The sequence below is a fragment of the Xenia sp. Carnegie-2017 genome, unplaced genomic scaffold, assembly GCF_021976095.1.
Source record: "Xenia sp. Carnegie-2017 unplaced genomic scaffold, XeniaSp_v1 HiC_scaffold_19, whole genome shotgun sequence".
Taxonomy (NCBI): domain Eukaryota; kingdom Metazoa; phylum Cnidaria; class Anthozoa; order Malacalcyonacea; family Xeniidae; genus Xenia; species Xenia sp. Carnegie-2017.
This window is the reverse complement of record NW_025813481.1, coordinates 10,293,070-10,407,388: the sequence shown is the minus strand read 5'-3', so window position 1 is coordinate 10,407,388 and position 114,319 is coordinate 10,293,070. Positions and strand designations below refer to the sequence as shown.

The 114,319-nt window shown below is 35.1% G+C and overlaps 3 protein-coding genes, 5 long non-coding RNA genes and 3 other non-coding genes across 17 annotated transcripts; 2 read left to right on the top strand and 9 right to left on the bottom strand.

Moving 5' to 3' along the window:
- The first annotated feature begins 26,432 nt into the window (after nt 1-26,432).
- LOC124439433 lies at nt 26,433-27,101 on the top strand. Its single transcript, XM_046989659.1, has one exon. It carries the CDS (start codon nt 26,433-26,435, stop codon nt 27,099-27,101), a length of 669 nt encoding a protein of 222 aa, XP_046845615.1.
- A 13,272-nt stretch (nt 27,102-40,373) lies between these two features.
- Nucleotides 40,374-42,477, bottom strand: LOC124438580. Its single transcript, XR_006946139.1, has 2 exons — nt 42,278-42,477; nt 40,374-41,415 (listed from the first exon to the last, which is right to left on the bottom strand). It is a non-coding gene; the product is annotated as an uncharacterized LOC124438580 (long non-coding RNA).
- A 775-nt stretch (nt 42,478-43,252) lies between these two features.
- LOC124439249 lies at nt 43,253-45,065 on the bottom strand. Its single transcript, XR_006946329.1, has 2 exons — nt 44,595-45,065; nt 43,253-44,103 (listed from the first exon to the last, which is right to left on the bottom strand). It is a non-coding gene; the product is annotated as an uncharacterized LOC124439249 (long non-coding RNA).
- A 488-nt stretch (nt 45,066-45,553) lies between these two features.
- LOC124439243 (E3 ubiquitin-protein ligase COP1-like) lies at nt 45,554-65,090 on the bottom strand. Of its 5 annotated transcripts, none has more exons than XM_046989469.1 (25): nt 64,640-65,078; nt 64,399-64,458; nt 62,303-62,400; nt 61,599-61,672; nt 60,542-60,599; nt 60,233-60,285; nt 59,195-59,263; nt 58,216-58,275; nt 57,884-57,925; nt 57,727-57,800; nt 57,194-57,271; nt 55,762-55,837; nt 55,295-55,409; nt 54,860-54,995; nt 54,344-54,404; nt 53,927-54,009; nt 53,073-53,181; nt 52,375-52,456; nt 52,163-52,279; nt 49,575-49,692; nt 49,124-49,248; nt 47,860-47,948; nt 47,592-47,651; nt 47,468-47,512; nt 45,554-45,956 (listed from the first exon to the last, which is right to left on the bottom strand). In XM_046989469.1, the coding sequence occupies exons 1-25, from the start codon at nt 64,753-64,755 to the stop codon at nt 45,939-45,941; spliced, it is 2,016 nt and encodes a 671-aa protein (XP_046845425.1). In that variant the 5' UTR covers nt 64,756-65,078; the 3' UTR covers nt 45,554-45,938. The 5 variants fall into 5 exon arrangements, with proteins under 5 accessions (XP_046845425.1, XP_046845426.1, XP_046845428.1 ...); XM_046989470.1 differs by having other exon boundaries at nt 55,762-55,834; XM_046989472.1 differs by lacking the exon at nt 57,194-57,271 and having other exon boundaries at nt 55,762-55,834; nt 64,640-65,077.
- An 812-nt stretch (nt 65,091-65,902) lies between these two features.
- On the bottom strand, nt 65,903-70,818 carry LOC124439244 (endoplasmic reticulum chaperone BiP-like). Its single transcript, XM_046989474.1, is given in 6 exon segments — nt 65,903-67,507; nt 67,777-68,048; nt 68,426-68,616; nt 68,618-68,691; nt 69,141-69,477; nt 70,541-70,818. Coding segments are annotated over 6 exon segments (2,007 nt in total). The 5' UTR covers nt 70,681-70,818; the 3' UTR covers nt 65,903-66,514.
- Nucleotides 70,819-72,519: 1,701 nt separating this feature from the next.
- Nucleotides 72,520-77,359, bottom strand: LOC124439247. Its single transcript, XR_006946324.1, has 6 exons — nt 77,074-77,359; nt 76,140-76,290; nt 74,420-74,813; nt 73,641-73,687; nt 72,867-72,927; nt 72,520-72,688 (listed from the first exon to the last, which is right to left on the bottom strand). It is a non-coding gene; the product is annotated as an uncharacterized LOC124439247 (long non-coding RNA).
- LOC124439684 lies at nt 72,757-72,831 on the bottom strand. Its single transcript, XR_006946412.1, has one exon. It is a non-coding gene; the product is annotated as a small nucleolar RNA SNORD24 (small nucleolar RNA).
- LOC124439686 lies at nt 73,756-73,839 on the bottom strand. The gene has a single exon (XR_006946414.1). It is a non-coding gene; the product is annotated as a small nucleolar RNA snR60/Z15/Z230/Z193/J17 (small nucleolar RNA).
- LOC124439248 lies at nt 74,808-79,032 on the top strand. 3 transcript variants are annotated; one of them, XR_006946327.1, is made up of 6 exons: nt 74,808-74,908; nt 75,030-75,062; nt 75,434-75,535; nt 78,425-78,452; nt 78,524-78,609; nt 78,703-79,032. It is a non-coding gene; the product is annotated as an uncharacterized LOC124439248 (long non-coding RNA). The 3 variants fall into 3 exon arrangements; XR_006946326.1 differs by lacking the exons at nt 74,808-74,908; nt 75,030-75,062; nt 75,434-75,535 and adding an exon at nt 77,354-78,291 and having other exon boundaries at nt 78,369-78,452; XR_006946325.1 differs by lacking the exons at nt 74,808-74,908; nt 75,030-75,062; nt 75,434-75,535 and adding an exon at nt 77,354-78,291 and having other exon boundaries at nt 78,366-78,452.
- LOC124439685 lies at nt 76,371-76,442 on the bottom strand. The gene has a single exon (XR_006946413.1). It is a non-coding gene; the product is annotated as a small nucleolar RNA SNORD24 (small nucleolar RNA).
- A 2,217-nt stretch (nt 79,033-81,249) lies between the features above and the next one.
- Nucleotides 81,250-84,411, bottom strand: LOC124439246. The gene is made up of 4 exons (XR_006946323.1): nt 84,066-84,411; nt 83,283-83,356; nt 82,318-82,424; nt 81,250-81,844 (listed from the first exon to the last, which is right to left on the bottom strand). It is a non-coding gene; the product is annotated as an uncharacterized LOC124439246 (long non-coding RNA).
- Nucleotides 84,412-114,319: the final 29,908 nt, after the last annotated feature.

The following is a 114,319-nucleotide window of genomic DNA, read 5'->3' as shown; positions in this document are numbered from 1 at the left end:
ACATTTCATGTATGTGAAATACTCAGGATTAATACCATTCAAGTCAAATTGTCAAAATTAAAAGCTTCTTGGATCAGAAAGTCTCAAAATCACAGGTTACAGTAGACAGCTTCTCATGTAATCAATGTTAGTTTTCTCAAATCTTAAACAATGTGTAGTATAACTTAGGGGTGGATCTAGGATTTTTCAAACATCAGTCATAAAACGTCAGAGGCGCTCCGCAAATGGGGGTCGCGGCCTTCTCCCCGAGAAATTTTGAATTTCAGAGCCTTGGAAATACCATTTTCAGCGTTTTAGAGCAATACAAAATGCATTTTCTTGGCATCGTTTTAGCGTAAAAACAACACATTTGGCTTACGTTTTTTTAAAAAAAACCTGAAATGAACAATACTTGAATGTTTTGCCAAATATTTAGGCTTATTATCATGTCAAATATATGGCTCATTAGCATGTCTAGGAACATAAAATTTATTTTAAATAATGCTATTCCAAAAAAGATATTGTCTTTAAAAATTTGTACCAAGTTGTCAGGCATAGACCCCCCTAGAGACCCCCATTCAAACCTCTATGTAATGAGTTAAGTTAGAAATTTGGTACTACAAGGGACAGTTCATAGATGTAGAAAAGCTCAGATTTCAAACCATGCAAGTTTATTGTAACCCTTTACCAATCTCCACATATAGTGCCAGCAAATTCACCTTTTGAGAAAAAACTCAAAATTTTTGCCAAAGATTAAGCAAAAATGATCAGAGTAAAAATTTGTGTATGACAAAGTAAATAATAATATGACGCCTTATGGCTACAGATTTTTTGTCCATTGAAATATATTTCCGGGAATGTAAGATTTCGCTTCCATATAACGGCCACGATTCTCCAAGCACTAAAGGAATCATAGCTAAAAGTCCTTCGGCAGCAACGAGTATAGAAGCTTCAATCTGCTTACCATAAGCCATATTGACATAAATCGCATCACACACTCGCATAAATTGACTTTGATATATTACATTCATGCATACACTTCAGATGTCCTTTACTTACAATTTTGGATTTAAATTTCTGCTGAGGAAACTCAAAACAATGTTGGCTTGCTTTTGAGCATCAATGACTGAAATGTCGCTCGCGAGATCGTCTTTGAAATTCACAATTAGGACAGAGGCATTTATGTCAATATATGAATTTGTAAGAGATTTCCATAAATTCCATCTGATTGTAGTTTAGTTTCTATTATGCTTTAGGAAATTACTATGAAACAATCAAACATTCAATTCAGAGAGTGAGCTTGACTATGTCAGTTCAGTTGGCCATCAGTCGAAATCGATCAAACCAATCACAGTAAGACAAAAATTTAAACAAACCAATTACACGATAGCAATTTGACTCCCTTATCGGTCCGGCCACCCCGCTTATTGATCTTGACTATTCCAGATCGTGCACTGATCTGGCTATTGACCAATGGAATAGCTTAAATAAGCGCTCTTGAACTCCGTTATCGTTCGAACCAGTCGAGCCACCCCGGTTATCAGTCAGCCAGTTAATATAACTCTAGATACGTTTTTATCTACTGATCTGTTTACTAACGTGGTATTTGTATAAGTTTTCATACATAAAACAGAATTTTGACGATGAAATCCAAACGATTACAGAACGAAAATTTAATGATCAAAAAAAAGTGTAATCATTAAATTTGATATATAATTTTTGAACTATAAACATCAGTCGCGTAACTGATTTGACATACCCTAGATCCGCCCCTGGTTTTAACTTTGTGTGGACGTGATTCACTATAAACTATAGGAAAATAATAGTTTTGAATAGAAAAATTTCTCATGACAACAAAAACGCACCTTTTAACATTTTTTTCAACATCAACCAAAGTCTTTCTACTCCCATGCCCCCATCAACAAATTCAGTGTTTGAAAAAGTTCATAAAGTCAGCGAAAATGAGTTTATAAAAACATGTTCGTCACAAAAAATAAAATGTTGTTTTCTTGCATAATAACAGACTGCAAGAACAAGCAAATAACAAAAAATATGGATGAAAATCCCTCAAGAAACAAAGAAAAAAGTTGTGCAGTACACAGTTAAGCTTATCCCAAGTTGTCAAATGAAAAACAATGTACTTCACTAGCAGCACTTTACTTATAGAAATATAATAACATGTTCCTGTTTTCAAATACATTACAAAAACAAGTGTTCTTGGTAACAAAACAGTTTAAAACCACACAATATAGATTTCCAATCAGCAACCAACCACTACTTGAAAATTTGGAAAGTATGGTGAAACAACAAAACAAAAATCCACACTTCACAGCAACATCAGCCAGTCATATATGCAGTGACCACTTCCATACAACAGATTACATTATTCCAGCATCAGTTAATGGAGCATGTAGAATGAAGAAAAATGCAGTGCCAGCCATATTTAGTAATATATCTTCGACAGACTTCATCAATATTCCCCAGATTTTGCCGAAAAGGTTGGAAAGTCATTGCAATTTGGATCCATTAATTTCCATGTCACTAAAGGACAAAGTTTCACACGATCACACCTACTGTCAGAGTACAAATGTCATTTAACAAAGATTGGAAAATACACCTGAAAGACCAGATATGCAAAATAAATTGAAAAAGAAAATTAAATCTCTACAGCTACAACTAACAAGAAAGAAGTCACAGCAGCAAACAATGTCTGGCATAATAAATGAATTAGAACAAAAACTTATCATGTCTACTAAACATGCCATTTTTATGCACTCAAAATTTGATGATTAACAAGTATCAATTTTTCATTACACAAAAAATTGTTGGAAGAGCACCTTGTGGAAGAGGATACCCAGACTTGGCAAAAGAATTTTCAACTACATTGCATTACTATTCTCTAAAGGCATATGAATATTTCCGGTCTATTCTCCCTCTACCACAACCATCCTTAACAAGAAAGGGGTCAAGCAATATAGAGTTTGAAAGAGGTTTCCTTGATGAGGCATTTCAGGCATTGAGAAAAGAATCCTTCATTGATCAAAGAAAAAAAGATTGTTGTCTTATAATAGATCCATTATCTATTAGGTAACAAATGTTATGGAACAACCAAATTGACAACTACGAAGATTTTGTCAATTACGGATGTATACCTGCAGAGAAACCCAATGTGTTAGCAACAGAAGCAGTTGTGTTTCTTTTAGTTGGTTCGTGAAGCGTTCTGCAGAAGGTTATCTACGAATATGGTCAGTAACAATAGATGGGACAACAGTAAACATTGAAATGTTGCAAGAACTGGGATGCTATTTTGGAATCAACTATGATTCTTTTACAACAATGTTTAAACATCCAACAGATAATTATTTTGTTTATGCAATTTTCGGCCCCTGTCATATGTTAAAGTTATCAAGAAATGCTCTAACAAAACTAAAATCCTTCAAAGACCCAAATAATGACATCATAAGTTGGCACTATTTCTCCTTACTTCAAGATATACTGATGGAAGATGGATTTAATTTTGCAAGCAAGTTTATCATGAAGCATATTCAATTTCAAAAGAAAAAAATGAATGTTGCACTTGCAGCACAAGCACTGACTGAAGTTTGACTGAAGTAAAAGAGCTGGTTTTTAAAAAGCAGGTTTCCCTAACCTGAGCTAGCGTGAAATTTAAAACAATCTTTTCAAATGCTTTTTATATTGATTTTGTATAAAAAATAAATGAATCCTGTTTAGATGAATTAAAATTATATCATCTTAAATTTTAAAATATACAAGCACACAGAAATACATAAACCAAGGCAGCAAGGTCAACACTCAGCTATGAAAAATTTGCCCCTGATATGTTTTTAACAGCTAGTATTTAAATGTAAAGCATTTTGTACTGGGATTTAGTTCTTTTTCAGTTGCTTGCAACCAATTAGAATTGAGTTATGTTTTTATTACGAACATATTATAGCCAACGTAAGACTTCTAAAAAAGATAAATGCTAAATTACACCCTGTAAATATATGCTTATATTTAAAGCCTCGTTTATTATTTTATCATTCTATCTGAAGATGTCTTAATTTAACGACGAAACGTCATTATTAAAAACCCATTTACCTTTATTTTGATGAATATGTTCATGATGAAAATTTGCTTTCTGCATGGCAAATCTCTGGCCACAATGTTTTCATCTATATTATTAGGCATGATAAAATATAACAGGACGTTCCATGAGCTGAATATTTATATACTGGCTGAGATTTAAGTTGATTTTGCCATGAACAAGACACAAACAAAAATAATCTTTCACAACGCAACACTTAAAATTTCTGCTAATAGGATATAGCAGGATCAATCCTGGCTTAAATCATTCCAAATCTAACAGAGTCTTTAGTACTAGACTCTATCATTAAACCCATGTACTTCACCGACGTAATATGTACGGGGATCTTCAGGAAAACATCACAAGTTGAAGCCACTGGCCGATAGCGACATCCATTTTCACAACCATGGATAAATTTTGCAGCAAACGTTTTCGGAAGATCATGAGGTGGAACAGACTTTGACCCTGTCAATCACTTGATGAAATCCTCCATGGTTAATCCATGCATGCCTGTACATTAAAAGACACTGTGGTTGTATATGTATGCATAATTTTATAGAATATATTTCCATTGTCGAGATTTTTGGAAACCAGAAATTAACTGATGTATATCAGCCATAGGATAAACATTCAAGTAGCATATATCTGTTTAATGCAGAGGAGTAGGGCATGATAATATAAAAAAAATATTTTGAATTCTTTTAAGTAATTAAATATACTTCACCTTCTTCGTGTAACTCTTGAATTACATCAACAAAGGCCTTGTAAGTGTTAATTTCTAATTCTTTGAGAGATTAGGAGGCACTGTATTCTACAATAGCTTCATCCAAAAGTTGGTTAACATGCACTTTAAATTCATTACTTGGTGTGAATATGGGTTTCCAAACATCTGGAAATCGTTGCACAGACTTCAAAAGACCACAGGATGGAAGACCATCTTCCAGTTGCATCAGCTGTGGTAGTGTGAAAGAAAACTGATCTTTAATACGTATTGACCTAGATAAAGAATAAAACAATATCCTTTAGCCGTGAACTATATCTGATTCACATAAATTTATATGTTTCTAACAAAGAACTAGTCTCACAGTACATTATACATTTACCTAATGATTTCCTTAACTGAAGACATTGTCTCCTTATGAGGAACTCCTCTATAACCAATGCAAACAAGGGGCACCGTCATCTACTGTAGGCTCACCTAAAAACACAACTTTTAGTTCATTTTGTGGTTTCAACCTCTTTCTTCTTTTATTGGTAAAATCTTCCCATAACGTCTTTCTTCTAATATTGATGCGGACAGGTTTATTAGGCTCTAAATTAAGCTACAATTCTTTTATTAGTGATGTGAAAGTTTGTCCTGGTTCATTAGCAAATGGCCCATGTTCATCAGAAAACTGGTTTTCATGCTTTGTGGTAGTTTCTTTCTTATCATTACCAATAGATTGTATAAACCAGGAGGCACATAAATCTGCATATTGAGCAATTTCTTGAACAGGAAATGTCTTGAAGCATGTTGGACATGGATGGAGACAGGATATGGCAAAAACTTTGCAGAAAATACCAGTGCATAAAACATTTAAAAGAAATAAATAGCTTCTAAATCTCAACAATATACCTGAATTGCAAGCACTATTTATCATTTTTTAACCGATTCTTTATCAGGAGGACTAGTCTGCAGGATGAAACCATATTTACGGATGTCAGAGAGAACTTTTGGTGGTCCTTCTTCTTTGTGATCATCACCTAGCTAAGACGAGGAATTAGATAAAAAGTAAGCCTTTTATACTCTTTCCAGGTCGCTTGCTTGTAGACAGACAACACAAAAGGCTGAGAAGTTCCTGGAACATTTCCAACTTCTCGGAATTCGTGGTACAACAATACGTACTCAGCAGTTTGATCAAAAGACTGATCAAACTTGAAAGTTTTTTCATAGCCTTGTGAAAGATATCTTGTTTATTGGCAGATAAATTTGCATTTATTACATAAGTCTTGACCGTAAGATATTTTATTGTCCCATCACTAGCAATACCAACCTTTATCTCTTCACTTGCATGTTTCTTCGACGTAGTCATTCCTGCCTATGAAGAACTCTTTTTCTTCCTTGATGGGGCATCAAATGTTAATTGTCTTTCAGTTTCCCTCATTCTGTAAAATTCTTCAAATGACCCTGTCCGATTAGATCGAATCGATTGGCTAGTATCAGCTGACGATACGTCTCGCAGACGCTGCCATACAGCATCGACATTGACTCAGCGACATTAACTAAAGCATTGTTAAAAAGGGCTTTCAAGTAAGCGTGAAATTTCTTCTTGAACTGCATTGCGTATTTCATCCCTAATAATATACATGTAATAATTTGTCAATTCTTGTTGGTTAAGAACAGTGCAATTTTTCCTAAATACAAGTGCAAAAATGCGAAATACCTGTGCAAAAATGCGAAACACCAGTGCAAAAATGCGAAACACCTGTGCTGTTTTCTCTTCAAAACTACTCCTGATTGATTAGTCAAAAAAAAGAATTAATGTAAGAGCCAATCAAAATAAAATATTTCAGAGGTGGAAAAGTTACATGATTGTAGACAAAGCAATTACAATAGCTGGCAAAGTTTTAAGTAGATTTTCTTTAGCGAAGAAGTTTACAGTTCAACGTTTGCAAGGTGTTTCTGGATGAAAATAACAAAACTGCTAAAAGTAGATACCTTGTTCTAGCTGCGTGTGCGGAAGCTATGGTATAGTCATGGTATAGCTATGGTAAAAGTAATATCCGACGGAATTGAAATATACGAGCCGCTCGATATTAATAACTAGCCGGCTGAAATGTACGTACGCAAAAGTTAAAAGTCAACAGAATTGAGAAATTTTTTCATATACGTTATAAATATGAAATAGTATGGTTTCTCGTAAAATTTGGAAAACATCCACGTATGAGTTTTTCAAAGACTTTAAATTGCACGAGTCCGAACCATGTTATCACATATACTTATAGTGTTCTCTGTGTTTGAACCATATCACATATGGTTTGAACGAATTCGGCAAAGCGGAAAAATTTATCATATGTATCGTATGTACATTGCATGATATACTGGTATACTGTGTAGCTATGCTTCCTTCGGGAAGAATTTTTTCAAAACTTCCTTCTGCGTGCGCACTGTATTTCGCTTTTGTTTGCAGTGCGTTGATATATTTTATTTGAGGCGTGTTAAATATTTTGTTTGCAACGTCAGTTATATATTTTGTTTGCAGCGTGCTATATATTTTGTTTGCAGTGCGTTAATATATTTTATTTGTGGTGCGTTGTACATTTTTTTGTACAGTTTTAATATATTTTGTTTGCAGTGTATTTTGCATTTAGTATATATTCGATTTTTTGTTAAAAATAAATGTTTGATTGGTTGCAACTCTTTTATTGAGCACATTCACTTTGTTGATAGCATTATTTCTTATGGGCCACCGTAACATTCCAATGATTTAACTGCTTGAAGTAAAATCAGGATATTAACCACTTGAAACAAAAATCCCCAACAGCAACAGATGAAGGTTATATAGGAAAGTGCTTGCGTAGATCAAGTAATATCTCCTTTTACTCAGCTACTCATCACTTTACAACGACCAAATTCAGCATTGAAATTCGTTTGTTCGTATATTCACAACATTTAAAACAACTTCCCACCTTCACACTTTATAAAATATCGAAAATGAAATTGAAATCTTCCTGATATCATAGCAGCTACAACAGTTTTAGCTGTGGCAATGCATTTTTCGTCATGTAAACTTCAGCATAATTAAGTCTGGAGGCTTTCTTTCAACAAAGCGGCCACAACAGAAGTTGGCTGATAATTTGGCACACGATGTACCTCTGAATGAGACTTCTTTCGGAAACATGGAAATCTTTTTTCAAAGTTTTCTAATTTACTCACACTTAGATTGATATTTTTTCTTTATTTTTTATAACAAAGAAACACGCTTATAGGCAATGTACGAACATCGTTTATAATTTTCATCCTAAAGTCAAAACTCACGTGACTAGTCTTTTCACAAAAATAACATAAAGTTTCCAACATACTCCCCCATACGACTTTTATGTTACAAGTCATATGCTATAGTACTTAATTAAATTGTTCTCATCCTGTAAAATTTCTCGCACACGTTGTTCTGCCTCGATGGCTGCTTGTCTTTTTGGTACAAAGTGTTCGGCGTTTGGATTTAATTTTGTTATCTTCTCCTTACAATAATACAGTTATTTGCAAGCATTAAGACTAATAGTTGTAAAACTTTAATAAAAATTAAATAAAAAATAGATTACATAAGCAGATCGAATGTACAACATATGAGCAACTACAATTTGAGAGATATGTTCATTTGAGAAATTTGGAATAAAAGAGTTTTTAAAACGATTTGTGCAATTTTTAGTTCCCTAAAATGTTTCATTTGTCCTTAGCTAATTTTAAATGCCATCAGTTCTTAGAGGTAATAAATTGTAAAGTTTGTGATTCTTATCTTTCACTATATCATTAAAGAACCTCGTACTGAGAGATTCACGTCAGGTCTATTTTATCTACATTAGCCCGTTTCAACTGCTTAACAAAGTATTGACGTTTTGCTGCCTTTTTAGTGATAACATTTATTTGGTCGTTCCATTTCAAATCATTTCTTATTGTGAGACCCGAAATTTTAACATTTTGAACTCTTTTGAAAGGTTGATCATCGATTAAGATTTCATCAAAAGTTGGAGTAGTTTTTCTGAAACATGTGATCATTTCTTTAAATTTCTTTGGATTAAGGGTGAGTTTATTTTCTATTGACCATTTAGCAATGTGGTTGATTTCTTATTGTAGATAAGTTTCCCGGTCATATGAAATTAGTTTTGAACTAGTGGTGTCATCTGCAAATTTCCACATTAGTGATTCTGTTTTTCCAGATATTTCTAAGTCATTGATCTTGGCTAAAAATAGCCATGGTCCTAGACAGGTTCCTCGAGGCACTCCTGCAGGGATGTTTTTCCAATCGAATACACACTGATTGAGTTTTACCCTTTGTTACCTGTCTCTAAGAAAATCAATAAGTCAGTTGATGGTTGAAGGTTTAATCCCAAGACTTAAAAGATTGGCAAATTAGGAGATTATGATCTATCATATCAAATGCTTTTTTAAAGTCTTGGAAAACAGCTCGAACTGCGACGGCTTTTGCCTCAGTCATTTGTAGCCAATGATGAATCATCGATATGAGAGCATGGGTAGTTGATGATTTAGGGATAAAAACATATTGATGCTTATCGATGCATCTTAACATGACTTGTTTTCAGAGGCCGCGGAACCGGGGGGGCATTGGGGCAAGTGCCCCCCACTTTTTGCAACAGGGAAAAATGTGCCCTTTTTCATGGTATAGAAATGCCCTTGTTTTAGGTAAAATTGGACTGAAGAAGTTTTTCTTAGATACAAGTAGCCCCGAGAGTAGAACAAAGTCTGTCGACATCATGCGAAATCAGCTATAGCTTAGTTTTTGATCTTGATTACCCAGATGGATCAAAAATCGCGTTTGTCGATTGGGGTTGTCTTCGTTTGTCAACTGTTACTTGCATAAATGCCTTAAAGACAAACTTGCAGCGTCAACGAGACAACTTCTCTTTGTTTTACGACCAAGAAGTTGCTTCAAGCAAGGCTATCAACTTTGCAGGCGATCCAACACAACCAAGACCGAAGAAAGTTCCGTGGCGACTTCAACACGGAGAAGGCGAGCAACATCGTTTCCAAACTGCGAGGCAATTGACGCGTGCTTGGCTTCACTACAGGAGCGCTTCGATCAAAAAACATATTCTGTATTGATGAACATCGAAACCGTGCTCATTAATGCAGCAAACGGGCGTGAGTTTGAGTTGAATGATGAAGTTGAACACCTTTACGAAAGCGGAGTTAAAGCTTCTTGAAGGAATTATCTCGCAGCGACTTCCAGATGTAAAGAAGGTGACATCAATTGACACCATAACATCAATATTCTTAACCGAAGAAAATAACTCATCGTAGATTGTCATGGCAATGTCTAATGTTGTCCGACTCTTGCAGATTTAGCTTCTTGCTCCAATGAGCGCAGCCTCTGGAGAACGATCTTTTTCATGCCAGCGGCTTGTCAAGACACATCTCAGGAGCACAATGAAGGCAGCATGCGACAATAATCTTATTGTTATGGATTTAAACAAGGCCAGAACTGACGAATAGGACGTACGTTTAATAGCTAAGGACTTTGTTCTGAAAAACGAACGTAGGGTTAGATTTTTTGGGAAATTTTAATGAGATCGCATTACTTAATAAAATTGTTCATGTAGTCATCTTAGTTCAATTTATTAGCACGCACGCCGAGCAGTAGAGAATAAGCATAGCATTCTAAGAATGTCTACCAATATTTTGCAGACTTTGAAACTTAATCATAATTTATGAAACAATGCATATCTGTAATATACTAAAACAGTAAGCTGCAAACTCACATGCCCTTTTCGGTCAGTGCCCCCCCCACTTTTAAGATACTTCCGCAGCCCCTGGATAAAACCTTGCTTTCAGGCAATTACATTCTCTATGGTTTTTCTGTTGCAACATTTACTAGGTAAATTGGAATTGACCAATCAGGTGCCATTTTGATTGAAAGCCGTATTATACTGATAAAAACTCATGTAGTAGCTATATATCAAAGATTAGTCCAGCATATTTTAAAAAGTCAAAGAATTTGTTTTATCTGGGTGCTAAAAGTATGAAAGTACTTTTTGTTACAAATAATATCAAATTCTTGGGAGATGAAGTGCTTTTTTGTTTGTAACAAAGATAAGTAAAACATTGACACTATTTTTATGCGCCTGTGAAATTATCACAATACGTCAATTTCTTAGTGAAATTATCTCAATACGTCAATTTCTTAGTGAAATTATCTCAACACGTCAATTTCTTAGTGAAATGATCTCAATACGTCAATTTCTTAGGATCATTTTTTTCTTTATGCTATACACCCTAGGAGTCTTCATTAGCACCGATCATTTCGAAGGAACTGTTTATGCAGGAATCGCACAAATAACCTGCGATAACCTTGGAGTGAATGGTATTTTAGGATTTCTGAAGAGTTTTGATAGTAATCATTTTATTAGACATTGCAACATGCATTGGAATGAAATGCAAAGAAGCTCAACCGCTTGCCAGGAGAAACTGCGTACACTCCTTAACTATGAAGAGGACTTGCAACTGAACAGTTACGCAGAAAAAAACATTAAATCTCCTTGTGTTTTGAATGAAATAGAAAACTTTCATGTCACCTCTAACTTTACACTAGACATTATGCAGTTACTTCTGGAAGGTGTTTGTGTATTCGAAGTGCATCTCCTACTAGCACAATTAATTCGGGAAGACCTGTCTGAACTTGATTTGTTAAATAGCCGCATCACTAGTTTTGATTATCCAACAACCGACTTAAAGAGCAAGCCAAACCTAATTTCAAACAGTAGACTGCAATAACCAGACGGTGCATCCGGGCAAACTGCGTCATCCCTAAGGGTATTTAAATAGGTAATAGAACAGTTTTGAGTTCAATTAGGGACGAACGTGCCCAAGTGACTTTTTTAAAGAGTAGTTCAAGTCCAATTTAGCCGTAATAGCATAAGAAATTACAATTTAACTCAATAATAATATACTTTGAGGTATATCTTGATTGTACCGTTAAACTCTTTTTCGATTAGTTACTCTCTATCTTCTCGTAAATGCATGCTGTTTTGTCATCATCTTTGTATTTTTTGTAATTTTGACATTCAAACGATTGCATATTGCATTTTGTAAAAAATCTTTCTTTATTACAAATGCCACCACGTTGCTTTTTGAATTGAAAAGAAGTTTTTTTTTTTTTAGGTTTCTTTGCATTTTAGCTTATCAGGTTACATGATTAACAGACCAAGTACACTTTTAACAGTGCATTAACACATTTTAACAGTACAATTAAACTTATTCACAGTTCAATTACAGGTAAACTGCACTGCAATCAACCAATCACAGACGAGAAAAATCTTAAGAGAATGATTAATTGTAATCTATTTGTTAACAAAATTCTAGAAGCACTGCCACAATTCAAAATGTGTCAAATTTTTAGAAAGTAAGACTAAATTAAATTGAACAATATAAACTTTCTAAGGATGCTATTTATTTTATCCAATAAAGGCATCTTCAAGTCCCGAGTTTACTTGTCAGCTATAAGAAAACGAGGCAAAGCGGTCAGTAGCTGCAAATCAGTCTATATTTCCGAGCTGCGGGGCTCAAACTTTTTAACCGAGAAAGAAACCCAGGAATGATTTTGTAAGGATTAACACGTGTAAAGCAATTAAACATCAAGCACATTTTTTTATCTTTTTCTTTTTTAAAGAATATCAAATCGATTTTGAAGGAGTCCGAAGTTGTTGTTCAAGTTATTTGCGAACTGGATACGGATAAATTAAGCAGAAAAAGCAGAATCAAGATGGTTCAGATACTAGTAGCTTACATAATTAATCAGTTTGGAGAAAGGTCTGTGAAAATGTAAAAGACTAAATTCACCACTTTTACTGCAACATGCAAGTCTACCTATGATGTCATCATAACATAATTGTTCTGTTTACCCATTTAATACAATGTTCTGTAGCTTGGTTTGCAGTTAGATCATATTAATGTTTAAGTTTTAATATATGTTTGATTTTGAATTATAACTGTATATTTTGTAATCATTTGAATGGGTGAAGGACGAATGTGTATAAATGCTCAACTTTGCAAATTACGTGTCTAGCTACATATATATGGCAGTACATTGTACAGTATATTACTGAAATAGATTGAATTAGTACATGAATATGCAACTAACTGCACTGATTAATCAATTTGAAATGCAAATCTTTTCCATTTTTGCCATGTCACCAAAGGAAGCAAGTGTTTTACTATGGCCAATGTCTTGGGTTATATGAATGTGACTACCAATAGTTAGATGATTGCCGATACCGATTACTATATATGAATAGCTGTGAAAATACCAAAGACAGAATGAATGTCAATACACAAAATTGTAACTGCAAACACCAATACTTGACTGTACAAATTAATGCCAATACCACTAACAATATGAATGTCCATACCAATAACTATATTATGTCAATACCAATTGCTTTATAATTAAATAAATGCAAATACCCATGCACAGCTATACAAATTAATTTGTAAGTAATTAGTGTAAGTAATTCGAATATTTTGAATCTTGTATTATGAAAGCTAATACTAATGTTACCAATGACTATATGATTGCCAATATCAATCTCCATGCATGTCAACACTGATGTCTAAATGAATTTAATACTAATGACTATATGAATGTCAATGCAAGTTATTACATGAATGTCAAATTGCATCGAATTTAACCCAATAGCTTGAGAAACTGTAATGTAACATTGATACACAATGAGGACTGTGTCAAGGCAGAGTTGAAGCTGTTTTATTAAATTTTGTAGGGAGGATATTAGCTTTTGCATGCTATTATCTGTAGAAAACAGTTGATTTCAAAGGACGTTAATACTGTAGAACAGGGTTATAATGAATATCCTTCCCCAGACATCCAATGGGCTACCCCTGTGACAAAACATAGACATACACTGCATTTCAAACAAATTATCAATACGACTTGCTGATGTGCCTTCAGTATTTGCTGTATCTTTTAAACTAGGATAGCCACCAATTTAGACACAAAATTTATTTTAAGATATATGTACTCTACCAGATTTTCACACAAAACTTTGTGCCCGGAGTTAACGCCAGAGCTGGCGCCTTGTTAATATTTACACAAAATTTGCTTGATAATCAAGAATCAGAAATGTGTTTTGTGCTCGCTCGCTGTTTATAAAATAAGGCAGTAATTATCTAACTCTTTATGAATTCACAAAAAGCCTCACATAGATTGCACGTTATGTGAGTGCGGTTTAGATTGTGTTATGTGATATAAGTTGTGTTGGAGATGTAGACTGTGTTGGAGATGTAGACTGTGTTAATGATGTATACAGTGGTGGTGTTGTAAACTGCGTTGGTGTTGCAGACAGTGGTGTAAATGTATAAATTGACTGTTAGAATAAGTAAGATTTTTTTGTGTGATTGGGAATGTGGACTGTGCTATTGATATATGCCAAAACGAACGACATACTGTACCGGTGATGTAGACTGTGTTGATATTGTAAACTATGTTGGAGATGTAAACTTTGTTAATGATGTAGACTGTGTTGATGTTGTAGACTGTGTTGGTGATGTAGACTTTGCTAGGAATGAAGATTGTTGTAGTTTGTAAAGTTTTATACAATTTGTAGGCGATTTAGACTGTTTTGGTATTTGGTGATGAAGTCTATGTTGTTTAGATTGTGTTATAGTAGCTCATGGTGTTGACGGTGTAGACAGCGCTATTGATGTAGACTGTGCTGGAGATATGGACTGTATTGATGTTGTAGACTGTGTTGCTGTTGTAGATTGTGTTAGTGTTGTAGACTGTCCTGGTCATGTAGACAGTGCTTGTGATGCAGGCTGTGTTAGTTATGTGGATTGTGCTGTTTATTTATTTTGTGTTGATGTAGACTGTGTTGATGATGTAGACCGTGTTGATGTTGTAGACTGTGATTGAAATGAAGACTGTGTTGGTGATGCAGGTTGTATTTGTGTTGTAGACTGTGTTGGTGATATAAATATTTTTGGTGATGTAGGCTGTGTGTGTGTGTGCGTTGTAGACTGCGTTAGTCTAGCACACTGTGTTGGTAATGTAGACAGTGCTGGTGATGTTGACAGTGCTGTACTACGTTGATGTTGTAGATTGTATTGGTGTTGTAAGCTGTTTTGGTAATGTAGGCTGTGTTGGTCATGTATACTGTGTTAGTGTAGCACACGGTGTTGATGATGTTGAAAGTGTTTGTGTTTGAAACTGTGTTTTCGTTGTAAGCTGTGTTGGAGTTGCAGACTGTAGTGTAAATGTAAAAATTGACTGTTAGAAAAAATTATAACATTTTTCTGTGATTCTGCTGCCGGGATTTTTAATACAATACTTGACAATCAATATTTTTACGGCAAAACTATTCTTGTGTAGTTTCGACTCCCATCGGATCTCTCTAATTACATATTGCTTCTTTAGGTTGATTCAAGTTTACCAATGTTCTCAATGTTTCTTTCATGTTCATACGAAGTCATCAAGTTAATTTCAGGGTAATCCACATTCTTTAAGTTATTTTCTGGTCCACCTATGTCCTTCAAGTTAGATACAGTTCAATGCTATTCATCGTTAAAGCTAGATTCGCCTTGCTTCTCCACGTTAGAGCTAGGTCCACTGTGCTCCTCTACGTTAGAGCTCGGTTTACCTTGCTCCTTCACATTAGATGTTGGTCTACTTTGCTCCTCCACGTTAGAGCAACTTTCCTCTTGCTGGTCCATGTTAAAGCTAGGTTCATCCTGATTCTCTACGTTAGTACTACGTCTCCTCAGGTCCTCAACGATAAATTCAGGCCTACTACGAGTCTCTGCGATATTGCTCGGTCTATCTAGGTTCTCTTGAGTAACTACAGGTTCAGTTTGATTCTCAACATTAGCTCCAGCTTCACCCATATTCTCACGGTTTCTGCCAGTTCTGCCTTGGTTCACCCTGTACATTCCTCTGATTCTGTCCATTTCTGCTTCTAATGGTCCCCAAAGCCATCGAAAAGCAAATACTTGGTTATTGACTACTTCCCCAGGTTCATCGTCAATATATAGAATAACAGCAAGGTAACAAAAAGCCACCGTGCAAATGATTGTAAGGGCTGTTATTTCTATTAGAATGAGACTGTCGGCATTGAGTGTTGATATCAGTGATTCCATTTTTAGATCTTGATCGTAATGATAATAAAATTAGTCAAAATTCATATTTTATTTCAAGATGATTCAGGAATACTAGAAGTATTTTCATCGGACTATTTTTTCTAATTCTATGCCTTATTCTTGAGGAAAGGGGTAGTGTTTTACGCAAATGGAGAAATGGTTGTTTAAAAGCTTTAGACCACAAACATTATCCGATCACAGAAGTAAACGAATAGGAAAAAGCTTCTGAAAAGTCATGAAAATACTCTACAATGGTATCAAGAATCTTTATTAAGTGACGAAACTCGACATTATAGCTGGCTATAGCCATAAAAAACACGTTCAAAAGCATTTCGTTTGTCATTATTATGTGGGTTGATTTAAACGAGGATTTATAACCTATATTTATCAACTTCTTTATGAGCGATTTGTTAACATTGTGGCGATATTTTACTCAGTCACATCAAACTAAGACAACTAACAAAAGTAGGAAATACTTACATTCAATTACGTTGAAGAGGAATAAAGTCAAATGGTACTCTTTTCAAGTAAACGACCACTTGAAATTATAGACAACACCTAGTGAGATTCTGTAAGAGCATTCTCACAAAGTATGAATAAATTATAATAATCAATATAATGATCCATCAGTACCATCACAATTGATAAAAACAATACATACAAAGTGATGAACGAAAACTGAGCCGTTAAGTGTATCTCTGTTTCTTTGAACAGTTTTTATCCATTGTTATGTTCACGAAACGCTTTCAATCAGAGTTATCAACTTTCAGACACAAGATGTGAACTACAGGGGGATAGCAATCATTCCCCAAGGAGTTAAAGCCTTGCCCTACATACCAAAGATTTGGGAAACTGGATGTGAAATTGCCAAGGGTCCGACCTTTTTCTTCCAAAAATCAGTAAACATAAAGCATTAAATGGGGAAAGACAAATTTTCATGAATAAACAGCGATCGCTACCTTTGGAGTTCAGTTGTTTATAGATGTCAAAATAATAGAAATGCATTTATTTAATGCAGCGGATGTAATTTATGCGCTTTAAAAACATTTTGTCTCAAGGGAGCGCGTATTTTTCTAGTCTTCATTGCTTTGATTGGCTCTATTATAACACAAAATAGAATCATTCTAAACATTTTTCTATAATTTATCTCCTTGGTAAAAAATTGAAATAATGTACGCTTTTTAGGAAAAAAAGCAGCGAGACACCATTGTGACCATGTTATTCTGACCTTCACCATAGGATCCCCCGCAACATGGTCCACAAACACTCTTACAGTAAAAGGTAAAAATTTCATTTGAAATATTTAATACTGCTTCATTTTCCCGCTATTTATTAATAAACACTAGATTACAAGTACATTGGAATCCAACTTGTGATTGTAAATACGCAATAAACGGAAAACATCAGGAATAGCATTTTGAAACAACATAAGAATTTGACAAACGTTTAATTGATTCAATGCGCATTAAGTAAAGTATACAAGATCTTAGGAAGAATTTTCATTGTAAGCAAAAAGAATTTGATTTACTCCAGTTAATTTACATGATAGTTTCAAGTTTCGTATTTGAGGTGCCAGGTACAACCAGATTATTCATGTTATTTTCTGGTTCAGCCGAGCTTTCCCTGCTAATCACAGGTTCATCAACATCTTCGATTATAATTTTAGGAATCTCAGGGCGTTTCTGCATGGTTTTAGTTTTCTTTCCAGTTTTCGGTACAGCTAAGGTCTCCATGTTATTTGCAGGTATAACCAAGCTCTCGCTACTAGTCACAGGTTCATCAAGGTCTTCTATTACAATTTTAGGTACCATAGGGCGTTTTGGCCTACTTTGGTTTTCACCCAGATTCTCCATTTCAATTTCACGTTCACCTAAATTAGCCAGGTTCGCTTGAGGTGCATACGAGCTCGTCAGCATGCTAGATGTCTCCTCATTACCCCTAAAAAATTTGGCAACAAAACGATTGCCTTTAGCGATACTTTTCCACTTTTCCTCCATCTCCATTTCGCGGTTTATGCGCTCACGCTTTAATTCCGCATTTACGCCGAATACAACATATACGTAGCAAAAAAAAACACATGACAGCGATAAAAAAATTGTTGACAAAGCCAGAAGAATGATTGCAACTGCTACGATGTTTTCTATGACCCACTTCATGGTTGTTTGATGTTTTCCGAGTGTGATAATGACGAAAGTAGTCGATATTTCTGCCAAACGTGTCAATGCTTCGTGTAAGACTTGAAGATTTTAAGTCAGGATGATTTTCCTCTGGACTTTCAGTCACTAATTGTCTGGAGAAAAGAAATATTTTTCTAGTTACAAACTCTTACTGGTTAGATCTTGTCAAAATGCAGGACTTGTGCGCCCGGGGCTGGTTGCACAAAGGCAGAATAGCGCTGAATCCACTGAATAGTAATATTTTTGAACTCTTCAAAAATCCCTCAGAAACAAAAAATCCATGCACCATTTGAACTGGACAATCAATGAAACAAAATATTAGTTCTGGAGTTACAAAGTTTTATTTTCGAAAAAAATACAACCACCTTTTTTCAAAAGTTTGCAAAATATACCATCCAAACGATAACGCTATTCAGGCTCCGCTCAACAAATACCCATAGGAAAGTGAATCAGCTTTTCGAGTACGGGAGTTAAAGGGAATGCGAATTTAAATGCATGTATAATTTGTATTAGACATAGCGGACCATTTTGCAAGTAATCAAAACTATTTATTGACTGGAGTAACGCACACCAACCTTAAAAAAAAATGTCAAAAGTCTTTCATTCGTCGTGATCTTGAGGTTTTAATCAAAAATATATGAGCATTTTCACCGCAAAACAAAAGATATTTGAAAAACATTTGTCGCAAAAGTATTAATTTTGATTTATTAAACTATTGATAAACTCTTTCTCCCAAATTACAATCTTTTACAGCAGAAAGCTTGAAGACATAATAAACGATTCAACACTGATTTACACAAGAAAAACATTGACAACATTATGGGCTAAAATTATGAGCTAAATAAGGACTACGAATTGGCTCACGTTATAATATCTTTCCAAGCGAGTCGTTTTAGACTTAACATGTATCGAAGGTTTCCTGAAGTTCTATCGTAAATCAAAAAGCGAAAAAACGACAGAAAAACTTACATTTATATTAAAACTGTGGTCTTTCTACGCCAACCGTCACACCAAAGTGTAGAAGAGCACCAGACGTAATTAATCGAGAAATTGTGCTACAAAATGGTGTCCCAAAAATCACATGCATTTAATTCAAAGGTAAATGACTCTAAGGAGACTGCAATTGAATAAAATAATATAGGGTATTTACAGTGTATCCCAAAAAACACAGAGCACCCATAAATAATTTTGTATTCCACGAAGTCATTATGCACAATCATGCCACTAGCATTCACAACAGCCTTACCCTTTTGAGGCCTGCTTCAAACATCACATTTTACATAAGCCAAATGCATTTAAAACAAAAGATAATTAGGAATTTTGTCTTATTATCTTTTGTCATTAATACATTCAAAACATGTAAATGGCCCGAAAATTCATACAATTTGTACGATATTAGTTAAAGAAAAACAAGTAAAAAGAACTATAATACACTGATTTAAATCTCAAATTTGATGCACATGAACTGTGTAAAATCAAAGCAACACTGGCTGTGTTAAAACATACACAAAAATATTATTGTATTTTCCTCCAGTCGCTGGTATACTAGTATAAAAGGAAATCCATCACCTAGTATTTATAATTTAAATTTTTTTAATGTTACAGAAGTTTCTCTACCGTAGATTTTCATTTTCTTAATAATGAATGTGTATTTTACAAAATATCTGGAATATCTTTCAATCGAACATGAAATAACTTTGTCGTCTTTGTGTTCTTGGTTGTTTACATTGACTGTATTTTCGAACAACAATTTTTATAATGGAATCAAGATAGAGGGAATGATAAATGTTATTTTTCAAGTTGAAGTTTTTCATCCAATATTTCCTTGTGACATCAATGTTTTTGATAACCAGTTCCAGGCCCCTTAGTATATCCAGTTAGTTTAATAGAAATCAATGTTCACAACAGTTAAATGAAGTTGACAGCTCTGCCCATTGGCTCCCCCCTCCCCCGAGGCCTATTTCAAACGTTACATTTTAGATGAGCTGAATGTATTTAAAACAAAAGATAATTAAGAATTTATCTCATGTTCTTTGTCTGTAATGCATTCAAAGCAAGTAAATTTGACGTTTGAAAATTGGCCTAAAATTCCATAAAGTTTGTACGATATTTAAAGCAAAACATATTAAAAGAACTGTCATACACTGATTTTAATCTCAAATTGATCACCCAATAAACTTTGTAAAATCAACAGGACATAAGCAGTGTTAATACAGCAACAAAAACATAATCGTGTTTTTCTTGAATAGGACTGAACTTGAATAAACACTTGCATTTGAATAAATAAAGCATGCGGAACACATGGCGATTGCAGACTAAATTATCTTATACAGATTTTATTTCAATTCATACATAATTTTTATGTGGGTTCGGTATTTTGGGACCCTCACTAACAAAAGAAGACCTTTGACTAAGCTCCATGGAGCGTAAAATATTGTCTGCAACAAGTACATGTATAACATATCTTTGTCACAAGCACAAAGTTTTCTGCTCTTCATTGCAATGAATGCATGAACTGAATGCTTTAATGAGGAAACTGTTTATTTTATGAAGCAATCTAATTCGATATGCATGTACAAATCTATTTTCCGTTTTTAAACACCCCAAATAGCATAAATGAAGTTATGGGGAGGACACTGGATGTTGAGTAGATTATGTTGGTGACGTAAACTATTTTGGTGTGTGAACTGTCTTGGTGTTGCAGATTGTGCTGGTTATGTAGACTGTGTTGGTGATGTAGACTGCATCGATGATGTAGATTATTTTGATGTTGTAGACGGTGCTGGTGATGTGGAAAATGTTGCTGATGCAGACTGTATTAGTGCTGCAGACTGTATTAGTGATGTGGACTGTGTTGGTGATGTAGAGTTTATGGCTGATGTAGAGTGTGCTGGTGATGTAGATTGTGAAGATGTTGTAGACGGTGCTAGTGATGTGGATTGTGTTGGTTATGTAGACTGCGTTGGTGATGTAGACTGTATGGATGATGTAGACTGTGTTGATATTGTAGGCTGTGCTGGTGATGTAGACTGTGTTGTTGTTGATGCGGACTGTGATGGTGTTGCAGACTGTGTGGAAAATGTATGAATTGATCGTTAGACAAAAATATGACTATTTTTTGCGATTCTGTGGCCGGGATTTTTTATACAAATTTTGATAATCTACATTTTTACTACAAAATTATAATGTAGTGGTTTCGACTTCCGTCGCTTCTTTTACGGAAATTCTAACTACACCTTTGTTCTTTAACTTATTTCCCGCTTCACCAATATTTCTTTCAATTTCACACGAAGTTTTCAAATCAATTTCAGGGTCATCCTTATTCTCCATGTTATTTTCTGGTCCACCTGTATCCCCCAAGTTAGTGCTAGGTCCACCATGGTCTTTCATATTAGAGCTAGGTTCACACTGTTCCTCTACGTTGCAGCTAGGTTCATTTCGTTCCTCCTCTTTAGAGCTAGGCAAATTCACCTCGTTCATTCTAGACTCAATGTGCATGCCAGCATTAGTCTTGACATCACCCTGACCCTCTTGACCCTCTATGATACTTTCAGGTTCTCTCTGGTTCTCAATGTTAGTTTGAGCTTCACCAGGGTTCTCAAGGTTCCTGCCAGCTCTGCCTTGGTATGCCATGCTTAGTCTTCTGATTCTTTCATCTATCAGCCCGGACACCCATCTAGAAGTAAATTCTTCGTTTTCTACCGCAGCCACCTGTCTTAAAGTTTTAACGTCCATAAACAAAACAAAGATGAATGAAAACACCGTGAAAATAAAGGTAATAACTGATATTATCATAACGATTTGACTGGTTTTATAGAGTTCTGATTGCGTCCATTCCATTTTTATGACCTTGATCGTAATGATGCTGAAATTACAGTCAAAATATATTTCATATATGAAGTTCATTCAGAAATACCAGAAGTAATTTCATTGGACTAACTATTCTGTATTTCTGTGCCTTATTCTGTATTTCTGTGCCTTATTCTGGAGAAAAGGAGGCTTTTTAACATTGGTGAAATCACATTCCTATGGTTTCAAAAATTCTTATTAAGTGCAGGCATTTAATATTGTGGTTGGTTATTGCCTTAAAAACGCGTTCAAATGTGTTTCATTCATTATTGTAATGTGGGTTGATTTGAACAACGATATATGATCTATTTATGTTAACTTCATTCGTGAGCAATCTGTTAACATTGTGACGATATTATACTCTGCCACATCAAACTAAGAAAGATTAACAAAAGTAGAAAATACTTACATTTAATTACGTCGAAGAAGAATAAAGTCAAATGGTACTTTTTTCAAGTAAACGACCACTTGAAATTATAGACAACACTAAGTGAGATTCTGTAAGAACATTCTCACAAAGCATGAATAAATTATAATAATCTATGGACAAGAACTGAGCAGTTAATTGCATCTTTGTTTGCCCAAACTGCTTTATCTATTGTAATGATCAGGAAACGCTTTGAATCTGAGTCAACAACATTTGTACGCATGATGTAAACAAAAGTTGAATAACAACCATTCAACAAAGTGTTAAGGAAAGCCTCTTGACTAGCGACCGCTATTTTTGTTTCCAAAGCCAGCACAGCATTAAATGGAATAAAGAGAAATTGGGACAACTGCAGTTTAGCGGACACCTTTTTAAAATCTATCGCCTCTGTAAAAAATGGCTGTAATGTACGATTTGAGTAAAAAAGGCCGAGAAATACTTATGTGACCATATTAACCCAATCACCTGGATCATTATGCGAATCCCGAGAATAGCACGTATTTCAACTCTTATAAATTGATGCTCTGAGTCAAAGGACGACGAGATATGCACCATTTTGGTTGAAATTTAAATTGCAAACAAGAAAAAAAATTTTTAATTCAACCAACATGCAAAGCACCTATTTCTTTAATGGATACGTAAGAACGATGTGGGAAATTTAACGGATGACAAAACAGTTGGCTTCAATAATGTGCATAATGTATAAAATGTTTGAATTTTCTCGTTTTGTAAATAGAATGGCTTCCGATGCACTGCAACCAGAGGCGTAACTACAACGTTAACTGGGGGGTGTATATTCATATATTCAGTTGTGCCCTACTGATTTTTTTTGAAATTCAAATCACTTTTAAAAGAAACCAGTTGGGCACAACTGAATATACTGAATATATGAATATGCACCCCCTCAAGGACAAAAATCGCCAATATTTTTACATAAACTCTTTTCTCTTCACCTTTCTTTAAATTATACGTCTGAACATGAATCAAATTGTCAGTTAGCGTTTTTGGATGTTCTTGTCCAATGGTCAATTGCTTACAAGTATTTATCGCAAGGCAACTTTTACAGGTTTGTACACACGCTTAGACTCTTTTTCTTTACACAGAGAAAAGATTTCTTTAATAAAGTGTATAATAAAGCAAACGCTTTGACTGTCATCAGAGGAGTTCATTGAGGGTGATCTCAACTTATTGAAAAAGATATTTCTCTCAAATGGATATCCAGAAAAAATGCTTGATAATCTTTTCTCATCCACAAAAAATGAGCAGAATAGGCCTTTTGGACCAGCTAAGTGCCCTGTGTTTATCAAACTTCCATGGATGGATAAGGCTTCTGATCATATTGAAAGGGAAACTAATAATCTTACGGAGAATTTGTTTTTTGCGAGCAATGTAATCTTTATATTTTCAAATAGAACTATTCTACCACCCACCCTAAAAGAACCTCCAACGGCACAACTTTTAAGAAATGTAATTTATGAATATAAATGTGAGTGTGATTCTCACTACATAGGTAGAACGTCTCAAAGGTTGAACTCTCATTGCGCTGATTCTTATTCAGACGACAATTTTAGAATCATTAAAAAATGCAGTTAATTCTTTCAGTTACGCGTCGTGGAAGCTGTTTTAATTAAGTTAACCTATCCCGTCCTCTGCCGACAAAAGGATTATGTCTTTAATTTATCCCTGTTTTGGAGATGACATACACTCTTTTTTGGCATTATAATTATCGGTAGGTTGTAAATTTTCATTTACCAGACGTTGACACCTGAGGAGTAGTCTGTAGAAATGCATCGTATCGTTTAATTTAGAACTATTGGGTAAGTGCTCTTTACTTAGAACAGTTCTTTTAATAACTATCAACTTTAAGAATTATTATTTTACTTTTACCATTCACTATGGTATTTGCGATATTTAGAACTATTTTCAGATTTGTCAACACGACAAAGTCTCTATTTTATTACATGCAATATATGAGCGTAGCAGGCAACACTTTATGCACCCTTGAGCTTGGCATAGTATGTATTGCAAAGAGGTGTTGGGCTTAGTGTAAGGTCGATGGGAAGAATTCTTCAGATTGAACGTGATGTTGAGGAAGTTAATGACTTTTTTGTTAGCTTCGATAGTGATACGCAATACGTTATTGTTAAATACGCAGCATATCTCTTTTTTGATTTTTTCCGTTTCTTTAGGTGTTGCTTTAGTAATGGCTAGTCCCTCGTCACGATAGAGTCCTATGTTAGCGATAATGTGTTGTAGTTGTGAGAGCAGATAGCTTCCTGTAAGTTCGCATGTCTCGGCGCCGTCGAAGCTGCCCATATGCCGCGTGTTATTAAATTAGTAAAATGTGTAACACTGTATCAAGGAAAGAATACGAAACAAAAATTCAATGAGTCGTGTAAGAAATCTTTTTTTCATTTTTTATGGTTTTTCAACAATTTGCATCATCACGCAAGACTTATAAACATACGTCCTTTTTTATGATATTTCCTATTACATTCACTTCAGGTATCGTAAAAAACTGTATAATAATAATGGGAAAATATCCAGCTGGTTTATTATTTAGGTGCAACAATTCTTAGCAAAATATAAAGAAAGTTGAGCCTAGAATCTAGATGGCTGAACAAGAAAGTAGATAACACGACTGTCATATAATGAGCAATTATGATTCAGCAAACCAAGCCAAAAATCATCAAAAATCAAAACAGAGTCACTATTTACCTTTTTCGTCGTATGAATACGTGTCCATCAACTCTGCAATTTCGCACTGATTTGATAAACAGAACAATTAAGTACTTAACAGCTGCAATTCCGAATAAAAATAACTTATCGCCAAACACAAAACAAATTTGTATTTTACAGTTTAAATGCAAGTACTCAGTTGTCTAGTAGTCAATTTAGGCTCAGCCACAGGGGGAGTGAATAAAAAACTCAAATTTCAGAGTGGAAGATTTTACCACAAAAGTTCATTGTGGCATCCATGTTTTTGATACCAGGTCCAGCCCCCTTTCCCCCTCCAGGTAATTCAATAGAGCACAATAGTTGTGACGGGGACAAACTCTTTGAGTAAACGACGTTTCCATATCGGATAAATGTGCTGTTTCTTCAATAACAGCTTTTTAATGGTGGCCGCAAAATTGCAAGTTTCAATACAAAAATAAACCTGCATAATAAAGCTTAAAACACTGAATAAACCTGGCGGAACACATAGCAAATGGAGACTAAATTAACTTATGCAGATTTCATTTTAAGGCCTACATAATTATTTGTGTGGGTTCCGGTTTATTTAGGGAGACATCCTGTATAACAAAAGAAGAAATTGGACGTATTGTAATGATTTCAATGCTATCGTTATATCTAAGCTCAATGGTGCATAAAATTATTGTCATCTACAACTGCATGTATAACACATATTCGTCACAGGCACAAAGTTTTTCTGCTCTTCATTACAATGAATGTATGAACGGGTTGCTTTCATCAAGAAACTGTTTATTTCATGAAGCAAACTAATTCGATATGCATGTACAAATCTGTGTTCCGTTTCTTAAACCACCTGAATGGCATGAATGAAGTTCTGGAAGAGACATGTTGGTGATGTAGATTATGTTGGTAATGTAAACTGTGTTCGTGTTGTAGACTGTGTTGGTGTTGCGAACTGTTTTGATGATGTAAACTGTGTTGGTGATGTAAACTGTGTTGGTGTTGTAGACTGTGTTGGAGATGTAGACTGTGTTGGTGTTATAGACTGTGTAGATGTTGCAGACTGTTTTGATGATGTTAGCTGTGTTGGTGATGTAGAATGTGTTGGTGTTGTAGACTGTGTTGGTGTTGCAGACTGTTTTGATGATATAAACTGTGTTGGGGAGTTAGTGATTATTACATGAAGTACACCCACCTTAGTAACCGCGTCTAGTTTAAGATAATTACTTATAAAGAGACATTTTGTAGATTTTAATTTAGTGTTGAGTAAAGCCTTATTTTGAAAGGTTGTTCTTTGGTGTTTACTTGAATTCAAACTTCTACTTCAATTTACTCAACACTCTCCTTATACCTATGGATAAAGTTTTGAGACCTGAACGGTTTGATGTTATTCCGAACGCGCAAGGCGCTGCAAAACGTTGGACGCACTGGCTCGCGACATTTGAGAACTTCATCGATGCAATACCGTCCATTCCTGATACACGAATAAATAAACTACACATTCTGGTGAATTATGTCACCTCTGATGTTTATCAACTGTTCTGTGATACTGAAACCTACGATGAAGCCATCACCACGCTGAAAACCTTATATGTCAAGCCTCCGAACGAGATTTTTGCTCGGCATAAATTAGCAACACGGAAACAACAAGCAGGCGAAACCCTTGACGAATACCTACAAGAACTGAAACACCTAAGTAAAGACTGCAATTTTCGTCAAGTCTCTGCTGCTCAATATCGGGATGAAGCAATTCGGGATGCTTTCATTAGTGGTCTATTGTCGGGAAGCATTCGACAACGTTTACTGGAGAATAAACAGTTGGATTTACAAACGGCATTTGATCAAGCTCGAGCTTGGGATTTGGCACAAAAATCATCGGAGACATACAATTCGAATCCCTTCACAAGCGCTGCTGTTACGGCATCTAACAGACATGACGAAAATAATGAAGAAGGACTAAGCGAGAGGTATTTAGCCTCCACTTCACGTTCCGCTAAATGCTTCTTTTGTGGTAATAAGTAACACCATTATGCCCTGCGAAAGAAGCTATTTGTAATAAATGTAAAAAAAGAGGGCACTACCAAAGAGTTTGCCGTTCTTCAGCAGTAGTCTCTAATTTAACGCAATCAGCTTACATAACTCTAGCTGCAATGGGGGAGTCATTGCTAAGTTCATGTATTGACATTCGTTTAAAAGAAAGAACTGTTACAGCTCTGGTAGATTCAGGAAGTACTCATTGCTTCATACATCCTGATTTGGTTGAACAACTTTCATTGACAGTTCATCAGACCAAAGAAAAAGTTACGATGGCTACATGTAATTATTCCACAAAAATGCAAGGATATTGTCTGAGTGATATAACGTTAAAAGGCCGGTTGTATTCTCAGGTTAAGCTATATATTCTGCCCAATCTGTGTACTCATGTTATTCTTGGGCAAACTTGGCAAGCCCTGCACGAAAGTGTCACTATCCAGTACGGTGGTTCTGCCCCTCCTTTGAAACTTTGCAGTTTAACAGCTTTGAACCTAGACCCCCACTTTTGTTCCAACATTTAACAGAGGGTTGTAAACCGATAGCTATTAAATCAAGGAAATATAGCCGAGAAGACAAAGAATTTATTACAACTGAAGTACAAAGGCTTCTAGATGAAGGTATAATTGAACCGAGTGAATCACCGTGGAGAGCACAAGTGGTCGTAACTAGAAACGATCGACAAAAAAAAAGATTAGTGATTGACTACTCGCAAACTATAAATAGATTCACACACCTGAATGCTTATCCTTTGCCTAGAATAGATGATATCGTCTCTAAAATCGCTCAGTACAAAGTTTTCAGCACCGTTGATTTGAAAAGTGCGTATCATCAAGTCCCAATTCAAAAAGAAGAAAAGAAATATACTGCTTTCGAAGCTAACCAGCGTTTGTACCAATTCCGTCGAGTACCATTTGGAGTAACGAATGGAGCAGCAGCTTTCAAAGAATGATGGACAACTTTATCGCTAAAGAATGTCTAGAAGACACGTTTGTGTATCTTGACAACATCACGATTTGTGGCCGGGACCAAGCCCAGCATGACATAAATCTCGAAAAGTTCCTTCAGCAGCTAGAAAGCGAAATTTGACGTTTAATCAAGACAAATGCTCCTTCTCAACAACCAGTATTTGCATCCTCGGTAGTATAATCGCTAATGGAGAAATAAAGCCGGACCCGGCACGATTGAGACCGCTGCGAGGGTTACCTGTCCCCCGTGATTTAAAAGAACAGAAACGGATTGTGGGTCTCTTCTCCTACTATTCTCAATGGATCAAAGACTTTGCAGCAAAAGTAAGACCACTGACACAGAATACTGTATTTCCAATGGTAGGCGATGCTCTTACTTCGTTTAATCTACTTAAGTCCGATGTCGAAAAATCTGTGGTCCAAGCTGTTGACGAAGCACAGCCCTTTCAGGTGGGAACAGACGCTTCCGAGTTTGCTCTTTCAGCCACTCTCAACCAAAACGGTCGCCCAGTTGCGTTCTTTTCGAGGACGTTAAGCGGATCAGAACTTAAGCACGCTTCAGTGGAGAAAGAAGCAGCGGCTATCGTAGAAGCCGTGAGGAAGTGGAGACACTACCTTACGGGTAAGCATTTTATGTTAATTACTGATCAGAAGTCAGTAGCTTACATGTTTGATACCAAGCAAAAGAGCAAAATTAAGAACGATAAGATAATGAGATGGAAGATGGAACTATCCACTTATGATTTTGATATAATCTACAGAGCAGGAGAAGAGAATGTACCAGCGGATACATTTTCTAGGATAAGAGCAATGAGCATGACCTCCGATAAGCTGATAGAGCTTCATGAATCCTTGTGTCACCCAGGAATAACGCGGATGGCACATTTTGTAAAAAACCGTAATCTCCCTTTCTCTATGGATGAAATTAAGCTCATGACACAGTCCTGCAAGATATGCAGGGAAAGTAAGCCTCAATATTACAAAACAGAAAATTTCCATTTAGTAAAAGCGACTCAACCCTTCGAGAGACTTAGTTTGGACTTCAAAAGACCATTGCCGACGACTAATCATAATAAGTTTCTTCTTACTATAATAGATGAATATTCAAGATTCCTTTTGCTTTCGCTTGTAAAGACGTTAGCGCGGAGTCAATTATAAATTGTCTCTGCGAATTGTTTTCGATTTTCGGTATGCCTGCTTACATACATTCGGATAGAGGTTCTGGCTTTATGAGTGCAAAAGTTAAAGACTTTCTCCTCCAGAAAGGAATCTCGTCAAGCCGAACCACACCATATAACCCAGAAGGGAACGGCCAAGTAGAACGTTTGAACGGCACTCTATGGAAGACTATTTCCCTCGCGATGAAGACGCGAGGACTACCGGCCAGTTGCTGGCAAGACGTTTTGTATGATGCTCTTCATTCCATCAGATCTCTGTTGTGCACCGCTACTAATGTAACACCGCATGAACGCCTCTTTATCCACCAACGAAGATCGACGAGTGGAACTTCCATACCAACGTGGCTATCCAAACCTGGACTGGTACTGTTGAAGCGTCAAGTAAAACAATCTAAGTATGACCCATCTGTCGATGAAGTAGAGCTAATCGAAGCAAATCCTCAGTATGCGCATGTAAAATTTCCTGATGGAAGAGAAGATACCGTAGCCACTAAGTTCCTCGCTCCACAAGCTGAGGAAAAAGAGAAGTTATGTGAGAAACCGCTACCACTATCGCCTTATAAAGATAATACTGTAGACGACCCACGTCAATCTCCTTTGGCCACAAAAGACGCTAGGAAACTAAATAATAGTTCGCCAAAGAAGGAAAGAGAAGGGAACTCATTACTAGAGGATCCCGCTCTACCTGATCAGTCGTCTTCACAACAGACACTACCGTTACGCCGCTTGCAGAGAGAAAAGAAACAACCCGACCGCCTGACATATACATGACATTGAACTAAAAGGGAAAAAAAGACAATCGGGCAGGACCAGTCTTATTCAGATTATTTAATTTAGATTATATAGTTATTTCAAATAGGAGAGGGTGATTGTAGTGATTATTACATGAAGTACACCCACCTTAGTAACCGCGCCTAGTTTAAGATAATTACTTATAAAGAGACATTTTGTAGATTTTAATTTAGTGTTGAGTAAAGCCTTATTTTGAAAGGTTGTTCTTTGGTGTTTACTTGAATTCAAACTTCTACTTCAGTTGAGGATGTAAACTGTATTGATGATGTAAAAGACTGTGTTAGTTTTGTAGATTGTGTTGGTGCTATAGACTGCGTTGGTGATGTAAACTGTGTTGTAGACGTAGACTGTGTTGGTGATGTAGACTGTGTTGGTGCTATAGACTGCGTTGGTGATGTAAACTGTGTTGTAGACGTAGACTGTGTTGGTGATGTAGACTGTGTTAGTGATGTAGACAGTGTTGGTGATGTGAACTGTCTTAGTGATGTAGACTGTGTAATAATTGTATAAATTGATCGTTAGAAAAGAATAATACTATTTTCAGTGATTCCTTGCTCGGGATTTTTTAATACAAATATTGACAAAATATATTTTTACTACAAAACTATAATTTAATGATTTCGACTCCCATTGGATCCTTTACGATATTCCTAACTACACCTTGGTTCTCTAAGTTTATTTCAGCTTTCAGCTTTGCCAATGTTCTCAATATTACTTTCATGTTCACGCGAAGTCTTTACATTAATTTCAGGGTCATTTCACATTCGCCATGTTAATTTTTGGTTGTCCGTTATCATCCAAGTTAGATCTAGCTTCACCTTGCTCCTCCACGTTAGAGCTAGGTTCACCATGTTCCTCCACGTTACTACTTGGTCCACCCAGCTCGTTTACGCTGCTTCTTGGTTCACCATACTCCTCCACGATACTACTTGGTGCACCCTGCTGCTCCGCGTTAGAGCTACGTTCGTCCCGATTCGCTACGTTAATACTACGTCCACACAGCAACTCCATGTCAAATTCAGGACGACGATGAATCTCTACGATAGTGCTCGGTCTACGTAGATTTTTGTTGGTAACTCTAGATTCGGTCTGGTTTTTAATGTTAGCTCGAAAAAAAAACAAGCAAAGGCCAATGAAACCACGGTGAAAATAAAGGTAATGACTGATATTATTAACACAATGACACTGGCGTGATAGAGTTCTTATGGCGTCCATTCCATTTATATGATCTTTATCGTGATGATGCTGAAATTAGTCAATATTTATATCATATTTTAAGTTGATTCAGAAATACTAGAAGTATTATAGGACTTTTTTTCTGCATTTACTTGCCTTATTCTTGAGGAAAGTAGCAAGTGTTTTATGCATATTAAGAAATAGTTGCGTGAAAGCATGAGACCACAAGCATTATTCGATCACAGACATGGAAGAATAGAAAATGCACTTTTTAACATTAATAAAATCACTTTATTATGGTTTCAAGAATTCTGATTAGGAGGAGACACTTAACATTGTGGTTGGTTATAGCCTTAAAACACGTCCAAAAGTCTTTTATTCATCATTATAACGTGGGTTGATTCCAACGACGTTAAATGACCTATATATGTTAACTTCGTTATGAGCTATGTTTCTTTATGTTTCTCACAACAAACTAGGACAACTAAAAAAAGTAGGAAATACTTACATTCAATTACGTTGAAGAGGAATAAAGTCGAATCGTACTTTTTTCAAGTAAACGACCACTTGAAATTATAGACAACACCTAGTGAGATTCTGTAAGAACATTCTCACAAAGTATGAATAAATTATAATAATCAATATAATGATCCTCAGTATCATCACAAATGATTAAAACAATACATACAAGGCGATAGACAAAAACTGAGCAGTTAATTGTATCTCTGTTTCTTCGATCAGATTTTAGCCATTGTAATGTTCAGGAAACACATTGAATCTGAGTTATCAGCATTTGTGTACAAGATGTAAACGAGAGTTGAATAGCAACAATTCTATTCCCAAAGAAATAAAGCAGAGCCCTGCATATGGAAAAGTTGGGCACCGGAAGTAAATTTTTGTTCGTAAAAGCATAAATGGGGAAAGACAAATTTTCTGTATTGTTTTCTTATTCATGAATAGACAGCGATTGCTAACCTTTGGAGTTCAGTTGATGATTGATCTCATGATAATAAAAATGCATTTATTTAATGTGGTGGATGTAATTTATGTATATTATGCCTTTAATACTATTTTTCCCACAAGGGAGTGGTAGGTTTCTATTCTTCATCGCTTTGATTGGCTCTATTAAAACGCTCCATAAATTCATTGTGAGCATTTTTATAATCTATCGCCTATGTAAAAATGATTATGCGCTTTCAGTAAAAGAGGCGGAGAGATAACCATGTGACCATCTTTACCCAATCACCTTGATCATGTTAATGCATGAACATTACGTGTTCCATTTCTTATAAATGCAAAGGACGAAGGTATATGAGCCATGTTGGTTTTTATTGTAAACAAGAAAAATCTTCTGTCCAATTCTACAAACATGGCCGCCGTGTCGTAACCACTGAACGTAACCACTTGACGTAACATGCAAACCATTTATTTGTGTAATAGTTATCGTCAGGACGACTGAGCAGTTGATGTTAAAACAATTTGCTTGAATAATGTGCACGATGCCTGTAATGTTTCGTTTTTCTCGTTTTGTAAATAGAATGGCCTATGATACAAAAAGAAGTGCAAAAGAATTTAATGTTTAATTTATACAACACAATGTCGCACGTGCTATAGGCGTGCAACAAAATGCTTTTAACAACTGAAACGCACAATACGCGCGACGAGTTACCTAAAGAAATTTTCAGGAGAAAAAAGTTTTATTGCTAGTAATTAAGATATAAAAATTGTTTTGAAAATAGTTAATACCATAGTGAACCGTCAAAACAATAACATAATAATTCTTAAAAAAACTGTTTAAAACCAGAACATCAGCTCAATAGTTCTAAAATAACTGTTTAAAGCTGAAAGACACGATTCATTTCTTTCTCTAAAACATTTCTTTTAGAACTATTTAGTTAGCCTACTGATTTTAAACAGTTATTTTAAGAACCATTACGTAATAATTTTTACCATTTACAATGGTGTTTACAATTTTTAAAACAAGTTTTACATTTGTCAACACGACAAAGTCTCTATTTTACTAATAAACGCATGTAGCAGACAACATTTTATGCACCCGTGAGCATGGCATAGTGATAGGCATTGGAAATTATCAAGATACGTTCATTTCTAGAGATTTTGTTTTTTTCTTGATAAACTCTGTATATTCAAGACCCACCCTGTTACCATGGAAATGTACTTGAGCAAGAAAATGTGAATTACGATATAAGAACTGCATTTCAAGTCAACGCATTGTATTGGCGGCAGTTAATCGGCCAAAAAGCCGACGCTCAACAAAGCATTAAATTTTCATAATTCCTTTTCCCTATGTGAGATTTCCCAGCCGACGTGGCGACCAATGAGAACACTCAATACTATAGAAGCTAAAATTTCATTTGGAACTTTTATTATCAGTTCATGATTCAGATATTCCTTAATAAACACTAAATTACAAGTAGACCAACTTGCTATTGTGAAACCAACTTGCTATTGTAAATACGCCATTAAATTTAATCCGAAGGAATTAAATATACAAGATAGTAGGAAAAATTTTCATTGATGAACGAAGTTAATTTGTTTCTGTCAAGTTAATTCACATGACAGTTTTCAGCTCCTTCTTTCCAGTGCCAGATACAGCCAGACTTGCCATGTTAGTTTCAGAGTCAGTGGGTTTTCCCTTCTAATCGCAGATTCTTCCATGTCTTCTTCTACAGTTCCAGGTTCCTCAAGGCGTTCCGATCTAATTTGGGCTGCACTCAGATTCTTTATTTCAAACGCCACGTTCACTAGAGGTGCATACGAGCTCGTCACCGATCTAGATGTCAGCTCATTGCCCCTAAAAAATCTGGAAGAAAAACGCTTGCGTCTCGCGATACTTCTCCAAAGGACGTCATCTATATATAGCGGTTTATGCGCTCACGTTAGAATTCCGCATTTACGCTGAATACAACTTTTACGTACAAAAAAATAAAATCGACAACGTGAAAAAAATGCTTGAAAACGCCAGAAGAGTGATTGCAACTGCTACGATGTGTTCAATAACCCACTTAATGACTCACAACCATGAATTCATGGTTGTTTAATGTTTTCAGAGTGCGATGATGCTGAAAGTAGTCAATATTTCTGTTGAACGTATCAATGCTTGGTTTAAGATTTGAAGATTTTAAGCCAGGATGATGTTCTTCAGAATTTGCAGTCTTTACTCGTCTGGAAAAAAGAACTCGTTTTCTTGCGTACAAACTCTGGTACTGGTTAGAGCATGTCAAAATGAAGGACTTGTGCGTCAGGGGGCGTTTGCACAAAGGCCGAATCGCGCTATCCACTGGATAACAAAATTTTTGAACACTTTAAAAATCCATGCACGATTTAAACTGGACAATCAACGAAACAAAATAACGGTTCTGGAATTACAAAGCTTCATTATCGGAAAAAATTATATCCACCTTTTTCAGAAGTTTAAAAAATTTACCATCCAATGGATAACGCTATCCAGACTTTGCTCAACCGATCCCTGGCTCAACTTGCTTGCGACTTACTCGCTCAGCGGGGTAATTCGGCCCTTTATATAAAATGAATGCATCCCGATGAATCGTTTATATGACACATCCGAGTAACTCGCCTTGCTGGGAAATCGGTTTGTGTAAGCGAGTTACCCGGCCAAGCAGAATAAATTTTTATCATGTAAACGTATTTGCCGGGTAACTCGGCGAGGCGAGAAAATTGGCTCTATTTGTACGCATGCCTACTAAGCCTTGTACTTGCAGCATGATTATACAAAAACATACACATATCATAATTTTTTTAATTTTATATTTACCCATTCCATTTTTGCTAAGAAACCGTGAGGCTTTTTAAAAACACGCGCCTATACTCAAAGTTAGCATTGCCAAACTTCATTTAAGACAAATGAACGGAAGTACTAGCCGAGTTACTCGGTGCCATATAAATAGATCACTTTTTCAAACACGGTTGAGCGAGTAACTCGCACAGCCGGGTAACTCGGCTCCTTATAAATAGGTCCAAAAAGCTCACTCACACTTGCACTCACCAGTGCAACTTGAAATCACTTCATAACTACTCCAAGAAGGTATTTTTACTTTAATGTTTGTTCGACTTGAAATATTTAAGCAAAAATCGAAAGAAAGTGAGCTTTTAGAATACAAGAGTTAGGGCCTGTTTATATGGAGCCCAGTTACCCGGCTTACAATCCGATACATCGTTATTACATAAAATCCATCTATTCGAAGTATACACCAAATTACAAAGTCTTAAGCATCAAAAATAATAAAATGAATCGACGAAAGTTTCAAAAGGCGTATTTGATGTTTGTTTATGCTTTTACGTTATCATTGTTTAGTTTATAGGCTATTTGTTAGATAGAAGCATACGTGTTTAATACCTACTCTACTCGCCTAACCGAGTTTCCCGTTCAAACGTGATTACATGAGACATCCGAGTAACTCGCTTTGCCGAGATCCCGGCACAGTTTCCCGAGAACTCGGCAAGGCGAGTTACTTGGATGTCTCATGTAAACAGTCAAGCGAGTTAACCATAGAATTCATAGAACAGACGAGAACTCGGCGCTTTGAAGTTAATCACCTAGCCGGATAACTCGGCTCAGGCCCTTAAAGAGGCCCTTTTAATAGGCCCTTAAAGATAATGCTCAATGTAAATGCATGCATGATATTTAACAACTAATTAAAAATGTTTATTTAATTAAATGTAACCCAAGCCAACCTTTCAAAACATGACAAAACTGCTTCATTCATCGTGATCTTGAGGTTTTAACCGACAATACTGGTACATTTTAAACGCAAAGCAAAATGTTTGGAAAACATTCGTCGCGCAAATATTAATTTTGCATTATCAAATTCTTAGTAAACTTCTTCTCTTAAATAACAATCTTCTTCAGTAAAAAGCTTGACGATACATTAAATTGATTAAACATTGATTTACACAAGGAAAACTTTTCAAACATTTCTTTGTTTTGTGTCGGCTGAATAAATACTACGAATTCGTGGACGTTAATTTTTTTTTAAGGGAGTCGTTTTAGACTTAATTAACGTGTATCGAAGATTTTCTGAAGTTCTATCGTATATCAGAAAGCGAAAAAACGACAGAAGAACTTACATTTATATTAAAAATGCGGTCTTTCTAGGCTAACGAGCACACCAAAGTCACAGAATTGACATCTAACAGAAGGCCCACTCAGCTAAAATCGTGGCGTATTTTTCACTGCGCATGCGTGACTTCCCAGCAAGATACTTCCACAAAATCAATATGGAATAGTATTGCACGAGAATGATATTTTACTAATAATTCACGTTGAAAGGAAAAGTTTGCCGAAATTTCTACAAAATGTTATCATCTTGCAAAGACGATAAGGTTCCATGCTTTTGCAGTGCAAAACGATATATTTGTAAAAACATCTATATTTTCTATTGCGATCTAGGCAATCTAGCGGAATTATCTTACTGGAAGGCATGTCTCCTTAAAATTTGCCTCACAAAAGTAGGGGATACTGTCATCAAAGGTTCCGACACAAGTGGACCTTCTGTTAAGATATCTATTCTGTGCCAAAGTACAGACGAGCACTAGATGTAATTAGTCAAAAAATTGTGCTTAATAATATACAAAAGGGTGTCCAAAAAATCACCAAGCATTTAATTCAAAGGTAATTGACTCTCAAGGAGACGTAAACGCAATTGAATACAATAATGCAGGGTGTTCAGAGTGTGTCCCCCAAAAAGTAATGTAATCGCTGAAGTTATTATGCACAATAATGTAACTAGCACACACAATAGCTCTGCCCTTCTGTGGCCCGTTTCAAACGTCGCACTTTACATGAGCCGAATGCATTTAAAACAAAAGACAATTGAGGCATTTTATCTCATTTTCTTTTGTCTTTAATGCATTCAAAGGATGTAACATTCGCCGCTTGAAAATGGGCCTCAAATTTCATACAATTTGTACGATATTATACATAATATAAATCCTATTTGGATTTATATTATGTATAATCTCTCTGATGATGGCTTTGGAATAAAGTTGTACGATGTTAGTTAAAGCAAAACAAGTTAAAAGAGCTGTCATAAAATTTATCGCATATATACTTTGTAAAAACAAAGGAACACTAGCAATGGTAAGACAGCCACAAAAACATAATCGTATTTTTCTTGAGTAGCAACGAACATGGGCAAACACTAGCATTTGACTAAATAAACCATGCAGAATAAGTGACGATTGCGGACTAAATTATCTTATGCAGATTTCATTTTATTGCATACATAATTATTTGTGCAGGGGCCATATTTTTCGGGGGGAAACCCTGTATAACAAAAGAAGAAATTTGACGTACTGTAATAATTTCAATTCTATCACTATATGCTAAGCTCAAGGTTGCACAAAATATTGTCTGCAACAAGTACATGTATTACATATTTTTGTCACAAGCACAAAGCTTTTCTGCTCTTCAATACAATGATTGCATGAACTGTTTGCTTTCATCAAGATACTATTTAGTTAATGCAGCAATCGAATTCGGTATGCATGTATAAATCTGTGTTTCTTTCTGTGTTGGTGCTGCAGGTTGTGTTGGTGCTGTAAACAATGCTAGTTATGTAGACTATGTTGCTGATGGAGATTGTTGGTGATGTAGACTGTGTTGGTGATGTAGACTTTATTGAAGATGTAGATTGTTTTGATGTTGTAGACTGTATTGGTGATGTAGACTATGTTGTTGATGAAGTAGACTGTGCTGGTGATGTACACAGTGTTCGTGATCTGAACTGTGTTATAGTGTTGCAAACTGTGTAAAAATTGTATAAATTGATCGTTAGAAAAAATATGAGTATTTTGTGCGATTCCGTGGCCGGGATTTTTAATTAAAAAAATGACAAATATTTTTACTACAAAACTCTAATTTAATCGTTTCGACTCCTACTGGATCTTTTACGATAATTCTAAATACACCTTGGTTCTCTAAGTTAATTTCAGCTTCACCAGTGTTCTCAATGTCAGTTTCATGTTCACGCGAAGTCTTTAAATTAATTTCAGGGTCATCTACATTCTCCTTGTTAATTTCCGGTCCTCCTTCGTCATCCAAGTTAGATCTAGGTCCACCCTGCTTCTCCACGCTATTACTTGGTGCAACCTGCTGCTCCGCGTTAGAGCTACGTTCATCCTGATTCTCAACGTTAGTACTACGTCTATTAAGGTTCTTCATGTTAAATTCAGGCCTACTATGGATCTCTGCGATATGGCTCGATCTACCTAGGCTCTCCGGTGTAACTCCAGATTCAGTTTGGTTCTCAGCATTAGCTCAAGCTTCACCCATATTCTCACGGTTTCATCCAGTTCTGCCATGGTTCACCCAGTTTAGTAGAAATACTTGGTTAGCGACTACTTTCTCAGGTTCATCGTCAATATATAGAATAACAGCAAGGTAACAAAAAGCCACCGTGCAAATGATTGTAAGGGCTGTTATTCCATTAGAATGAGACTGTCGGTACCGAGTCTTGATATCATTGATCCATTTGCATGATCTTGATCGTAATGATGATGAAAGTAGTCAAAATTCATATCATATTTGAAGATGATTGAGGAAGACTAGAACTATTTTCAAGGGATTAATTTTTTCTGTAATTCCGTATCTTATTCTTGAGGAAAGGAGTAAGTGCTTTACGCGTTTAAGAAATGGCTGCGTAGAAGCATGAGACCACAAACACTATCCAATCACGGAAGTGGATAATACGAAAAACCCTTCTTAACATTCATGAAATCACTTTATTATGGTATCAAGAATGCTTATTAAGTGGAGACACTTAACATAGTGGTTGGTTAAAACATTAAAAAACACGTCCAAAAGTCTTTCATTAATAAATATAATGTGGGTTCATTCAAACGACGATATAGAACCTATACATGTTAACTTCCTGAGCAATTTCTTGATATTGGGACGACACTATGTCCATTTCTACAGATCTCGTATTTTGATACACCCTGTTTATGCAAGATCTACCAGTCACAATAGAAATATACTTCAGCAATATAATGTGAATAATGCAATAAACACCACATTTCAAGTCAACACGTTGTATCTTATAAGCGCCTTCTCTTTAAGCCTGCAGCACACGAGAGCTATGAGCTGAGCTAAAAGTTACTCGTGCCCGTTAGATCAGGCGATAACTCACTGTGTGCGCATGAATTTTACCTAGTTTTAAGGCTCATGCAACCTTTTCTCGCATATCAAGCATGCTTGATATTTTGGCCAAGATGTGAGCTAGATGCCCACATATAACCAATTAAAGGACCAATAGTGATGCGTCTTTTTAACTCGTAAACAAACAGCAAAATATCGATTACAAAGAGGTGATGAACGAATACCCATTCATGCTTTTACCCACTCAACTAAATATTTTCAAAAATTTCATCATGTTATTCCAAAGATTCTGTCACTTGTCTGCTTTAATTCCTTTGTGATTTCATCATAAGCAATTTAGCCTTTTTTATTTTAAAGTCTGGTGAACTTACATCAAACACACAGGGGAAATTTGGCCATAAGTTAATGAGTTTGTCAATGACTTAAAGTTGTCCAACATGTACTCCTCATTAATTCGTTTGTAGCAGTGGCCCATATTTTGATGTTTGGTAATGAGTTAACAGGACGCATCGCTATTGGTTCTTTAATTGGTTATATGTGATCATCCTGCTCAAATTTAGCGCAAACGGTGAGTTTTTGCCCCGCGTGGCCAAAAATAACAAACATGCTTGATATGCAAGAAAAGGTTTCATGAGCCGTAAAAGTCAGTAAAATTCATCCCCACACAGCGAGCTACCGCCTGAGCTAACGGGTACGAGTAAATTTTAGTTCAGCTGATAGCTCTCGTGTGCTGCAGGCTTAAAGCGTGTCGTGTATTAGACGTCTCTATCTAATAGGCATTACGATATCGTTATAACAAAGCGAGTTTTTGTCAAACCACACAGAAAGCAAACTTTGCTGTGCAACCTGCTGCCGTATAATCGATTAGATAACTAGCGGCCGTTAGTCTAGTCGGCTGAAGTGCCAATGCTCAACAAACTATGAAATTTTCAGAAATTCTTTTCACCATGTGGGATTTTCCCCACAACATGGCGACCAATGAGAACACTCGATACAGTAGAAGATAAAATTTCATTGGCAACTTTTAATACCTTTTTATTATTCAAGTATTTATTAATAACTACTAGATTACGAGCAGACTGGAAATCAACTTGTGACTGTAAATACGCAAGCAATAAACGAAACACATCTTGGATGCCATTTAGAAACAACATAAGCATTTAACATTTCTTTTAATTCATTCAATGCAAATGAATTAAAATATACAAAATATTAGGAAAAATTTTCATTGATGACTTTTCATAATTTGGCTTTGTCCAGTTTATTTACATCACAGTTTCCAGTTTTTTCTTTCAAGTGGAAGTTACAGCCAGATTTTCCATGTTAATTCCAAGTTAAGCAGGGCTTTCTCTGCTTATCACAGTTTCTTCCAGGTCATCTATTACCATTTCAGGTATAACAGGGCGTTCCAGCATAATTTGGGCTTTCTTTCTATTGCTAAATACAACCAGATTCTCCAAGTTATTTCCAGGTTCAAAAGAGCTTTCCTTGCTAAACACAGGTTCTTCCAGTTCATCTATTACCATTCCAGGTAAATTAGGGCGTTCCAGCCTAATCAGGGCTTTACCCAGATTCTCCATTTCAAACGCCACATTCACTCGAGGTGCATACGAGCTCGTCAAAAATCTAGATGTCTGCTCATCGCCCCTAAAAATTCTGGAAGAAAAACGATTGCGTCTCTCGATACTTTTCCACTTGTCCTCTATCTCCATTTGGCAGTTTATGCGCTCACGCTTTAATTCCACATTTACGCCGAATGTAACATATACGTAGCAAAAAAAACACACGACAGCGATAAAAAAATTGTTGACAAAGCCAGAAGAATGATTGCAACTACTACGATGTGTTCAATGACCCAATTCATGGTTGTTTGATGTTTTCAGAGTGCGATGATGCTGAAAGTAGTCAAACGTGTCAATGCTTGGTGTAAAACTTGAAGATTTTAAGCCAGGATGATTTTTTTCTGGATTTTCAGTCTTTAAACGTCGGGAGAAAAGAACTGGGTTTTTTTCGCAACTCTGGTACTGGTTAGATCTTGTCAAAATGCAGGACTTAGAAAGAAAAAATGTATGCACGACTTGAACTGGACAATAAATGAAACAAATTATTAGTTCTGGAATTACAAATTTTCATCATCGAAAAAAATATAATCCCCATTTTCAGAAGTTTGAAGATTTTACCATCAAAGCATGACGCTATCCATGGCTTCGCTCAACAGGTGCCTGTATTCGAAAAGTTAACTCATGCACTCATTAGGTGCGACCTAAAATCACTTTATAACTATTCCATGCAAGACGGTATTTTACTTTAATGATCACACGACTTGAAATATTTTAGCAAAAATCTATAGGAAAGTGAGTGAGTTTTTAGAATACAGGACTTAAAGGAAATGCTCAATTTAAATGCATGCATGACTTTATAAGATATAGCGGACCATTTTACAACGTATCAAAAATTTTTATTTAATGGAGCAACAGACACCAACCTTTACAAAACATCAGGTCAAAAGTCTTTCATTCATTGACACATTTTCATCGCAAAACAAAGGATATTTAGAAAACATTTGCCGCACAAATATTAATTTTGATTTATTAAACTCTTGATAAACTTTTTCTCTCGAATCACAATCTTCTTCAGCAGAAAGCTTGAAAATACATCAAATTTTATACAACACTAATTACACAAAGAAAACTTTGTTTCGTATCGGCTAAATTATCAGCTGAATAAGGACTACGAGTCGGCTTACGTTAAATTCTATTCAAGCGATTTGTTTTAGACTTAACGAGTATCGAAGATTTCCTGTATCAAAGATTACGAGTATTGAAGACTTCCTGTATCGAAGATTACGAGTATCGAAGATTTCCTGAAGTTCTATGGTATATCAGAAAGCGAAAAAACGACAAAAGAACTTACATTTATATTAAAACTTTGGTCTTTCTAAGCCAACCATCACACCAAAGTACAGATGAGAACCAGACGTAATTAATTAAGAAATTGTGCTTAATAATACACAAAAGGGTGTCCCAAAACTCATCAAGGATTTAATTCAAAAGTATTAGACCCTCAGGGAGACCTAAACGCCCATAAATACAATAATGAGGGTGTTCACAGTGTGTCTCTAAAAAAAACGGAGCACACATTAATCATGTATTCGCTGATGTCATTACGCACAATAAAGTAACTAACATGCACATTAAATGAAGTTTACAGCCCTGCTCCTCTTAGGCCCGTTTCTTAATCTCAAATTTATTGCGTATAAACTTTGTATTATCAAAGCGACATTAGCAGTTTTGGTGTTGTAGACTGTGTTGGTGTTGCAAACTGGTTGGTGATGTAAACTGTGTTGGTGATGTAAACTGTGTTGGTGTTGTAGACTGTGTTGGTGTTGTAGACTGTGTTGCTGTTGTAGACTGTTTTGTTGATGTTAACTGTGTTGGTGATGTAAACTGTGTTGATGTTGTAGACTGTGTTGGTGTTGCAGACTGTTTTGATGATATAAACTGTGTTGGGGATGTATGAACTGTATTGATGATGTAAAAGACTGTGTTAGTTTTTTAGATTGTGTTGGTGCTATAGACTGCGTTGGTGATGTAAACTGTGTTGTAGACGTAGACTGTGTCAGTGTTGTAGACTGTGTTGGTGATGTACACTGTGTTGGTGATGTAAACTGTGTTAGTGTTGTAGATTATGTTGGTGTAGGCTGTGTTGGTGTTGTAGATTATGTTGGTGATGTAAACTGTGTTGGTGTTGTAGACTGTGTTGGTGATGTAGATTATGTCGGTGATGTAGACCATGTTGGTGATGTAGATTATCTTGGTGATGTAGACTTGTTGGTGATGTAAACTGTGTTGGAGTCGTAGATTATGTTGGTGATGTAAACTGCGTTGCTGCTGTAAACTGTGTTGGTGTTGTAGATTATGTAGGTGATGTAGACTGTGCTAGTGATATAAACTGCATGGTGTTGTAGATTATGTTGGTGATGTAAGCTGTGTTGGTGTTGTAGACTGTGTTGGTAACGTAAATTATGTTGGTGATGTAGACTGTGTTGGTGTTGTAGGGACTGTAATGGTGATGTAAATTAGGTTGGTGATGTAGACTGTGTTGGTGATAAAAACTGTGTTGGTGATGTAGACTGTGTTGATGATGTAGATTGTGTTGGTGATATAAACTGTGTTGATGTAGACTGTGTTAGTGATGTAGACTGTGTTAGTGATGTAGACTGTGTTAGTGATGTAGACTGTGTTAGTGATGTAGACTGTGTTAGTGATGTAGACAGTGTTAGTGATGTAGACTGTGCAGCCATAAATATTGGTGAGCGGGAGGTCAACATCGCCCAATTGCTTACCCTCTACCCTGCCCCTGATAATATTCCTAAATAATGTCTTCGCCCACCTTTTTTATCGATATTTCTCATAGAGAATAATTATATTATTTCATATAAACAAGCCAGTGTAACTTACCCTGGATTTACACAACAGTGGCAGAGGTGTCACGAAGTCGTGGTAGCATCATTCATTGATGTAGAATTTTTTAAACTTGTGAAAAAAGTGCTCGTATTTTCTTTACATTAATAAAACTTGACAATTTTAAAAGCAATATTTTATTCCAGTAATTCTCCCAATCAAATCGTAGATATTCGCCCTGGGGATTTTTCAGCTATTCGTCCTTCGTGCAACTCAGACTCTTTATAGTCGTCACAAGCCAGCGTCGTACCCATTGATTCTCACTACTTTGGGCTTCTGAAGAAAATTTGCCCGACTTCAACTTGTATGTCAGTTGCACTATCCAGTGTATTATGAGATCTGTGGTCGTACCCAGGTGCTTTGATGCTTTAAACCGTTTGATCCAATTTAAATGCGCGTTATCTATGTGAAAAACGCGGCGGGCGACGACACGCGCGGACAAAAAATTGGAAAATCACAGGGAATCGTAACGGCTTGTAACAGCCACGCAAACGCGCGATGTCCACGCACGCCATATCAAATTTGTAGAACTTATAAATGCGCATTCAAATCAGTGATTTACATTGCATCAATTGGTACAAAGCATAAAAGCGCGTGGGTATGAAACTGGTCACACACATTCACAACGAGGAATACATCATTGTTACACATCTCTTCAGCTCATAAAAAATCATCAAAATTTTAGTAAAAGCCTGGGACTAATTGTATTCAAATTTATTCTTACTCAAGTCTCTAAATATTTCGAGTTGAATTCCGAGTTACATTACCTCGTGACTTGGTTAGGCAATACCTCGTTAGCAATTAATAATCTATCAAATGACCATCAATATTCTATCAAATGAAAAATAAATTTTCTATCAAATAATCATCAATATTCTATCAAATGACCATAAATTTTCTATCAAATAATCATCAATATTCTATTAAATGACCATAAATTTTCTATCAAATAACCATCAATATTCTATTAAATGACCATAAATTTTCTATCAAATGACCATCAATATTCTATCAAATAACCATTAATATTCTATCAAATGACCATCAATATTCTATCAAATGACACTCAATTTTCGATCAAATGACAATCAAGCATACATTGATTGCCACAAAGTATTTCTCGTTGCATTTCAAGTTGTTCCGTCATGAAGGAACATATTTCTACGCAGGCAATCAAAAAGAACCGCTCAGACTGTGTCGAGTAATGTTTGAAAGTGATGATTATCATTCACGTTAAAGCTTACCTTAAATTATGAGTATTAGAGTCATGCTTTGCACGCTCGAGACACCAAAATAGCGGCTTTTGTATATTAGGAGTGAAGTGTAAATAAAACGTGAATATCGAAGCATAAGAAAATTTCTTAGTCTTAACAACTTTGGTTGCACACTGTAGGGTGTAAAATATAAGTACAAGTTGTAAAAATGCCGTTTTATGTCAGTGGCGAAACTAGGGTCTATAGGCAACTGGTTAATATAGCTTGGAAGACGATATTTGAGAGGATATTTAAGGAAGGAAATGAATGAACGAGAGGTAACAACACAACTAATTCACACCACACAATGGAAATGAATCCTTGAAGAGTAGTTCACACAAGATAAACATTCAATCGCACTCTCCGTCTGATTCCATCAACTGTACACTTCATACGAATATCGTCGTACAAAAGCATAAACACGAAGCGCGAAAAGCATGAACCTCAAAGCTCATTCTTCAATGGACAGCCAGTTTATCCGATGCAAAGCTATAATTATAGCAAGAGAAGGATCCTTTACATATTAAATATACAATTAATTTGTAATGTTTTTATTCACTTTGTCCTAATGATACCGGATAAAACTCTTTCTTTGTAGTGAGTATTTCTTTATGACTCTCAGTTTAATATGTACAAACCTTAGCAGGGATGATTATTTTCTGTGACGTCATCTACAGCGAATGTATCGGACGGAACGCACATTACAGACAAAGAACACGAATGAAGTTATTTTGAAAATAAGTTAATATTCTTACATACATATGAACTAAGTTCAGAAAATTGTACATTCTGCAAGACTTCGTCGACAACGCAGTCCATTTTTGAACCTTTACCTTCAAACAACACCAACTGTTCTGACTAAACAAGCTCCAAGACCTGAGGGAGGGCAAAAGATGGACATCAGCAATGCCTTTGTCAATACAACAACTTAATGGTCAGCCTTAACGCGCAGTTGCAAGATCAATGCGTCATATAACGGAGACATGAAAATTCCACAAGATGCACAACACATCAAACACGTAAACTAACAAACAAGCATTTGTAAAAATATTCCGTCAATTTTCTATTTCTGTTATGTGAAACCTACTCATCTAGTGGCGTTGAGAGCTTAATCTTGCAAGCCGGATGGGGGTTCGCAAGCGCTAAAGTTGAGAGACCTCAACGGAGGTTCGGGTTCGGGAGCGGACCCTATTAAAAAATTTTTTGTACGCTCTTCAAAACGCTTTTTTCCCAAGCAGGTTTCATGATAAGCTAAAAACCACACGTTTTAAAAAGGCAGCTTCCATTTAGATATTTCACCAAGTGTATTCAACTTTATTTCATCGACATTGATGTTTGATGGTTTCTGTTAATAATACAGACTTTGCTTTCAGCACGTTTACAATAAGCAACTATTTAGAATCCATAACCAGCCGACAATCATATGATAAAGTATCATAAGAAACGTCCTCCGAATAAAAAGTTCCATGTTCAACATAATATTTGTCATCATAATTTGAAATAAATTCGAAATATTATTGTGTAAAAACTGTCTTTTTTCTTTCTCAAATATTGAGTTGAACATGGAACTTTTCATTCGGAGGATGTTTCTAACTATTTAGAAGGCTGTTTGAAATTAACTGACTGTACATCCCCAATTTCTCTTCAAGTTTTGAAATGTCCCTAAATTAGTATTTGGAATGCTTGAGGGAAGGGGGACGCATGCCCCTATTCTCCCAGTACCCCCTCCCCCATCAGCGACGCCACTGCTGCTAAGTAAATTTCAAAGCACTTCCAACATTCATTTCTACTAATATCGATATTGCATTAGCTTAATGCAAAATTCGCACGACATGACTTAATATACGTATGGAATTATTACGCCAATTATTGAGGGCAGTTCAATGATGAAAGCAAAAACAAAAATTGTTACGCAAAGCATACATGTGGGTAGCCTGAATTGACAACGAGATTTAGACAACTGACGTTTCCAATCGCTTGCAAATAATGCATTTGAATGACATCTTGAGTTATTTGGTCTTAGCTACTGTAAGTAAAACAGATGCAGGTTATTGCATTCCTTTAGTCATAGCATGAGATATATCTTTACTATGTAAGTTTCAGTTAATAAGTTCCAGTCAAAAAGGTTAAAAGCACATGATGTAAGTTCTTTGTTTACTTATGTATCCAGTCATTGCGAACAATAATATGGATAGAAGTCGGTTGGTCGGTCGGCCGTTTTCTGCTTTTTGGCAGTAGAACATAATGGTTAGCCAGCGAACAGGCTACCCACTAAAATCGAAGAATAGCTACAAGAACCACGTAATAACAATAACAAAATGGCCTTTCTTCACACAAAACAAAATGCTTGTAGTCCAAATCAACATCATCCAAAGTTCGTTTCTTACCTTGATAGTTCCCTGACTATTTGCAGCCACGACGACATTTGATCCCTAAACAATATGACAAAAAAATATTTTGGCATTTGCAAAAAGCGCGGAAGTGATCACGTGATATAAAGATGTAACTCACAGTTCTCCACGATACGGCGCTAACAAATTCATTGGCCTCTTCGTCTTTTTTTTCTCTTTCCTCAAAAACAAAATAATGAACTATTCAAAATAGCAGTTGAAAAAAATTTTCTATTCATAATCACAGGCTTATCGTGATCTAACAAGGTAACGATCCCAAATATTTACGTAAAAAAGGCGAGCTCCTTGACCTTGCATGTTAATCATAACTCTATGGTATATATGTCAGGTTGTATGAACACAAAATGCTAAAAATAAATGACAATTACCAAGACGCTTCGCACGGTGTCAAACTTGAACGTTAACAACTGTTTCGAAAGACCTTTGTAGTACAAGTAAAGCGAGTTATTTTCACTGCCTGTGGGTAGAAAATGTATAAGAAAAGTCAAAATAAAACACTCCGAAAGTCGGTGAATGCCTTCAACACTGGAATATTGGCAGCAAACATTTAAACAATAATAGAAATGGTTATTAACACTTTCTTGGATAATATTATGACACAACGGGAATCGTGAAATGCAATAAAAAAAAGATTGATTGAAAAAACCGTGCAGGAAAGGGTTACAGTGATATGTTCGACAACGACAAATCACGTATTAATGGCCAAATTTACACTACCAACACAGTCTACATCACCAACACAGTAAACATCATAAACACAGTCTACATCATCAACATAGTATACATCACCAAAGCAGTCTACATCACCAACACAATCTACATAACTAACACAGTCTACATCACCATCACAGTCATACACAACCAAAACAGTCTATACCACCAACACAGTGTACATCATCAACACAGTCTACATCACCAACACAATCTGCAAAACTAACACAGTCTACATCACCATCACAGTTTTACACAACCAAAACAGTCTACATAACCAACACAGTCTATACCACCAATACAATCTACATCACTAACACAGTCTACATCACCAACACAATCTACACCACCAACACAGTACACACCACCAACACAGTCTACACCACCAACACAGTACACACCACCAACACAGTCCACACCACCAACAACACAGTCTATACCACCAACACAATCTACACCAGCAACACAGTCCACACCAGCAACACAGTCCACACCAGCAACACAGTCCACACCAGCAAAACAATCTACACCACCAGCACAGTCCACACCACCAACACAGTCCACACCACCAACACAGTCTATACCACCAACACAATCTACACCACCAACACAGTCCACACCAGCAACACAGTCCACACCAGCAACACAGTCCACACCACCAAAACAATCTACACCACCAGCACAGTCCACACCACCAACACAGTCCACACCACCAACACAGTCTACACCACTAACACAGTCTACATAACCGACACGGTCTGCAACACCAACAAAGTCGTTGAAGAATTTACATTATAATAATGTTATTTTAGGGGAATTTGTAATGATTGTGTGAGCTGAACTCATAACACCAACTTAAAAGAAAAAATCTTCTTCAATAAGCCAAAAAAAACATGTTTTCAAGACAGTCAATGTACGTACCACAGGCAATATAGTCACCATTTGTTGAAAGACCAACAAAATTTTTCTCATTTGAATGTCCTTTAAATGTTCGTAAACAGTGTGGTTTATTTATATTCCATAGTTTCAGCTGACTGTCAGTTGAACTAAAAATATAATATTTCTTTATTAATGATGGGAATTAATGATATTGGAGACAATAACGTTAATTAAACTGTGTTGATGATGTAGACTATGTTGATAATGTAGACTGTGTTAGTGATGTAGACTGTGTTGGTGATGTAGACTGTGTTGGTGATGTAGATTTTGTTGGTGATGCAGATTTTGTTGGTGATGTAGATTGCTTTTGGTGATGTAAACTGTGTTGATGATGTGCATTGCGCTAATGATGTAGACTGTATTGAAAATGTAGACTGTGTTGAAGACCGATATTGGTGATAACTTTCATAATCCAAATTGTACAATAACTTACGCAGAGACGATTTCTTCGGCACTGACAAATTTAGCATAAGACACAGCCTTGCGATGACCTTTAAAAACTGTCAGTGGTTTATTGCTGTTTCGGAGGTCATAGTAATGAACACAATGATCTGCAAAACACAACACGATTATTCTTGATTTGCCTGCAATGTGGGGGTATAGGCAAGAATGCACTTCAATATGATAAGAGATCTTGTCTTAAGATATTAGTGGTCTGATAAAGTCGTTGTCAGAAAGATGTTTAGTGCTATGTTATAAATAGCCAAGTCCGTAAATACCCGTGCATGTGCGCAGGCAGTCAAAATGAACGTTGCCAGTGGCGGAACAAGCTTGATGATTGAGGGGGGGAGAGGGCACATATTCATATATGTAAGTTATATTCCGCAGAAAACAATGAATATCAAAAGAACTTCAAACGGCAGAACATGAATATATGAATATGTACCCCCCCGGCCAATCAACATGTTTGCTATGCAGAACTGCTCACAAGCAAGAAAGAGTATTTAACAAATAGATAACATTTAACCGTTGTCTATACAGTTATAGACACACGGGTATGACGTCAATTGTGATAAAAACTAAAAAAGGGCCACGAGCCACGGGGGTTGATTGATTGATTTGATTAAACTTTATTAAAAAGAGGGTAACACGTGACACAACAAGTGTGAAAAACTTGTGGCCCTCAAACTAACAAACTACGAGATAAATTACAATTTAAAAACCAGAATTACACAAGACTAAAAATACTAAAAAACTAAATAATAAATTATTCTATGAGCATATCTGAATTAGTTTTATCATAAAGTTTCTTTTTAAAAAGTGTAGCTGATGAAAGTTTACGCATAGTAAGAGGTAGACTGTTCCAAAATCGACTTGCAGTAGCAGCAAAAGATCGCCCACCATCATTTTGTCTCTTCGTTTTGGGTAAACAAATAGTTAAGTCTTTATAACGAGTATTTCTATTGTGGCGACTGGCATTTGTTGGTAGAATATCAATAATATAAGATGGACAGTTACCATAGAAACGTTTATGACAAATCATGGCCTTTCTAATTTCCACTTCCTTACTAAAAGGTATCCAGCCCAATTTGGAAAAGAGTGGAATACTTCTATCGCGTGTTGAGGCATCTAGAATTACGCGAGCTGCTCTCTTTTGTAATTTTGTAATTTGATCCAAGTTATCTTTTGTTGTATTTGACCAAACACAGCTACCAAACATCATAGCAGATTTAATAGTGGCATTATAAAACGCAATGCGTTCATCCAATGGTAGATAATATCTTAACTTTTTAAGAAGGCCAATTCGTTTGGCTAATTTGGAACATAGCTTATCAATATGGGTGAGTGGTTACTTTTTGTTTTTATCACAAATGACATCATACCCGTTTATCTAAAACTGTATAGACAACGGTTAAATGTTATCTATTTGTTTTATATAATAAAACCAAAAAAATTTCCGAAACTGTCAAACAGTTTGCTTTCTTTGTCTCCCAACACTTGGAACATTGAAAAGTCTTGATTTTGCAAATATCACGCTTACGTGATGTATAGGATTGAAGAGACGCTATTGGCTAGCTTAATCACGTGATAAAATGTGATTGGCTAACAAAATAAACAAGCAATGGCTGATCAATTTTGTTGAAATTTTTTTATCGAAGACGAAGTATAAATTAATGTTTGAAAACCAGGTTTTTTCTTTTCTTTTTGCACAAATACGTTAACTGCCTCAACCAAGTCTTTGTGAATATCTTTATTTTCCCATTCAGGGAGGTATTGCGATAAATTTTCAAATATATCCGCCATTTGTTTGTTTTTATAAACATGAAATTTTCTGTGACGTCAATTCCGTGTGTATGTCCTCTTATAGATCATAGCTCTCGACCAATGAAATTGCTCAAATTCTTCTGGTTATTATATAAAATAGAGTACCACTGGGACAAAATGCAAAAATAAAAATAAGATATAAGTTACATGCACAACAAAAAATAATAGTATATTTATTATCTAGAGGATCCTTCTGGATACATGGGCTGTCCATGAAGGAATGCATATAAGGCCTATGCTTCGAAACCTTCGTGTTTATGTTTTTTATACGGAAACTTTCGTATGAAGAATGCAACTATTAAAATTAGATAGAGAGTATGATTAAATGTCCATCTTTGTAAACTATTCTTCCCTTGCTGCAATTGTAGCTTTGCACCTGATCTTCCCCGAGAAAATTATCTAGTCGAATTGATAGGCTAAAACACTTTCCCTGCTCTGAAGCAACTATACAAAGATGGGGGAGGGGCTAAGCTTATCAAACCAAATCTAGTAGAAATGGCATGTGTGGCCATATTGAGCCTGTGTATATAGCAAGCCCATAGAATATTTCAGTCCTTCTCGGATTTCATGTATAAACAATTACTAAATAAGCTAGCGTTAAAAAGAGCGCGGCAAAAAATTGTAATTGTTTTCAGGAATGTTAAAAATTCTCTGGACAGCAATTTCAATTTCCGTGTTTGAATCCAAACACGGACATCGACCAATCAGAGCACGCATGACTTCATAAATAAACCTCCACATATAATCGCCACAAACCTGCCGAGCCGAAAGCCAGGTGATAGCGACTTTCAGGATTGAATTTGACGCAACACACGTTGGCCTTCGCCTCTATACACGAAACAGAATGTTCGGTGCCGGTAGACCATAATTTCACTGAAAATATACCAAAGTTGGGGATCATATTTTCAAAAATTGATAATAATACGCGAATTATCCTTGAACATCGTAAAAGATCACCAAAATCAAACCTTTCGCATCGTCGGAACCCGACGCAAGCAGCTTGGGATCGACGTGATTGAAGTCGACACTCCAACATCTCTTTTCATGTTCCTGTCATAATAAGATACAATGATGAAAAGCTTTAAAAAATAGGACGCGCCCGCGATACAAAGCAAAGTTGTCGTCGTTCTTGGTTTCGGTTAGGTATTTATTTAGCGTAAACAAAGCCAACTTTGCAAGATTTAAAAGGAAAGGTAAGAACCGCGAAGTGCCGTTACATGTTTGTAGATGTAGATCGTCTAGGTGGGTGAAGTACTGAGAACGACATTGGTGTTAATGTTGACTGACGTTTCGACAACCTTAGCACTGGTCACCTTCATCAACATCTACAAACATGCAGCAACCGAAGGTAACGTGAAGGATTGTTTCACGCACTAGTGCTACGAATAACACGTATAAAGAAACACGATTTGCTTTCTCGCGGGTGCTACCCGTCTACCCGAAGCTTCTTTGCAACTCTGGTGTCAAATACAAAGTGTCGTTCAACACCATTCAGATGTACTTAGTGTAACAATTACAAAAGGAGTCACTTTAACAAAAGTAAATTGATGCAAATAAAGCACCTCAAAAGGTGTTATTTTTGCTATTTTCATTTAACACTTTTGGTGCGAAATTGACACATTTTATTTCATACTGCGAAATTCACGACAGCACAAAGATCATATACCTGAAACGAGCGATTTTTGGCTCCTGTAAAAGCATCCCATAACGTGACGGTACCCTCGTAGTCACTGCTTGCTAGTAAACCTTTGTGATAAGTGCTCCAGCATGTTCCGCTAAAAAAACATTTATTAATGTAAAAGCCGTAAAATGCGTGCGTGTTTGGTCTATAAATGAGTTTTTTGAACAAAAAACCAGGAGCGGATCGACGCTCATTTGAGAGGAAGGGTGCAGATTTTTCAACGGGTTGCATCATTGTCCTAGCTAAAGTTGCAAGGGCCTCGGACTATTGTAGATTTTTAGGCTTACAAATATGTAATCGAAACTTGCGCAACTGAAGTGTTATTAGCTTTTTAAGAATTTTTTATTAAGTATGTATATAATGAATCCTAGTTGTATAGCTGAACAGAACTTCCACAAATAATCAACAACGCTTCATAAAATACGTATCCAGCTTCTTTCACACATGAGAAACAAGTGACAACAAAATAAAGGGCAAATTGAGCTGGCATGACAAAGTAACTTCTTACTTTGCGTTTAGAAATTTATTTCAACTTTTAATGTTTCAATGAAAACGCACATGCTGGCAACTCAATTGCAAATGGTCGAAATATAAATTACGTTCCTGCCTTTGAAATAAGTTCCACTTTTTGCTCAGCCTTACTGTACAATTTCCTAGCCTCTAATACTATTATAATAACAGTCTACAAAAAGTAATACAATTTTAGATATTTTCTAGGGGTGCTAGAAAACTTAAGTGAGGTGCACCCCCCCCCAAAAAAAAAAAAATCCGCCCCGCAAAAAACAGCGAGAACGAAAACGAAAACATCTACTTCTCAAAGAAAAATCTAATATATTCACCTGATCTTTGAATTACAGACCATTTCAATAACAGGATAATGTACGTCAACGACATCGCGAATGACAACTCCGTATTCGAATACCTATTCAACACAAATTGAAAAGCGGGAACTTACTACACTTTCAGAAGCTTTCAATTGACTATGAATCTCTTTTCAACATACGTCAACACAAATCCCCTCCCCCCAGAATGCAGTGATTCCATATCTGAAGAGCATTTTGAAAAGCATTCCGCCAAGATCAGATCTATGAATCTCGCAAATCTCGTTTTTTAGTATCCAAATTGGATACTAAGCCAGTGATACATAGTATCAAAAATTAAAATCTGGTATCCCGTGGATAACGGGATAACGTAAATTTCAAGCCCTGTACATATAGAGCAATCATAAAAGTAATGTCTACGTTTATTAAGCCCACCTTGATTTTCTTCGTCACTCCAGCGATCGCAAAATAATCGTTGTCGCGATCAAACTCGATGCTAAAATGACAGAACACTCAAAATTCAAAAACGATCGGAGAAAACAAAACTATCAAACTTGTGTCAATGCTTAGCAGTAATGAAGCATCCATAAGTTTTAAATTGAACGGCAAAAAGTTAATTCCAGTACTACTAGTAAAGATGGAAATGCCGTTGTTCGTATTGGAATGAAAAATGCTTAAAGTTCCTAACATTGACCTGTCAATTACATGGTTCGTGCATTTGAAGCCAATTAATTAGATGGAGCAACATATTAAACAGTCACATATAAATGAGAATACTGTTCTGAAGAAAGTGGTATTTGCAACGGTAGCAAGGAATTTTGGAGTGCATTAGAAGAAGAGCTTGGTCTTAAGTCCTAATCGCGTCAATTTAGTAAAGTTGGACTGTTCAATATGGCGCCAATATAGTCTTTTGTTTGTTCGAGTTTCCGAAGCAGAAACAACAAGATTTACCTGGAAACGATGCTCGAGCCATTATGAACTTCACTGGCGTAGCTTAGTGTTGCCAGGGGACGAAATCCACTGAAACGTGTAAACTTCGACAAACTTTCCGTAAAAAATTCCAGTCCATCCGTGACGTCAGAGCCTCCTGTAAAGAAGGAATAGCAAACAATACAATACCATAGTATATAGGAAATATACAGCAGGTCCACTTCACTGTGCAGCTGGCTGCTGAATATTCAATTAGCTTTAAAAATAACAACAACATTTGCTCTTAAAATATGTCTTATCTCTTAACAAATTGACTTTCTTGAATCAAAATTAATTGAGCTCTACGCCGCAATATAGTGAGTTTACAGTAGTTCCACTTCGCTATATGTATTCACAATACGTGGTTACATACTGGAGTACCCTGAAATGTATACAATGGTAAATGTCCAAACCTACCCGGAATTTCACCTTGTCGAATGGCAAAATAACACTTTTCGAGATCGTCGAAATGCTGATGAACTCTTTTCCGCCTTGCAGCTAGAGTTGCACTCGACCAAAGGTGTTTAGCACCCTAAACAAGGAAAAAGTAGCGAAACCACATGAACAGCTTGTGTTATATATACAGTAAGTAAATTAGAGACACGCCGGCGGCTAGACCCCTTCCTCTCCCAATAAATCTGCCTTTATTTTGAATTTTAAAATTTGTCTCCGGATTTAAAATACCCAGTACCACCAACCAATACCCAGCATCTCTAACCAAATAACCATTATCTCCAAGTAAATATCAAGTACCACCAACCAATACACCTAGTATCACCAACTAATACACCCAGTATCTCTAACCAAATAACCATTATCTCCAAGTAAATATACCCATTATCTAACACACGCATCCCTGAAACTTTCAATGTCTTCCAACTTACATGTTGACTACCATTGAAGCCATCCTGTGGTAACTCATTAGGTTGCACGGAGTTATTCATATCGGAAGCACAACTGCTAAATAACGATAGAGAAAATTTGAGGATCACGTTCATCGCCAAGATCACTACGTAAGATATCTTACTACAGTCAAACCTTTATTAGAGAGCTTTAGCAAAGACTACGAGTACGACTACGAGTACGATTTACGTCACTTTGGCGCGAAAACATTGTTGCGACAACAAAAACACGTAGCTATCATCAATCTGAGTACGATGTTTTGTAAAAAATTCGTAGTCGCGACTACGATGTCTTTTTAAGCAAAGAAAGTAGGTATATTTCTTCATTCTGTAAGAAATTAGTTTACAGTACTATTTTCCAGCATCCAAGCTTTAATTTAGGACCTTTTTTGAGCGCAGATGTACATTAAAAAGGAAAATATGACCTGCAAAACTTTCATGTATTTCGTACGCAAAGTGAAAGGTAAACAAACAATAAAATAGTATAAATATATCGTACATAAAACTTAAAATAGTGAAGATTTTTCAGTCTAAAGACTCCTATATTCTCGCAAAATCAGTATTACCGATTCCTTGATATCATTATTGACAAATAGAGCCGTAGCTGCTTCGCAAACTTCTGTGTTTTACACAATAAAAAGGCTCGTTCTGTTGCTTATAGCTAAAACTAAATTTTAACGAAGCGACAAGGACAACAAACCTCCTCGTGCCATTCTCTTACACGGTCAAACTTCGTACTCGTTGTCGTAGTCGTACTCTTGCTAAAGCTCCCTATTAAGCGGACACCTTCGGGGAACGGACTAGTGTTTGCTTGATGGAGATGTGCGATTGATAGAGGTTTCATTATTAACTATATGAGATTAAATGTGGAACATAACGAAGTGTCCGCTTAATAAAGGATCTCCGCTAAATACAGGTTTGACTGTACAAGCAAAAACAAGTTCACGCTCATACTTCATGGAGCCTCATTGCAAAACAATAACATGGACGATGGAAATCATGGATTTTGTCGGTGGAAATTACGAGAAACTGTCAAAAACAAGTGGTGGATGCACAAAGGAGGGGAGCAGAGGAGAGAGAAAGAGTCCTTTTCTTTTTGTTAACTTCAATAGCAGAATATTAGTTATGCTAAACTCATTAGGGCATTGCACTCATATCCAATGAGTTCTACACATAGATATGTATAGTAAACTAGATAGATCATTGCAATACAACGCCCAATCAAAAAATTGAAAACAAAGTAATCGGGTTCTTATATTGTTATCACCTGATTACTAGGTCCCACTCGAGGAATGAAACAAAACTTTAATATACGACAGAACTATGATGACGACGTATTTGTGTTATTTTTGGAACTTAGCGCCATATATAAACATAGCAGATTTTATGGAAATATGATTAATATTATGATTACTTTTTCATATCAAGTGGGACTTTCCAATATGGCGGCTCTGGCTTCACAGAAATAGCGGAGTGCGATACCCAGTCTATTCTAAACATGCAGAGTTCATTTTAATGCAAACATAATAATTTGTGTTCTACTTGAGTTTTTTTGAGACATCCTGTAGATACATCTTAAAGTGAATGATTAGAGTACAGGAGTATCGTTATAAATTTATAGATATAGACTTGTCCAGGTTGGGGGAGTACCGAGAGGGACTGTCGGTGTTGACTGACGTTTCGATAACCTTAGTGGTAGACATTTGTCTCTGAGGATGACTACCGCTTGTTGAACGTCAGTCTACACCGACACTAACACAAACACCAACAATTCTTCTTGCAACTTCACTTACCCGGACAATACCTACATTTACAAGCATAAAAAGATGCATCCACGATGATTTATTTCAAATCATACTTTGAGTTTATTAAAATTAGAATCTGTTCGGCGTCGGTGTAAGCAGGAATTCAGTGTTACACACAAAAAATAGCACTCGTAAATTTTACCTTGCTGCATCTTCTTCTAGATTGGTGGGAAATGATTTCACCGTTGGAGTGGTTGGTACAGCGTGATACTGATCCTTAAAAATCCAAAAACAACCATTCTGTATCCCTCTTGTTTAACACGTTCGTATATTTCACAACATTCGTGAATATTTCTTACCAATATCGAAACGTGATGACTTTGGTGGACGGCTATGATATCCTATATGTGAAACATTTTAAGAAGATGTTTACTGTGTATACACACGCTCATGCAAACCGAGGAGACATTTTGGGAGAACTCGAGATGCGATCAGTGCAAGCCCGACACCGAGAATTGCACCTACCCGACCATCTACAACGAACCGCGTTGGGTGCACTAATCGCGCTATTTTTACGTTATATTAAGTTCAACCAACAGTTGTACGTCGATCAGTCTCCGCAAAAGATCCCGAGGCACATTTCAACTTACGGGTAAACAACAACCGGGAACAAAATGCCGGGATGACGTACCTCGACTCTTCTTAAATCGTCGTCAATAAGTTTCACTTCTTGCGTAAGTTGATCTAGTTGCTGAAAAATATATGATATCATTAGCGGGCGGACGAGAGACAATGTACAAAATTAGTGATGCACCGATGTAGGATTTTGCCTATATGCCGATTAAGCGACATTAAAATGACGATATTGTGACGATACCGATATTTTATGCCTATTTACGAAACTTACACATCATAAAGTATGCTACTTTGTGCCTCACCAGTGACTGTTCATTTGATAAAAAAAAAATATAAAATTCAAAGTGGTTATTTACATTGCAGTCAAACTTCACAGAACAATTGTCAAAGGAAATTGATATCAAGTGGAACTAACAAATTTTAAGTAGTTTTAATTTAACAAAAATTGTTAAGGTAACAGTGTTCTATTGTTAAACAATGATTCATTTTAATTGTATTTCTATTTGAATGAAATGTCTAAATATCTGTATTATGAGCAAGAAAAATACCGATAATTTTATGTTAGAGAAGATACGCCGCGACTGATATATAGATATCGGTGCATCACTAGTACAAATACAACAAATAGATAAACGAAGAAACAATGCAGTAAATAGTGAAGAAAATGACATCGTGTTGAACATGATAAGGTCTAAACTATGATGAGATAATCATGGAAATTGGTGATGCAAATTTATTGCCAAAGTGCATATGAATTTTGCATTTTGTGAACGAACTACGTTGAACATAGATTGCTCTAGGTAACGTTTAAGTAGAATTTCATTTAGAAACATTACTATCTATCGTATGAATTTTCTAGTAGCGAACTAGCCGGCAAACTTTGTTGATCGCGTTATATGTGAATTTAAGACATCAGCTATCGTTACACATTTCTTTAGAAATCTATCGTTTTTTACGAGATCAAACACAGAAAAATTTACGTGACTGAACCAAATTTAGGGGCTGGCTAAGCGCACGGAAATTTCCTCACCAACCTCTTGTTTATGTCTTTTGACTTGTTTCAAAAAATCTTTCAGTATCTCATTTTGTGTGGCAGTGCTGTCCTGAGTGAAAGAATTGAAACATAAAACATCTATTACTGAGAGGAAAAACAGTTCATTAAGTCACTTCCATTTTAATTTCTTGGCTAACTACGAACGTTTGCAAACACGACAAATTTGAGAAAAAAAACAACAAAATTTATCATTTTAACACAAATCACAAGATAATTGCTGTTCCCAGTTAAATGATATTTTTAGAATGAAATTAGGGATGAAACATTGCCCAAATTAGGATAGCTTCGCCATATCCCTGGTTGTACTTGTTTCAATAGTTTATACTCAAAAAATCTAACCAAAACACCCTTAAACTAGGGCAGCTTTCTATATTTTGGGTAGCAATTGTTTCTGTTATTTACACACAGAAAATTTGACTAAAACACTCTCAAACTAGGACAACTCCCTATATCCCTGGTTGTACTTGTTTCAACAGTTCATGCGGACCCAGATAATCTAATCAAAAACCCCTAAAACTATGACGGCTTCCTATATCTCTGGTTTAACTTGTTTCTATTGTTAATCACGGAAAATCTGACCAAACACTCTCAAACTAGGACTGCTTCTTTCAATTGTTCATACACAGACAATCCAACCACAACGACCTCGAACTAGGACAGCTTTCTACGTCTCTGGTTGAACGTATCACTACAGTTTACACACAGAAAACATAAACAGAACTCCCTCAAAATAGGACAGCTTCCAATGCCTCTTATTGTACTAGTTGCTATTACTTATAAAACAGTAAAACCTTTTCAAAACACAACAAAACTGACAAATCTACCTATACTTCTGATTCTCTTTGTTGATACTAATGAATACCTAAAAAACACACTCAAACTACGGCAGCTTCCTGCGTACATCCCCAGTTGTACACTTGCATATTTTAAGGGAGCCACACTAAATCTCGTACTTGTTCTCGTTTGCTAAAGCTTTCGAAGGAAATTTGAAGGGCAAATGATGAATCAGATTGTTTACCGCTTCTAGTTGGTATTTTCTCACTGACAATATTTCCAATAGCGAATTGATATCTAAAGGTGAAGAAAACCGATGAACTTTTCTTCATCAACAGCAACAGTACAACAGCAACAGTACAACATAACGGACAACTTCCGTCCGTCCTGTAGTTATCAAACAAGACAGTATAGGTTCAAGTTAAAAACAGGTTTGTTGCATTACTTCCAGACCCGTCACAAGTATTACAACCTATCAAAATCGTCATGACTAATCCAAGATTACTTCAAACATAGACGGACGTTGCATGCAGGCCAACAAGATTCATATTACCTGACACTTTAAGATTCGAATCGCCGCATACAATTTCTTGAAGTTCCGAAAAATTAAACTAAAAATATGAAATTAAAAAATGAAACTCAAAACACTCCTAGCAATAATTATTTCCAACAATCGTTTCAGAGTTAAAATCTACAACATAAAATGTTAAGATTAACAGTTGCACAGGTTGCGAATCCTGTTTATATAGTCTCCAAAATTTAATAGAAATCGATCTTCAAAGATGGTGGACTAGGTTATGAGAGATCGTCTCAATTCTACCGTATGTCACGAGGATTTCAACACGGTGTACTTTGCTATCACACAAAATTAACGCTAGAAATTTCAATTTGTGCTTCAATCAGGTAACAAATAGAAGCTATTTACAGCTACAAAGTATATATTTTCTTTAGTATAATTAAAGCCTGCAACGATGTAAGTACCAAGATCATGTCGCTGCATTTGTGCCATTTAGATAGCTCAAGCTACTTTAAAACTTTTACATGTTTGAAGACGTAGATTGTCCTGCTTAGTATAGTCCTGAGAAGGACTGTTGATGTCGATGTTGAATGACGTTTCGACAACCTCAGCGGTAGTCATCTTTGGTTTCAATTGTGGAGTAAAAGTCAGATTCGCCGAATTTGTTGTCTGGTTCATACGTCATCTTATTATGTGTAGAGTAAATGAGTGGTTTTGACGTATGAACTATACAAAAAATACGGCGAGCCTAACTCTTACTCTTCACTTGACTCTGAAGATGACTACCGCTGAGGTTGTAGCAACGTCAGTCAGCAATAACACAAAAAGTCTTTCTCAGAACTTTAAGCACCGCACTCAGAATCTAAAATGAGGAATTTCGTCACATTATCTTGTGTATTTAATGTATTCGACACATGTAAAGTTCGATGTTTGAAACGGGCCATATTTAGCACCGTTCACGCCTAATCGCCGCAGCATTCAAAATCGGAAAAATCAAACAAGCACCGCCGCGCTAAAGCGAACATTAAAAGTAACGCCAAGTTCAATTACATAGAAGAAAATTTATCAAAAAACTAATGTTTACGCTACATACTTCACTTAAAGGTTGATTAATTTGCATGTTCCTTCCAACTCTTTGCTGTTTTCTTTTCAATATAAGATCATTTACTACAATTTAAAAAGAAAAAACCTTCGATGTACACTACGTATTCATCAGACATGGAGTATATACGTAATTTTAAAATTTTGCTCTACAGTCGAAGATGGATCCACGATAGTTTTGTTGCAGGGTATAACACCTTTATACTAGATTGGTTAAGATTTGGGTATCTACATGTTCTCATGACATGTCAGATATCTTTCCGTTTAAGTCTGCTACTTTCTATTATAATTGGGATATTATTATAAGTGTGCTCGTAAAACACTAATTACAACTGATTTTTCTCATCTGTTCTGTAATTTAGAATTTCCTAGGAGCTTTGATTAGCACCCCTCCTGCATCCCTTCAAGTCAAGGCTGGGGCATCCCTTCTGCAACTCCTACAGTAAAGGCTAGGGGGCTCAACCTGTCTAGTCAAGGCTAGTGGGCATCCTTTATGCACCCCATACAGTAAAGGCTAGGAGGTTCCACCCGCCTGCATCCCATGGGCAAGACTAGGGGAAGGTCACCCCTTCAATAAACCTGACCCTCTTCTACAGTCAAAGATTTTATAATTTAAGAAAGTACACCTGAATGCCCACGTAAATAAACCTCGAACTGAATAGTTGAGGAAATGCAAGGAATTATTCCAACACTTACAAAGGAAATTGGGAAAAATCTGATCTTGCTTGTCGATAACAAAGTTACATTTTGGACATTTGTTGCTTTCTTGGAGGCTTCGACAAATACACTTGTAACTAAATGACAGAAAAAAATTACTGATACGTCACATCAAATGTTAACTCAAGTCAAATGGTGAGAGTCCTTACGATATTCGATGAAGTTTAACATGTTGGTCAAATTTTGATTCGATAATTTTATAATATCAATAATTAATAATGATACAACGTATATGTTATTATTGATGGATAAACTATCAAAAACATTTTTTTCATGAACTACAGTTATTTTTCATTAGCCATTGAATATGATTGTATTGGTACAAAAACATGCCCCTTTTGGAAATTAACTTTGTTCGATGAGGCCTGATTTTCATCCAGTCATTCATTTACTCAATGCATAAATTTTATGGCAAATTTATGCTGGCTTCAACACAAAGTTAAAGCTAAACAATGCCAAGTTGCTAGATTTCCTCAATTCAAAATCGATGCCATTACTAACTATGCTGGATGTGATTGTAGCCAGACTACAAACAGAATCTTGCTTGACTAATACAAATTTCAAGCATAGATAAGTAAAAACTCAAAAAAGATAAAATTTAGCTCTTGTGCATTTCTGTTAGTCATAATCCCATTCTTTGAATTTTGACTTAGCATTTTCTTCATAATTGCCTACTTGGCTTCACAAAATTGAGAAGATTCTTTACAAATTGCAAAGTTTGAGCAGTTAAGTTGCACCCTGCAGCTTATACTTTGATAGAATTATATTGAAAAACACCTGTATGTGGTAGGCAAAATTTTTATATCTGAGGAAATTCATCATCGATGGCATTGTTATGAGCCGTTTGAATTCAACTGACCTACTATGTTTGAATTTGTGGTGCCAGAATGGTATTATTTATTTACACTCAAGGATGGCAGAAGTGAGGGGTAGTATTTAGATATGTGTGTAAATAACTATTACATTCTATTGAAATCAACTGTGACTGCAGATTATATACTATCAAAGGACAATCAGAGAAGGAACCCTGGAACCAAGGAAGGAACCGTGGGCACAATAAAATTTTGGAGTCCTTTCTCTGTGTCCCACAGACACACATTACAATTCCCTTTCCTTTGCTTTGTTTAAATAGAAAACTGGTAGTGGTTAGCCAGTTTAACAAGTCTATTGGGCAGAAAATTGCAATTGAATTGCAGCCACAATAATCATAATGCATGCATAAGATATGTGTCAAGCAAAAAAAGATTTATGCATTGGCCCGGCTACTTATTCCCTATACTAGGATCATTTGATAATACAGATTACAGCTCGGGACCTTTTCACTTCACCAAAAACTATTTCCTAGGCACGGAAGAAGATTTGAAAAATATAGCAAAAGCCTTATTTCCCAAGTACGCATTTCAAACATAAATAGAGCTCAAATGAAAGCAAATATGACAATGATCATACTTTGTCCCCAAATTAGTAGACAAATCATTTTACTTTTTCCTCAAAATTCACCATAGTTTCCTAAAGAAGTCATCAATATATTAACTTAAAAAAACAAGTATTGCTTGTTTGGGTATGTATTTGGAAAGATTTTGTACCCACAAGCATGAAACCCTTAATTTCTCCCACAGAGATAACACAAGTTTCCCAATCCCCCAGGTTGGAGAGAAAAGAGAAGTTTTTTATGCCAAAATGTGTATTCAATATATTGTAGATAAGTACACTGCCAATTGTTTTGTTTGTCTATAAACATTCTTTTTTTATGGACAACGGCGTATAAACACATGAAATGTCTGAGCAGAAGGAAAGAGCGACTTAATAAGACAATTATCTCAAGTAACTGGTCATATTCCCTTGGTAATAGGTCCATTTCAAAACGATATAGACAAGTGCTGTTCATTAGATGCATCGCGTGCATGTCATGTAACTTCGATAAAAGCGATAAAAATTTAATCTTTTGTCGTTTCGATGCTTGAGCATGAGATTAAGGCAAATTATAGCATCAAAAATTGATTTTGTCCGTATTTATTGAGTAGAAGCCGTCATTTTAGTTAATATTGAATAACTCAAAACACATTGACACTCACCAAAAGCTGTGGCCACACTTAGTCATATGAGCCTCTTCAATTGTATCAAAACAAATCGGACTATAAGGGAAAGAAGATATACTTCATTATACAAATACTTTACGTTCAATACGCTAGTTCTTCAAGTACATTAGAGCGTTTGCAGGGTGTTTTATAAAGCATATAATAAAAATTCATAACGGAACTCGCTTGCAAATCTCATATTCTCCAACGCAAAGCTTGCAAAAGCAAAGAGACATACCACACAAAATCGCTGTCCTTGTCGCTAAAGGAGTTTAGTATACCATCATGAATAGGTGGATGAGGTCTCTTGCGCCTTCGGCTGCTCGTTGCTCTGTCACCCGCCGAAGCCGACATGTGCGTTCAAGACGGTGTCTGTCTCCAACAACCAACTTAATTCAAGCTTGTTCAGTTCATGTACAAAACATCCCGCATATTTTAAAGTAAACGAAGTACACTTCAGTTTTGCCTCTGTTACATACAAATAAACATCAGGTATCCCGTGAAGTGTTCTTGCTCAACAAGGACAAGCAAGTTCAGTATCCGTCCAACTGCAATACTGCAATTTGGCAACGAGAACAGAGAGCTATGCTTTCACCTCCCACGAGCTTTGGAGTTGCATGACGTCACTTTGGTGACGTCACTTTGTTTCTGATAACCACATAACCATGGCCCATAACCTTGCCCTTGGCACACTTGGAGCCTCTTATATTATTGTCTTTGTAGAAAATCAAAAATGGCTGGCTTTTAAGTAAAAGAATTTAAAAACATCGATGGGAAGAAATCGACGGAAAGATATTGCACTTAGTCGGATTGCACTTCGGCAAGTCACAATGTCACTATGAACTCTTCGAACTCACGATGTGTCACGCTGAGTAAATCATTGATGCAAATCCCTGAGAAGATTTAGAATAGTTAACCTTGAATTGTTGACCTCGCTGTAAATCATATGACGCCTCGGCTTCCTTTCTCCACTTTACCAGTCTCCCTTTACGCAGACGGCAACGTCTGTTAATTTGATTATTCACAAATTTTTCAATGTTCTTGCTAGCGCTCTGCATTGCACTTTTTCAAATTGAACTTCCAAACAGAAACTATAACTATAAATATCAATCACGGTAATAATTTAAACTTCCGCAAACTCTATCTATATAAAGCAATTTCACTTGCATGTTTCAAAAGAGAATAATCTGAACAATTTGTTAAAATGCGCCTCGACTCCACAGATTCTTCAACACAATATGTAGTTCGATTTCTTTGACAATATAGGAATAGTAACATTACAATATTGATAGCCTGCCTTTACATCCTCAATTCGTAATTTTATTATTTTTATATTCCATAAATGTGCTTGTTGCAGTAATATTTGAATGAAGATATAATCTCAATTTCAAACTCCTCCTCCGTAACTGGACACCCAGACAACCCACAGTAACGAACTGCATCACTCAGACGAAAGCGCTCCTCAAAGTTCTTCGAGAATTCATAAAAAGATATGACTCTGTTAAAAAAGAAAATGTTTTATTTTCCATTTTTATTTTTTTATTCTTAATGGATTATGGAAATAAATGGACTCTTTCAGACACAAGGCAAACAGGAATGGCAGTATAACTTTCAAGACTTTCGTACTAAAAAGAAAACTGTTTTATCCTATATAAATGTTAAGAAATAATAATACTGTCGAAAAATAATCGCACTCGGCTGAGTTGTTCTCGGGAATAAATTATACATTACAACTGAAAATCACTTCCACACGTATTAAACTCCACTTAAAAAGCTCAACAATGAAATATAGACTTAACCGATAGAAATTTGCGCAATTTAATAGATTAATCAGCTGGTATTTCTACAACCGTCTATTAGTACAACGACCGTAAATGGCAAACGCTAGACCATGCAAACGGGATAAAAATGTGTGTGAACGTGTTTTTGTTAATATTATGGAATCCACGCGTAAATGATCCATAAAAATATACTTTATAGCTTCTGATTAGCGGCGACACGAACAAACCATTTTACAAAACTCGAATGATGCCCAAAACACTGTCAGTTTCAAATCTTAATTTACAACAAAGTTTCGTGAACAAACTTCATTGTCATCATCGGGCGTAATTGTCTATAATTCGTCTTTGTCTTCTGGTTTCTCTTCACCACCAGCAGCGCCCTCACCACCTGGTGGAGGTGCACCCCCGGCGCCCTGATATAGTTTGCTAACAATTGGTTGAACGATATCCTCAAGTTTCTTTTTCTCGGCTTTACAGTCCTCGGCATCGGCATCCTTGTTGCTATCCAACCAGCTGATGGCATCCTCCACAGCCTTAGAAACAGTCGACTTATCATCCTCCGAAAGCTTACCGCCGAGTTTCTCTTTATCACCAATTTGATTCTTTAAAGAATACGCGTAACTTTCGAGTTCGTTTCTCGATTCAACTTTTTCTTTCACCTTTTTGTCCTCGTCCGCATACTTTTCGGCATCGTTGATCATTTTCTCTATATCTTCGGGAGTGAGTCGGTTTTGATCGTTCGTAATCGTAATTTTCTCTTTGTTTCCCGTGCCCTTGTCTTCGGCAGACACTCGGAGAATGCCGTTCACGTCTATTTCAAACGTGACCTCTATCTGAGGAGTACCTCGCGGAGCTGGGGGTATACCAGTCAAATCGAATTTGCCCAAAAGATGGTTGTCTTTCGTCATTGGACGCTCCCCTTCGAAAACTTGAATGGTTACCGTGTTTTGATTATCGGCAGCCGTCGAGAAGATTTGCGATTTCTTCGTGGGAATAACAGAATTTCTGGTAATAAGTTTCGTCATCACGCCACCAACAGTTTCGATACCCAGAGTAAGTGGGTTTACATCAAGAAGTACGACCTCTCCGACGTCTTCCTCTCCGCTGAGAACACCAGCTTGAACTGCGGCTCCATACGCAACGGCTTCGTCGGGATTGATACCTCGACTTGGCTCTTTGCCATCAAAGAATTTCTTGACGAGATCTTGAACTTTGGGAATACGGGTTGAGCCACCAACCAAGACAATTTCGTGAATATCACTCTTCTTCAAGTCAGCATCTTCCAAAACTTTCTTCACTGGTTCCAATGTTGATTTGAATAATTTCTAAAAAAATATGTAGAAAATTATATTACTTGAAACGACAAAATTTTTACACTACACCATACGAAACACGTCACGTGACACATGACAATATATATGAATTTGTGGTACAGAATCGATTCATACAGATGAACGCGAATAACAGAAACACAAATTTCTCATGAAAACTTTACATGCGTAGCAGTGTTTGACTAGACTTTCCATTTTTACTGAGTAAACATGTTCGTATCAGCTACATAGGTATAATAATACAGAAGTCAAGACAACCCTACCATGTTGATTTCCTCGAACTTGGCCCTCGTGAGCGTTTCCGAGAAATCCTCGCCTTCGAAAAATGATTCAATTTCTATCCTGGCTTGATGTTGTGCGCTCAGTGATCTCTTTGCTTTCTCGACTTCCCGACGGAGTTTCTGCAATGCACGGTTGTCTTTGCGAATATCCTTGCCTTTCTTCTTCTTGTACAGCTTGATGAAGTAATCCATCACATTTTGATCAAAGTCTTCACCTCCTATTGGGAAAAAATATAGGTCGTCATCAGTATGGTCTTTTATCTTATACTCTGTTAATTACCATAAAATTATTCATTGGTTTGCGTACAGATATGATTCAATATCATAATCGTCTAGATAAGCTTTTGATTTCTCCTACAAAATATTATGTTGCAACTCAAACTCAATTCAAGGATGGACGCACGATGGTTTTGTAAAAGAAGGGAAAGGGTTTGCTCTAGTTTGGTTAGATTTTAGTGACTTCTTGTTGCCACAGTATGACTTTTTAATAGGTAAATTTTAGAAAGTGTTAGCTTAACGAAAAAACGCAATTGCTTTGCTAATTTTTTGTATATAAGAATTTGTGGAAATCAGCCCCACTTCCCCTAAATTCATCTTTAAGTCCTGCTCCAAATGTTTCTCTATTTAAAACTTGATGAAAACATTTAGTTGTGTCGTCCAGACAGTGAGCACATCAAAAATTACCACCACAAGATCAAAGACAAAGATGTTCTCTCCTTCTTCTTCTCCTCCAAGTATGCAATGGCGGCAGCGGTAGGCTCGTTGATGATCCTCATCACAGTTAGACCAGCAATTGCACCAGCATCCTTTTTGCCTGTCTTTCGCATCATTGAAATGCTTGCGGTACAGTCCGACAGCATGGGTCACTTCTTTCCCAAGTAAGCTTCCGCCAGTTTCCTGATGACAAATGAAGCAATCAATGAGATGCTGACAATGCTAAAGATTGGTTTAAATTTTGAAAGCCAAGCTTGATGCCATTAAACTCATGACTAGGAGACTCTTAGTATTCAAAGTAAAAAAATAAAGAAAAGTTATCATATTTTGACAATGGTTAGCATTAAATGAAGATATGATCTTCGCACTTTGATGGACAATTTAAGTCGAATCCCGTTGAGTCACCTGATTTTTTCAGGTCCTGAGACGATTGCTTAAATTGTCCAGCAAAATCGAAAAGATCATATCTTCATTAATTTCAAACACCGCACTGCATAAAACATTCATAATGGTTAGCATATTGAAATGAAATGAAACTTGAATGCTTTACAATTAGTCAAGCAGACAAAAAAAAAGAGTTAAAGATACTTTTGAAAGAAATATTTTTGCTGTTTGTACGACATTGCTATTACCTTCATCTTGCTCAAGACCATAGCACTGATTTCTTCAGCAGCAAATTCTTTTGTTTCTCCTTTAACATCAAGTTGAACATGTGGCTTGTCGTTCTTTTTGACCAATTTGAAGGGAAAGAATTTCAGATCATGTTGAACTGATGGGTCATCCCAGTTTCGACCAATCAGACGCTTTGCATCGAATACAGTGTTCTCTGGGTTAGAGGTAAGTTGGTTCTTGGCACCATCACCAATTAAACGTTCACCTTCTGGGGTAAATGCCACATATGAAGGTGTGATTCGGTTACCCTGGTCATTTGCAATGATTTCAACACGGCCATTTTTGAATACACCAACACTGAAAAACAGAAGTCCTCCAAATTAATAAGCTTAAGTCAAAAGAACCAGTAAACAATGTATTAATTATTAAAGATTTGCAAACAAATCTTCCTTTACTATGATGGCCAAATCAACGAAATTAAATACCGAACAAATGTTGATCAATGATTGTTTGCTTGCACAAGAAAATATGCCAAGCTCATGAAGCTTGAAATTTTAGGGCAGTTACCAAGTGGACACTACTTTAAAATATGCATATTTCATCGTGAATACCAATATGAATACCACAGGTCAAAAATCAACTTATATCTGTGGGATACCCCTATTGTAACAATATTGAAGTATTTTAGGAATAAGCTTTATTTTTCTATATTAACCAGAAAATTTTCCATCATCGATGCATATGAACGTTATTTCCCAAATAATCAAGTCAATAACAATGACATAATGAGAAAATTGACAAATTCCAATGACTTTAGTCAATAAAAGCTACTAACACCTTACAATCAACGAAATGAAATACCGAACAAATGTTGATCAATGATTGTTTGCTTGCACAAGAAAATATGCCAAGCTCATGAAGCTTGAAATTTTAGGGCAGATTAATCAGTGCAAAATAAAATGACATGTGTCCATGTTGTACTTTCTTGGGTTGAAGCAAAATTGTTTTATTTACACTACAAATATGACACATCAAATAAAAGGAGAAATGATTTTCTTAAAATTTAAAGACAAATTTAAAGTATTCTCAGTTCGTTAGGTAGCAAACTTAAATCCTTTATAGAAATCAAACAGCAGGTAAGGAACTTACTACCAGAAGTATCTAAAACTTGAAACAAGCCTACGAGTACGTTTGGCTCTCATGAGCTGTTATGGACTGGTCAGCATACTTTGAAACTAAAGTCAGATAAATGCTGTGGGTTTTAAAGGTTACAATACACCGAATAGACAAAATTGAAGAGCATAACAAATACAAAACAATTCAGGAAAAGAAGCCAAATTGATATGCTCAACCGTTTTACTACAGTCTCACTATATTAATTTGTCTTTGAATAGAGGGACTGGAAAAAATTTAATCTCACCATGAATAAGTAGTTCCCAAATCAATTCCAATCACAGTTCCCACATCTTTCTTGTCTTTTTCATCCTTTTTTTCCTCACAGTTTACAAACCAAGGGTTGACGGCAAAAGCCAGAAGTATGATTCCAACTACACTTTTCATTTTCAAAAATTCTCGATGTATAATACGGTATTCCTAGTTTTGAAATCTTTACAAAACAACAAGAGGTAGAGTCGTTCAATTCATGAGTAAGTGCAAATTTGCAGCTAGTTTATATCTTCTTCAATTGGCGTGTGATTCGGTCATTGGTCAATTCTATTCCCGTGGCTCAATCTCATTGGTCAACGTTTCATACTTGCGCATCAGAAGAATGCTGACGAATGCATACTACATACAGGGCTATGATGTCGTGGCTCTTTGAACGACGTCCAGCGCATTTCCTGTCCGTCAATTCGTGATGAAATTGACATTTGACAATTTTACGTACAGTGCATTTTATTTGTGATATGAGTAAAGAATGACATTCTTTCGTAAAGATTGCTTAGAAAAACAAAAGAAACAAAAGAAACATCCATACTCCACAAAAACAATCAGTTTAAAAATTTTATAAATTACTGCATTGTCGTGAGCTTTTCTAATCTTCACGTGGAAAAAATTACGAATTGCATTTGTTTCAATCCACAATACTTGAACAAGTTAACTTTTTAAAAAGAGGCAGACTTTGCGATGTTAATATTTAGTAATGTCCAAAAACACATCCCGTGACGTCACATTGCGTAGCAAGTCACCAGAAAATTACAAATAATCTTCAGTTTCCTGGCAAATATTTAATGAAAAGCTTGAGCAGAATTTTATAACTTTAGCAGTTCAAAAAGATGGGAAACATACATGACAATTGAATTTCAATTATGCAATGCTACGTCTCGGTGTAAATTGGAAATGGCAAAAACCTATGTCTCCTAAATGAGGAGACATTAATAACTGTTTTTAAGAAAGCCCAAAGCTACTTCAAAAGTTCAGCTACTTGAATATAATTTAAATTGCATATAATTAACTTTCATTTCATGGTTCTTTAAAACTTTTTTCTTGCTGAGCAATCAGCCCCTTTTCATTTTATAGGCACTTCACTCACAATGAAAACAAAGCATTTATACGTAGACTACTTCAGTGACTTTAATGCTAATTATATGTATATAAAATCTTATTACGATAACTTTGAATAAACAAGAATGCAATTGTACTTGTATGACGGTGTATCAAATCAAAAAATCTTCTGAAGGTTATTTGTCCTCAAGGGGGACGTCTGACTATTGAAAACACGACAGTTGACTGGGTAAACCACAAAAACAAAGGGACTCAATAGACCATGACCTTGACATTAAATAAGAGTGGTCTTTATTCACGTGTGTCATATAAGTCAGAAATGTGTTAAGTGAAAATCTGTGTCCTAGAGTAAGAAAAATTAAATATATTCTATTCTTATAACATGGCAGTCATGCTTTGGCCATTTGATTTTAGGAAAAATTACTCCGATTTGCACTGAAAATAGAACAGTTCATGATACGAAAAATGTTAAAAATCATATTAATTCGATGGTTGAAAAGGAATGCGTTGAAAATAGAAAAAATAGACGAGATAGACTGCAAATGACCTAGTGGCGTGACATTTTGGAACATCAAAGAAACCATCTTATTGGAAAAATTAGGATTTGATCCCCATAAAATTTCTTACATTTGAACATTCCAGAGGAAAAGTTGGATATTTGGCTTTCTTAGCCGTAAGGTATGTTTCAACGTAAACATTTTAGACTTTTTAAGCATTAATACTTTGTACTCTATAACATACACGTATAAAAACCAACTTTGTCGCAATTGGACGAGCTCTGCACAAGTTAATGAAATTTGTTAAACTTGATCAAAAATTCGCTAGTCCAGTTCCTGCAAAAACGCGTATGCAAATACAGCCACGCGTACTAAATGAATCCTGGAGCAAAAGACCATAGAACAACAATTTTTGACTTCTTTATTTCAGAGTAATTAGATGCTATAATAACAAACTTCGTCCTTCTTAAAATGATAACTACCCAATCATCTACAGATACTGTTCACACAATGTCGATCTTCCGTGAGTGAAAGGACAGCAGAATAGTAAACTTCGTCCTAAAACTATCCTAAAAGAAACATCAACAAAACTATCAATTCACCATTAGAAACAGAAAATTGCGTCATAAGAAGAATTAGCCTCAGAGATCTTGGTGGTTACTGATCATTTTCGTTAATCAAGAGTAGCAAATATTAGATTACATCATCGGCAAAACACAACATGCAGATAAGAATATTACACGTTACCAATGACGTCATCATCCCTCGTTGCCAATGATATCACACTTTGGTTTGGAATTGAATACGCCTACAACAAGTATCAAAAATAAAACAATAGAATAGTTCTTCCCCAAAAAGCAATGAATATTCAATATGTTGAAGCCACTTGCATCAGATGTGATCAATTAAACACAGAATGTTTTGAATCATACAAAATATCATATGTCCCTATTCTGAGGTCATCATTTGCAAGTAGTTGGAGCTGAACAACACTTTGTTATACAGCTTAATCTAGTCGTATGAAGTACGCGTTATTGAAAAAGTCGCGAAATTTACATCAGAATTTCTTTCGCAAGAGAGATAGTTGCCAAGCTAAGTTTTAAACTAGGATGTTAAGATATGTTTTACCGAGTATAAAATTACTGAGTAGTAAATCGCTTCGTGACCATGCTCAAAAATCGATGAAACATTGATTGACCAGCAGACAATTCACCCACACAAACTAGATGAAGATATCATGCACAGTGCAAATGCATGGCCGAAAACGCACTGAGAGTAGGAGTTTAAATTGCGAAACAAATAAGTTCCTTTATTTTCCTCAACTAGTCACAAAATGTGCAACTCAACAATTACTGATTGACCCTTTAGGAGGCATGGTGTTTCGTTAAATCTTGTGGTTTTTAATGTAGAGGGTAACAATGGTAGTCTCAAACATACAATCAATCGTTTACCATTTGAAAAACATTCACAGTAATTTCCTTATTAAAGTCTCAAGCTCCTGCAAATGCAGACTGCACTTACCCTCTTTGCAATTGTATATCATTAATTGTTAAACAAGACTCTTTCACCTAAGACAAAGTAAACTAAGATAAATACGCGAGATCGATTTTTGCACATGTATATGACTTGTTTCAATAAATGGAATCAGATAGAGCTAATGTGTCATCAGAAGTAGATAAACTTCAGGTGAACTATGCACTTTGGTCATCACTTTCCAACAAATTGAGAGAGCTAGTCCAATGGGGAAATTTTTTAAAGACATGTATCGGATTTAAAAAGTTCCAAGTAATTGTGTTATGTTAGAAATTGGCAAAATATCTTCGAATGTGGATTTAAGCTTCAAAAAGATAACGTTCAGCCCAAGGTTTCTCACCGCCGTTAAAATTCACGACGTTGTATGTCCGAAGTTTTTGAACCAGAATGCCAGAATCATTCACATATTAAGAAATTTGCAAATTTTAAAGATTTGAGTGGTTTAGAGAAGGCCTTGTTCATCTACTAAAAAAAGACGTCATGGCAATTTTGACAATCTTAGTAATTTTCATTTTTTAATCCATATTTAAATTTATGAGTGACATAACGATTTGTCACCAGTTGTTATATAACACAAATTGATGTACACATGGCTGAGCATAAGATCTCCTAAATGTTTTTTCGTTAAAAACAACCGTTCGTTGCATATCAACATTTAGGAAAAATTTCATTGAAACAATGTTAATAAGAGCGCGAACAGAAACATTTGTAATCACACAATCAACAAGTTGGTGGTTGGCAACAAATTCGCCAAAGTTTTTACTTACATTAGAACTATCGCACTGGGAGCCGTGAGTGCCGGTTGTCCAGAAGCTGACGTTTTTGGCAACAATAAGGTGAAATATGACCATCTTGCCCAATATTGAAACATCGCATTGAGCGCTGGTCACGTCGTTCACTTGGATGACTGACTTTAGTTTCCCGGAGTAGTTCCTCCGATAAATTTTGTTTCTCTTCAATGCCAGCGACCATTTGATACTAATTGAGAAAGTTGTTTGTCATCACTTGATGTGGAGCAGTTTTTAGTAGCGGTAACATTGATGGTAGGAAACAGACTAGAATAGCCTTCAACTGCACGATAACAGAGCGCGATGTCAACCGTTTGGTTCACGTTGGCTTTCAAGAAGTTGTTATTTTATTGTAGATGACAACCGAGAAGCACTATAAAAAAGATAACACATGCTTTTAATAAGCCTGCCTTTGGTCATAGTCCACACCTAATTTCAGTATTGATAATATAAATATTGGTAAAAGAGGTGAGCAACGAGATTCTTGAACCAGAATCATTTCTGTTATTGTCTTGGCATGCTGAATTACATTGAAAGTCATAGATCTGTGTTATCTAATCTTGACATCGTACATATTGTTGTACTTTAGGCTTGCAGCAATCAGTAGAAAATACAGAATCAGGTAAAGAATTATAACTGCCAATTTTAAATTGAAAATACCTGTATAACAATGCCATTGGCTGTCAAGCTCAAAAGAAAATTAACGAATGGACGAGCTATATTACTAAATTATTTTACCTGCAGCTGGATCCCCCCATATGCTGGCTATTGTCACGTTGGTGGTCTCCTTAGAACTAAAGCTTATAAATTAAGCTCTAACATGCATTCATCATTGATTTACAAATCCTCTGATTGATATAATTGATTGAACTCAGATTTGTTTGCAAAAACTAATGCAAACTCAAGACAATGCGATAGACAATCAGAAAGTGCATTTTATTGTTTTATTTTTTTAATAAATCATTTCAAAAGCCTTTTGGTGCGTTTACAAAGGATACACAAGCATCAGACCTATCGATCACAATCAACCAGGAAATGATCCTGTCTTGAGAGAATTTAGTCATCACTTGCTATGTGTTGGAGTCAAAGTAACAGGTAAGTATGAAAATTTTATCAGCAAAAAAAGGTAACTACAAGTTACATTTTTTGATGGCTAATTGAAATAAATTCATATGAAATTGCAAAAGGCAACATTATCAACAATATTTGAAGTCACATTTTCCACCAACAGTTCCAAAAAACTTCAAAATTCATTCTTCAAGTTCATTTCATTGTTTCCCATTTGAAATTTTGTAAGCACTTTGTATAACATTTCTTTGAAGAAGATTTCAAGCAGTTAAAAAATTGGGGTTCACAATAAGGTTGGAAGCACCCTAATCATAAACATAACTATTACTTCATATAAAAAAACTGCAGGGAGCTGCAGCAGCCAATGCACTACACCAATTTACAATCAAGCTCACATGAGTTTGTGAAGAAATGTTCTGTCTTCTTTGTTCCCAAGACGGCAGAAAATAACACATAAATATATCATAATATTACAAAAACCCACCCTACGTAAATCAGAATATGGCAATCTAACAACATTTAAAAAAAGATAATTCCGAAGGGATATTCAAATTTAACACTACACAAACCGGGGTAATGTGGGTACAAAACAATTTCATGTTGTCATTGAGTTTCATTTTCATATACGTACCATCACTGTCCACAACATCTCCTCCTGTCGATGGTCATCACCAAAGGGTCCTCTAGCTCAGTTATCAATAAGAAGAAAAAACACACTTGCTTAAAATAAGCATCCTAGCACCTCCATTGAACATGTCTTTTGAAAACCCCAAGGCCAAAATCTAAATAAAATAGCATCTTGAACAAAATCCAAAAAACAAAGTGCTGCCATTCTACATTGTTCGATTTAAATAAATATTGCCACCTCAGATCTTGGTGGTAACTTTTTTTCATTATTCACTCAAATAGCAAATATTGATTCACATCATTGGCAGCAATATTATCAAAAGCCAATTAAATTTACTACTAAAACATGGTAACTGTTTGAAATAAAATTTGTATGGCAGCATTTCATACCATTAGTTGTATTTTGTGCTAAAGCATAGTCTTTTGTCGTAATAACTTAAGTTTATATTAAGATTATTTGATGTAGTAATATTTTCTGTATTTCTCATTACTTTGTTGTATCAAAGTTCAAAATATGTGGCTTAATGAGAAAAACCCATTTTGTGGGTGACACATGGCAGGAAACTAGCCTTTGCACCTTTGAGGATTGTGGAAATCTAAAACAGCTTATGTTTTCCGAAGTTAGCCGAATTTATCGATTATATCAATATGCTTGGCTTGGAGCTAGGAATAATAGCAAGAGAATTCCACAGCAGAATAGCCAGAAGTTAAGACTACTTTGCAACACCTTCGATTCAAACATATCATTTGTGGTAGTTTGTTCATCGCTTAATTCACCAACGCTTTCAGTAGATTCACCATTATCACATGCGTACGTCAATATTTCAACCATGTGCAATCATAGCGTTAGCACATGTTAAGGCAGTATTGTCTTAACACCATTTTATTTCATTATCAAACTTTAAAAAAATTTACATCAAAGAAATTAAATCACCTACCTCAAATCGAAATTTCATACATTATCGTTCATCAATACACTGTCTGTCCCAATAATTCTTTGCATGTACTACAAAACATACTTTTCTTACCGACCCTAATTTTTCACCCACCAAACGGCCATCCAGAGTAAATCATTTGCAATCCGTTCACGCAGTATCGTAAATACTCCATTTCATTAAACTCCCACAGTTTTAAAAAAGAAATGCTATGAAAATATGATATAAAATATAAACAAAATGTCGAAGTTGTACTAGGTCACCTTCTCCACCCCAAGCATACAGACAGGCAACGTGACAAACGCTGGGGTACCGCGTGGCTTGAGAATAAATATAAAACCTTCTATCACGTGACTTTTCAGGTCACGTGCAGCAAAAAACCCAGTGCAAATTTTCCTTAGGTAGACAAAATTTTCTTAAAAAAAATCGAGACGATGGAACCGAGAACCAATTCTTACATAAATACATGGTAACAGCCGCCATAAGCTCTCAAAATAATCGTTCATTTGATTCTACGACAGTAAGAAATGATTTCTTTCTTTGCCTGAAGTCAAAACCGGTCAAAACTCAAAAGCAAAACACCATGGTCATTGTTTGCGATGTCTGAGTGGCTTTGCTTTTTAAAGAATAGGTCCGCGCGTACACATAGGTAACAGGAAAATAATGGTAGTTACTTTATCCTTAGATATGATTATCTATGCTTAACTGAGCAAGTAATGTATTAATTTTCTCAGTGAACTCGCCATTAAATGCCTATGTGAACAAAGATTGTAATGAATTTCAGGTAAAGACTTTTTAACCCGTATTTCACGACGCGAAAATGCCGTTGCGGTAGCGTATTCGGGTTTAACGTTTCTCGAGCCAAGGAATTCATTGGCGCCGCTGGTATGGGTGATGCTCTTCGTACTTTTGTGAGAGAATCAATGATTGAGTTGAGTTTAAAGAACCAGCAGAGTTTTGGCACGCATATAAAACATAACTACCTTGCCAATGACCTTCGTTTTGCACTTTTCAAAGGTTGCTACTGTAATCCCATATGATATATTTTGTATTGTTTCTCAACTGACCAGAATGAATAAATTTCTCTGGCTTTTCATATTAAAAACGTAATTACTCCTCCCTATCCGAATCACATCGACTCATTGATGAACAAAGATGTTGTTGAGGTCACAAAAAATTGCACTGACAATGAGCAAGTGAAAGAAGTGAGCGAAGAAAATGGTAAATGAAGCAATGAAATTAAAAAAGTAATGTAATGGATAAAAGTAATAATTTGGATATTTTTTTGCATTTAGCAGTTGAAACAATGATTGACGGTTTACAAAATGTTGAGCGCAACAATATTTTTATTTAGAACGATCCTCTTGTGAACTCTACAAACGGTAAAGGAAAAACGCATTAAACACTCTGATATGTGATAATTTTGTTCTTTCTCATTAAAATACTCTTGTAGATCAAACCGTGCTTGTTGAAGTAAGTGGAGAGGTTAAAGACATCGTCCAGGACAGTGCACGGCAGGAATTTTTGGAAGAAAAAAAGGTAAATAAAAAAGCAACTTATGCAAGTAATGAATTAAGAACTGCAAGTTTAGTGTAGAAAAATAGAAAATACATATTTTTGTTGTGATTTCAGAAAAAAGATCTAGAAGGAGAAAAACATGCGTGCTCGAAGATTCTTTAAGAAAGTACTACACGCCTAAATACCCAAGAAGAAAAAAGTAAATCGCAACCATTTGTGGAGTCGTTCATTCATCTGGGTTCCTGCTTTAAATGGTATATCACTGCAACAACCTTTCCTGATATGCACACGCAATTTTCTTATTGAGTCCATAGATACTGTAAAAATAACTAAGACAACAGTTCTAAAAACAAATCTCTAAAGAACGAAAAACATGGGAAAATAATTTATTCAAATACTTATTAAGATTTCTGTAATGTTATTAAAAAAATCACACAGATTTAACTGGAATTTTTTAACGTTGGCAACTCCCCAAAAAAATTTTGAAAACTGTACCATTTGAAATGGGATTTCACGCGTTTTAGCAACCGCATCAGCCAATTTACTAACAATTCTTAATTCCCTGAAAGTGCATCAACTCTTTGGCAAAAACATAATTAGCAAAAAAAAATAGATTGCATCCACACAAAATCGGCATCTACAAAGGCTGTTTCGCCTATTTTCTGAGCTCATCACCATGGCTAGGAACATAAGAATCACAACGAAACTATGCAAGTCCGACATTGACAGAGTCTAGTATTTGAGTGATTTGATAATTACATACATAGCTCATGCATATGACTCATCCTCACATGTGACATGTTAGGACAGGATTAACCATATGGCAGAAGGGGCGTCCACCCACAAGGCCCGCCGCTTTACTCAGTTCTAATTTTTTTCGGCGCGTTGGTAGAGTAGGTGGACGAGGATGAACGAAACATACTCTGATGATACACAACGAAAGATGACAATGATGTCGCAATTACGTGGATTAATTGAAATTGTGCATGTCCAGACCTCTTCTGGAGAACAATCTGGAAACTGTATTTCCGAACACTGTAATTGCACTGAGGATCTATCTTAGTCTTATGATCTCAAACTGTTCTGGAGAGCTGTCCTTTTCAAAACTTTTAAGCTAATCAAGAATAAGCTCTGATCATGTATGACACAGAAGCGATTAAACAGCTCTGTTCTACGTAGCATCGAAAATGATCTGCTTTGTATAATTGATATGTCGTCATAATTAACGAGTTTGCTGTAAAGAAATCCCGCAAACACAACATTCACAAAGCAAAATGAGATTTTAGTAAAACTTATGTTACTTTACTTACACGTACATTTTACATACGGTCGAGCGAGCATGCATCGCCGACTCATTGAAATAAGTTGGATAGGATGAGAATTCAAAATTTCAAATTCATGTACATACATTCTTATTTTAAATTTTTAACAAACAGATATTTTTGCAAATCATGGTCTACAAATTACTTTCTAATCTTTCTGACTTCAGGACAACCTGAATTTCAACTCGCCAGGGGGGGGGGAAGAAGGCCCTGCCAAAAGTTAACTCGGCCTTGTGACATGTAAACACAGTTAGTGTTTGAGCGATTTGGTGATACTATGGCTCATGTCAGTCAATATGTGTGACATGTAGGTGTACAAAGCTAAGTATTTGGGAGATTTATTAATGATAAGCCTCATTCAACAGAAATACACATGGATCATGATATATGAAGTCATGATGACTATAACAAATTTTGTTGTAAATTTTGAACAACATTGATCAACCACACAAGCAATCTCACAGTCAGAATGAAGGCAAACTTTTCAGCGCAATTATGCTGTTCATTCATTATATTTATTATTTTACAGTCACAAATCAACTCCAACTATATATAATTAAATGCTATACTCGATTATTTATGTGTACTGTAGTTGCTTACGAGCTAGTAAAGCAAAGTGTCTTGCGTCCCCTGAAATATACCACAATGCAACGTGCGCTGTTAACTAGTACTAGTCTTCGAAGTGTAATTATCATCTCCGAAACGGCGAATCCGGTACGAAAAGTAATCAGGTATGAAGCCAATCCGGTATCGTGTGAACAGGGCCTAAATGTTTGTAGTTGTTGATCGTTCTGGTAGAGCACTCTTGACGAAAAGGATTGTTGGCGTCATTATTGATTGACGTTTCGACGCCCTCGGCCAGAAGTTAGCTGTACTCATCTTCAGAGTCAATTGAAATTTACCTTTCATTTACTCTCTTTAACTCCTACAGAGCCACAAAGCTGATACTGACCATACATTGTCACCTCTTTGTTGACGTCTTCATTTTACGGCATCTAAGGGAGCGGACGTATGGGTGGTCAAACCAGTCTGTTTACTCGCGTAAAATTAGCGCTGGAGAATAATGTAAAAATAAGTCCATTTTATTACTTTATTGCATTGGTATGAGGCAGCATTACTAACGCTCATTAAAGCTATCTTAAAAAAGTTATGATGGCAAGTGTGCATTGTATGCATGCTCGTGAGCAATGATAATGGGAGACACAGTCTATCTGATCAGTTTCCTTAAACTTTAGGGAGGAAAATATGTTGGTGATAACTTATAGATATATTTAAAATCCACTCGTGAGCTTTCCCAAATCGCATGAAATCGCATTCAGAGACTCAAAGCCTACATGACTCAAGTTTAAAAATTCCTTCTTCTTTATTCAATTATAATCACATTTAAATCTGCAGTGTAACTAATAACGAGGCTCAAACCATATATTTTACGCTATTTATCAACATTTTTGTTTCAACAAAGTTAGGATGCTCGGGCTAATAAGAAACAAATTATGTCTTATTATATATTCCTATACCATAATAATACAAAAGACTTAAAAGTCTAAACGTTTTAGAACAATTAAACAACATATAGAACTTAACTTTTACAACTTTTTTGATAAATAATTTTATATCAGTAACGGAGGATCAAGGGTACGTCAAAATAAATCATACCCATGCTCGATTTTGCACATATATTTACATATCTAAGCACCTTAGATGCAACTCCATTGATAAAATCTTATTTTGTAGAAATTCATCACCAACTATAATAGTTCGTTTTGAAAGTATTTTGAATATATAGGTATATGATTTATTTTGACCAAAGTCTCTTTTTCCATCTTGTCAATTAGCACAACGTCATGCTGGCACCCTACGAATGAACAGAAGACCGAACCAAAAAGGTATATATTTCCTGCCACCGTAAACATTCTTCAACGCGTCGTTTTTGCCTATTTGACAAAAAAAGATCATTATGAGTTGGGTGTTCCATCTTTTCGCCTAAATTACGTAGAACGTATTCGAAAAAAATCATTTACAAAATACGACTATTTAATTTAACAATAAGGAGCGCAGCAACAGTGACGATAATTAGCCGGGGGGTGATATTCATACATGCATGCAATGATCAATGGCTACAATTCGTTTATGAGTACCCCCAATCATCAAGCTAGCTGCGCCTTTGCACAGTAACTTTGGTGAAGCATGTAGCGCGTTACCTTCTATTAGAGTACATAAGTAAATGATACGTTCTTGGGTGATATCTAGCATGTTATTGACGAAGTTGAAAAAATAACTATGTAAACAAATTTTACGTTTTAAAGTAATTGATAAGTGCGGAACCGGTTATAAACCGGCAAACTAATCAATTTGACGCAACGAAATTGAGGTCTCACTAAATGAGCGCAGTAATTGATTTACTTACCATGATGTGAGGAAGCATTAATTGTCATCACTTCCAACTCTCTAATATTGATACTGTGTAGATAATTGTCCAAATTACAATGAAAATAATTTTCGAGTAACCCATAGCTGAAAAAACGTTGATCCAAATATAATTAATAAATATTGTTCGTTAAACGTAAACAAACACACAAACAATAAACAAACATACAAACAAACAATTATCAGTACTAGCAATCCCATTTCGTGCCACGAAAAACTGTTATTGGGATTTATGAGCAAGAAAATTGATTTTTACGGAACTATTTTTGTCATCTTATATAGATGTTGAGTTTATCAACTGTTTTATACTGAACACATCTTTCACAATAAAATTTAACTGCAATATATGTGGGAGTATGGGTCGAATGCAGTTTGTAGACACATTATGTCGCTGATCAGTTGAAAATAACTATACGCTCCAGAAAACCAAAAAAGGCAAACTAGATTTAGTTGATCACTTAGATTTAATATAAAATTTCGAAAGTGTGACAGTGAAGGACGACCTGGAAGGAGATTGCGATTTTAGGAACAGAGTTCGATTGATTTTCGACCGAAAAGTTTTGTGAATCGCCAGCAGCAGCGGTGAATGATCATGCAAGTCTATAATCTCTAGCATGATTTCAAATACTGCCTGAGTTCAGCGACGAATCATATTTGAAATAATCGTCTACAGCTCATTAAATTACAACTTCCAATGCAATATAATGAAATTACATTGATCGAGTTCCTAGAAAAGGATTGCGATGGTAGGAACACAGTTCGATTGATTTTCGCCCGAAAACGTTGTTGAATTGCTAGCAGCAGCGGTAAATGATCATGCAAGCCTACAAACTCTCTGTTACATTATGAGCAGGATTTCTAATAATATCAGAAAACAAATCCTGTGTGCGTAATTGTCTGCAGCCTCAATACATTAATCAGGGTTAAATAAAAGAAAAATCTCACCATGTATGTGAAATTCCCACTTCATTACCGATGACAGTTCCCAGTTCTTTGTCTTTTCGACGCTTTTGTCTGCCCTAATAACAAGACGAAGGTAAGGACGATAGTGAGTGAAATTGTTGCCGTTTTTCTCATTTTATATTCTCGATACTTCTTCATATAGCAGTGAATTTAGTCATAAAAACTTGACAAAAGACAAAACTGATCTGATTCTTTTTCTTGTTAGTCGATCTGATAAATTTTATCAAATGGACGTGTAGTCTTGTGACTGGTCAAAAAAATAGTAACAAAGGAAATGCAGACAATGCTGTAAGGGAATGCACCTAAAGCGGACAAAAATAACGATATTAGTCCGTGCGAAGGAAACCACAGAATCAACAGAGTAATAATGTAGAGAAAATCACATCATCACTTTTTTTGTAAGTCCTTGAAATTTTGAAATTTCCTCTATTTCATAAAAATGCTATGCCTCAAATAAGCACGAATAGTGAAATCGCGCCACGATGAGTAAACCTACAATTGAGCAGCCCAATTTAATTGGCAGAGACGGCTTTATGAAATTGAGCCTGGCTTCATGAAATTGAAACAACGAACTGTTCAAAGGCGTAACGTTATAATACATGCATGTTCTAGTGCATCAATGAAGCAGATATGGAACAACAATCTACCATTAGTAAATGGGTTAGCGATTGATCAGAGAACGTATATTGTGTTAGGGTTTTTCTGAACTCTCACATCGTATGGCTAAACAAGTTCGATTAATAAGATGAAAAGAAAAAATCTCACCAAATAGTTGAGTTTCCCGCGACATTTTCCACGTCTTCTCTATCTTTTACTTTTGCAGCGTCAGCAAGACAAAAAATGCAGACAAAAGTCAGAGCAGTGGTTGAAATTACTTCTTTCTTCATTCAAAAAATTCTCAAGATCTGTATGAATACAGAGGTATATCTTTTCATAACAACCTGACAAAAACTACAAAATTCCATTTATGTGCAGTTATGGTTGGTCATATTTATACCTTATCAAAAGAATGCTGAAAACGTTCAAATATGTTGATGAGATGCAAAAACTGGAAAGGGAATTCCCCACAACTGACGACATTTCACTCTACTGGTGCAGGAACGTATGAACACATGCAGAATCTAAAGAAGACTAATGTATGGAAAATTATCACCATCACTTGTTTGCCTATGCCCTTGTTATTTTTAAACTTCCTAATTTCACCACAACGCTCGCTGATCATTTAAGCAAAATAGTGAAATTGCAGGGGGGATTCTAAGTATTTTGCTTAGTAATGGGGAATTCTGATAACATTAGATCATACAGTGTTTAAAGTTCTTTACGTAAGATTATTTAAGCCTTGGTTATGCTCATGAGTCATCTGTCACGAGGCATGACGAGGCTCCAGCCTGACACGTATACATGTGTGAGGTATCTACGACCATCAAAAAAAAAGATGAATGCAACTTTTACGCTCTGCAACTTAAACAATATTCGATGACTTTGGGTAATTCTTATACTTGCGTATTCTTTAACATAAGATCTTTCGAATGACAAATCTTTTGTGGCAGTTTGTAAAAACGAGTGAACACGGCTCTAATGAAAATGATCGAAATTGAATAGTTCCACCACTGAGATGGGACTTGAGTCATAAGCTATAAAAAAAAAACATCCTACAAGATGGGTATACGTGCAGTATGGGTCAACTAAGGCCCCTCTTACACTATACCGTATTGCTATCGTAGCAGGTTGAATATTCTTTGTATTAAAAGGCGGGGAAATTGTTCAACGCCAGAAACACAATCAAATAGACTAAATCTATCAGCTTAATAAGCTTTTACTCCGAACAGTTAACCCTATAAAGCAAATGAAGATGTCGTGATGAGCAAATCCGGTATAGTGTAAACGCAGCCTAAGCTACATCTAAACAATGCATTTAACATGAAAAGAATTTATCAAATGAGATAAAAGGTCAAGTTCATAATTTACATAAAGAAAATAAACACGAATAGCCAATTTTTTTGATTTGCACTTTTCTTTATAATAATTGTAAGACACTGTCTAAACGCAGCTTCGGCTCTTTTGGTGGTAATACGCAATTTTATGGCATTTCTACTTGACTTTCAATCACTCGTTTTTGCAATAACTGCAACAAAAGCATATAGCGTTCGATCATACATATGTCGACGTACAATACATGCTTGTAACTTGTATGATCATAATAAATGTCATGAGACCATGGATTAAATAACAATGAACAATAAGAATTGTGACAAAAATTTGCAAGCCAAGCGAAATATCATAGAGTACATGTAATTGTCATCATGGACATTGTTAATGTCTCCTTCCACAACATATAGCTTCGGATAATGACCTATTTTCATAGACTAACTATATGCTTCTCAATGAGAAATGTCTCTTTATAAAATAATTTAACTAGTTTTGTAAAGCTACTATCTGAGTTAAGCGACGAATCATATTTTAAATACTCGTCTATTTAGTTCACTAAATCACAGCGAACGACGTCCTGGATTGCGATGTTAGGAACACAGTTCGATTAATTTTCGACCGAAAAATTTCGTGAATCGCCAACAGCAGCTTTGAATGATCATGCAATCTATAATCTCTATCTGTTACATTATGAGCATGTATTCAAGTACAATCAGCTTTCGTCTTCCTGTAAGTCTTCCCCCCTGTAAGAAGCAAAGACCCAAGTTCAAAAACTTGATGATCTCAATTTGGGCTGCCTAAAATGTGCTCGCCAGTTTTTACACAACTTAGCAATAAAATAAGCGACCACTTTACATGGAAACTGTTCAAGTCTTCGACGAAAAAAGACAAAATTCGTCGTTAAAGTGCGTGATTTTGTGCTCAAATCGGAAGTCATGACATTATCGTGTCTCTTTAGCCGGGTCTCCTATCGAGTCTAGATGTCTGAACCTCTGGATTGACGAAGGATTAAAAACACCAGCATTAAGCTTTTCGTACAATGCAAAGGAGTCATGTTATTAAAAATACCCTGAAGAGACAGTAACTTCGGCAAAGTATAGCAAAATATATGAATACCGCTTCAATTTTCGAATCCAGCATGGCAAAAAACTCTACTTGAGACTGGGTCCGAGTGCTGAAAGAAAAAATAGAAGAGAAAATTAAAAGGTGCATCCGATAAATTCGAGAAATTTTACGAATCAAACACAGAAAATGAAACTAGTAGCTAATTAAGAAGATGAAACTGAAACTTGTAGCGTGAAAACGAAACTGGTAGCTAATTAACATAGCGGAAACTGGCGAACTTGGTACAGGAAAGGTGACAAATTCCCTCAATATACAAAACAACTAAGCAAAAGTAAATGTGAATAGCGTTTAATGGAGCAAAATTTCAAAAATCTCCCAACCATAACAAAAAGTTAACAGAATTTGCCGATTTGACAAAAAGCGTCTAACAAGACGTGACAAAAAGTAGCAAACTGAAATTTAACGTTAACTACATAAAACACCCCACTCCAAAAAAAACCCAGCTTTGATACATTTTTGTTGGAGACGAAATTCCTTCACGTTATTCTAAAGAGAGATTTCGTTTGCAAATAATATAATTGCTTTGATTACGAATGATTTCTGACGCACTATATCTTTTATTGAATAAGAGATCTGGCTATCATGATCTACGAATACATTTTCTGTGTTTGAGAACAATTTGAATGAAGACGACGAATTCATTCATGTTTGAATACCTTGGTCTGTTCTTCACTATAACTGGACTTATATGATTCTGTCAAAAGAAACGAAAGTAAGAACTAACAAATAGACACCGGGAAGTTGCATCAAAGTATTAATTTTGTCGTGTGTCACCCGTTCCTTTCAAAGAAACGCGCGCATCACGTGGGAAAGTTTCGGGGGGGGATAGTAACGTCAGTCTGGAAAAGTGGCAAAATGTTGACTCTAAAGTTTCAATTTTCGAAAAGTAATGTCTTACATTTATTTATCCCAGGAATGTTGCCAATATGTTTCGCTCCATTACTGAAGTTTTCGTAATTTGGCAAGACGCTCGGACTCGATTCTAGAAAATCAACACTTTCCTTAACTGCACGTCTATATTAGCCCTAAAGTCTTTCTTAATGATCTATTATCTATCCTTTTATGGAAAAACCATAATAATAATATTTTTGGAAAAATTTATGAACGATAACATCTTGAAAAAATTTTATACAGCAAGACCTACTTGCATTAAACAACCCTCGCTGCAAATGCCGCTTAGTCAGTGGCAGCCCCCTTCCCCCCAAAAAAATATTAATAGGAGTGGGAGTTGGTGTGGAGAGCTTTGCATATTATTTCAGAAAGAAATTTCAACTTCGTAAGTAATATTTCGAGAAATTACGAAAAATTAAATTTCTTTTAACGAGTTTCAAAGTTTTACTCGAAAAAACTGCGCGAATTTCGAAGTTAGATGTGTGAACTTCGTATCAATATACAGTTAGTAATCAATATACTGTGTGAACTACCTGTCAATATACAGTTGATAGTCATTATTGTGTGTGAACTATGTGTCAATATACAGTTAGTAGTCAATATACTGTGTGAACTTCGTGTCAATATACAGTTAGTAGTCAATATATTGTGTGAACTTTGTATCAATATACAGTTAGTAGTCAATATACTGTGTGAACTTTGTGTCAATATACAGTTAGTAGTCAATATACTGTGTGAACTATGTGTCAATATACAGTTAGTAGTCAATATATTGGGTGAACTTTGTGTCAATATACAGTTAGTAGTCAATATACTGTGTGAACTACCTGTCAATATACAGTTAGTAATCAGTATACTGTGTGAACTACCTGTCAATATACAGTTTATAGTCATTATACTGTGTGAACTATGTGTCAATATACAGTTAGTACTCAATATACTATGTTAACTTTGTGTCAATATACAGTTAGTAGTCAATATACTGTGTGAACTTTGTGTCAATATACAGTTAGTAGTCAATATACTGTGTGAACTTTGTGTCAATATACAGTTAGTAGTCAATATATTGTGTGAACTTTGTGTCAATATACAGTTAGTAGTCAATATACTGTGTGAACTACCTGTCAATATACAGTTAGTAATCAATATACTGTGTGAATGTGTGAACTACCTGTCAATATACAGTTTATAGTCATTATACTGTGTGAACTATGTGTCAATATACAGTTAGTAGTCAATATACTGTGTGAACTTTGTGTCAATATACAGTTAGTAGTCAATATATTGTGTGAAGTTAGTGTCAATATACAGTTAGTAGTCAATATACTGTGTGAACTTTGTGTCAATATACAGTTAGTAGTCAATATATTGTGTGAAATTTGTGTCAATATACAGTTAGTAGTCAATATACTGTGTGAACTACCTGTCAATATACAGTTAGTAATCAATATACTGTGTGAACTACCTGTCAATATACAGTTGATAGTCATTATACTGTGTGAACTTTGTGTCAATATACAGTTAGTAGTCAATATACTGTGTAAACTTTGTGTCAATATACAGTTAGTAGTCAATATACTGTGTGAACTTTGTGTCAATAAACAGTTAGTAGTCAATATATTGTGTGAACTTTGTGTCAATATATAGTAGTCAATATACTGTGTGAACTTTGTGTCAATATACAGTTAGTAGTCAATATACTGAGTGAACTTTGTGTCAATATACAGTTAGTAGTAAATATATTGTGTGAACTTTGTGTCAATATACAGTTAGTAGTCAATATACTGTGTGAACTTTGTGTCAATATACAGTTAGTAGTCAATATATTGTGTGAACTTTGTGTCAATATACAGTTAGTAGTCAATATACTGTGTGAACTTTGTGTCAATATACAGTTAGTAGTCAATATATTGTGTGAACTTTGTGTCAATATACAGTTAGTAATCAATATACTGTGTGAAAACCTGTCAATATACAGTTAGTAGTCAATATACTGTGTGAACTTTGTGTCAATATACAGTTAGTAGTCAATATATTGTGTGAACTTTGTGTCAATATACAGTTAGTACTCAATATATTGTGTGAACTTTGTGTCAATATACAGTTAGTAGTCAATATACTGTGTGAACTAGCTGTCAATATACAGTTAGTAATCAATATACTGTATGAACTACCTGTAAATATACAGTTGATAGTCATTATACTGTGTGAACTATGTGTCAATATACAGTTAGTAGTCAATATACTGTGTGAACTTTGTGTCAATATACAGTTAGTAGTCAATATATTGTGTGAACTTTGTGTCAATATACAGTTAGTAGTCAATATACTGTGTGAAATTTGTGCCAATATACAGTTAGTAGTCAATATATTGTGTGAACTTTGTGTCAATATACAGTTAGTAGTCAATATACTGTGTGAACTACCTGTCAACATACAGTTAGTAATCAATATACTGTGTGAACTACCTGTCAATATACAGTTGATAGTCATTATACTGTGTGAACTATGTGTCAATATACAGTTAGTAGTCAATATACTGTATGAACTTTGTGTCAATATACAGTTAGTAGTCAATATACTGTGTGAACTTTGTGTCAATATACAGTTAGTAATCAATATACTGTGTGAACTACCTGTCAATATACAGTTAGTAGTCAATATAGTGTGTGAACTACCTGTCAATATACAGTTAGTAATCAATATACTGTGTGAACTACCTGTCAATATACAGTTAGTAGTCAATATACTGTGTGAACTTTGTGTCAATATACAGTTAGTAGTCAATATACTGTGTGAACTGTGTCAATATACAGTTAGTAGTCAATATACTGTGTGAACTACCTGTCAATATACAGTTAGTAATCAATATACTGTGTGAACTACCTGTCAATATACAGTTGATAGTCATTATACTGTGTGAACTATGTGTCAATATACAGTTAGTAGTCAATATACTGTGTGAACTTTGTATCAATATACAGTTAGTAGTCAATATACTGTGTGAACTTTGTGTCAATATACAGTTGGTAGTCAATATACTGTGTGAACTTTGTGTCAATATACAGTTAGTAGTCAATATATTGTGAACTTTGTGTCAATATACAGTTAGTAGTCAATATACTGTGTGAACTTTGTGTCAATATACAGTTAGTAGTAAATATATTGTGTGAGTCTTTGTGTCAATATATACAGTTAGTAGTCAATATACTGTGTGAACTTTGTGTCAATATACAGTTAGTAGTCAATATACTGTGTGAACTTTGTGTCAATATACAGTTAGTAGTCAATATATTGTGTGAACTTTGTGTCAATATACAGTTAGTAGTCAATATACTGTGTGAACTTTGTGTCAATATACAGTTAGTAGTCAATATATTGTGTGAACTTTGTGTCAATATACAGTTAGTAATCAATATACTTGTGAGAAACCCAATATACAGTTAGTAGTCAATATACTGTGTGAACTTTGTGTCAATATACAGTTAGTAGTCAATATATTGTGTGAACTTTGTGTCAATATACAGTTAGTACTCAATATATTGTGTGAACTTTGTGTCAATATACAGTTAGTAGTCAATATACTGTGTGAACTAGCTGTCAATATACAGTTAGTAATCAATATATTGTATGAACTAACTGTAAATATACAGTTTATAGTCATTATACTGTGTGAACTATGTGTCAATATACAGTTAGTAGTCAATATACTGTGTGAACTTTGTGTCAATATACAGTTAGTAGTCAATATATTGTGTGAACTTTGTGTCAATATACAGTTAGTAGTCAATATACTGTGTGAAATTTGTGCCAATATACAGTTAGTAGTCAATATATTGTGTGAACTTTGTGTCAATATACAGTTAGTAGTCAATATACTGTGTGAACTACCTGTCAACATACAGTTAGTAATCAATATACTGTGTGAACTACCTGTCAATATACAGTTGATAGTCATTATGCTGTTATGTGAACTACAGTGTGTCAATATACTTGAACTTTGTGTCAATATACAGTTAGTAGTGTCAATATACTGTGAGTCAATATACAGTTAGTAATATACTGTGTGAACTAAATATACAGTTAGTAGTCAATATAGTGTGAACTACCTGTCAATATACAGTTAGTAATCAATATACTGTGTGAACTACCTGTCAATATACAGTTAGTAGTCAATATACTGTGTGAACTTTGTGTCAATATACAGTTAGTCAATATATTGTGTGAACTGTGTCAATATACAGTTAGTAGTCAATATACTGTGTGAACTACCTGTCAATATACAGTTAGTAATCAATATACTGTGAACTACCTGTCAATATACAGTTGATAGTCATTATACTGTGTGAACTATGTGTCAATATACAGTTAGTAGTCAATATACTGTGTGAACTTTGTATCAATATACAGTTAGTAGTCAATATACTGTGTGAACTTTGTGTCAATATACAGTTGGTAGTCAATATACTGTGTGAACTTTGTGTCAATATACAGTTAGTAGTCAATATATTATTAGAACTTTGTGTCAATATACAGTTAGTAGTCAATATAGTGTGTGAACTACCTGTCAATATACAGTTAGTAATCAATGTACTGTGTGAACTACCTGTCAATATACAGTTAGTAGTCAATATAGTGTGTGAACTACCTGTCAATATACAGTTAGTAATCAATATACTGTGTGAACTACCTGTCAATATACAGTTAGTAGTCAATATACTGTGTGAACTTTGTGTCAATATACAGTTAGTAGTCAATATATTGTGAACTTTGTGTCAATATACAGTTAGTAGTCAATATACTGTGTGAACTAGCTGTCAATATACAGTTAGTAATCAATATACTGTGTGAACTACCTGTCAATATACAGTTGATAGTCATTATACTGTGTGAACTATGTGTCAATATACAGTTAGTAGTCAATATACTGTGTGAACTTTGTATCAATATACAGTTAGTAGTCAATATACTGTGTGAACTTTGTGTCAATATACAGTTGGTAGTCAATATACTGTGTGAACTTTGTGCCAATATACAGTTAGTAGTCAATATATTGTGTGAACTTTGTGTCAATATACAGTTAGTAGTCAATATACTGTGAACTTTGTGTCAATATACAGTTAGTAGTCAATATACTGAGTGAACTTTGTGTCAATATACAGTTAGTAGTCAATATATTGTGTGAACTTTGTGTCAATATACAGTTAGTAGTCAATATATTGTGTGAACTTTGTGTCAATATACAGTTAGTAGTCAATATACTGTGTGAACTTTTGTCAATATACAGTTAGTAGTCAATATACTGGAGTGAACTTTGTGTCAATATACAGTTAGTAGTCAATATATTGTGTGAACTTTGTGTCAATATACAGTTAGTAGTCAATATATTGTGTGAACTTTGTGTCAATATACAGTTAGTAGTCAATATACTGAGTGAACTTTGTGTCAATATACAGTTAGTAGTCAATATATTGTGTGAACTTTGTGTCAATATACAGTTAGTAGTCAATATACTATGTGAACTTTGTGTCAATATACAGTTAGTAGTCAATATATTGTGTGAACTTTGTGTCAATATACAGTTAGTAGTCAATATACTGTGTGAACTACCTGTCAATATACAGTTTGTAATCAATATACTGTATGAACTACCTGTCAATATACAGTTGATAGTCATTATACTGTGTGTGAACTATGTGTCAATATACAGTTAGTAATCAATATACTGTGTGAACTACCTGTCAATATACAGTTGATAGTCATTATACTGTGTGAACTATGTGTCAATATACAGTTAGTAGTCAATATACTGTGTGAACTTTGTGTCAATATACAGTTAGTAGTCAATATATTGTGTGAACTTTGTGTCAATATACAGTTAGTAGTCAATATACTGTGTGAACTAGCTGTCAATATACAGTTAGTAATCAATATACTGTGTGAACTACCTGTCAATATACAGTTGATAGTCATTATACTGTGTGAACTATGTGTCAATATACAGTTAGTAGTCAATATACTGTGTGAACTTTGTATCAATATACAGTTAGTAGTCAATATACTGTGTGAACTTTGTGTCAATATACAGTTGGTAGTCAATATACTGTGTGAACTTTGTGCCAATATACAGTTAGTAGTCAATATATTGTGTGAACTTTGTGTCAATATACAGTTAGTAGTCAATATACTGTGTGAACTTTGTGTCAATATACAGTTAGTAGTCAATATACTGAGTGAACTTTGTCTCAATATACAGTTAGTAGTCAATATATTGTGTGAACTTTGTGTCAATATACAGTTAGTAGTCAATATATTGTGTGAACTTTGTGTCAATATACAGTTAGTAGTCAATATACTGTGTGAACTACCTGTCAATATACAGTTAGTAGTCAATATACTGTGTGAACTTTGTGTCAATATACAGTTAGTAGTCAATATATTGTGTGAACTTTGTGTCAATATACAGTTAGTAGTCAATATAGTGTGTGAACTTTTATTCAATATACAGTGAGTAGTCAATATATTGTGTGAGCTTTGTGTCAATATACAGTTAGTAGTCAATATACTGTGTGAACTTTGTGTCAATATACAGTTAGTAGTCAATATATTGTGTGAACTTTAGTCAATATACAGTTAGTAGTCAATATACTGTGTGAACTTTGTGTTAATATACAGTTAGTAGTCAATATATTGTGTGAACTTTGTGTCAATATACAGTTAGTAGTCAATATACTGTGTGAACTACCTGTCAATATACAGTTAGTAATCAATATACTGTGTGAACTACCTGTCAATATACAGTTGATAGTCATTATACTGTGTGAACTATGTGTCAATATACAGTTAGTAGTCAATATACTGTGTGAACTTTGTGTCAATATACAGTTAGTAGTCAATATACTGTGTGAACTTTGTGTCAATATACAGTTAGTAGTCAATATACTGTGTGAACTTTGTGTCAATATACAGTTAGTAGTCAATATAATGTGTGAACTTTGTGTCAATATACAGTTAGTAGTCAATATAGTGTGTGAACTACCTGTCAATATACAGTTAGTAATCAATGTACTGTGTGAACTACCTGTCAATATACAGTTAGTAGTCAATATAGTGTGTGAACTACCTGTCAATATACAGTTAGTAATCAATATACTGTGTGAACTACCTGTCAATATAGAGTTAGTAGTCAATATACAGTGTGAACTTTGTGTCAATATACAGTTAGTAGTCAATATATTGTGTGAACTTTGTGTCAATATACAGTTAGTAGTCAATATACTGTGTGAACTAGCTGTCAATATACAGTTAGTAATCAATATACTGTGTGAACTACCTGTCAATATACAGTTGATAGTCATTATACTGTGTGAACTATGTGTCAATATACAGTTAGTAGTCAATATACTGTGTGAACTTTGTATCAATATACAGTTAGTAGTCAATATACTGTGTGAACTTTGTGTCAATATACAGTTGGTAGTCAATATACTGTGTGAACTTTGTGCCAATATACAGTTAGTAGTCAATATATTGTGTGAACTTTGTGTCAATATACAGTTAGTAGTCAATATACTGTGTGAACTTTGTGTCAATATACAGTTAGTAGTCAATATACTGAGTGAACTTTGTGTCAATATACAGTTAGTAGTCAATATATTGTGTGAACTTTGTGTCAATATACAGTTAGTAGTCAATATATTGTGTGAACTTTGTGTCAATATACAGTTAGTAGTCAATATACTGTGTGAACTTTTGTCAATATACAGTTAGTAGTCAATATACTGTGTGAACTTTGTGTCAATATACAGTTAGTAGTCAATATATTGTGTGAACTTTGTGTCAATATACAGTTAGTAGTCAATATATTGTGTGAACTTTGTGTCAATATACAGTTAGTAGTCAATACACTGAGTGAACTTTGTGTCAATATACAGTTAGTAGTCAATATATTGTGTGAACTTTGTGTCAATATACAGTTAGTAGTCAATATACTATGTGAACTTTGTGTCAATATACAGTTAGTAGTCAATATATTGTGTGAACTTTGTGTCAATATACAGTTAGTAGTCAATATACTGTGTGAACTACCTGTCAATATACAGTTTGTAATCAATATACTGTATGAACTACCTGTCAATATACAGTTGATAGTCATTATACTGTGTGAACTATGTGTCAATATACAGTTAGTAATCAATATACTGTGTGAACTACCTGTCAATATACAGTTGATAGTCATTATACTGTGTGAACTATGTGTCAATATACAGTTAGTAGTCAATATACTGTGTGAACTTTGTGTCAATATACAGTTAGTAGTCAATATATTGTGTGAACTTTGTGTCAATATACAGTTAGTAGTCAATATACTGTGTGAACTAGCTGTCAATATACAGTTAGTAATCAATATACTGTGTGAACTACCTGTCAATATACAGTTGATAGTCATTATACTGTGTGAACTATGTGTCAATATACAGTTAGTAGTCAATATACTGTGTGAACTTTGTATCAATATACAGTTAGTAGTCAATATACTGTGTGAACTTTGTGTCAATATACAGTTGGTAGTCAATATACTGTGTGAACTTTGTGCCAATATACAGTTAGTAGTCAATATATTGTGTGAACTTTGTGTCAATATACAGTTAGTAGTCAATATACTGTGTGAACTTTGTGTCAATATACAGTTAGTAGTCAATATACTGAGTGAACTTTGTCTCAATATACAGTTAGTAGTCAATATATTGTGTGAACTTTGTGTCAATATACAGTTAGTAGTCAATATATTGTGTGAACTTTGTGTCAATATACAGTTAGTAGTCAATATACTGTGTGAACTACCTGTCAATATACAGTTAGTAGTCAATATACTGTGTGAACTTTGTGTCAATATACAGTTAGTAGTCAATATACTGTGTGAACTACCTGTCAATATACAGTTGATAGTCATTATACTGTGTGAACTATGTGTCAATATACAGTTAGTAGTCAATATACTGTGTGAACTTTGTGTCAATATACAGTTAGTAGTCAATATACTGTGTGAACTACCTGTCAATATACAGTTAGTAGTCAATATACTGTGTGAACTTTGTGTCAATATACAGTTAGTAGTCAATATATTGTGTGAACTTTGTGTCAATATACAGTTAGTAGTCAATATAGTGTGTGAACTTTTATTCAATATACAGTGAGTAGTCAATATATTGTGTGAGCTTTGTGTCAATATACAGTTAGTAGTCAATATACTGTGTGAACTTTGTGTCAATATACAGTTAGTAGTCAATATATTGTGTGAACTTTGTGTCAATATACAGTTAGTAGTCAATATACTGTGTGAACTTTGTGTTAATATACAGTTAGTAGTCAATATATTGTGTGAACTTTGTGTCAATATACAGTTAGTAGTCAATATACTGTGTGAACTACCTGTCAATATACAGTTAGTAATCAATATACTGTGTGAACTACCTGTCAATATACAGTTGATAGTCATTATACTGTGTGAACTATGTGTCAATATACAGTTAGTAGTCAATATACTGTGTGAACTTTGTGTCAATATACAGTTAGTAGTCAATATACTGTGTGAACTTTGTGTCAATATACAGTTAGTAGTCAATATATTGTGAACTTTGTGTCAATATACAGTAGTAGTCAATATACTGTGTGAACTTTGTGTCAATATACAGTTAGTAGTCAATATATTGTGTGAACTTTGTGTCAATATACAGTTAGTAGTCAATATAGTGTGTGAACTTTGTGTCAATATGCAGTTAGTAGTCAATATACTGTGTGAACTTTGTGTCAATATACAGTTAGTAGTCAATATATTGTGTGAACTTTGTGTCAATATACAGTTAGTAGTCAATATACTGTGTGAACTACCTGTCAATATACAGTTAGTAATCAATATACTGTGTGAACTACCTGTCAATATACAGTTGATAGTCATTATACTGTGTGAACTATGTGTCAATATACAGTTAGTAGTCAATATACTAAAGTAAATGGTTTGAACCTGGGAGTATCGTTATATGTTTGTAAATGATGATCGTCCAGGTTAAAAAAGTCCTGAGAAGGACTGTTTTTGATGTTGTTGACTGACGTTTCGACAACCTTATAGTCATCTTCAGAGTCAAATAAGTAACGTCAGGTTAGCGTTTGTCTGGTTCTTACACAATACAATGTAAGAACCAGACAACAAATACGGCTAACGTTTAGACTCTGAATGACTACTAAGGTGTCGAAACGTCAACAACATCAAAACAGTCCTTCTCAGGACTTTATTAACCTGGACGATCATCATTAGTAGTCAATATACTGTGTGAACTTTGTGTCAATATACAGTTAGTAGTCAATATACTGTGTGAACTACCTGTCAATATACAGTTAGTAGTCAATATACTGTGTGAACTTTGTGTCAATATACAGTTAGTAGTCAATATATTGTGTGAACTTTGTGTCAATATACAGTTAGTAGTCAATATACTGTGTGAACTTTTGTTCAATATACAGTTAGTAGTCAATATACTGTGTGAACTATGTGTCAATATACAGTTAGTAGTCAATATATTGTGTGAACTTTGTGTCAATATACAGTTAGTAGTCAATATACTGTGTGAACTACCTGTCAATATACAGTTAGTAATCAGTATACTGTGTGAACTACCTGTCAATATACAGTTTATAGTCATTATACTGTGTGAACTATGTGTCAATATACAGTTAGTAGTCAATATACTATGTGAACTTTGTGTCAATATACAGTTAGTAGTCAATATACTGTGTGAACTTTGTGTCAATATACAGTTAGTAGTCAATATACTGTGTGAACTTTGTGTCAATATACAGTTAGTAGTCAATATATTGTGTGAACTTTGTGTCAATATACAGTTAGTAGTCAATATACTGTGTGAACTACCTGTCAATATACAGTTAGTAATCAATATACTGTGTGAATGTGTGAACTACCTGTCAATATACAGTTTATAGTCATTATACTGTGTGAACTATGTGTCAATATACAGTTAGTAGTCAATATACTGTGTGAACTTTGTGTCAATATACAGTTAGTAGTCAATATATTGTGTGAACTTAGTGTCAATATACAGTTAGTAGTCAATATACTGTGTGAACTTTGTGTCAATATACAGTTAGTAGTCAATATATTGTGTGAAATTTGTGTCAATATACAGTTAGTAGTCAATATACTGTGTGAACTACCTGTCAATATACAGTTAGTAATCAATATACTGTGTGAACTACCTGTCAATATACAGTTGATAGTCATTATACTGTGTGAACTTTGTGTCAATATACAGTTAGTAGTCAATATACTGTGTAAACTTTGTGTCAATATACAGTTAGTAGTCAATATACTGTGTGAACTTTGTGTCAATATACAGTTAGTAGTCAATATATTGTGTGAACTTTGTGTCAATATACAGTTAGTAGTCAATATACTGTGTGAACTTTGTGTCAATATACAGTTAGTAGTCAATATACTGTGTGAACTTTGTGTCAATATACAGTTAGTAGTCAATATATTGTGTGAACTTTGTGTCAATATACAGTTAGTAGTCAATATACTGTGTGAACTTTGTGTCAATATACAGTTAGTAGTCAATATATTGTGTGAACTTTGTGTCAATATACAGTTAGTAGTCAATATACTGTGTGAACTTTGTGTCAATATACAGTTAGTAGTCAATATATTGTGTGAACTTTGTGTCAATATACAGTTAGTAATCAATATACTGTGTGAAACCTGTCAATATACAGTTAGTAGTCAATATACTGTGTGAACTTTGTGTCAATATACAGTTAGTAGTCAATATATTGTGTGAACTTTGTGTCAATATACAGTTAGTAGTCAATATATTGTGTGAACTTTGTGTCAATATACAGTTAGTAGTCAATATACTGTGTGAACTAGCTGTCAATATACAGTTAGTAATCAATATACTGTATGAACTACCTGTAAATATACAGTTGATAGTCATTATACTGTGTGAACTATGTGTCAATATACAGTTAGTAGTCAATATACTGTGTGAACTTTGTGTCAATATACAGTTAGTAGTCAATATATTGTGTGAACTTTGTGTCAATATACAGTTAGTAGTCAATATACTGTGTGAAATTTGTGTCAATATACAGTTAGTAGTCAATATATTGTGTGAACTTTGTGTCAATATACAGTTAGTAGTCAATATACTGTGTGAACTACCTGTCAATATACAGTTAGTAATCAATATACTGTGTGAACTACCTGTCAATATACAGTTGATAGTCATTATACTGTGTGAACTATGTGTCAATATACAGTTAGTAGTCAATATACTGTGTGAACTTTGTGTCAATATACAGTTAGTAGTCAATATACTGTGTGAACTTTGTGTCAATATACAGTTAGTAATCAATATACTGTGTGAACTACCTGTCAATATACAGTTAGTAGTCAATATAGTGTGTGAACTACCTGTCAATATACAGTTAGTAATCAATATACTGTGTGAACTACCTGTCAATATACAGTTAGTAGTCAATATACTGTGTGAACTTTGTGTCAATATACAGTTAGTAGTCAATATATTGTGTGAACTGTGTGTCAATATACAGTTAGTAGTCAATATACTGTGTGAACTACCTGTCAATATACAGTTAGTAATCAATATACTGTGTGAACTACCTGTCAATATACAGTTGATAGTCATTATACTGTGTGAACTATGTGTCAATATACAGTTAGTAGTCAATATACTGTGTGAACTTTGTATCAATATACAGTTAGTAGTCAATATACTGTGTGAACTTTGTGTCAATATACAGTTGGTAGTCAATATACTGTGTGAACTTTGTGTCAATATACAGTTAGTAGTCAATATATTGTGTGAACTTTGTGTCAATATACAGTTAGTAGTCAATATACTGTGTGAACTTTGTGTCAATATACAGTTAGTAGTCAATATATTGTGTGAACTTTGTGTCAATATACAGTTAGTAGTCAATATACTGTGTGAACTTTGTGTCAATATACAGTTAGTAGTCAATATACTGTGTGAACTTTGTGTCAATATACAGTTAGTAGTCAATATATTGTGTGAACTTTGTGTCAATATACAGTTAGTAGTCAATATACTGTGTGAACTTTGTGTCAATATACAGTTAGTAGTCAATATATTGTGTGAACTTTGTGTCAATATACAGTTAGTAGTCAATATACTGTGTGAAAACCTGTCAATATACAGTTAGTAGTCAATATACTGTGTGAACTTTGTGTCAATATACAGTTAGTAGTCAATATATTGTGTGAACTTTGTGTCAATATACAGTTAGTAGTCAATATATTGTGTGAACTTTGTGTCAATATACAGTTAGTAGTCAATATACTGTGTGAACTAGCTGTCAATATACAGTTAGTAATCAATATACTGTGTGAACTACCTGTAAATATACAGTTGATAGTCATTATACTGTGTGAACTATGTGTCAATATACAGTTAGTAGTCAATATACTGTGTGAACTTTGTGTCAATATACAGTTAGTAGTCAATATATTGTGTGAACTTTGTGTCAATATACAGTTAGTAGTCAATATACTGTGTGAAATTTGTGTCAATATACAGTTAGTAGTCAATATATTGTGTGAACTTTGTGTCAATATACAGTTAGTAGTCAATATACTGTGTGAACTACCTGTCAATATACAGTTAGTAATCAATATACTGTGTGAACTACCTGTCAATATACAGTTGATAGTCATTATACTGTGTGAACTATGTGTCAATATACAGTTAGTAGTCAATATACTGTGTGAACTTTGTGTCAATATACAGTTAGTAGTCAATATACTGTGTGAACTTTGTGTCAATATACAGTTAGTAATCAATATACTGTGTGAACTACCTGTCAATATACAGTTAGTAGTCAATATAGTGTGTGAACTACCTGTCAATATACAGTTAGTAATCAATATACTGTGTGAACTACCTGTCAATATACAGTTAGTAGTCAATATACTGTGTGAACTTTGTGTCAATATACAGTTAGTAGTCAATATATTGTGTGAACTGTGTGTCAATATACAGTTAGTAGTCAATATACTGTGTGAACTACCTGTCAATATACAGTTAGTAATCAATATACTGTGTGAACTACCTGTCAATATACAGTTGATAGTCATTATACTGTGTGAACTATGTGTCAATATACAGTTAGTAGTCAATATACTGTGTGAACTTTTATCAATATACAGTTAGTAGTCAATATACTGTGTGAACTTTGTGTCAATATACAGTTGGTAGTCAATATACTGTGTGAACTTTGTGTCAATATACAGTTAGTAGTCAATATATTGTGTGAACTTTGTGTCAATATACAGTTAGTAGTCAATATAGTGTGTGAACTACCTGTCAATATACAGTTAGTAATCAATATACTGTGTGAACTACCTGTCAATATACAGTTAGTAGTCAATATAGTGTGTGAACTACCTGTCAATATACAGTTAGTAATCAATATACTGTGTGAACTACCTGTCAATATACAGTTAGTAGTCAATATACTGTGTGAACTTTGTGTCAATATACAGTTAGTAGTCAATATATTGTGTGAACTTTGTGTCAATATACAGTTAGTAGTCAATATACTGTGTGAACTAGCTGTCAATATACAGTTAGTAATCAATATACTGTGTGAACTACCTGTCAATATACAGTTGATAGTCATTATAGTGTGTGAACTATGTGTCAATATACAGTTAGTAGTCAATATACTGTGTGAACTTTGTATCAATATACAGTTAGTAGTCAATATACTGTGTGAACTTTGTGTCAATATACAGTTGGTAGTCAATATACTGTGTGAACTTTGTGCCAATATACAGTTAGTAGTCAATATATTGTGTGAACTTTGTGTCAATATACAGTTAGTAGTCAATATACTGTGTGAACTTTGTGTCAATATACAGTTAGTAGTCAATATACTGAGTGAACTTTGTGTCAATATACAGTTAGTAGTCAATATATTGTGTGAACTTTGTGTCAATATACAGTTAGTAGTCAATATATTGTGTGAACTTTGTGTCAATATACAGTTAGTAGTCAATATACTGTGTGAACTTTTGTCAATATACAGTTAGTAGTCAATATACTGAGTGAACTTTGTGTCAATATACAGTTAGTAGTCAATATATTGTGTGAACTTTGTGTCAATATACAGTTAGTAGTCAATATATTGTTTGAACTTTGTGTCAATATACAGTTAGTAGTCAATATACTGTGTGAACTTTGTGTCAATATACAGTTAGTAGTCAATATACTGTGTGAACTTTGTGTCAATATACAGTTAGTAGTCAATATATTGTGTGAACTTTGTGTCAATATACAGTAGTAGTCAATATACTGTGTGAACTTTGTGTCAATATACAGTTAGTAGTCAATATATTGTGTGAACTTTGTGTCAATATACAGTTAGTAGTCAATATAGTGTGTGAACTTTGTGTCAATATACAGTTAGTAGTCAATATACTGTGTGAACTTTGTGTCAATATACAGTTAGTAGTCAATATATTGTGTGAACTTTGTGTCAATATACAGTTAGTAGTCAATATACTGTGTGAACTACCTGTCAATATACAGTTAGTAATCAATATACTGTGTGAACTACCTGTCAATATACAGTTGATAGTCATTATACTGTGTGAACTATGTGTCAATATACAGTTAGTAGTCAATATACTGTGTGAACTTTGTGTCAATATACAGTTAGTAGTCAATATACTGTGTGAACTACCTGTCAATATACAGTTGGTAGTCAATATACTGTGTGAACTTTGTGTCAATATACAGTTAGTAGTCAATATATTGTGTGAACTTTGTGTCAATATACAGTTAGTAGTTAATATACTGTGTGAACTTTTATTCAATATACAGTGAGTAGTCAATATATTGTGTGCTTTGTGTCAATATACAGTTAGTAGTCAATATACTGTGTGAACTTTGTGTCAATATAGAGTTAGTAGTCAATATATTGTGTGAACTTTGCGTCAATATACAGTTAGTAGTCAATATACTGTGTGAACTTTGTGTCAATATACAGTTAGTAGTCAATATATTGTGTGAACTTTGTGTCAATATACAGTTAGTAGTCAATATACTGTGTGAACTACCTGTCAATATACAGTTAGTAATCAATATAGTGTGTGAACTACCTGTCAATATTCAGTTGATAGTCATTATACTGTGTGAACTATGTGTCAATATACAGTTAGTAGTCAATATACTGTGTGAACTTTGTGTCAATATACAGTTAGTAGTCAATATACTGTGTGAGCTTTGTATCAATATACAGTTAGTAGTCAATATACTGTGTGAACTATGTGTTAATATACAGTTAGTAGTCAATATACTGTGTGAACTTTGTGTCAATATACAGTTAGTAGTCAATATACTGTGTGAACTTTGTGTCAATATACAGTTAGTAGTCAATATACTGTGTGAACTTTGTGTCAATATACAGTTAGTAGTCAATATACGGTGTGAAAGAAATTTCAGCTTCGAAAGTAATATTTCGAGAAATGACGAAAAATTAAATTTCTTTTAACGAGTTTCAAAGTTTTACTCGAAAAAACTGCGCGAATTTCGAAGTTAAATGTGTGAACTTCGTATCAATATACAGTTAGTAATCAATATACAGTCAGTAATCAATATACTGTGTGAACTACCTGTCAATATGCAGCTGGTAGTCATTATATTGTGTGAACTATGTGTTAATATACAGTTAGTAGTCAATATACTGTGTGAACTTTGTGTCAATATACAGTTAGTAGTCAATATACTGTGTGAACTTTGTGTTAATATACAGTTAGTAGTCAATATACTGTGTGAACTTTGTGTCAATATACAGTTAGTAGTCAATATACGGTGTGAACTTTGTGTCAATATACAGTTAGTAGTCAATATACTGTGTGAACTTTGTGTCAATATACAGTTAGTAGTTTGACACGTTGCGCATAAATTGATAATTGATATAAAGCACACATACCTGTTTACAAGCTCAAGCTTTTTCCCAGTAATTTTAGCTCCACGACACGAAAGCCATCTTTTTAATATTGCCATCGAGCATTGTTCACCTGGCTTACAAAGTTTGGTACCAGGGATATCATTCTCAGTTAATACAATCTCACAGTCAGAATGAAGGCAAACTTGATCTTTTTCAGCGCAATTATGCTGTTCATTCATTATATTTATTATTTTACAGTCACAAATCAACTCCAACTATATATAATTAAATGCTATACTCGATTATTTATGTGTACTGTAGTTGCTTACGAGCTAGTAAAGCAAAGTGTCTTGCGTCCCCTGAAATATACCACAATGCAACGTGCGCTGTTAACTCGTCACTAGTCTTCGAAGTGTAATTATCATCTCCGAAACGGCGAATCCGGTACGAAAAGTAATCAGGTATCAAGCCAATCCGGTATCGTGTGAACAGGGCCTAAATGTTTGTAGTTGTTGATCGTTCTGGTAGAGCACTCTTGACGAAAAGGATTGTTGGCGTCATTATTGATTGACGTTTCGACGCTCTCGGCCAGAAGTTAGCTGTACTCATCTTCAGAGTCAATTGAAATTTACCTTTCATTTACTCTCTTTAACTCCTACAGAGCCACAAAGCTGATACTGATCATACATTGTCACCTCTTTGTTGACGTCTTCATTCTACGGCATCTAAGGGAGCGGACGTATGGGTGGTCAAACCAGTCTGTTTACTTGCGTAAAATTAGCGATGGAGAATAATGTAAAAATAAGTCCATTTTATTACTTTATTGCATTGGTATGAGGCAGCATTACTAACGCTCATTAAAGCTATCTTAAAAAAGTTATGATGGCAAGTGTGCATTGTATGCATGCTCATGAGCAATGATAATGGGAGACACAGTCTATCTGATCAGTTTCCTTAAACTTTAGGGAGGAAAATATGTTGGTGATAGCTAATTATAGATATATTTAAAATCCACTCGTGAGCTTTCCCAAATCGCATGAAATCGCATTCAGAGACTCAAAGCCTACATGACTCAAGTTTAAAAATTCCTTCTTCTTTATTCAATTATAATCACATTTAAATCTGCAGTGTAACTAATAACGAGGCTCAAACCATATATATTTTACGCTATTTATCAACATTTTTGTTTCAACGAAGTTAGGATGCTCGGGCTAATAAGAAACAAATTATGTCTTATTATATATTCCTATACCATAATAATACAAAAGACTTAAAAGTCTAAACGTTTTAGAACAATTAAACAACATACAGAACTTAACTTTTTACAACTTTTTGATAAATAATTTTATATCAGTAACGGAGGATCAAGGGTACGTCAAAATAAATCATACCCATGCTCGATTTTGCACATATATTTACATATCTAAGCACCTTAGATGCAACTCCATTGATAAAATCTTATTTTGTAGAAATTCATCACCAACTATAATAGTTCGTTTTGAAAGTATTTTGAATATATAGGTATATGATTTATTTTGACCAAAGTCTCTTTTCCATCTTGTCAATTAGCACAACGTCATGCTGGCACCCTACGAATGAACAGAAGACCGAACCAAAAAGGTATATATTTCATGCCACCGTAAACATTCTTCAACGCGTCGTTTTTGCCTATTTGACAAAAAAAGATCATTATGAGTTGGGTGTTCCATCTTTTCGCCTAAATTACGTAGAACGTATTCGAAAAAAATCATTTACAAAAAACGACTATTTAATTTAACAATAAGGAGCGCAGCAACAGTGACGATAATTAGCCGGGGGTGATATTCATACATGCATGCAATGATCGAAGGCTACAATTCGTTTATGAGTATCCCCCCTAATCATCAAGCTAGCTGCGCCTTTGCACAGTAACTTTGGTGAAGCATGTAGCGCGTTACCTTCTATTAGAGTACATAAGTTGTAAATGATACGTTCTTGGGTGGTATCTAGCATGTTATTGACGAAGTTGAAAAAATAACTATGTAAACAAATTTTACGTTTTAAAGTAATTGATAAGTGCGGAACCGGTTATAAACCGGCAAACTAATCAATTTGACGCAACGAAATTGAGGTCTCACTAAATGAGCGCAGTTATTGATTTACTTACCATGATGTGAGGAAGCATTAATTGTCATCACTTCCAATTCTCTAATATTGATACTCTGTAGATAATTGTCCAAATTACCATGAAAATAATTTTCGAATAACCCATAGCTGAAAAAACGTTGATCCAAATATAATTAATAAATATTGTTCGTTAAACGTAAACAAACAAACACACAAACAATAAACAAACATACAAACAAACAATTATCAGTACTAGCAATCCCATTTCGTGCCACGAAAAACTGTTATTGGGATTTATGAGCAAGAAAATTGATTTTTACGGAACTATTTTTGTCATCTTATATAGATGTTGAGTTTATCAACTGTTTTATACTGAACACATCTTTCACAATAAAATTTAACTGCAATATATGTGGGAGTATGGGTCGAATGCAGTTTGTAGACACATTATGTCGCTGATCAGTTGAAAATAACCATACGCTCCAGAAAACCAAAAAAGGCAAACTAGATTTAGTTGATCACTTAGATTTAATATAAAATTTCGAAAGTGTGACAGTGAAGGACGACCTGGAAGGAGATTGCGATTTTAGGAACAGAGTTCGATTGATTTTCGACCGAAAAGTTTTGTGAATCGCCAGCAGCAGCGGTGAATGATCATGCAAGTCTATAATCTCTATCTGTTACATTGTAAGCATGATTTCAAATACTGCCTGAGTTCAGCGACGAATCATATTTGAAATAATCGTCTACAGTTCATTAAATTACAGCTTCCAATGCAATATAATGAAACTACATTGATCGAGTTCCTAGAAAAGGATTGCGATGGTAGGAACACAGTTCGATTGATTTTCGCCCGAAAACGTTGTTGAATTGCTAGCAGCAGCGGTAAATGATCATGCAAGCCTACAAACTCTCTGTTACATTATGAGCAGGATTTCTAATAATATCAGAAAACAAATCCTGTGTGCGTAATTGTCTGCAGCCTCAATACATTAATCAGGGTTAAATAAAAGAAAAAATCTCACCATGTATGTGAAATTCCCACTTCATTACCGATGACAGTTCCCAGTTCTTTGTCTTTTCGACGCTTTTGTCTGCCCTAATAACAAGACGAAGGTAAGGACGATAGTGAGTGAAATTGTTGCCGTTTTTCTCATTTTATATTCTCGATACTTCTTCATATAGCAGTGAATTTAGTCATAAAAACTTGACAAAAGACAAAACTGATCTGATTCTTTTTCTTGTTAGTCGATCTGATAAATTTTATCAAATGGACGTGTAGTCTTGTGACTGGTCAAAAAAATAGTAACAAAGGAAATGCAGATAATGCTGTAAGGGAATGCACCTAAAGCGGACAAAAATAACGATATTAGTCCGTGCGCAGGAAACCACAGAATCAACAGAGTAATAATGTAGAGAAAATCACATCATCACTTTTTTGTAAGTCCTTGAAATTTTGAAATTTCCTCTATTTCATAAAAATGCTATGCCTCAAATAAGCACGAATAGTGAAATCGCGCCACGATGAGTAAACCTACAATTGAGCAGCCCAATTTAATTGGCAGAGACGGCTTTATGAAATTGAGCCTGGCTTCATGAAATTGAAACAACGAACTGTTCAAAGGCGTAACGTTATAATACATGCATGTTCTAGTGCATCAATGAAGCAGATATGGAACAACAATCTACCATTAGTAAATGGGTTAGCGATTGATCACAGAACGTATATTGTGTTAGGGTTTTTCTGAACTCTCACATCGTATGGCTAAACAAGTTCGATTAATAAGATGAAAAGAAAAAATCTCACCAAATAGTTGAGTTTCCCGCGACATTTTCCACGTCTTCTCTATCTTTTACTTTTGCAGCGTCAGCAAGACAAAAAATGCAGACAAAAGTCAGAGCAGTGGTTGAAATTACTTCTTTCTTCATTCAAAAATTCTCAAGATCTGTATGAATACAGAGGTATATCTTTTCATAACAACCTGACAAAACTACAAAATTCCATTTATGTGCAGTTATGGTTGGTCATATTTATACCTTATCAAAAGAATGCTGAAAACGTTCAAATATGTTGATGAGATGCAAAACTGGAAAGGAATTCCCCACAACTGACGACATTTCACTCTACTGGTGCAGGAACGTATGAACACATGCAGAATCTAAAGAAGACTAATGTATGGAAAATTATCACCATCACTTGTTTGCCTATGCCCTTGTTATTTTAAACTTCCTAATTTCACCACAACGCTCGCTGATCATTTAAGCAAAATAGTGAAATTGCAGGGGATTCTAAGTATTTTGCTTAGTAATGGGAATTCTGATAACATTAGATCATACAGTGTTTAAAGTTCTTTACGTAAGATTATTTAAGCCTTGGTTATGCTCATGAGTCATCTGTCACGAGGCATGACGAGGCTCCAGCCTGACACGTATACATGTGTGAGGTATCTACGACCATCAAAAAAAGATGAATGCAACTTTACGCTCTGCAACTTAAACAATATTCGATGACTTTGGGTAATTCTTATACTTGCGTATTCTTTAACATAAGATCTTTCGAATGACAAATCTTTGTGGCAGTTTGTAAAACGAGTGAACACGGCTCTAATGAAAATGATCGAAATTGAATAGTTCCACCACTGAGATGGGACTTGAGTCATAAGCTATAAAAAATACATCCTACAAGATGGGTATACGTGCAGTATGGGTCAACTAAGGCCCCTCTTACACTATACCGTATTGCTATCGTAGCAGGTTGAATATTCTTTGTATTAAAAGGCGGGGAAATTGTTCAACGCCAGAAACACAATCAAATAGACTAAATCTATCAGCTTAATAAGCTTTTACTCCGAACAGTTAACCCTATAAAGCAAATGAAGATGTCGTGATGAGCAAATCCGGTATAGTGTAAACGCAGCCTAAGCTACATCTAAACAATGCATTTAACATGAAAAGAATTTATCAAATGAGATAAAAGGTCAAGTTCATAATTTACACAAAGAAAATAAACACGAATAGCCAAATTTTTTGATTTGCACTTTTCTTTATAATAATTGTAAGACACTGTCTAAACGCAGCTTCGGCTCTTTTGGTGGTAATACGCAATTTTATGGCATTTCTACTTGACTTTCAATCACTCGTTTTGCAATAACTGCAACAAAAGCATATAGCGTTCGATCATACATATGTCGACGTACAATACATGCTTGTAACTTGTATGATCATAATAAATGTCATGAGACCATGGATTAAATAACAATGAACAATAAGAATTGTGACAAAAATTTGCAAGCCAAGCGAAATATCATAGAGTACATGTAATTGTCATCATGGACATTGTTAATGTCTCCTTCCACAACATATAGCTTCGGATAATGACCTATTTTCATAGACTAACTATATGCTTCTCAATGAGAAATGTCTCTTTATAAAATAATTTAACTAGTTTTGTAAAGCTACTATCTGAGTTAAGCGACGAATCATATTTTAAATACTCGTCTATTTAGTTCACTAAATCACAGCGAACGACGTCCTGGATTGCGATGTTAGGAACACAGTTCGATTAATTTTCGACCGAAAAATTTCGTGAATCGCCAACAGCAGCTTTGAATGATCATGCAATCTATAATCTCTATCTGTTACATTATGAGCATGTATTCAAGTACAATCAGCTTTCGTCTTCCTGTAAGTCTTCCCCCTGTAAGAAGCAAAGACCCAAGTTCAAAAACTTGATGATCTCAATTTGGGCTGCCTAAAATGTGCTCGCCAGTTTTTACACAACTTAGCAATAAAATAAGCGACCACTTTACATGGAAACTGTTCAAGTCTTCGACGAAAAAGACAAAATTCGTCGTTAAAGTGCGTGATTTTGTGCTCAAATCGGAAGTCATGACATTATCGTGTCTCTTTAGCCGGGTCTCCTATCGAGTCTAGATGTCTGAACCTCTGGATTGACGAAGGATTAAAAACACCAGCATTAAGCTTTTCGTACAATGCAAAGGAGTCATGTTATTAAAAATACCCTGAAGAGACAGTAACTTCGGCAAAGTATAGCAAAATATATGAATACCGCTTCAATTTTCGAATCCAGCATGGCAAAAAACTCTACTTGAGACTGGGTCCGAGTGCTGAAAGAAAAAATAGAAGAGAAAATTAAAAGGTGCATCCGATAAATTCGAGAAATTTTACGAATCAAACACAGAAAATGAAACTAGTAGCTAATTAAGAAGATGAAACTGAAACTTGTAGCGTGAAAACGAAACTGGTAGCTAATTAACATAGCGGAAACTGGCGAACTTGGTAAAGGAAAGGTGAGAAATTCCCTCAATATACAAAACAACTAAGCAAAAGTAAATGTGAATAGCGTTTAATGGAGCAAAATTTCAAAAATCTCCCAACCATAACAAAAAGTTAACAGAATTTGCCGATTTGACAAAAAGCGTCTAACAAAACATGACAACAAGTAGCAAACTGAAATTTAACGTTAACTACATAAAACACCCCCCTCCAAAAAAAACCCAGCTTTGATACGTTTTTGTTGGAGACGAAATTCCTTCACGTTATTCTAAAGAGAGATTTCGTTTGCAAATAATATAATTGCTTTGATTACGAATGATTTCTGACGCACTATATCTTTTATTGAATAAGAGATCTGGCTATCATGATCTACGAATACATTTTCTGTGTTTGAGAACAATTTGAATGAAGACGACGAATTCATTCATGTTTGAATACCTTGGTCTGTTCTTCACTATAACTGGACTTATGTGATTCTGTCAAAAGAAACGAAAGTAAGAACTAACAAATAGACACCGCGAAGTTGCATCAAAGTATTAATTTTGTCGTGTGTCACCCGATCCTTTCAAAGAAACGCGCGCATCACGTGGGAAAGGTTCGGGGGATAGTAACGTCAGTCTGGAAAAGTGGCAAAATGTTGACTGTAAAGTTTCAATTTTCGAAAAGTAATGTCTTACATTCATTTGTTCAGGAATGTTGCCAATATGTTTCGCTCCGTTACTGAAGTTTTCGTAATTTGGCAAGACGCTCGGACTCGATTCTAGAAAATCAACACTTTCCTTATCTGCACGTCTACATTAGCCCTAAAGTCTTTCTTGATGATCTATTATCTATCCTGTTATGGAAAAACCATAATAATAATATTTTTGGAAAAATTTATGAACGATAACATCTTAAAAAAATTTTATACAGCAAGACTTACTTGCATTAAACAACCCTCGGTGCAAATGCCGCTTAGTCAGTGGCAGCCCCCTTCCCCCCCAAAAAATAATAATAGGAGTGGGAGTTGGTGTGGAGCGTTTGCATATTATTTCAGAAAGAAATTTCAGCTTCGAAAGTAATATTTCGAGAAATGACGAAAAATTAAATTTCTTTTAACGAGTTTCAAAGTTTTACTCGAAAAAACTGCGCGAATTTCGAAGTTAAATGTGTGAACTTCGTATCAATATACAGTTAGTAATCAATATACAGTCAGTAATCAATATACTGTGTGAACTACCTGTCAATATGAAGCTGGTAGTCATTATATTGTGTGAACTATGTGTTAATATACAGTTAGTAGTCAATATACTGTGTGAACTTTGTGTCAATATACAGTTAGTAGTCAATATACTGTGTGAACTTTGTGTCAATATACAGTTAGTAGTCAATATACTGTGTGAAATTTGTGTCAAAATACAGTTAGTAGTCAATATACTGTGTGAACTTTTTGTCAATATACAGTTAGTAGTCAATATACTGTGTGAAATTTGTGTCAATATACAGTTAGGGCCACTTATATATAGTTTGTGAACTACGTGCAACTGACCTAAAACGTTCTGACGTGAGAGTTCTTTCCGGCTAAAGTCACGGAGGATACAGATGATAACAGCTGTGAATGTAAGAATGTAGTTTGGTGCCAAATGTGTTCGGCAAATGTGCTTAAACCACGAGACGATTTCCGTCGACAGACAAAATCGATAATAACCGCACAGCCACAAAACCAGTTAGGTTGGAGAATTTCCGTTTAGACACCCACAGGCAATTAATTATAACTATAAACTGCTATTGGCATGACTGCGAATATATATTTTTTCCCCTTTTATTACATACATTGCTGCAGTGATTAACAATATCCAGTAGCTCATTTCAACTTTGCCATTGCCGCAGTACTTTTAAAGATGAAGCAAAACCGTCGAAGCAATGGCCACCCAAGTCGTCAAAGTCTTCATACTCGACATGTTGTACGTAATGAAAACTGCGAATACATAAGTCTTTTGACTGTACAGTACAAGTTGAATTGCCTATTTACTCTCGTGAGGAAGTCTGAACTGCGTTTTAATCTCTTAGGTAGCAAACTTTTTCAAAACCTGTTAGCCATTTGGTTTGGTGATTGTTGAAGATCTACTACACTGCCACAGAAAGGGTTGATTTAACAAAACTCGCTCACAGCCGCATCTGTAGTAGTTTGAAACGCTCACCAGTGAATTTCCCGATGTATCTGTGCGTTGTGCGTTGCGGTGCATGAGTTACGCAAAGATTTTGGCGCACGCACATGACACATGGGACATTGTGTTGTATTAAACTAAACACAACAAACTTTCGACTTTTGACGTAAAGCTGCTAATGCATTAACTGCACAAGCTGAAATAGATGGGACAACAGATGTGAACAATTCCTTGTATTTTAAAGCAGAAATATAGTTTCCTGGATGCCACTACACAATACTATATACACGATATGCATAATGCAAATGCAGGGAAACACAAGTATCCAACGTAGGTGGATCTGCTAAAACACAGAGAAAGCTGTAGGGTGTCATAGAATAAGTTTCCAAATATACGGTATACGTGATCAGGGCAGCTGGATGACATTATAAACAGAGTCGCTTATCAGTAAAGTATTTTCAACATAACAAAATGTACGGTTACTCCATTAATATTACCATTCCGAATAGCTGCGATAATTGAACATAGTTTGGCGGGAAGACAAAGTTGACACATTTTCTAAATAGCTTAAAGTTTCAAGAAACTCTTTATGGATAGATTTTAAATTATTCAAATTGATATAGAGGTCTCCCCTTGTTAGACCGCTTGCCATTTTATACTATTAATAGGTTTCGTATCTATAGTGTATATCGAAGTTATCAGCAATTTTTTCTAACCTTGAGAAGTACCACTCGTGTGAGATGATTGAGCAGGACAAGAATCGGAATCGGACGAGACTCTTTTGCTTAAAGGACATCCCATTTCCCAGCTATAAAAACATAAACACGTTTTGATAAGTATTTTGATGGCGGGCAGGGGGGGGGGGATAGAAAGGCAGCAGGCTTTCGAATGTTCTTTGATTGTCAACGGAAATTGGAAAGCAACATCGATGAAATAATTTTCTGCGCATCAATCCGTGTGAAACATTTGCCATGCAAACCAAATCAAAAACGCTGCTGTCGATTTATTGAGATCGAGAAAATTCCTTGCAGCACGCTGCCTTGCAGGCGGACATTCTCAAACCCTGCGAAAAAAACCAAACAAAATCGCAACGATACTGACACTTTCTGACCGCGAGAATGAATCACTTCACAAAAGCTTTAAGCAAGAAATTCTAGAAAAACTTTTCTAAATTCGTGTAAATGTATCTGCTTAACACAAATTCTACAATTCTAAAAGTAATAAATTCCAAACATCAACTTTACTGTCAACTTTAACATTTAGAATTAAATCATCTCGTCAATGACGTAATATTATTCCTAACACGGTCTTTATATGCACACGTAAAACATGTGACTTAGATTTGAACTCGCAACTTCGGGATACTAGTCCACCGCTACCTGTAGAGCTACCAAGCCCACAGGTATTAAAGACGAGTTAAATCTCTTTTAAACTGTGTATGACGAGAGATTCTCACCACGATAGCAGTTTTCTGGATGGCACCGTGTTTCGACTTTATTCCAAAGCCCTCATCAG

What these genes read in the sequence shown, in the direction of transcription:
- LOC124439433 (XM_046989659.1), top strand. Translation starts at nt 26,433, where the DNA reads ATGGATAAAGTTTTGAGACCTGAACGGTTTGATGTTATTCCGAACGCG.
- LOC124439243 (XM_046989469.1), bottom strand. Translation starts at nt 64,755, where the DNA reads ATGTCGGCTTCGGCGGGTGACAGAGCAACGAGCAGCCGAAGGCGCAAG. An exon ending in AAGGACAGCGATTTTGTGTG is followed by an intron (nt 64,459 to 64,639) that starts GTATGTCTCTTT and finishes TTTCCCTTATAG; the next exon opens with TCCGATTTGTTTTGATACAA. An exon ending in TCGACAAGGTGAAATTCCGG is followed by an intron (nt 54,996 to 55,294) that starts GTAGGTTTGGAC and finishes CCTTCTTTACAG; the next exon opens with GAGGCTCTGACGTCACGGAT.